This window comes from Lethenteron reissneri, chromosome 19 (assembly GCF_015708825.2).
Source record: "Lethenteron reissneri isolate LAM-NWPU_2019-01 chromosome 19, ASM1570882v1, whole genome shotgun sequence".
NCBI classification, from domain to species: Eukaryota; Metazoa; Chordata; class Hyperoartia; order Petromyzontiformes; family Petromyzontidae; genus Lethenteron; species Lethenteron reissneri.
In genome coordinates this window covers 6796357-6940535 of record NC_083797.1, presented here as the reverse complement: position 1 = coordinate 6940535, position 144179 = coordinate 6796357, and the positions used below count along the sequence as shown (strand labels likewise).

Genomic DNA, 144179 nt, shown 5'->3' with positions numbered 1-144179 from the left:
TTTGGAGTATTTGGCTGCTACTATACATTTCCACGTGATAAGCCACTCTGATTTGTGGCCAGGTTGCCCCTGAAAAGGAGCTGGATAGCTCAGCGGGCTTTTCCTGGTTAAAAAAAAATATGTCAGGCTAGTATGAAAGGGTAGGCTGGGGTGTGGTGGGTAGAGGGGAGGGGGAGTTGAAGTGATTGAATTATTGAATAGCTATCTGCAACACATCTTTGTAGAATATAATCACGTATTCACATTTTAACCCTTCGTGTATGAATGGAATGCGGGAGTAGAATTTGCACTGCAATTGTTACTTCCTGATTGTTATTGCCAATCACTCTCTGCAGGCGAGCCAACGTCTTTGGACTGCAGCACAAAGGGGCTCCTAGTCTGCACGTCACATTGACATATTTCCAGGCACAAAAGTTATTACAGATATGCGTGTTATTGTGCGATGACAAGTCTGTAATGGTCATTCATTTTCTCCCCACCGCCACCACGTACCGTACAGCTTACAATTATCATCTTGCAAAACCACTTCCTGTAAAAATGTAATTAAATGAGGACATCACGTTTGTTTTCTAATATTTCAGGTTTGCATGCTCGGATCCACGGGGATGTACAGAATCAGGAAATCTAGATTGAAAACTAATTTCTCTACAACTGCTTTTCGTCTTTAGTTGTCCTTCCCCCTGCACCTCCGATTAGCACGGTTGGTTATGTACGGTGCAAAAGAAGTTCAATGTTCATGCATACATGCAAGCCGTCTCTACAGTCTTGTGATGTAACAATGCATTCGGCCCTAGGATATGTGAGATGATTTCCTCTGTCCATCTCTGATGTGGATGACTTCTGGACACATTCCCTTTCTAGTGTGCCACTCGATTGTTAGGAACATGAAATGGCTGCCGTCTCCTTGTGCGCTTGACTTTCGTTTGGCTCACGTTTAAAACCCAGAGTCCCACTTTGCAGCTTTAATTTACCAAGTTCTATCATTTCCCCTGGTGTGTCACCATCATCAACAAAGGCAGGACCATTTTATTTGGACAAATTCAGACTTATTACACAGAAGTGCAATACCTCAATCATGTTTCTCTTTTTGTTGAGGGTGATACAATTGACTTGAATACATTATTTTCAGACACGTTCGTCTCAATCTCATGCATATATATATATATATTGTTCGGGAAAGTAATTTAGAACATAATAACTATTTAGAGGTCCACTAACAACATGAGTAGGCCGTGTTAAAGAAAGGTTTCTCTACCATCAACCACATAGGAAAATGAATATAATTTACCATTATTCTTCGCCTTTGCAGACTTTGTACAAATGTAGTGGCATAGAATAGTAATGTAGCAGCTTTGCGCCGGCTGCTGGCAGGGAAGGGGATCTGCGGCTTACGGTAGCCCTGACGTCAGCAGGCCACGTGACACACCAGAGGGGGATCTAGGGGAAAGGTCACAGAAGGGGCACACCAAGAACCCGCTGGTAGGTTCTAGAAAGGGGGCGTGGCCGTGGGAGGAGCCAGGCCACGCTGACAATATAAGAAGGGCCCCTATAGGGGACCTCGGGGCTGTTGTATGGAGTGGAATCCCCGTAGTACTGCTGAAGTCTTCGTCACCATCCTTCTCGTCGTCTTCACCATCCTTGTCGTCGTCGTCTCCATCTTCACTATCTCGGGGCGTCACCAGTCAGGCAGCCTCCCAACTGTCCTGATTGAGTAACGTCGCTGATCACACTGGTCAACACACTTTTTCTGGCATAAGGTATTCCAACGGTTTTAAGGTACATTTGAGGTGCTGATTCCAAATCTGGCATCAGTTTTTTTCTATCACATCAGGTTTTTGAGATATCAAATATTGCATTTTCAATAAAAACTGCAGAAGAAAAATATTAAATAAATGTGGATATCTACATAAAATTATATTATAAACACACTATCCTAAAAGTACAGCACCATATTTTAACACTAAAGCAGTCACTGACTCGCAACAACTTGCAATCATAAGTGACAGAGTTAATTCAGGGAGGAACAATGTTCCACACTGCCCACCAGGGATTATTTAGCTGTCTGTCTGACTGTCTGTCTGTCGTGCATAAATAAATATATAATACACACAGCTCTTTGATTGGTGGAGACCTTACAAACAGCTCTTTGATTGGTGGAGACCTACTGCCGGGTACGGAGAGGGGAGGTGCCTAAGGGAGGAGGGTCAGGGGAGGGGCCTAAGGAAGGGGGGAGTCAGGAGAGGGGCCTGAGGGGGGGGTCAGCGGAGGGGCCTGAGGGAGGGGGGGGGGTCAGGGGAGGGGCCTGAGGGGGGGGGGGGTTCAGGGGAGGGGCCTGAGGGGGGGGGTCAGCGGAGGGGCCTGAGGGAGGGGGGGTCAGGGGAGGGGCCTGAGGATATGGGGGGGGTGGTCAGGGGAGGGGCCTAAGGGAAAGGGGGTCAGGGGAGGGGCCTAAGGGGGGAGGGGCCTAAGGGAGGGGGGGGGGGCGATAGTTAAGGGGGCTGTCTGCCTGGCTACCTAAAGTCAAGTTATCTTTTATACATACAGATAGGAACAACAGGTTCCACACTGCCCACCAGGGATTATTTGTCTGTCTGTCGTGCACGAATGCGCTGTCCAACTAAGTTCCTACCTGCCCATTCCGAAGGAACGTGTTTCGGGTAAAATTAATTAAAATGGGGTATGCCGATAGCATAAAAATGAGATGTGATAGAGCAAATCTGAGATCAGATTTGGAATCAGCACCCTGAAATGAGTCTTAAACAGCTGCAAAAGTCCAGAACAGAAAAAAATGTTTTTTTTGTTGACCAGTGTCAAAGACGGACTAATTATAAAAGTGTTAACCCATCTCAGATTTGTTAATGGTACTTATAAAAATCTAATATTTTAGAAACACTTATAATTTCACTTTTTTTATTGTGCAACACAAATAAATATAGCAAAAGAACACATTGTATAATTATTTGCAATCCTGTATTCTGTATAACACACACACACAGGGTCGGCTTAATAAGTGGAAATATAAACTTTGTTCAACGATGAAAATCGCTCCAATGGTAGCATCTTGAACCGACTCACTGCACGTTCTTGCAATTGCAGAAATATTCATTTGAACGGTTTCTGTAATACAACTGAAATGTCTTTTGAGACTTATGAGAATTCTACACTGATTAATTAGGCCAGGGTATTAGCATTAGCTGGTCTCCTCTTTAGAAGAGTGGTTTGGGATTCCTAATATCCTCGGTTAATCGGATGGCTTAATTTTGTTTCATGCCATCGTCTAAAACGAGTAGAGCTGGCGTGGTAGCGTGAACCGACAAATCAGTGGTAACCTACCATATTTTTGACATTTTATTTTATGCGCTATGAAGAAAAGCCATTTTCTGAGACGTAAAATATATATTTGTCCTTTAAAGATAATAGAGTTATTGGCGGATGTGTTGAGTTTATCGTTATTTGTTCCCTTGCACCACTGCCAACGCAGTATCACCAAATAATTGGTCTTTTCCGCCAGACTGAGATTTCCCAGCTAGACTTTGTTAACGTTCAACAATAACAGCCCACTGATTCAATACAATATGAAACACGGTGGCAAGGAACAAGTTAATACAATTTTACACGAAACAAGGAAACATTTTAGAACATTATGGTGCTCTTGGACTTCATTTCCCTGACATTTGGACGTGACGGTGCAAACGGTGAACGGATTCTCCGTAATGAATCGTGTTCCAGCGAGACTCAACGCCGTCTCGCCAAACCCCTCCGCAGCGATTGCTGGCACAGCCTAACAGCGTGTCGCCGGGGTCTGCGCGTGCACTAATAGGTGTGAACACCAACATAGCACATTCAGAACAAGGAGAAATTGATCATAGACGCTGTTAACCAAGGTGGTTAAAAGCTCTCTCTATCTCTCGTCGGCACCACAATCTTGCCTGATTCCACATATACTAATAGCACCTATCCGTTGCAACCAGGGGGCTTTATGTCACCGCAAATGTGTATACTGGATGTGGTGTGCCGGGTGCGAACAAATTCTGGGTAGCGAACCCAGGCAAGACCCGGATAAAATCAAGACCCTGATTGCAACAAATGAACAAAGACAATGCACATCCGAAAGATTGGCACGTTTGGGTACGTACTGTGCGAAGGAAGTTCAACCAACATACATACAAGGGGTTCACAATACAGTTTTCGATTTAAAGCTTTCGTGACTGCAGGGATTCATCTTCTTGGTTCTTTCGGTAAAGTCACGTAGATGGGAAATAATAAATTATTTAATTATATGCTACATATTTTATAAATATACGCTGCCAAGCTTGGTGGTGTTCATTCAGACGCTGTCTTTCCGACAGACCTGTTCTTCACCTGAGGACGGCTGCTTGCGTTGGGGCCGAAACGTCGTGAGAATTGTCTTTTATTATGTTTTATTTTTATTATTTTATTATTTCCCTTCTACGTGACTTTACCGAAAGAACCAAGAAGATGAATACAGTTTTCTTTGGGTTAGATCGCGTAAATATGAATGTGTTGTTAAACGCACCACCACCCGACACAGCCAATTAGTAAGGTTTGTCACGTGAACAGAACGTGCCAATTCGTTACTAGTGCAGCACACAGGCTATTTGTAATTACTTACGAAACGTCGTACTCAGATTGTAAATGTTGTGGCTTTACTCTCCAACACACCGGTGTACTGCTGTACTGGTAACGAATTGGCACGTTCTGTTTACGTGACAAACCTTACTATTTGGCTGTGTAGGGTGGTGGCGGGTTTAACGACACATTTATATTCAAATTAAGTAACCCTAAAAAACGCCCTGTATTATGTATGATATTGGTCGTGAAAGACTACGTGTTAAGCATACGAGGGGTTAATGAGCATTTGAATGGAAAATATCCAGAGGTCGCCTGTTAGATTCGATCTCCCAGCGTTGCAGTTGAAACAACAGACACGTTTATTAAATTCGCCCTCCCACCACCCCCAACTCATCACCACCTCTGTCCACCCAGCAGTATAAACGCATAGGTCGTGTGTAGTGAGGTAAAGTGTGGGCACTCACACCTCTTCCAGAACATGTGGCCAGTGTGAAAGAGTAGGATAAATATCACGCTAAGGGGGGGGGGGGGGGGGGGCGGTGACTCTAAAGCAGGGGTCGGGAACCTTTTTGACTGGGAGAGCCATAAAAGCCAAATATTTCTAAATATATTTCATTGAGAGCCATATAGTATTTTTAACGTATAATAAATTAAATATGTCTTACTTTTAATGCGACTTCTGGTGCTGCATGGTTTTGCCGATGGCCTTGTAGTCTGGTTCATACGTGGTGAGGTTGAGCTTCATGCAGGCGTGACCCGTGACATTTATCTTCAAAACTAATTTCTGTTTACTTTAAAATGACACAGTATTATTAAACAATATCACAAGTATTTTAGAATCAGTTCCAAACTGATTTTTTTAAATTATTTTTTCCAACTCAAAATTGTCTGGGAGCCATATGCCGTCACCGGAAGAGCCATATATGGATCGCGAGCCATAGGTTCCCGACCGCTGCTCTAGAGCTCCTTCCAGTAGTGACCCTTCCACCGGCAGTGGCCACGAGTGGGCGATTGCCGGGATGCACCTTTACCTCTTACACCACCACCGTGCATTCTGTGCAGATGGACACACGCAAGGAAGCATTTTCGATGCGCAGCGTCCCGAGGAGAAAGGGTCAAACCTCGCGAGAAACGTGTCATCCCTCTTGCGCTACGTTGTGCCATTGCGCCCCGCAAAAAAATAAAAATTCGAGAAGGCCTGCCGATGTTTTGTGAGTCTCGTCTAATTGCGCCAATGGAAAGGCACGGTGCACTTAATTATTCACGAGCCAAGCTGTCGGAACACACCAGCTCTGGCCTCTCCGAGGTTGATAGCCTGATTTGTTTTGGCAGGAGTCTCTTTTATTCGCTACCCTTATTTTTCCATCTTTTTTTGTTTTTGTCCCGTTTTCTTCTTTGCCCTTCCCACACCCCGACCTCGATCCGAACAGTAACCCCCTCGTGCTCAACTCCAATACAAAGCCTCCGCGCATGTGTTGAGACCAACACAACTCCGAGGCAACAAACTGTCTTGGTGCTGTGAGAGCATGCTTTGAGCTTGGTGAGTCCTGCCATGGAGCAAGCAATTTAAAAGATGAAAGCCAAATCCTGAGCCTCATCATTTTATATTTCAAGGCATCACCACTGGTAAACTAGAGTTATTTAATTATTTCCCCCATTTATTAAACAGTGTATATAGAACATATGACAGGACATTACAAAATTAATTGTCATTCTTACTGATAGACTATGCATGGAACATATATTTACATACAATAAAACAGGCAAATATATCTATATATATAAAATCGCAAATCTGTCTGTCTGTGTGTGTGTCTGTGTGTGTGTCTGTTTGTCTGTGTGTCGCCGGACCATACGCAGTTTCATTGGACGAAATGTGAGAGATTTGCGAGACGCGATTGGTCCGTTTGGTTTTCCACGGCGGTTGCCCCTGGCAACGGGTAGCGACGCATTCGCTGCGGGGTGGACGCCATTTTTAATTCCCGTTAAAAATATGCGCACGCATTAACACGCGACTCTGAGGTAAATTCATCAAAGTTTCACGTCCTCTTCACTCCCCCCCCCCCCACCCCAATGTGTGCAATTACTATTATAGGGTCGGTAGATAATAAAATTATAGCGATTAGACAGTATTATTGTAGCGCGGGGGGGGGGGGGGTTAACGGCCCCAGTACCCAGCCTCAGCCGGGTGGGCAATCTAGGCGAGGCCGGAGGCTCTGCACGGTACTAGGCCTCGACACCCCACCCGCGTCAAACGACGACTTTGTGGTATAAACTCGATATACCCAGCGTTGCCCGGGGGGAAAATACATTTAAAATCTTCTGAAAACTTTCAAACATTACATACCAATGAAAAAAACAACTGTGTAATTACTTTTAAACCCGACGCGCCAAGAATCGATTCTTTAAATGTTGACTGTACAAATAGTCATTAAGCTGGGTGAGCGTACTGGCAGTCTATAATGTAGACTGTAGCCTGGTTATTAAGCTGGGTGGGTGTACTGGCAGTCTATAATGTAGACTGTAGCCTGGTTATTAAGTAAAGTGAGTCAATTTGTAACACGTAGGCTTTCGCGACCATTATTCATAAACTACGATTATTTGAACCGGTCCTGGGCCTCCCCTAGGTCGACTCAGCCTCAAAACGAGTAACTGGTGTGGCGTATGAACATCGCCACTGGGGAGACAAAGGCGGCCGGGCGTGGTGGATCCAAGTCCCGGGCAAAGCCGGGTAGTACAGCTAGTTTTATAATAAAAATGCACAAACTCAAACGTATAAAATATAACTTTCTAAACGGATAACGCGTTAAAAAATCTTTAAGCAAGGTGTCTAGTGTTATGTGCCGTACGCTGATTGTGTACAGCTGGTACGAGATCACAGAGATAACATAACAGTGAAGCTGGGCACCGTAACTGCAATTTCAAAATTTACACCATCAGGCTGTTAGAGTGTAGGCTAGTCAGAGAGGCAACTTTCCTTCCATTTCATCTAAGTACATCGCAGGGGATTTTGGAGAAAGAAAAAAAAGAACAAAAGCTGCCAACACCAGTCTCCATTTCGATTAGATCCCTCCCCAGAGAGGCAAAGTTGGTGGGGGCTTAATTAGTGAGCTCGGGTAATTGCCTATACATGCCAAGCAGTAGTAATATCGCGAGCAGGCAAAAAGGTCCACGGAGACTGATTTGTTACATTTTGAAGAGAAAGTCAACTTTCAGGCTTACACCTCCAATGACTGCCTACGTCTTGATCGATATGGCGCTTCTACTAAATCTCACGCGTAAAGTGCGGCACTGCACGTGATGCCGTCTACAAAATTCCAGACTGACGTGTAGAAACTTTGTCCAAATGCATGGAAATTGCCATGAAATCTGTCCAAGCCTTCTGACATTTCCAGCGTGTGCTGCTGGGCGGTGCCGCAATTTGACAACAGAGCTGACGGAGCGCTGCCAAGGAAGATTATTGACAGCTTTAAATGGCACCGAATGATAGGCTTAAACTTCCAGGGAGACCTGATGGGTGAATGCGATGGCCCCCACATTTTTTTTGTATGTAACCTTTTAATACCTACGTCTATTTTCTGCAGCAGTTAAAGCGATAACGCCGGCGAATGGGTGGTGGGTGGGGGGGAGAAGTGGGGGAATCAACATGCTCAATCTCAGTGGAGCTGAATTAAGAATCTCCTGAAATATCTCCCAGGAGATAACAAAACCGACAAACTTGGACCTCGCGTTTATGTTGTTTTATTTTGGGTTCTGTTTGGTTACATTGCCTGCCCCCCCCCCCCACCCTTCTTTTTCCCATTTTTCTCGCTCCCCCTTAAGCTGCTCTGTTCCCGTTGGGTACTCCGACCATGGTAGGATGGCGAGCCGTCATTGGTTCCCTTATTTTGAGGGTGCGTTATGCCTGCCCTGTTGTATTTTGCAGGTTGATTTGCCCTCCTTTTAATGTTTCTCCCTCTGTATTTTGAGTTCTGGGTAAAAAAAAAGCTAAAATTGCTTTACAAAAAAAAAAATATCTCCCGAAATATGAGAATGTAAATGAATAAATAAACACCCATGCACCTACCGTATGTTGACCTTCTTTCGCACCGCATGTGGCCAACCGTGCTATTATCGTAGGGTGGTAACTAGAAACGGCACGCGTCAAAAGCGAAAGACGAGGGTTCGCTCGGGGAGTGCGCGCCACCCGCATCCCTTCCTGCCATTTTTCCCAAATAGCACAGCTGTCAACTCGTCCCCTCCTCGCTGGCCCGAACTCCAGCACGCCGCCGTTGCTAGATAAGGTGCGATGGCTCTGCAAGGGGTGTATCAATTGAAAGGCAAAAAAAAAAACATCCGGCTAAAAGGTTTCTCTTGACAAGAAAGAACGAATGCAATTGAAAAAAAGAGTACAATTTCCCCCTTTTCTCGGTACAACCTAGAGGTTGCTGCACCTTTGAGAGCTTGTAACGTGAAATACGTGTCAGCTGTACTTGTGCCACCAAAAGCAAGCTAAAATCATTTCGGATAAGAACTGAGTGGACGACACTTTTGGGAATGTAGACCCTAATGGTGTTTGGTGCCTGCAGGGGTAAAAAAAATTAAAACAACTAATCTTGAGCAAATAAGAGTTGATGGGCCCTCCCTAAACTAGTTCTGGGGGCTCAAATCCACAAGGGAACAGAATGTGTATTTCTGAAAAGTTCTGCTGACAGATACTTTAATGGAACATACCGCACAGCCCACTGCTACTTGATGTTCCTGTACAGCTGCGTGAAGAGGCCACTACGTGCATGAACTTCTGACGACAGCAGCAGTCCTCCACTCTTGGCGATCATTGTCATCATCATCATCACCGTATTCCATTCCTCTCCTATCTAGTGCCTTTTCCACTTCATCGCTACATAATTTTGTCTCGAGACATCCGCTGCCTCCACGTGAACGCCGCGGACAAAATGAGGAATAGCAAATTGCACGCCACCCAGTGCCCTTGAACCTGCACCTTATCATGGACCACCTGCCAGACAGCACTGGATGTGCAGCCACAGTGGACTGCAGTGATCTGGCCTGCACTAACAACAGGCAGAATCCCGCAGGGAGCACAAGTGAGGAGCTCTTAATGTGCCCGCGGTTGCTTTATACACGTCCACCAGCCAAGCGTTGTTGCTTCTTGTTTGTAGTATCTACACAGAGGGCTGCCTGGCTATACGGGGACACTGGAGCAATTCCGCAAAGGGCAAATTGAGATGCTGGAAGGATTCCTCCAGGTGGCGAAGGTCCCTAATGCTTCTGTATGTATGTATGTTGAACTTCTTTCACACCGTATATAGCCAACTGTGCTAATCGGCGGTGCAAGGGAAGAACAGTTGTTTCTGCAACTGCAGCCCCGAGTACTTTTCACTTACATTGACGGTTGCCACCTGCCCTGGTTTTCCCAGGATCATTCTCTCTTTGAGGTAGCTGTCCTTTGGAATCGAGTACGTAGATTACCACGAAAGACATCGCATTTTACATATGTATTCTTCCCGCTTCTTGCATTGTGAGACATCCCTCCAATGATATGTAATTTGTATTCTTGTACATCAATGGGTGGCAACTCTACATACACCAATACCCATCTCTTCATAAAGCATTGTCTTGCTGTCACTTGAAGGCATTGGAAAAGACTGCCTTCAGAGACCCAAGAGAACATGTATATATACTCATGAGTACAAAGCATGTGCTTTAAAATATACATTTCATTTCAGCCCCGTTTACATACTCACTGGCATAAGAACGTGGTAGAACAGCTGAGCAGCACAATCTGTTTTCAACAGGATGCCCTGTCATGCATGACGACCAATGATTTTCATAAAGGATGAAAGTTTGTCTCCAAACGTTGAAGTCTCGTGGGATCTGTCACACACACAGGGTATCTAATGGAATACCAGTCTCAAAATTGGTGGGACCAGACTGTGGCTTAAAGCGGTAATACTCAGTCAAGTAGGTTAACGTGCTGCCGTAGGATAATAGAGCATTTTCAAGTTTCATCATCAGTCTTGTAAATCCATACCTCACTAAGCAGGCGTGTCATTGAAATATTTTAAAGAAACACCCAGCATCAGTTTTTTTTTATATTGGAAGCAGACACACAGATTGACATAGGCTGAACATGAAAGTGAAATCATCTCAAACAAGCTTGTTGTAGCTCGTGTTAAAGCGAGGTCACGATTAAAACGGTCGCAATTAATTATAACAGCAATGGATGTAATCAGTATGGTAATGAAACAGTGTTAACTGAAATGGGTGAGCATTGTGGATTTACATCGTCACATGGCTCCGGACTGAATGGTTCACAGAGTGGCAGACGGGCAGCTTAAATCACAGAGATCACAAAGAGCATACTGAGCAAACAATGGTAGAATGCAATCAAGCGGTACCTGACAATGGTTAGACAGGCCTTCAAAAGCTGGAAGAATGGGGGGGGGGGGGGGGGGGAACGCAAAGCCACTGCATCCAAAGCCGCTTCATAGCATTAGAGGACACAATGGAAAAAAAACTGCTTAACATAACCTTTGTTGTGTGCCAATGTGTAAAAATAAAAGTGGCACCAAAGGTACCGTATTATTATATTAGGCACATAAATAATTATCCAGCACCATGCCACGTTGTGACATGAAACATACATTGTCTAACGGAACGTGTCCTCTTTGTGCGCACGGCTGTGGGTTTTTTTTCGCTTCCAGTTTATTTTTAGAGAAGAACAAATTAAGTGATTCACTTTTTGCTTGTTACTATAGTGTGTCTTCACCAAAAGCAACAGCTTTGACCATCGCAAAAGCACGATCCTGTCAGCGTGGCATCACAGCATCACGGCACCACATCAGTGCACGATGTGTGGGTAAAGCACACCAAGAGAATTGGACTTAAAAATCAAATGCTACAAAAATAACCAAAGCTGCTTTGTGTTATTGCATTAACATCCAAAACCTATTCGTGTAAACATCCTTTTCCTTTTAAAAATGTCTGACATATTACATTTACATTATTGGAAACAGATTAAGTTGCATTGCCCCTATTATTCTGAAAAACTAAGCTTTTGTAAAAACAACTGTTCATATTGGGATAGAGACCTCCTGTGAGGACATTAACCATATTTGCATTTTTCACAATTAACAATAATTTAGGTACACACGAGTAAATGTAAAAACTGTAAACATTACAGTTGAAACTACTACTTCATATTTGTGATATTAAGTCTATTTTGCTGGAATTATGACTCATTTGATTGTATAATACTTCATGGAATACATATACAGAGTAAAAATAAACATGTGAAATCAACAATTTTCCCCAGTCCAAATGTATGGCCCAAGTATACAACGTTTATGGGTGAAGCAATTTAGTTTTGAATTCAGAATGTTACTTTTATATCGCTAGCTCAAGATTTTAGCTCTACAAGCAAAGCCAATTTGAAGCTTTCAAATGAACCATAAAATCTGCCAGTTTCGTTTTGCTAAAGTGGCAAAAAATGGTTATTTCCATGTGTATAATGCTCCTTGTTCAGCAGCTCGTAACAGGCAGAAAGGTAGCGGGCACAAAGAATTAAAACAGCAAGACGTGCATTTATGTCCGCAGTGCGTATGTGTGAGGAGCGGTCGTGCAGCGGTTAGCGCGCACTGCTACGAACCCGGGGACCCGAGTTCGATTCTCGCTCACGGCCTCCCCTAGGTGGAGTCAGCCTCAAATTAGTGCCCGGTACGGTGTGTGTAAACATCGCCACTGGGGAGACAAAGGCGGTCGGGCGTGGAGCTGGCCACCCACCCCCTCGTGTACCGTTCCGGCCTTTATAGATGCTCACTAACAGCACTTGCCCCAACAGTCTGTTAAAGGCTATACGGGGGATCTTTATCTTTGTGCGTATGTGCACACACTCCAGTATGAACATCCTGCCATCAGCAATCAGATAAGAGGCTTAAAATGAGAATAGCTTCTCCTGTATATATCAATTTCCAGGCCATGCTATCATCACCACAATCAAATTAGATATATACACAGTGTTTATTTACCAAAATATGCAATTGTATTTACATTGGCATTACAAAACTAAAAGACAAAAGCAATGTATCAGGTGAACAGATTAAAAAGATTATATTTCTGAGCTCACATACATGTGCAGCCCCCTGTCAATCAACTGCTGGATAAGGGCCTCCCCAGACTGTGGATAATGGGGGTTATTTAACTATACTTCACCACAACGTTCGTTTAGTGGATTGGTGAAGGCAGGGAGCAAAGATATGGGGGGGGGCACAAAAGTACAATACAAACATTGATTTTGATTTAAAGCTTTCGTGACTGCAGGGATTCATATTCTTGGTTCTTTCGGTAAAGTCACGTAGAAGGGAAATAATAAAATAATAAAAATAAAACATAATAAAATACAAGTCTCACGAGGTTTCGGCCACAACGCAAGCAGCCGTTGTGGCCGAAACGTCGTGAGAATGATTTTATTATGTTTTATTTTTATTATTTTAATATTTTCCTTCTACGTGACTTTACCGAAAGAACCAAGAAGACAAACATTGATGTTGCTGCCCTTCCATCTATTGTGCAGCACATAGTCCCACAACCTATACTATCTGTTATACACGATGCTCACCCACGCATACACTAGCCAAGCTGAGGGCTGGTCATCTGATGACATTGGGCGCATTCCGAGCAATTTGGTCCGAGGCGCAGATGTACATCGCAACAGTGAAACCTGGCCGGAAGTTTCATCTTCTTGGTTCTTTAGGTAAAGTCACGTAGAATGGAAATAATAAAATAATAAAAATAAAACATAATCAAATAATTCTCACGACGTTTCGGCCACAACGCAAGCAGACGTCCTCAGGTGGAGAACAGGTCTGTCGAGAAGACAGAGTCTGAAATCGAAAAATTCTGGGCGGAAGATGTGAAATAGGAAAATTAGGACGAGTCATTCCATCGCCAGCAGTTGTTCATCCAATGCCCAGGTGAAGGCTTCCCCCACAATCCCTCCCGGTCCTGCAACGCCACAATCCACGAGCCATCTCACTCGTGCACTTGTGGCTGATGCCATCGCTTCACCTCCACGGTGTGGTAACCTCTCCTCGGTCTGTCCTCTCCCTTGGGGTGGACGGTTTCCATCAACCAGTCTCGACCACTGGTTGTCAACCCCTCTGGTGATGTGCCCACCCCGAGTTCACTCAACTCTCCGGAACAGTCGACGTAACTTGCAATTTGTTCCACTATCATCTCCGTGCCTCAATGAAATTCCAAGCGTATATCTCTCCATGCTCGTGTACTTTACAGATTTGCTTTGCTCCATATCCTGTGTGAGTGATTCATATGCGATCTGTCAAATGAGATGCTGTTATCTATTGTCTGTCTAAACAAAGGCACACCCGGTTATTGTAGCCCACTTTTACCATTGTAACATTCTACACTCTATCCACTGAGAGCGGAACAAGTAATGTTCGTCTTAAACTTCCACGACATACCTATCATAGTGTGTGCATTTGCAAGCGCATATTACTCATACAACCATATTTGTCATTGTGCACGGGGCTGTTCTGAAGCACAGTATCAACATTGTAAAATTAAATTATTCGACATTTAATATATCTTCACTTATCTCTTTCGTGGAAAAGTCTCTCTTTGAATAATAAAATGGGACATTGTTATAGATATGTACAGTATTTTCCATGTTTCAACTAGGGCTGCTGATAAAAATCAATACCGTGAGAAATGGAATGAATTCTTTCAGTGAAAGTGTTTCAATAGCACAGAATAAGACTTCCCCCATTGTGAATATGTATGTTTTGTTAATATGAATATAATTTAAAGTAGCATTGTGTCAATTAAAATTACATATTCACAATGAAAAATTTGTAGGATTTGCAGATATGTTGAGGTGTTGTCTTCCATTTGCAGATTTTTTGAAAAAAAAATGATTGTGCTCTGCAAGCATAGGATACTGAATGGCAGGGCCAAAAGTGCACAATTGAGATAATTGCCCAGAGTTACCATAAATTGCGGCACTGCCCAATCCTGAATGCTTGCTAAAAACGATGTACACATATCCAGGGTCTATCAATTGCAATATAATACCAAATTATGAGAAATTGGAATAAAAAACATCTCAAGTAGGACTCTTGTAAAAAATAGTTTAATTTCAAGCTTTCCTAGCCTTTCTAGATAACATTTTTTTGAAATTCAAAACTTGGATTCCATAACCATTGTGTTGTTGCTGACATCAGGATATGAACATGTATGAACCAATGTGTAATGCATTACCACAAACCCTAGTGAGCAAGGCCATACCTTTGGAAATGTAATAACCTTGGAAGAAAAACTGAAATAGTCCATCCTTAATGCATAATTGGTTTTCGTCTGGCTTTTCTCTTGTCAAGTACACGTCAGTTGGTTATGTCATGGTGTGGCATTGTCTGCATTGAGTTCACTCCACAAATAATAATAAAATAATTTTTTTATATTTTTTTCTTATTTTTCTATCTAGGTGACTTTACCGAAAGACCCAAAGAATACAACAATTATAATTTTCATTTTGGTGCTTGAGCCAGAAAATTGCATAAAGAGTAGTGGAGTGAAGTCAATGCAGACAATGCCACAGTCACGAAAGCTTTAAGTCAAGATTTATTAATTGTAGCTCACCATCGACATTAGCCATATGGAAAAGATTGAGTTAATTTTACTTTGGCCTATAATTGTAAGTTTCCACAGTCTTCACTGATTGGGGAGATTGATCAATTTGAAATAATTGATATACTATTAGCGGACAGCACATCCTTTGGATGGGGTTAATTTTCCACATCATCCATGACCTACCCAACATATCCACCTCCTTACCTAACATGTCCACCCCCCTTTCCAATAAATCAATTTCCCTTCAATTAACATTGCCCTACCCAACATGTCTGCCCCCCTTCCCCAGAATATCAAACTCCCCGCCATGTCTGTGAACTGTCATACGTAGGGCAGGCAAAGCCCGGAAAAAATGGAAGCAAGCCAAATTCACCGCCATTCTAAAACCTGGAAAGCCACAAGACTTGCCCTCCAACTACAGACAAATATCTCTCTTGTCCTCCATCTCCAAGCTGATGGAACGTTCTATGCTTGTCAGACTTTCCCCCATTATCGACCCCCAAATGTTTCCCTTACAAGCCGGCTGGAGCTGCTGCGAACAGATCGTTGCCTTCACCACCCTCAATAAACGCTGCTTTCCAGCGTCAACAAAAAAACTGGCACAGCTTAGATTCTCTGCTGCCAATGACACTGTTGGGCATCACGGCCAGCTGTTGAATATGGCAATACTCATCAGATGCCATCCTGCTGTACAGATATATGACACAGCGCTCAGTGACTGTACTTTCAGAGCTACACCTCGCTAGTAACACAGCCGCAATAAAATGAAGAACAATGGCAACCTCCCTCAAGGCTCAGTATGAGCACCTTCACTATTTAACAAATACTAAATTGACCGTACATGTACATCATCTCACAAGTTCATATATCGCAGATGACATAACCCTTGCTGCAAAGGGAACACACCTCGAGAACATTGCCAACACTCTTACAGCTCATCTAACTTTATTGGAGGCATATTTCTGTCGATGGAGACTCCAACCAAATCCTTCCAAAACCACCACAGGTGCCTTTCACTTGAACAATCAAGCAACAGATGCCACCCTTGAGGGTGTCCTTCTGTGGTAGCCAAGTGCGCTATGATCCCACTCCAAGATAGCCAGGGGTTATCATGGATAGAAGCCTGACATTCAAGCCCCACATAAAACAGATCGCTTAAAAGACCAAATGAAGAATCGCCTTGCTACAGAAACTTTTAGAAACGGCCCTGGGGCACGTCAGCTGATGTGCTATGAACTGCTGCCCTATCACTGATCTACTCGGTGGCAGAGCATTGCATTCCAGCCTAGTTTCGGAGCTCATACGCAGAACTGCTAATTCTAGATTTGAAGCTTTCGTGACTGCAATGATTCATATTCTTAGGTTTTTTCGGTAAAGTCACGTAGGTAAAAACATTAAAAAGTAAAATAAAATAAAAATAAAAATCACGACGTTTCGGAGGCAACACAAGCTTCCGTCTTCAGGTGGTACCGTCACAGCCACGACAGCTGTATACAGCTGGTACCATCACAGCCACGACAGCTGTATACAGCTGTCGTGGCTGTGACGGTACCACCTGAAGACGGAAGCTTGTGTTGCCTCCGAAACGTCGTGATTTTTATTTTATTTTATTTTACTTTTTAATGTTTTTACCTACGTGACTTTACCGAAAAAACCTAAGAATATGCAGAACTGCTAGGTGCACAATTAAATAAGGCAATGCACATCATAACCGGAACACTGAAACCGACACTAATCCCCTGGTTCCGTGTTCTGGTGAACATTCTGGAAGCAAATAGCCACAGAGACATGCAAACCGCAAGGGAGTTTATACACTTTTTGCCAATGACAATCAACCTATCAACCAAAACTTCAACAATGTACCTCAACACCAACTCAGGTCCTCCTGGGATCATGCTGCAGTCACCATCCTAGAATCTCACCCAGGTCCAGAAGAGCACTTGCGAACAGAGAGGAACAACACGGACAACCTGAATAAGCATCTCATCCAAAACTCAATCATCATCATCACCACACCTCCCGGTTTTGACATTCCCCTCGAAGACACCGACGTAACCATCAAACACGTCAGAACATCACCAAGCCGTTGGGCGCATCTTCTTCATAAATGAAACATTAAAAACAAGCCACCAGTGCGACTGTGGCCATGCGACCCAAACTATGGACCAGAGGTGTGGACTCGAGTCATGTGACTTGGACTCGAGTCAGACTCGAGTCATGAATTTGATGACTTCAGACTCGACTTGGACTTGCATAACAATGACTTTGTCCCACCTCTGAGGTGTGGACTCGAGTCATGTGACTTGGACTCGAGTCAGACTCGAGTCATGAATTTGATGACTTCAGACTCGACTTGGACATGCATAACAATGACTTTGTCCCACCTCTGAGGTGTGGACTCGAGTCATGTGACTTGGACTCGAGTCAGACTCGAGTCATGAATTTGATGACTTCAGACTCGACTTGGACTTGCATAACAATGACTTTGTCCCACCTCTGCTATGGACTATATCGTAAACCACTGTAGTCTACGCTCCTTCAATGGAAAGATAGCAAAACCACACGAACTTTCTCCTAAAGCCCTCTCGTGGCTAACAGACCTCGACATTGACGATTAGGATCCTGAACATATTGCCACATGCAATAATATAATCTCCCTATGCATTATGTCCGCCTCCCCACCAAACATGTCCACACCAATTTTTTGTATTTATTTTTAACTACTATACTTTTTTTTACCAGGTCAGACCCACTGAGCTATATAGCTATTTTTCAGAAGCGACCTGGCCACAAATTATCTCTCAATGAAGTGGCTTATCACGTCGAAATGTATCGCAGACAAATACTCTAAATGCATGTTAAGTCTAAATGTGGAGGTAACAACCGGAAGACCCGGAGAAAATCAATGTAACCACGGGGAGAACATGCAAACTCCAATTTTACAGACGTTAGTGTCGGGATCGAACCCACGACCTCCTGAATACCAGCCGAGGTAGATAACATCTTGCCACCGTGGCACCCCTATACGCACCATGCCTACCTCCCAATCACGTCCACCTATCCACCCAACAAGTTTGCCTCCCTCCCCATATTTTACACCTTCCTAACCAATACATTCAGCTCCCTACACAATGTCTGCTATCCAACTAAATATATATATGCACCTCTCTACCCACCGTATCCAATTCACCACCAAACGTGTCTACTTCGACAAGAGCTGCAATAGTGTTCGAAGCTCCAATCGTAATTTAAATTGAATCGCATGAGTGACAAGTGCAATTCCACGATCTCTCCACCAGGCAAAACCACACTCGTCGTACGTTTTTTTGCCCTAGGTCAAAGGTCAGTGGTCCTACATAGGCTATATTAAATGTCAAATGTCCCTAGATTCTTTGGTGAGAATGAGCTCTTACTTGATCCGGTTTGATGAAAATCATCCAGGATAGCGCGTCCACTGACAGAATAGACAGACTAATGGACACACTACGTTTGTTTTACGTGAATAAACAAAACATCTGCGATGGAAGCGAAACTAACCACTTCCCTATAACCATGCAAAGTGTCTATTGTGCAGGATAAAGATAAGGAACATTCATTCATTAATATTTAATTCACTTTCAAATGCTTTGCACAGCTCAAATGATTTGTGTATCTCTTAATACTTTCAATGCGCAAAAAGTAACAGTTGCAGAGTACAACACTACGAGCAGGGCAAAGAGAGAAGAACAACTTCATTTATGGCACCGTGCAGTGTTTCATCAACATACCTTGACACGCAAACCTGGACAGCAAATCAGGACTGAAGAGCCCCTCTACCGAATATTTTATCTCAAAGTCAAGCGCAAACGACTCAAGTTCAACCGTGAACATTTCACTTTTTTTTTACAACTTGTGTGTAACCTGTATTTATTTTGTTTGGGGCTCGAGAACATCCAACTCACTGCCCATGAGGACACTTCCAATACAAGAATAGGGTCTTTCTTTCTTTCTGTCAGTCCTGGCTCTTACAGCTGGGAACTCAAGGGTTGATGGCTCCGTGCCCTGACATGGTGCATTACCCCCATGGGGCACCCAGCCATCTCTAGAAAGGCAATTCTCAATGAGAGGATGTGCTTGCTTGGCACGGGTCTCTGATGAGAAGGACAACTTAAGAGGAGGCATGGGGACGGATTGGCCAAGGGTTATTGTCATAACCCCAGACTGACAAGAAAATAAATGTTGCCTTCTTTTAGGTCTGTGTAACTCTCCAGCTGTCAATGTGTTCCATTTTTTTTTACAAAAGAATAATGATGAAAGCATGCCTCAAAGCTTCCGTGCCATGCATTTTTTCTACCCTTTCCAATTGGTGTACTTGCTAAAATATTTTCTAAAATTCTTAGATAACTAAAGTCTGTATCATATGCGGATGGTTTGTGGTATATAGCTCATACAATACAGTATAGCACAGTTATTCGACAATATAATGGGAAATTCAGAGTTAAATGTTCTGCCAGTTGAAATGTCAGACATTAATCACAAGAAAATATTTCTACAGTATTTGTCAGCCCGTTGTGTTGGGGTGTAGATCATTGCAAGCCACATATCACTATGATCAGAATACACATTAGTACATGTGTATACATTACTATTCTATTCCACTACACCTGCAATCACGACATATACTCAACTTATAACCTTGTTTTTTGTGCAGAGATGGCACAGTGTTTCACGAACTGCAATCCGCACCCGGCTATTTGAGTTTGATTCCCGGCTATGGCTAATATCAGTGGCGAGAGAAATCTGAAGCAGTTCTGGGCTGCTTCTTCACTAAACCTGCACTGAAAAGCACGGTTAAGGATGGTAAAACAACTCAGAGGAACAACATAGCATGCGGAGGCCATCATTCACTGTGGTCAATTGACAAGAGACCGTACATTTAAATTCCAGAATCTGGTTTATTGTTTGAATAATTTAGGATCACTGCTATCACGTTGCGAATTTTAGGAAGTGTCTTGCTTCCAGTGATTGTTGAAAGGTTTTATTGTTGTGATGTAAAGAGACAGAGACGCCCTCGCTCAACGGGGCAGCATTAACCGTGGAGAACAACACAGCAGGAAGGCCAAGAAGGCAGTAGGATTTACGTCACTTTGCAATTGATCAGTTCTAAATTAGCATTGAGTAATAAATAACACGGGTGGAGGGATGGAGTGGCAGAGTAACGGTCAGTGCGCTGCACTGTAAACCTGGCGGCCTGCACTCAATTCACAGCCACGGCTAACATCTGTGGCGAGTGGTATCTGAACCGATATTTACCGACCCCACTTTACCAAACCAGCATTCACCAGCTCGGTGAAGTATGATCATGGCCGACGTGTGGTGGAGAGGCGTTCGTCCACCAGTGGACCGAGATGTTGTCTTATCCGGCTCGCAATCGGTAATGCATTGGCTTGACTTGTATAAAATAAACATGCCACACGCGGAATTGCAGGCATCACAGATTCTACATCGGCTATAGCGTTCGTAAGTGCTAAGCCATTATACAGCACATCAGGGCAACATTTTCAGGAAACAATTCACGTATATCAAATTCACCAAAAAAAAGAGTTTTGCTCAGTTATCATTGCACCATGCTGGCAGCAATAGAATACTTTAAATAATGCAAGCAGTTAACATAACTACGGTGAGTAGGTTGAAACAATAAAGATTTCAGCTTGACGAACTTGTCAACATGCAGTGAGTGCCAAAGAACGATCGCAGTGAAATACATGTCAAGTAACATCATCGGCAATAAATTGATATTACATTTCTTTGAAAACACATTCGCGTTTGTACATCAACACACTCGCATTTGCCCGTTAACCCCGCATTTACAAGGATGGCCGTATTATTAGGTAATGTTTTTTTAATTGAAATTACTATTTTCTTTATTTCAGACATGTACACAAACATAATGTATGTGTATATGGGGTGAGCGGTATTACAGTGTTGGTTCCGGGCTACGGCTCACATCAATGGCGAGTGATATTTAAACTGGTTTTGCCCCCCCCCGCACCCCATATTTCAACAACCTGCACAGATCATTGTGGTGAAGTACAGTCAAACGACCACCATAACTGACGTGGATGGCACGCGTTGCAAAAGGGCTGCGAATCATGATTATTTCTACGATATATGTAGATGTGAATAAGCATACATATGATACCAAATCGAGTTATACATATATAGAGGTGACAAAAAAATTCCACGGAAATGTATTTGCAGAATGCTGCCTGTGTGCACATGCGTCTCGAGTGAGGACGCAGTGTATGGTATTTAGCGTGGCTTTCGTGACGTAAGTTACCGCATGCTCGTTTTTGAGACGAGGCCGACCCCAGAGGTGACCCTCGTGGAGTGAGAAGCCTTAATCACATCACGTCCATTGGGATGGAAGAGCAATACTCTCTCCATTATGCCACCACAATCCATAATGATGATAATGATAGTATTTAAATTGAGGATCCAGAACGTGAAAAGGGTGGATAGAGGGTATTTCAATTTGTTATGGTCAGCTTATCGCTGCCACAGTTTAAAGCACTGAATTAGGCTCAACTTAAAACACGAAAGTCTTCTCGTTAATCAGAATTTTTTTTTACACGGTAAGGAACTTTTAATGCTTTCATAACTATTCTGCTAATGTCTATTGCTAAGTGTTATGCAGAAAATCCAATAAACATTTTTATTTCAAAACAATTTGTACACAATTGTCAACGCGATGGCAATTTCACCGCTTCGTTCAATCAATTCAATTTCAAATTGGCTGAGGAATGAAAATCATTTCATCAACAAAAATTAGCATTTTCAATCTATTATTCATTTAAATTTGATCATTTAGAAGCATTTCTAACTGTTAGTATCTATGAAAAACTCTTATTGAGACAATAAAGTATAGAAATTCCCTACAAAAGTTGTGTCCATACGAATAATAGAACATACACATTTTAAAGAAAATAATGTACTGCCTAAATCTTGACTTAAAGCTTTCGTGACTGCAGGAATTCATATTCTTTGGGCCTTTCGGTAAAGTCACGTAGCTACTTTAGATTGGGTTGGAAGAGCAATACTCTCGCCATTATGCCACCACAATCCTTTGGAGAGATATCTACGTGACTTTACTGAAAGACCCTAAGAAAATGTACTGCCTTTTTGTCGGACTGGCCTTTGTTGTACTGTTGATATGCTTCCCTTTGTTCACCTACCGCTAGACAAATGGCTCCGCATGTCATCTGGCCATTAGGTTAGTTCAGGGGTCGGCAACCAAAATAACAAGAAGAGCCATTTCTTTCCAATTCGGTACAAAATTCAGTATTTCAAGAGCCGCAATGCATCTGAGTACATACTGTACTCATCGTCAAGAAGCAGCCCGTAAAGAGCCGCATGCGGCTCCGGAGCCGTAGGTTGCCGACCCCTGGGTTAGTTTAATCACACTGAACCATGCTGATCAGTACAAGTTGATAAAACAGGGGACCCAGGACCAATGCAGACATCACTCACCACCGACATTAGCTGTTACCAGTAATGGAACTTAGGATGTCAGATTCGTAGTGAAGTGCACTCACAACCCTGCCAATGCACCAAACTTGTTGGCCATTACTGCATATACAATTTGATATCTATATTGGTGCCACTACTGCTTTATGTTAGATAAACTTGTTATTACGTCTCTTGCACTAGCATGGAGTGGTTTCCACCTAGCAATGTATGACCAGGATGTGGAGAACAGATAAGCGTGTGTGGAAATATTCAGCTGCTTAGAATTGAGTTTCAAAGATGTGTTTTACTTATATCCACTTCAAAAAGTAATGCTACTTCATTTGCATTCACGAAACACATTTTCAGTGCTTTTCAAAAGTGTCATGTGGAACTTTCGCTGCTGGTGGATGGACCGATTTGTCCACATTGTTAAACCCTGTACTGCATAAAACTGCAAATTTTAACAAAATGCACCATTGTTAAGTCGTGTTTTTTCTTCTATATAAAAAAAATGTTGCTAGAAATTTACGACTAGCTACTGCATAAAAACTGGCCAATCATAATCACGCGCATTACACTTGTTCCACTCTCTTTTAAAAGTTTGTTGCAACAGAGCCCAGGTATGTTTTCTGTCAAAGAATGAAATACGACCCTATACCCTCCTGCATATTCAAACGGGACCCAACGTAATGACGTGTGAAATGCTCTGTATGTTATGATGTCTGGGCCATTAATAACCCGCAAAGCTTGCCAACAGCTTTGGAGAGATATGTGATGCAATTTATTCTCCGCAATTTTTATTGTGTGCAATGAAATTCATATGATCTCTAACCTGAGCTGCAAGACATGGCTTACAATAATCTGTATTGTTCGTAACTCTAGTCCATTATTTCAGTTATTCATTTATTTTAATAAATAGGATAGATTTGGCAATCTCTAATCAGAGTCAGAAGTACATATTTGAAAGGAAGTATCAAAACAAAACTAATTAAAAAAAAACCTTCCCTTATCACTGTGCAGCACATTGGACAGATTGTGAAGTTCATTGTTTGCATTTTAATAAAATAAAGCCCTGATATGAAAGCGCATTCCTTACAATATTGATGTTCCTAAACCGACAATGACTCCACCACTAATTATAAAGCTTCAGTTTATTAATGAGTCCACATGAAAAATACATTATCCCAATCATTATTATGTTTTACTTTTCTGTTTGTATTTTGTGATCTATATAGTAGCATAAGCCACCTACCAACAATGCATCCAATTAAAAATACTGCAACAAATAAAGGATGCAAGAGGAAACATTAATTTCGTGCACAATGCATTATATCCTTACGGGAAACCCGATTAAAACCTTTCAGATAACCATAATCATATGCATTTTTTATTTCTGCAAAATGAGCAACCCGCAAACAGAAAACATTTTACGATAATGACCGGTATCCTGAAATAGACGTCCATACTCCTGACATGGTGCATTAGAAGAAGAAAAATAATAATATACGGATGAACTCTAATGTGCTTCAGTCGAGCTTTCACAATCATAATCATTACGTAGACTGGAAAGATACGATAAGCTATGAAGCTCTATTTCACAAACTATGTGTATTCTTTGTTCTTTCGGTAAAGTCACGTAGATAGAAAACAAAAATCGAAATTGAAAGCAAAAAACCCACGACGTTTCGATCGCAACACAAGCGGTCTTCTTCAGGTGGAGAGAAAAGAGGAAACGTCGTGGTTTTTTTGCTTTTAATTTTGATTTTTGTTTCCTATCTACGTTACTTTACCGAAAACACCAAGAATATGAATTCCTGCAGTCACGAAAGTGTTAAGTCTAAATTTAGACTATTTGTAGTTATGAGTCGAAGGGAGGTGGCAAAATGTCTTACAAATTTGCAGTCGGTGCAGGGTATCTCCAAAAGGCTGGCAGATTAAATATTAAAAAGTGACTTCATCACTCCTAGGAAAACATTCTGGTGATGCAGTGACCTCAGGTGCTAGGTACAGAGTAATAGGTGGCACAATAAAAACTGCAAGTGTTGCAAATGCTTAGGACATTTAACCTTCACGCCCTTGGCTGGTCCCAACAGTCCTTTCACAGCATTCTCCTAGATGAATTTACTTCCCTTTGAAAACTATACTTGCTTTGGAGCAAACACTAACCACAAGCCTTGGCACTTTGCATTTCTGTAAAATGAGAAACATGGCACTTCCTCATAGAAAGGCGAAATGTCATGGATGAAACCATTTCGGTGACACAGTGGTCTGGAGTTTAATCAGATGGGAACCATCCAAATGCCACTGATAGTGAGTGGATCTTCTGAACTAGCCATACCACTTGCAAGGCAATGCAGCAGGTTATTTATTTTTAATGCATCATTTTACATTATTTAAATATTGTGCAGTATACATGGCAGCGTGGCCTTTAACTACACAAGAAATGAGTAATTTTGGACGCCACATCTTGATAAGTACATTTTTCATGTATATTATTTGCACAATTACAATATAAATCTGATTTCAAGGCTACTTTATCAATGTGCCAGTCCAAGCCATTTATAGCCACAGGGTATTTATTCCTGAAAACACTGCCATTATGCTCAAAGTGCATTGACCTTTCATAAGCTCATAAATACGCAAGTGAAAGGTAATTATATTCTAATTTAAATTAAGCATAATTTTGAGAATTATAATTGCACATATGCAAATGGTAAGCATTTGGGGAACAGTATTTGATCTTGAACGAAGAGGAAAAAACGTTCAAAAAAAATATTTGTTTTATATATATAAATTTTATGTAGAATCATACTCCACATGCAAAGATATGTTGATATTATATGAAAGGAATTGCTCAAACTGAGATTAAAAAAAAAGTAAACAAATAGAAGTGAGTTTCGACACTGATTAAATAAATTAAGATAATATTGCAGCTAACAGTGCAACATCCTGTGTCAGAGAATTCACTCAGAAGACGAAATCACAGAAATTGTTCTGAAGTCACTTCAATAGATCTCTTTAATCCCCACTCGGGGTACACCTTTCTTAACTAGAGGTACACCTTTGTAACTATCTCACCCATCAATACTGGACATCTGTGAAAAGAGCTTCATAGCTCATCGGATTCCTTCTGTAATCTACATTTTAAAAATCTGACATTCCCTGCAAAGTGTGTTTGTCAAGAAGCAACATAGTGGAGCTCTAATTTAGCCTAATTAAGTGACAACCCACACATAATGCGATTTTTTGCCATCATTGGTGACGGGCTTTGACCATCAACTCGCAACACGTGAGAGCCCAGTTTAGTCACAGCTGTCTGCCAGAATTGAAAATCGTGATCTCAGCAGTGTCGGCTCTGTGCTTTGACCCTTAGCCACCCGGTGACCTCCAAACGGTGTCCTTCTTCCGAGACTGTGGCTTAACAACAACACAAAATTTAGCTTTATGTTTGAAATAAAAATGCTGTCTGTTTGCAAAATATGTGTGTAAACGTTATAACCGGTCTTTTCATGAGTCCCTACTCACCGAATGTTATGTCTGGGATGATATATTCAACAAAAGTAATGACAAAGTAATTGAATGCCATATTTTGAAATCCATGCCTTGGAGTCTAATCGCGTGTACAAAATAAACTGTCAGAATACATCTATCAATATTTAGTGTACTTATACAATTGTCCGGATTTGGATAAGTATACCATCCTGGATACAACATTGTTTGACTGCCCCTATAGGAATACTAGTTTTAATATCTATTTTTTTATCTACCTATAAAATCGTATCAAATTGCCATTTGCATTCTGAAACAGTTTGCTGGCTGCCCATAAAGATGAAAAGGTTTTCCTTGTTAATGGCTTTGGTGGGTATGCTAATTATAACATACAGCATAATGATATTTCTTTTCCTCCTAAATATTTAGATCACCATGCTCGCATTACAGAATACAAACTATGCTTTTATTTTTTTGGGTGGGAGGGGCTGCCTATAATAAATAAATAACCACGTTTCTATATTTTTTTCCCCTTTGAAATTAATGTGGACGTTTCGAAAAGCAAGACGACTTGCGATGACTTCCAGGTACTGGAACAATATTGGTGGGGTTAAGTCACGTAGAATGGAAATAATAAAATAAATAAAATAAAACATAATAAAATAATTCTCACGACGTTTCGGCCACAACGCAAGCAGCCGTCCTCAGGTTAAGAACAGGTCTGTCGAGAAGACGTGAGAATTATTTTATTATGTTTTATTTTTATTAATTTATTATTTCCATTCTACGTGACTTTACCGAAAGAACCAAAAAGATGAATCCCTGCAGTCACGAAAGCTTTAAATCGAAAAAAATTGGTGGGGTTGTTGTTTTTTTACGGTTGTCATAGACGTACCTTCGCCACCAGAAGAAGCAGCTAGTAGAAATCAAGAGCCCGAGGTGATCATATACTCGTCACTGTAAATCACACACTTGGCAGTTCTTCAGGGGGCCTTTTTGAAGCCAAAGATTTTTTCTCTCTCTCTCTCTCTATGGTCTCCCTGTTTTGTCATTAATTAATTTCAGGCGGTGCTCGGAGCGGCGAGTATCTCTTGTGGGGCCTTATTACGATACTGCCCTGTGGCCCACGCTTAATTCATTTACTTTGCATGCATAACTGAAGTGGGTTTTTTTTGCGTGTGTATTCGTGTGCATGAAATAAAAAAACAGGCTATGGAGATGTTTTTATTATTTCATTTATACGTGTTCCCCAAACTTGCCTTACAGCGTGACTCTGCATGTCAGCAAAATGCAGTATGCATGACATAAATATAATGTGGGCTTGCATTCAGAATTCACGTGATATATTACTGTACATGTTTGTTCATTGCTGCCTGCATCAGAGCTATCGGAGTGTAGTGTGAATACTTCAACCCTTGCCCAATCTTTTCTTGACACACAACAGGGACAAGATTTTTTTTCACGTCTATTAAAGAACACAATTAAAACATAAGCAGTCACAATTGTTGAACAAAGCGTGATTCATCTCGAAAACGCACAGTCTCTTAATGGCTTTTACAAAATCCCGATAAGATTCTGCAGATGGTTTGCCTTGTTTTTCACCATACAATAGGGCATGCTCATCTCCTCATTGTTATGGTTACGGTTATTCAAATCTCCACTTCATTGTCACAATCTATTCCAGTTTAATAAACAGGGGGTCCTAATTTACTTTATTCCATTTTTTTAATTTGGTATTTTATCACAAGGTTGTTCGTACCGTGGTTTAAGGTCTTCCCATATCTAGACGTGACCTGTGCAGAGTGCTATTCATGTTGGCTCTGGTTTTCAGGCTAATGTGACCTTGGGCTCTTTGCTGTTTGCCATTCTGGTGACATAACCAGCCCAACAAAGTAATTCTTTTTGAATTATTATATTAAGTGACGACTACTCGGATCTATAATGGGCCTCATCATCTGATGCATTGTCACGCCATTCAACGTACGCATCCTCTATGATTACAGGACTTTTGAAAGGCATTCAGCATTTTCTTCCTCTCACGGCCAATTATCAAGGTTTCCATTCCATACATTTAATATTAGTATCTCACAACCAATGCAATGGACGTGTTTGAGCACAGCATATATATTTCATTATCATTGTAGACGTGGCTAATTATAACCATATAATACATTTGGCTGCTTAAATACATTTTAAGAAGAAAACATCAAGAATTTAGTATAACAAACTCACAGCCTCTTATTAGTTTTCATTTGCCCATTCTATACAGTGGAGTAAGCTCTTTTCAACACATCCTGTGCATAAACACCAGACCTTTCAAATATATATTTGTACTAGCAGGAAGATCCCAGCGTTGCCCGGGCGAAAAATACATAAACACATCGACTAACACACACACAGACATCGACCTACACACACAAACATATCGACTTACACACACACATCGACTCACACACACACATACATAAACTCACACACATGTCGACCTACACACACACGCATATGGACTTACTCACACACATATCGACTAACACACACACACACATCGACTCACACACACACATCGACTTACACGCACACACATCGACTCACACACACACATCGACTTACACGCACATATCGACTTACACGCACACACTTTTTAAAAATGTGTATTTACACACACACATCGACTTACACGTACGCACATATCAACTTACAAATCCACAGCGACTCACGCACACACATGGGCACACACACACAGACAAATAAATGGACTTACACACTCACATGGACCCACACACACACATTGACTTACACACACACATCAACTCACAACAACACATAACGATTCATGCACACGCACATCGACTTACACACAGACACATCGACTTATACACACACACACGGACGTACACACACACACACATCGACGCACACACACACATCGACTCACAGGCACACATGGACTTAGGCACACACATGATTATTTTTATATTTCCTAACTTTATTTTTTAATATTAGTTTTCTTTCTACGTGAGTTTAACAGTGCTGTGGTGAGGCCTAGTCCCGTGCTTCGCCTAGATTGCCCAGCCGGCCGAGGTGGCACCTTGGCAGGCTGGGGCTGGGCTACTCTACTGCCCCCACACCGCCCGCTCTACAGTAGCAGTACCTACAAACTGTACAGTAGGATCTACCTACTCTACATCGACCTACTTAACATTATAAGAGTATGTTTTTTGTTTGCATTGTGGTTAATGCAGGCATGATTCCTTGTTAAAGGTTTCAGTTTGGTGCTTTAACATCTTAACACCTATTTTGTTTCCAGAAAAAATGGGAAAAACCTATTATCATATCTTGTCACCTATTTTATACATTTCCTTTTTAAGGCTCTATTATTGACAAATGTGTTGAGTTGTGTGTGTTATTTGTGCCTGTACACTACTGTGAATTTAGTATGCCCAAATAGTATTTGTGTTATCGGATGCAGTTCATTTTCAGTGTATGGGGCACAGCAGGAAGATAACACTTCCTAGCACAGGACAACTTCTCAGGAAAAAATTGTATATGTTTTTTTTCAGTCCAAAATACTATCATGGACATGAAGTTAATGCCACCAATAATAATAATACATTTACAGTATTTGGTCAAGGGTGATAGCTTCCCCAAAGCCATATTGGCCATGGGATTTGATTGATCATACTCCACCATGCTGGTCAGTGCAAGCATCCCAGGATCAGTTCCAGAATGTTCCGGGATCAGTGTGTTCCAGCAATCAGTTCAGATATCACTCACCACTCATGTTAGCCATGGTTGGCAATCGAACGTGTGTCACAGGGTCCATAGCACTGTGCGCTAACCACTTTCCTAGCACTCAATTACAATAAAAATAGCACTTAAACACAGCGCAAAAGCTAGTGCACTGGCTGACATCAGTGATATCTGAACAATTCCTGGCCTCCCCTTCATTACTTTGCTAATTCGCACCGGCCAGTACGGTAAGATGTAGTCAAAGACCCAATAAACTCTAACCATGTGGGGTGGCCTTCATACAGCAGTAGACAAAAAAGGGCTACAAATAATTACTGGGATAAATTTACAGTAAATAAGTAATATTTAAAAAACTTTTCAAAAACACGCTTTTATGAAATGTATTAGTAATGGCAGAACTCCACGACTCCAGGAAGTGGCCCCGACGCTTGCCACAACGTAAGGGACCGTGGGGATTTACAGCCAACGTGAGTTGAGCGTGGACAATTAGACCCAAGCCGAAACATAACATATAAAAAGAATGTAAAAAAATATATCATTTGTATTTTTTATGATAGAATATAGTATTGTCATCAGTATGAGATAAGTATACCAAGTTTGCAGTCGATATCACACTGGGAAGTGGGTTAAAATTGAGTTACAAGATTTGAGGATACAATAACAATAACGACAACAACAACAGAGTGAGTTAAATGAAAGCGTGTAAAAAATACGATGAGTTTTTGTTGTTTAGCTGTTATGCTGTTTGTTATGGTTTACTATATTTAAAATAAGAGGGTAAGGGTAATCCATACGGGGGAAATATTAACGACGTAAATAACCTCTTGTTTTTGGTTCTTTCGGTAAAGTCACGTAGAAGGGAAATAATAAAATAATAAAAATTAAATATTATAAAATAATTCTCACGACGTTTCGGCCACAACGCAAGCAGCCGTCCTCAGGTGAAGAACAGGTCTGTCGCTGTCTTTCCGACAGACCTGTTCTTCACCTGAGGACGGCTGCTTGCGTTGTGGCCAAAACGTCGTGAGAATTATTTTATTATGTTTTATTTTTATTATTTTATTATTTCCCTTCTACGTGACTTTGTTGTCTTTCCGACAGACCTGCTCTTCACCTGAGGACGGCTGCTTGCGTTGTGACCGAAACGTCGTGAGAATTATTTTATTATGTTTTATTTTTATTATTTTATTATTTCCCTTCTACGTGACTTTACCGAAAGAACCAAGAAGATGAATCCCTGCAGTCACGACAGCTTTAAATCGAAATTTAACCTCTTGTTGTAACAGCTCTCTCGCTGGTTCAGCAGTTCCACTGCTGGATGATGACCGCTTGTGCTGCGATCGAAACGTCGTGATATATTATTTTTTGTCTTATTTTTATACCTACGTGACTTTACCGAAAGAACCAAAGAGCATCAACGACAAACCTCAATACTCTGCATGGTGCTCGCTCTTTCTTGGGTCGGTATTACTCACGGCAGCTCTGCTGTTACACAAAAAAACGACACAAGTGAGGTGAACCATTGCCCTGCCAAACTTTCAAGCATTGCATTCTGTTTTCAGTTCAACATTGAAAGGGTTATTAAAGTACAGTCCTCAAATCGATGCAACTCTGTGATGTGAGGCCACTTTCTTGTATAAATAACAAGAAAGCCTTTTATCTTTCTGAAAAGTTAAATGTGTGTGTGCCAACGAATACAATGACCATGATTACCAAAATGCTATTACTGTATTTCCCCCACCCCCTGGTAAGTTACTTTTGTATCCACCACGACTGAATTGAAGTCCCGAGTGAACACCTTCCTGGGTTCTCTCGCTTGCCCACAAACTATGGACCAGGGTCAACCTCATTCGGCACATCGTGTGGCCGATGCACTCATCTCCCCCCGGAAAGTGGCCCCACCTTGCAACTGTGCGAGCGGAACAACTAGCGGAGCAAATGGTCAACTCCTGACCGCCCATCGAGAGTATTGAACAGTGGCACCAAACCAAATCCTCGACTCACAAACAATGCCATTGTCGAATGGCTTAACAACGCAGATGTCAATTTGCTAAATTTGTTGCTATTCAAAAAATAAATTGCCTATCTCAGCAATGCTCCATACAAACAAAGACACCTACTGAGGGACACTGATACACTTGCTATTGATTAACATTATATCCAAATTACCGCCATGAAAACTGAATGAAAAGAATGTGCAAATTTTTTTAATGAACAAAAATATACATGGTACATATATATGGGTATATTAAGCTTTTTTGTTTGCAGGAATTCTCAAACTTTGATATCAATAGAGATTCATGACATTATAAAACATATACAGTGTAAGGACGTTTCATATTTTATCATGCTAAAGTGCCATATATCACTGTAGACCTGCACTGCACAAGCTGCATTTATAATAAATCCATTACCACTAACACCATTTATTATTATTATCTGGTTAAACGATAAAGGTGCGGCCCTGAAGTTGCTCAGTGCCACTATCAGTGGAAGGGCCTTTGGCTGATTTTTCAGCTCCAGATGGTATTTGGTCTACTCTTCCACGTTGACCAGACGTGTTAGAAGAGAGGTGGGCGTACCCACACTCTACCCCACCACACACAACCTGCTGATCAACTGTGGTAGACAGAGGCTGTGGTATTGTTCGAAGTTTTAACTGCCTTGGTAGTGTAGATGTAATCCAACCGTTGATTTCTGGATTTCAATTCAAGTCTGTTAACCTTCACACCATGACAGCTCCCTATTGTGTAGGTTCTGTGTATGAAACAAACAACAGGGACAAATACAACCTACTCACAAACAAACTCCACAAATATCTCAACAGCTTCATATTATTGTGCTCACAGATATTTTTTTATGTTACCTCTTTTATGGCATTATCGAAACGATGTATATGACGAATAATATTTCAATATGACATATGTTTTAAGGCAACCGAACAACCTGATCGAGTGAGTCCAGAACGTACTGTATCACAATGCATACCTCCAGAACACCCACCGTAAAGGTCACTGCACTGGCCAACAATTGAAAATCTTAAAAAAAAAAAATCACAGACCAATATAGGTCTGGTGTGGGGAATTCTTCATTTCATAATTAAACCCCTATAGTGTTGGGTTTCAGAATGGTTGAGATACAGATAATGAAAGACGGGACATAGAAGAGTGATGGATAATGGGCAAATGAAACAATAAAAGGTGAACAAATGTTAAGAAGAAGATAGCACAAATTGGACACAAAAATCAATCACTGTCAACGATATGAAATATCACATTTCTATTACGGAGAATAGGGGGAGCGTGGGGGCAACACTTTTTCTACATTAAGGACACTATTAAAAATTCAATACATCATCCCTGTACGTCTCACCTGCGGTATTATTGCAAGCAGTTTATGAGCCATTCAACTCTCCGATTAATTCAAGTATTTTCTTTTTTTGGTGACACCACTCGAGCTATACTGAGCTGCAGTTAATGAAAATGTCAGCGAAGTGCGACTCAATTGATAGGTGGCCACCCCCCCCCCCCCCAAAAAGTGTTGGTGGATATATGAAGATTAATTAGTTGCATCTCAAAAAATATCCGCGTTTTGTCCATAAATAATTATGAATGCGAGCTAAATTAAATACATGGTCCATGGGTGAAATGCCCGAATGAATCATGGTGTATTTCCGTTAAATGTTACGCAAAAAATATCTCTGGTATTGAGTTTCAGTCAATAATTTTTTTCTTAATTGGGCTGCATGCTATAAAGAGAACATTGCATATTCATAACGAGGAAGTAATTATGTGTAGCAATTGCCTCGGCTCTATCAAAATCGGCAGGATTATTAATTGTTCCAAAATAGTTGTCAGTAACGATTATCCACTGCTTCACTCTCCATGTGTGAAATTGCCGTATGACAGTGCTGGGCTTTGGGATACGAAACGTTTTTTGTTGGGTCACAAGATGGAGCTGTAGAGGTTCCTACTCTGAGGTGCATTGACAAGGTCAATCGTGTTTGACTGCCATACTGCCTTTGCTTTACGGGTTTACAAATAATGCCTGCAGCTGCAACAAGGCATTAAAAAATTATGAACGTTCCGCTGTTTAACCAATACCAGCAGTGCATCATCTGAAAATACCAAAAAAATACGAAGCTTCCCATAATATATTTTATGGACAATCACGGGAGCATTACTTACAGCTTTTTTATTTTCACCCAATAATTACATTCACACTCTTAAATACACAATTCATAGCGATAGAGCTGCAAGATGGGCAATGCAATTTTCTTATAAAGCAGATCGCATAGTTATATCCAATAAATGATAAGCTGGATCATTGATGCCACCCCACGCAATGTCACACCGCATTAACTCTTACATCCACAACTCTCCAAATTAAATGGATGGAATGAAAAGTTAACGAGCGACATATTTGCATCCTTTTCTACAACTCTTTTTAATGGCCTGGCATTTAAAACAGTTTCGCGGTTGCGATTATGCACGGAATATATACACCTATTCCAGATGTCCCTCTTCCTACACAACAGTTCGCCTCGTGCATTCACTAGTTATAGACATGAATTATTCCGTGGGTCAAGGTGTTAAGCCACGGAAAGATATGTTTTCCAAAGCTATGGCTTTAAAGAGAACATTCCCAGTGGCATAACACAGCAGTGCTTCCATCAGTTGCACGGCTGACCTGTCACATCGACTCTTTGCTTGCCATTCGACCCACAACAACACAGGGAGTATTGAAAAATATCTGTACGGTGAGAATCACTGCAGTGGAATCAAATCACATTCAATGCACAATGGTTAGAGAGAGCTTCATAGGACAGACACAGACACACACACACACACAAAAGTGTCGCCGAACAAAATCAGTCAACGAGAAAAGAGAAGGAATAATTTTGCAACGGATAATGCTATTCAATACGTATTGTACTGGAAGGCACACGCATGCCCATGGGTATTTGTTCACTATCCCTCTATGAATTGCCTCTTCGCAGGCGTGGATATGAGCACTGCGCTATATCGGCTTGCAAGAAACGAAGGGAAAGACCTCATTACCTCCATGCGAAACTGCACGCCTTTTAAATTAAATCTTATTTTATTTATGTGTAATAGTGTTTGTGTAGTATATAAAAAGTATAGGTGATATATCACATATATTATTTAGGCTGCGTATTATTTTCAGATTCTATTGTGTGTGCACGCGTGGATGATTGTGGGCACATAGTTGGATATGGGAGTACAGCATTCTGGAGCAGGCAATATAGAATGTTCCTCTTGCTATATTTACAGAAATAACTTCATTTCTCCAAGTGTCGACACAAAACTCAAATATGTACCTGGCCACATAAGCCCAGTCCACTTGTTGGAAGATGGACATTTATTTAATAAAAGAAAACCCAATATTTTTTTTTAAAGAAAAAGCTTCTCAGACTAAAACGATCAAGGTTATCACCATACTCATACGTACATTTTTTTCTGACAAACGGAAGCATAAATTGCATTCGGTTATGCTATAATGCGATATCAAAATGTAAAACATATATTTCATGTGCTACCAATGTTACGACTCATTGAGTCAAATATTATCTACTGGTAGAAAAAATATGAGGCAATTTGCATGGAAACAGCAATGGGTAACTGGTTAATGAGATAGAGAGATCATTTTGGTATCAAAAACATTTTCAGGTGTAAACATTTTCTCATGTAGAATTAGGCCAATTTTTCGTTACAAATAGTAATGGTACAACTTAGAAGGGGCTGTAGATTGAAAAATTCGACTATCGTCATTGTATTTGACCCAACAACATTTTGCACATTCCGGTGGAAGTGATGGGTCATGTTTTACAAATATATATATATTTTTGCCCCCCATTTCCACAACTAACGAATTAGCACAGCAGGTGCAATTCCTGGTGCAACAATAAAAAAAAACAAGATTAGGGGTTTGCTAATGATGATAAATTGTGGTGCAGTTTGCAACGGCACAACCAGCTAATCACCATTATCGTCATTGCATGGCCGTAACTAGAGCAGAAGAATAATCTGCCTCCTCAGCCTTTGTGCACAAATTTCAGCAGGGGGGCAAAAAGAGGATGATTGTGAAGTGGTTGGTCAGTCATCCTGCAATTGTAACTTGTTACCTACGCAGCCCTCCAGCGGCATGCATCTTAACAATTTATTCCCATTTTCTTCGAAGCCCTATTGCCCAACCTTGCTTCTGATTTTTCAGTTTTTGCGCAGCATGTTTTACGTCTAAACAAATGCGCATCGTGAATTACGTGAAGTTTTTTTCCCTTTTGTTTTCCTTTCCACAATTAGGCAGGATAATCTCCAACTGAAGCTTGACGGCAATTATGTTCGCAGGACGCACGAGTTGAAAGTAGATTAAAAATTAGCAAATACTAATACGACGAAACAGTCTGCTGTTACTGGCCAAGAATACATGTTCTAAGAAGAAGGCAGGGCAATGATGCAGTGAAGCACAGCCCTGAAACTGAGTGCACATTCGGCATGAAGTGAAAAAAGTCAAACGAGCATTGAGTCGGTGCTCATCTACAATTTAGAGCCTTGCGCCGCAGTGGTGTATATTCCATATTACTCTGCCGGGGGTGAGTCCGTCCATAGAGCAAGCATTGTTTACTTCCCCACAAAGGTGGCTGCTCATGGTATTGACCCTCGAGTGAAGATGGCTGGAACCAACGAGCCAACCGGCAATTGAATTTGAATTTGCCCCCTTTTCTGATTGCTAGCCACTCACTCTACCCACGAGCTCCCCAGCCGAGGTAATTCACGTCCAGAGGTCGCAAACGGGTTTTGATTCCTTACCCGTACCCATACCCGGCCGCACCAGGGTCGCAAACGGGTACTCGTACCCGTACCCGGCCGTACCCGTAGGATACGGGTATCGGGTACCTGATTGCGACCTCTGGGATGAAGCCATGTTGCAGGCGCGGATGGGTTGATTCTAGGAACTTGAATTGTGAGAAGAGACAAGACGTTGGGAAATGAGTGACAAACAGTTACTCACCAGTGACTCACGGTCTACCCGTACCCGTACCCGGCCGCACCAGGGTCGCAAACGGCTACCCGTACCCGGCCGGGTACGGGTAGCCGGCTATCGGGTAGGGTACGGGTATCGGGTACCCGGTTGCGACCTCTGTTCACGTCCCAACAACCACACCAAAAACAGGACGTCGTTACTGGGCGAGATTTTTTTGCTTGGGGAGACACCCACCGTTGGCCTTATCCACTCACTCCTGGCCACAACCACCTGAAGGCAAGAGATCTCACAGCAGCAATCCAAGTGTAAAAAAAACAACATGCAACTCTGAATCTCTGATAATGCATGACAGTTGAGTCGTGCGTGCTTGTGTGTAAGCGACAGTGACTTCCAAACAATTGTGGGAAGTCAAGTTAAGTACTGTACTGACTTGAGCTCTGCCCATGATGAGCCAAACCCCTACGTTTACACGAACACCTTCAAAAAAGCTGATTTGACAGTGGATTTTTTTAAGTAATGGGATTGTTATTTAATTGACGTTTTTTAAGGGTAGCACTTACACGAACAATTATGTATAAATGTTTAATATTTTTTTTAAAAAATCACCCAAACAAGCAAAAGCAGCCTCACACCTAAGGATAATTATACAGAAACTCATTATAATTTATTTTACATACTGTGAACGTGTGTGTGCATGTGTATATGAACTGACGTATACACATGCAAACATAGACACGTACCGTGCATACAGACAGACAGACATTCGTATTCATGCACATCTCGCATCTATGTATTATGCAGCATCATAGAACCCATCACCACTTCATTAAATTACGTTTGCATTGTGTGCCTGAGCTGATGGATTTCTCATCTCTCACGTGCGTGGACCCTGCTGTACATCAACTTGAAGAGTCATGCCGACCGCCATGTATTTGCTATTTATCTCACGAGATGCACACCGCCATGGGCCCTCACTTCCCATGACCTTTCCCTGGCGGCATTTTAATTGAATTATAATTTAAGCTGCCAATTTTCACCCCGCTGGCTTGTCAGCGAGCGGCCGTGTGCAAGTAAGAGATTTACACTCGCCTCCACGCGCGGAAATGAAAGCAGGATTAGAGACTCCCTCAAAAGAAAAATATATATATGGTACATAAGACCAATGATCCTCTATACCCTGAAGCTTTAACCCACATCCCATGCTCACATATCTTGATGTACTATTCACAGATAAAACAATACACTACTGACACGTCTTTACCGACGGCTTGATCTGTGATTCAATCCACAAATCAATACTATTGGAAGGCGTAATCACAAGTGATTGGCTGACAATGATGTTATATTGACTCGTAATCTAAATAGCATCTGTTCCACCTTGGGTCATTTGGAATGGCTTGTAACTAAATCCTGGCCATTATTTACTTACATATACAAAAGTGTATTGCAAATTTACATCTAAGTATACTCCTGTGCATTCTTTTATTTAATAATAATTATTATTATTATTATGACGAAAGAGGGAAAATCAATGACATACGTATTTTTCCAAAGGTCAAGTCAAATCGATGTCCTGACCAAATGACTATTGAGGCAGTGCTCATCTCCTGTTTATAACCCCGAGCAACTGGTTACGATTCCACGTTCTAATGGTGGAGGTGAGTCTATGCATAGGACAGCATACTTTTGAATTAATCACAAGGCGAAGGGGGGGGGTACCTACTTTATTGACGTCGGAGGGATGATGGCTTGAGTCAACCCCCCCCCCACCCACCCCCAAAGCAGGATTTCAACTCGCAACCTTCCCATGACGAGCCACTCGCTCAACCACTGATCCAACTGGGCGGATATTACACTCACGCAGGTGTAGCACAATGTAAATGTGCTGAGAGCGGTGACAGAGAGAGATATCGAGATAAATACAGAATCTGAAGACAGACAAAGAGGTTTACAAAAAGAGGCGATGGCACGCTTGTCAGTAAAGCCACAGTAAATCCTCGCCGTGGATGGGATTACATCCTAGCCAACCAGAAAATCCCAATGATCCAACGGAGAAAAGGTCAGAGTCGGAATAATGCCAGAAGCTCATGGGTTTTAAAGGGTGAGGGTTGCTAAAGGAATTGCTTTCCACAATTGAGAAGAGTTTACTGCGGCAAAATTAAATGTTTTCCTCTTGACCTAAAGCACAGACCTTTTCAAAGGTATCTCAAAACACCTGGCATTCGTTTAAAGATTTCGTAGTACTGGAGAAGTTGTCAATATTTTTCGTGACATTATGACCAAACTAGCTTGCATGTCAAATTACTCCTAGGTAATAAAAACAATATTTGTTTAATCTTTATCATCCTTGTGAAAGTTTATTTCTTCAGTTTATGGTGTATACATCAATGTTCAAGTAACATTTTATGGCATTTAAGGTATTTGTTCTCACTCTGACTTTACTATATTATAGTTGTTTATTTTTTAAATGCCTTTCAAGTTCATTCCCCAAGTAAATAATAAGTGTTTTACCCTGTTTTAACCCTTTAGAAAAACAACACATAACATAAAATGGCCGTGTCATGTTTGCAGAGTGGAGCAGTGGTACAGCAGTTAGTGCACTTCTTGTTAGAGCACTCCGCTATCTACTGACCCGGTAACCCGAGTTCAATTCCTAGTGGCAAGTGCTTTCATATCTCTCCCTTTCTTCACCAACCCACACTGACCAGCGTGGTAAAGCATGCCAAAACAATGGTGGATGTGGAGGCCTTCACCCACCATTCGACAACGTTTTTTTTTTTTATCCCATGCTCTAGTTTCATAGAATTAGTTATAAAACACATCGGAATGGTTACATAACTTATAAAGTAAACGCCATTCATTATAATAGTTTATGAGAACAAACTAAGCTATTTGTGTATTTAATAACACTGCAACGTTCGACGATGAACTAATATAAAAGTGTGGCCGAAAATTAGAAATGATTAGAAATCCACTCGAAATGTAAAGTTAACTAAGTTGGTGAGATATATTTTATCTCCTCCGAATGCTGCCTTATTAGTTGTCCGCAACAATACTCCGAAAGGGCTGCAAAGAAGTGTCACATTGCCCGGGATAAGCTACCTACGAGTGAACATTTGGCAAGCAATTACAAATATTCCTCCTCCAATTTGCGCTGACAAAACAGCCCCTGACTAATATTGAAACGTCCCAATTACGTCGCATCATACGCCATCTGTCAGTAGCTGGCTGAGCATGCTAATACAAGTCGGTGTGATTATATTCACGGTGTGCTGTCACAGCTACACGTCAGAAGTGAGAGAGAGAGAGAGAAAGACAACACCGGCAGTGAGCGATAGGGGGGGGGGGCCACGTTGGTGAAAAGGGTGACAAAAAGGGGCATAGAGAAGAAACAAACAAAAAAGGAAACTCACAATGACAGAGCATGCGGATTTCCCCACTCGCATTCCGCCAGTGGCCAAGTAACACGCTCGGTTGCTGCTCCACTTGCAAGAGGGGGACAGGTGCCTCGCTATGCGTGAGAACTTTGTCGCTTGACGACTTGCCATCAAATATGCACATGCACGTGTGTTAGTATAATGCGCTGTAATGTCGAATATCCGAACGTCGGCGTAGCCGCCCTCACCAATTAACCGACCACACCTAGTGCAGCATAGTATTTGCCCAGTGGCATGACAGCTATTTTCTGTAAATATTCACAACTGCAAGCTTTTGGCATTTGGTAATGCATTCTTAATGGTGCGTACTTTCCCTGACGTATAAAGTAAAGCATTGACTCGTATTTAATAACAGTTCGAGTTTTTTTTTTTTTGGGTCCAGTAACATATTTTGTGCAACGTCAAGCTGTAAATTTTGATGAACGTTCACGTATTTGACCCTTTCACATATCCACCTATACATTAGTCCCCAGCGAGGCGGATATGTGACATTGAACTGGCATGCAGACATTATTGCATACGAAACGCAGGTCCCCACAGTGTAGAAAATGATCTCCAACTGGAAAGTCAATGTATCGATCTCTGTCGATCTGCTCTGAAGGAGGGCCATCACACAAAACATCAGCCCACAATATGTCTATGCTGTACGGCAGTACAGTTCGGAAGAGTAAAATATGTTGAAAACTGCCCCATGGCGCAGTTATTTTCATTACGGGAAGAGAATAATCTAGAATGAAAAAAATGACCGTCGCCAATAGATACGCTTCAAACTGCATTTCTCTTCATTTTGTGCCGTGTCCCTTATGCAGCGTGATGTAACACATGCAGAGCATGCTGACAAAAAAACAATACATTTCATAACCATACAGTGGTTAAGTGACTGTCGAATCTTTGATATATGCGTTACCAAACACAATTGCGATCTGAAACAAAGGTACCTCTCCTTTCATACAAAAGTGGTCATTATTACAATGGTTCTTTTGGCATCGCGTCATGGGATTGGGAATTCAGTTGACAAATCTCACAGTGCAGCACATACGATGCGTGTCGGCGGAGAGTGGCTCACAAAAGAGATGTTCGCAGGACTTCTCGCTGATAAATTCCTTCAAATATATCAGTCGAAAGTGAATTCTTTTTTTTGTTAATTCTCAGATCTGGAATTTCACCAAATCAAGTTGCAAATCCACGTATGTAATGATTGATTTTGTGCAATCATTGGTAACCAGGGTGGCAGCATCAACTTCCTCCACTTGAGAAGCCAGTTTAATTGCGGCTGGCTGCTCAAACGCACACCCAGGATATGAGCGGGCCCTGCTCAGTACTCCGACCTCTGAGCCGCTTGGCCACCTCGACGCAAGTGTTTGTAATTCACCTCTGTGAAAGTGGAAATTACAAAACACTTATTTACGGCAAGCCTTAAGACCGCTGCAGGCCTCCGTAGATACTGCTGTGATTAATATTCAATTCAACACGCAGGGGAGGATTATTAGGATTTTTAAGATTAGTGAAAATGACTAAGGCATTTGTCGGCATAAAGGTCAAAAGTGTGCAACACAATATTCACGGGGACCATGAGGTGTAAGGTGTAAAGTTGTTCAAACAAAGTGTCTTGCGCGCAATTCTACTGAATATCCTTTCAGTGTTAAGTGGAGGTATTTAGCAAGAGAAGGCTAACACTAATAAGTGCTGACAACGTTAATTGGGGTTACCAAAACTGATTAAAGAGTGTTTTTTTCCCCAAGTGTTTCTATTGAGCGTTAAAGAATGAAGTAGGCACGCATGCAGGCTGCACTGCCACGGTGGAAAGACCTTAACACAATCGGTCACGTGATCCTTATGGCAGTACCCCAGGGGTTACCAAATAATACAGAATAGCCAAGGCAATTAAATATTTTATTTCTGGGACACAATTTTTTTCCAGATGTGTACTTAACTCCGCGACTAGGGTACCAATCGATCCGAAATCGGTGTCACTCCACGATGTCGAAACGCCAAACATCAGCATACAAAATCCGTTCTCGAAATATTCAGCTTTGAATAGTTCATCGTGTACAGCTCGTCGAGATGAGTCGATTGCCGCATCGCCGACCATCAACAGACTATAAACGACTGCATCACGGACATTATGCGAGAGCCGGAGTACTATGGTACCCGGAGGTACCGCCATAAGGTTCATTTAACAGATTTTATTTGGGACCGAAATAATTTTCTCACGCGAAATTCCATTCCTCGCACCATAAGGTGCAAATGACAACAGCACAAAATGTGTTCATTACATTTCGATTTAAATCTTTCGTGACTGCAGGGATTCATCTTCTTGGTTCTTTTGGTAAAGTCACGTAGAAGGGAAGTAATAAAATAATAAAAATAAAACATAATAAAATAATTCTCACGACGTTTTGGCCACAACACAAGGAGCCGTCCTCAGGTGAAGAACAGGTCTGTCGTGGCGACAGCTGCTTGCGTTGTGGCCGAAACGTCGTGAGAATTATTTTATTATGTTTTATTTTTATTATTTTATTACTTCCCTTCTACGTGACTTTACCGAAAGAACCAAGAAGATATGTTCATTACTTCAAGATACATATGACTAGCTGTGGATGCGTTTTTTGTTGAGAGTTATCGTATATATTCTGCAATATATATGGTCTTCTAGATGTTCTAAACGAAACAATTGTTTGAACACCTAATGTCCTGTGTTTTATTGAAAACAAATAAATATGCAGTAAAAACGTCTCGATTCTGGAATCCAGACACAACTGGACATTTTTTGAGCTGGAAATTAAAGCCAGGCAGACACGCATTAAATTTCCCCAAAATGCTTTTTGTAATGGACCTGCTGTTAACATTTGAAAATTGGCACGTTACTCGAAGCACTGCCAATGACATGAATGTCAAAATAATTTACAACCGATATTCTCTTTTATGATTCATGCGTGCATTTATTGATTTAATTATATATGATTTAGAACAATAAGCTGCCACTTTGTCGAGGTACAAGGCAATTCACATGATTGCAACAGCTGGTCCTTTCTGCGCTGCCTGCATTTAATTGTGGCCTACAAACATATGAAAGTTTTTTTGTGGTATTGTTCTGAATAACTCTCCACACAAATGCAAAACAACACCCACCGTAGTTAATGTGTTTAACAACACAACATGTGCGTCCGAAATTACCAACAGTCTACGTTTCTTTTCAACATTTATAATTGTTTTATTTTTATATAGTTAGGTATACAACAAGTACAAAAAGACGATGCGATTTGATTTCCCTTCGGACAATTTACCCTAAATGCATACAATCTCATAAAATCATGGAAGCTAATCAGGTTGTAGCCTGGTAAATGCTTGAATGGGTCATCACCAGGCCTTGCCAGCTGTTGTGGGCGTGGGGCTGAGGTGCAAGAAGACGGTGTGGACATGGATGTTGAACTTCTTTCGCGTAAATTTCGATTTGAAGCTTTCGTGACTGCAGGGATTCATCTTCTTGGTTCTTTCGGTAAAGTCTGTCGAGGAGACAGACCTGTTCTCCACCTGAGGACGGCTGCTTGCGTTGTGGCCGAAACGTGGTGAGAATTATTTTATTATGTTTTATTTTTATTGTTTTATTTTTTCCATTCTACGTGACTTTACCGAAAGAACCAAGAAGATGCTTTCGCGTAGCCAACCGCGCATGTCGGTGGTGCTGTGTGTCACCTTCTCGTTGGTGTGGATTTTTTCCCATGCACCCTAGTTTCCTTCAACATGCTCAAAAAATAATGCATTGGCCAAACAATCCCAGTGCAAACCCTTCCAGAAAACATCGTATTTCAGACTCTATGAGGCTTTCTGCTCATTATTAAGACAATTATTATAGCGTTCATGCACATTCGGATCTGAAATATGTATGTATGTTGAACGTCGTTTGCACCGTACGTAGCCAGCCGTGCGAATGGAAGTTGCGGGAAATGGATATTGAACTGTAATTAAAAATTAATTGTAATGCAAAGCACATTTTCTGGGGTTTTGTATGTATTAAATATGCAGAGACAAACGTCTCTCTCCTGAATAAATACAACCCAGGAAGCAATCACAGGCTGCTCCACTTCTCCATCGCCAATGAGAGGGCAATGCTAATTACAGCCAAAAAACAAGATCGTTAATATCAAAAAACCTAGGCAACAGCGAATCCGATTTTAGACTAACTTAATCAAGAGATTCAAATACTGTACATAGATGACCAAAGTTACGAGGTGGATGTCACCACTTTCAATGTCAAAGCAATGTACAAGTGTTGTAAATGTAGACAGAAAGATTAAACACAGCAACTAATCATACACCACAAAAGACAAATTCACTCCCATATATATGAAGAAGGCATTGTCTGTTTATCTATGTTGTTATTTACATTGTCCACAACGTTGCTAATGAAATCTTCAGTTACTGTATATATATAACCTCTTCTTGGTTCTTTCGGTAAAGTCACGTAGAAGAGAAATAATAAAATAATAAAAATAAAACATAATAAAATAATTCTCACGACATTACGGCTACAACGCAAGCAGCCGTCCTCAGGTGAAGAATGAAACACCACCAAGCTTGGAGCGTATATTTAAGCTGGGTTGGAGGGGGAAGAAGAGCGCCTTGACAAAAGCATTTGCATATCAAGAATAATTTAGCATATTTATGGGAAATGCGTAGGAGGTGGGCGGGGGTTTTCAAAGTCATATTATGGCCGTGCATTATGCAGGATTAGCAGCATCAAAGTGAGGGGATAGGGGGTAACATTAACATACATGGATGTTGATAAAGAAATTAACAAAAGCAAAAAAATGTGCAAAGGATAGAGAGGTACGTACACGTGTGGAGAGACCGGAAGATGAACACGTGGGTTAAAGTGCATGCAAACGTTAAAGACAATATAACCTTAAAGGAAAGTGGGGATTGGACAGGACATGTCATAATAAGGGACAATGTTCCAGTGGTCGACACTAATGATAGAGTAGTAGCCACGGGAGTGCATTTACGTGAGTGCTTGTCCACCATAACGATGGAGTGATGTGGTCAGCTTGTGAGCAGGAACTCGATGAATTCGTTGCATCGTGTATCCCCCTCTTCCCGCAGCACCTCCGATTAGCAAAGTTGGCCACAAACAACAGTTCGTTCTCCTCTGCGTATTTTCATACCGTGAATTGGGTATAACACGATGAATGTACAGTATGAAGGAACACATTTTTTTTCTTAACGCGGATGCGAATTGGATATAACGCGATTGACCGAACAGAACTACGTCTAGATTTGAAGCTTTCATGACAGCAAGGATTCATATTCTTAGGTTTTTTCGGTAAAATCACGTAGGTAATTCTTTTTTTTATTAATAAAAGTAAAATTAAAATAAAATTAAAATCACGACGTTTCGGAGGCAACACAAGTCTCCGTCATCAGGTGGGACCGTCACAGCTAGATTTGCTGTTTTTTACCTACGTGACTTTACCGAAAAAACCTAAGAAAACAGAACTACGTCGTGCGATTAGCAATACGCGGTTTGACGGCTGCCTTTTGCGTAGCATCACACGAGGCACTGGGATACTGCTGGATGCTTCTCGATGCTACCCACTCGCCTCAGTCTCGGTTCAGCCTGCGTACGCACCTCACGTGCTATCGCGGACTGTGCTTTACCCACTATATTATTCGTAATAATGTGACTTTTTTCCAAAAGGCAGTGTTCCTCAGGACCACGACTACCGCTTTAAAGGGGAACAGACTTTAAAATACACGCACGAAACCATCGACAGTGACGAAGGCTTGGGTAGGCCTTCATTAAACCACGAATAGTTATTGGCGATGATAATTATTTCATTAGTAAAACTGTGACTTAAAGAGAGGCAGTCTTGTTGGGAAATGTGCTTGTTAAGAAAATTCAGACTCTGTCTCCTCGACAGACCTGTTCTTCACCTGAGGACGGCTGCTTGCGTTGTGGCCGAAACGTCGTGAGAATTGTATTTTATTATGTTTTATTTTCTATTATTTTATTATTTCCCTTCTACGTGACTTTACCGACAGACCTGTTCTTCACCTGAGGACGGCTGCTTGCGTTGTGGCCGAAACGTCGTGAGAATTGTATTCTATTATGTTTTATTTTTTATTATTTTATTATTTCCCTTCTACGTGACTTTACCGACAGACCTGTTCTTCACCTGAGGACGGCTGCTTGCGTTGTGGCCGAAACGTCGTGAGAATTGTATTTTATTATGTTTTATTTTTTCTTATTTTATTATTTCCATTCTACGTGACTTTACCGAAAGAACCAAGAAGAAAAATGTAGCTTCTGTATTACAGGTATATAAATGGCAAATTGCATTCTTGATGAACGACATCCAGCAGCTTGGAGAGCCGCACGCGTGTGGATGTTCGGATGAGCTGGTGAAGGTGGCACCATCACGACGGAACGGGTTAACCTAAAACTCCGCTCTTCTTAAACTCCTCTCAGGCGTGCGTCGTCGGTGCACAGCTCCGCCGGACTGCGTCCCGTGCTCGCGGAGGTGAGGGCCTCATTTATCACCGTCAGTTTCCCAGGGAGGCAGGCGGCCGTGTGGAACACGTTGTGACGATCACGAAAGAGGGCAGAGAGGAGCGTGCGGTGGTGGGGGTGGGGTGGGTGGGGGGATGCAGAGGGGGCTGTCCAGGTGGGGTGGAGGGTGCGGTGATGGGAGAGGTGGAAGTGGGGGGGGGGCGGACTGCAGTAGGACCCAACCTGCTTGGCTGCACAAGATCAATCACGGAATCCAAACACAGATTGACACGCGACAGCACTCAAGCCTTGCAATTTGTGATGGCAATAGCCACTTTACTAAACAAGCATCTTGCAATTGCAAGCCTCTATGCACTTGCTGGATATATAGATCCACTATTTTGTCCCAAAAAAAACGCTCTCAGTTATTTGCAATTGTTGTTTGATTTTTTTTTTGTGTGTGTGCGCAGTCATATTGCTTCAGGTTTGTATTTTTGCGACGCTTTTTGAAACTGCCGTCAAAATGAGCATGGTTGTTTTGTTTATTTGTAAGTTGCCATTCTCAATTCTGGAAGAAAATAGCATGGTCTACTGCCTTATCTGTAATCAGTAATTTTCTATTGTGCATGTTGATTTTTTAAGTGAACATTTTTCCATCCTCAGTATACCATGCGATATGGCATTTACGGCACTATCTGCATTCATTGAGTTTCAAATGTAACAACAAATTTTTTTTTTAATGGTTACTGTAATGTTGGAATGTAGAACTGCATCCAGTTGCTTTTATTTACGTCCGATTTCTTCTGAAATTTGTACATTACGTGTTTGTTCATAATAAACGTTTTTGGGTTAGATGGCGTTATTTATAAATGTGTCGTAACCCTCCACCACCCGACACGGCCAATCAGCAAAAAAAGTGTCACGTTGACAAAAGACAAAAAGTGCACTGCTTTAACCCACCGGTGGGTTGAAGAGTGAAACCACAACATTTGGTCGCGAAAGCCTACGTGTTAAATTACGTGTTTGTATTATGCTGCTACATTCAGCAGAGAGCATGCACACACCTATACCAGCAGTATACATTCGTACCGGATCTTTCTTTCCTGAAAGGGAGGTTGAAGTGAATAGGTGAAAAGACTAAGAAAAAGGCAAATCACAGAGGACGGTAGTGGATCGAAGGAATGGATTTCCATGACTTCAATGGTAGCGATTCTGACATATTTCATACGGCATAAAAAAATGTGCGTTTAGCACCCAGGATTTCCATTTGTCAGTATCTGTTAACAACGTAACTTCAGCATATTTAAAACATTTATAGAAGCATATGGTGTGTCGTTTTTGCACAGCCGTTGTTTATTCTGTGCCCTTTTTAAATGCACAACTGTTAAAACAAAAAAACGAAGCGATGTTATGCATATAGAAAATAATACAATGAAAAATTAGATGCTGCCTCTTGTTTTCGGTCAGTTCTAAGGACTACACCGCCCTAGCAAAAAAAAACTATTTCAAGTAAATATATTCAAACTATATGAAGTGGTTATTGCTCTTCAGAATACTGTGCATTCTGAGCTGCGGGGAAATGAGGAAAATGTATTGACTTACAGCAGGTTACTGATTAAAAGGAAACGGTGAGAGAAATACAAGTGTAAGATACACACACATTGGTTGACAGATGCTGAAAAATGGAAAACCAAAGTGATCATGCCCATACTATGGGGACCTCATTTGCCAGTAAAAATATGATAATTGGTTCTTTACCCTTCTATCTGGCAACAAAACTGACACCTTTTTTTACAAGTAGTCATGTTTGCATAGACCGCAATACCTGCAGTCATAAATACAAACAAAAGACATAACTCTGATAATGTGTACTGTCCTTGAAGTTGATGGAAAGCTGTCTCGGGTGTGGACCAATCAACTTCAAGGACAGTGCACATTATCAGAGTTATGTCTTTTGTTTGTATTTATGACTGCAGGTATTGCGGTCTATGCAAACATGACTCCTTGTAAAAAAAGGTGTCAGTTTTGTTGCCAGATAGAAGGGTAAAGAACCAATTATCTGATCATGCCCATGTTGTATGCAACGGGAAAATGTATTTCAAGATCACTCAGCGAAGGCATATTGGGATTTGTTTAAATATAAAAATAAAGATGCCAACAATAGCTGTATGGAATTCCTTTCAGAAAACTGAATTCGATCATATAAAGCAACGTGCAAATGTGCCAAAAGAAAGTTCGCACATTTACCCGCAATGCCGTATGGATCAGAAACATAGACAATTACAAAGACGATGGAACAAAAGCTGACAAGCATGCAAAAACCACGGAGCTATATATATACTTGTCATTATACTGAGAAACATAAACACAAACACGCGGATTCGGGAACAAATCCAAATTGTGGACATCAATGATGTTAATGAAAGTAAATGGACTCGGGGAAGACTCATCACAAGAAGGGGATGATGGCTGACGGATGAAATTGGTGGTGGAATGGTAGCCAAGTGAGAGACCACACCCATGAGGACGTACGCTGTGGAGATGGAATGATGAGATTAGATCACGTGCATGAGTGAAATGAAATGAGGCATCACAAGACCGCGAGGGATGGTGATCGCATGTGGTGACCTTCATCCAGCAGTGGATAAATCCATGGTTGCTGGAAATAGAATACAAGATTACATTCAGCAATTTAGGGACAATGCATTTTTTTCACGTTAATTGAGGAAAGGGAATTGTGTGTGTGCGTATATATAGTGCATAAAATACGAATGGGAGACCACCTAATGTGGAGTTTCGCTGCTACCCAGGCTGATTTCAGTACAACCGCTGATGATGGGGAACACAGAGCAATCCTGCACGAAACTTTATAGTAAACTAAATTGGTATTTTTTCGTATCTTAATTACATCCCTAACAGTCTCTTTCCCTTGGGATTCTAAAGAAATGAAACCTTTCTACATAGCTCTTTCCTCCTATTTGTTACAAAATGAGGTGCCTATGCCAATAAGGATGCATTTTCGAATTCCCGGGGCCAACAAGGACTAAGAGGAGAGGCTTCTTATATGTTTAAGGTAATGACTGTTACAGCGCTTACATTCAATGGTAATGGACCTCTCTATAAGCCTATTAAGAATTGTCTTGGCACCACAGTCAGTTTGCAATTATTCACTAAGCAGGCCTTACTGAGCCAAATTTCAGACTAAAGCGAATAAGTAACTGGTATTTTTTTGTACCTTAATTGCACTGGTGCCAGTCATTTCCCAGTGATATTCCAAATGTAATAGACTCTTCTACCAAACCTATTCCCCCGTAAATGTGGTAAAATAAAGTGCCCGTGCAAACAGAGAGGCAAGTCCTTATTCACTGAGTTAGTACTGACACTGAACCAAAATGTATTATGACTTACCACGAAATGAGCTTTACGGTGTGGATAAAACTTAATAGCAAGCTACACCTATAATGCACAATTGAGCAAATCTAAAGAGGAAGACATCAAATACTTAATTGGATGTGGGAATCGCATGCTACTCTGCACGTCATCAAGGCCAAAACCAATTTCTGGTTTGATGTCTGTTGGGGTCATGAGACAAAGGAAAAAACATGGGACGGCAGATAGTTTGACAGGAGTTTCAAATGAAATTTCAAGGTCACCCATCCTTCGATGTCAAATCACATTCTTCTAAGACGTGCCGTGCCAGAGAGCAGTAAGGTATGAAGGGAAGAATGCATTTATATGTGTATAGAAATATAAGAGAGCTGTTGGGGGAAGAAAAAAAAAACCTTTCCTTTAAAGTGCAATTCACCGTGGAAGATATCAAATAACATTATCTTAAGGCTGCCTCGTGTGGCTACACAACTATAATTTGGTTGACTGTTCACCCTGGCTGTGAAACAAACACGTCTGGAACGCACCTATTGTGTATATTAGAATGCGTCCTCAGTCAAAAAGGAAGGAAAAGTCAGGATTGCATTGTGTTATATCCATGATATGAGATGCTGCCATCGTCGAATGGGCCTGTTCGATCACCCAGAGTGACAATTGAAACAATGGACAGGTTTACCTCATTCTTCCCTGCCTCTTTCCACCCAGCAGTATAAATGGGTAAACCCACAGTTAGTCCATCAGAAGATCATGCGTGGTGGGGTAAAGTGTGAGTACCCCCACCTCTTATCAGACATCTGACCAAATTTGACAGTCACTGCATCGCATACTTATAGATGGCCTCCCACGATATTCTGGAGCGCCCTTCCAATATTAAGAAACCACTGGATCTTTGCACTTTTAAATGTAAATTGAAAACGAATTTCTTTCAAACCGCATTTTCGTGTTTAGTTTGTTGTCCTTCCCTCTGACCTCTGACTAGCACGGTTGGCTCCGTACGGTGCAAAATAAGTTCAACATGCATACAACGTACAGAAGAGTGGGCTGATCAAATCCCCTGGAGAGGCATTCGAGAGCCTCCTCAAGTGGAGACCTTTCTGCCAGCAGTGGCGTGAGCAAAGCAATTGCAAGGCAGCACCTCTACCGTAGACAAGTTATCGCGGTGACACAATGGTAGCCACGGAGCAGACCACCTGGGTTAAATTATTGGCCATGGCTAACATCAGTGGCAAGCGAATTTTGAACCGGCCCTGTGTCTCTCCTTCAGCAAACCAGCACGGCTGGCTACGGGCGGTGCAAAATAAGTTCAACATACATACGCACGTACATTAAGCAGCGAACAACAGTGCATTGTGGAGGCCTCCATCCAGTAATGGGTTGACAAAGAGATGTAAAATATTAATGCAATTTCGATTTAAAGCTTTCGTGACTGCAGGGATTCATCTTCTTGGTTCTTTCGGTAAAGTAACGTAGAATGGAAATAATAAAATAATTAAAATAAAACATAATAAAATAATTCTCACGACGTTTCGGCCACAACGCAAGCAGCCGTCCTCAGGTGAAGAACAATTCTGTCGAGAAGACATTCAGACTCTGTCTTCTCGACAGACCTATTCTTCACTTGAGGACGGCTGCTTGCGTTGTGTGAGAATTATTTTACTATGTTTGATTATTATTTTATTATTTCCATTCTACGTGACTTTACCGAAAGAACCAAGAAAATTAATGCAATTATATGGGGGCCTGATGACATGATTGTGTATTACTGGCATCGTCATTCCTTGTGAGACTCCACTAAGTTGCCAAACAACAAATCATTTTCTTGAAGTGTTGAGATTTTAATGGCCATAACAGGACAGATCATATTCCTAAAATCCTGTCTGAAAGGCAAAGCAGTAAGAATGCCACATGGTGTGGTTGCACAGTGTCTGGCTTTTAAGCAATGCATCTTGGAATGAGAGCCAAGCTGGAAATATATGAGCCTATCTTTCATCACCTAATTGTCAAAAAATGATTCCATTACACAACCTTCGTAGACTACTGTGCCTAATTATCATATCATGGTTGTTTTTGCAGCTTCGAGTACTGTATTTTATAGCACTAAAACAGCATTCATATCTCGGTGAGATAGACACTGTTTTTGAGAGGCAACATTGGAAAATATTTTCACTTGTGATTTATATAACTTTTTGTTGCTATTGTAGAAAGTAAATGTAATAAAGCACATTCGTGTATTTTTGTATTACATTATGAAATGGTAAAACAGACATCGACAGTCATACAGTCTGAGTGAAAATGAAAGCAAATGTAAATTAACAAAGTACACACGCAAGTACACACTCAATCTTTTGTTCTCCAGATCTCAATTGGATATACCTTATATAACGGAAATGCATGACAGGTCACTTTGAGTCTTTCATAGATCTCAGTGCGAGACATGTATGAGCTACTTGGGTACACTTGTTCCCTGACCCTGACACACGAGGAGGTCAGGATCCATAAAACGGTTGTTATTCCTTAACCCACACTGCTCAATGTGGATCACGATCGCACTGATGAAATAAATAAGGGCACCGCAGTCGGAAGGCACGCATTTCAAATCCATTTATACTCTGTCACAAAGAGCAACTTCCCACTATGCAAAAATTTAAATAGATTTCGATTATAAAGTGGTCAATGGAATATCATTAATGCAGTAAAAATACGTCATATATTCCCAAATTTTACTTACAGTACAGATTAAGTTGATCGGGGCACAAAATTGGAGGCAATGAATTTTAATCTACACTGAACTATCGATGTTGCTATCAGAATAGAGATCTCCATGAAAAACACTGGAGTTTTGTGTTAGACATATATGCTTTACAAAGTCCTTGAAGGATGTGTAACAGCATCTCGGGGGAAATCACTGAAAAATAATAAAGAAAAGAACGCAGAATACAAACTACAATGGTCGCTGTGACATTCCACTGGCAGGGTGTGAAACCTTGGGAGTTGCTACTGATCCCAAGCGCTTGTTTTTCCCCCATATATCTCAACTCTGCAGAGCTTCATCTCCCTCCATACATCTCCCGCATCCACGGTTCAGATACCTCACCCCAGCTGCAGCTGGGACCCCTCCTCCAGGCCTTTTTTCACAACCCGCGACTCTCCTAACCACACCTCCCTTACCTCTATGGACTCTGAAAACATCTTCATCTCTAAATGCCAGATGATTAAAAAAATATATTACTGCCAGAAGCTGTCACCTGCACCCATAAATAAGACCGTATGACGCCAACACTCTAATGATTCCCATTCCAATTTTGGATGGGTGTTCCAATCCGTTATCTCCCATCTCATCTGACTCCATTCCCCTCGATGTACTCTCTGCCCCAGCAACCAAGACTTTCTGGTGAAGTCATCAATGTACCTTTGCTCATTGGGAGGGCACACTCTCTCCTCTACTGCCCCACGTAATGGACACGTACCTTTTTAGTTTGATTGTTTAATCAATTTTCATTGTTTGTTTAAGGTTCTTGAACGTTTTGCTGAAGTTGAGACGAAGCACAATATGTTGCAAGGTTTCTCAAGTGTGCCTGTGAGAGTTCTAAAATGTCTGAGCATAAAATGTAAAGCTTAGGATCACTCTAAGCTCTTATTCCATTTAAAATCTCCCCTATCACAGCGGGGCTGACCCGAGAACACAGGGCTTTGTAAAGGACTTTCAGTATCGCGGCCAGGAAAACCACATTGAGTAGGTGGAAGAATCATGACCCCCCCCCCCCCTCCCATACTCAATGGCTGAATTCATTCGGCCAAATCTCAGCATTGGAGCATCTGAGGTATAAGCTCAGAGACACAGAAGAAGAAAACATACGCACATGGGGCCCATCCCTAAACTCTAGACTCGTCCTAAACACCTATATCTTTGATTAGTCTTTGTTATTTTTTTGTTATTTTCTTTGAACACATCTACGTGACTTTACTGAAAGACCCAAAGAATAGTCTTAAACGCCTGAACCTTAGACCAGTCTTAAATACCTGTACCTCAGACCAGTCTTAAACACCTGAACCTTAGACCAATCTTAAACACCTGAACCTTAGACCAGTCTTGAACACCTGAACCTTAGACCAGTCTTAAATACCTGAACCTTAGACCAGTCTTGAAAACCTGAACCTTAGACCAGTCTTAAATACTTGAACCTTCTACCAGTTCTAAACACCTGAACCTTCGACCAGTCTTCGACACCTGCACCTCAGACCAGTCTTGAAAACCTTAACCTTCGACCAGTCTTAAACACCTGAACCTTAGACCAGCCTTGAAAACCTGAACCTTAGACCAGTCTTAAATACTTGAACCTTCTACCAGTTCTAAACACCTGAACCTTCGACCAGTCTTAAACACCTGAACCCAGAACGGCAATGACCGGGCAACCCCCCTCCCCTCCCCCATGAATAACCCCCCCTCCCCCACGTGTTGTGATGAGTCCGGTGTGTCTGATGAGTCTGGTGTGTCTGATGAGTCTGGTGTGTCTGATGAGTCTGGTGTGTCTGATGAGTCCGGTGTGTCTGATGAGTCTGGTGTGTCTGATGAGTCCGGTGTGTCTGATGAGTCCGGTGTGTCTGATGAGTCCGGTGTGTCTGATGAGTCTGGTGTGTCTGATGAGTCTGGTGTGTCTGATGAGTCCGGTGTGTCTGATGAGTCCAGTGTGTCTGATGAGTCCGGTGTGTCTGATGAGTCTGGTGTGTCTGATGAGTCCGGTGTGTCTGATGAGTCCGGTGTGTCTGATGAGTCCAGTGTGTCTGATGAGTCCGGTGTGTCTGATGAGTCTGGTGTGTCTGATGAGTCCAGTGTGTCTGATGAGTCTGGTGTGTCTGATGAGTCCGGTGTGTCTGATAAGTCTGGTGTGTCTGATGAGTCCAGTGTGTCTGATGAGTCCGGTGTGTCTGATGAGTCTGGTGTGTCTGATGAGTCCGGTGTGTCTGATGAGTCTGGTGTGTCTGATGAGTGCGGTGTGTCTGATAAGTCCGGTGTGTCTGATGAGTCCGGTGTGTCTGATGAGTCTGGTGTGTCTGATGAGTCCGGTGTGTCTGATGAGTGCGGTGTGTCTGATGAGTCTGGTGTGTCTGATGAGTCCGGTGTGTCTGATGAGTCTGGTGTGTCTGATGAGTCTGGTGTGTCTGATGAGTCCGGTGTGTCTGATGAGTGCGGTGTGTCTGATGAGTCCGGTGTGTCTGATGAGTGCGGTGTGTCTGATGAGTCTGGTGTGTCTGATGAGTCTGGTGTGTCTGATGAGTCCGGTGTGTCTGATGAGTCTGGTGTGTCTGATGAGTCCGGTGTGTCTGATGAGTCCGGTGTGTCTGATGAGTCTGGTGTGTCTGATGAGTCTGGTGTGTCTGATGAGTCCGGTGTGTCTGATGAGTCCGGTGTGTCTGATGGGTCTGGTGTGTCTGATGAGTCTGGTGTGTCTGATGAGTCCAGTGTGTCTGATGAGTCCGGTGTGTCTGATGAGTCCAGTGTGTCTGATGAGTCCGGTGTGTCTGATGAGTCTGGTGTGTCTGATGAGTCTGGTGTGTCTGATGAGTCCGGTGTGTCTGATGAGTCTGGTGTGTCTGATGAGTCCAGTGTGTCTGATGAGTCCGGTGTGTCTGATGAGTCCGGTGTGTCTGATGAGTCTGGTGTGTCTGATGAGTCCGGTGTGTCTGATGAGACCATCGATGCCCCTGGAACTACCGCCCAGAACGTCAGAATGTTGCAATGTATGATGTGAGGGAGTATGTGGAACATACATATATAAACCCCCCCTATCCCCCCCCCCCCAAACAAACACACAAATATCACATCACATTTTAGGTATTGCCAGAAACGGTTGTCATTCCACAAATGTTCACAGACCTCTCGATTTGAGTGACAATGCGCAAGGCAAATAAATTATATTGAATGCCTTTGCAAGTGCTTTAAATTCAAATGCTAAATGGTCCCCGTAAGGAAGATGTAAATGGGGAGTGTGAGCTGCTCATGATTGCTATCCCATTAGGCTGTAATTATAGCTGGAGGGGAGTGTTTCAGTAAATGAGCGTTGGTGAGTTTTACGTATTGCGTGTGTATGGAGGGGAGGGTCATTGCCGAATATGTTGCAAGCAATTATTAACTGGGGGAGACTTTTTTTTTTTACGGAGGAAATGTCATTCGTGAAAATTGTGATTTATGATGAGATTTCTTTTTTACCAGAATATTTTAATCAATTTTGGACGCAGTACAAAACATGTCATGAAATATAAAATGAATGGCATCGCACATTTGTAGGACTAATTACAGTGGTATACAGTTAATAGACCAAAACAATATGTAAATTATACAACACAAGCACGTACCAATATGCGTGCACCTTTACACACAGCATATGAGTCGTTTTAACGCTTCCTTGTAGAACTACAACATTTTACAAGAGTGATCTTGTTTGCATTTTTTTTTACTTCTGGATATAGTGGATGCACATATTTTGTATTTATTAAAATATGAATTAAAAGGGGAAGTTAGGTCTGCTTAGTACAGTACCAGAAGGAACCAGCAGAACTTCCGCAGCAAACACATGGCGAATATTTACGGAGGGTGATGATTTCATGAAATGATTATTTCATAGAAAAATATAAAAAATATATATACGTGCCAAAAATAAAAAAAATGCCCGATTGTACCTCAATTACAATACACTATCGAATCAAGCATAAACAAGAAAAAAAATTGTTTTAATTTAAAGCTTCCGTGACTGCAGGGATTCATATGCTTGGTTCTTTCGGTAAAGTCGCGGAGTAGGGAAATAAGAAAATATTTGTATTTATTATTATTTTATTATTTCCCTTCTTTCGGTAAAGTCACGTAGAAGGGAAATAATAAAATAATAAAAAAATATTAATATTTTCTTATTTCCCTTCTCCGTGACTTTACCGGAAGAACCAAGAAAAAGAACACACAAAACAATCTTCCCGATTGTTTGCAGTGAACATCGGGAAGAGAGCGTCGGAGAGATGGACGCGAGTGGAACACTCGCACAGAAGAATGAAACAAAACGCAGAGGAGGCTGCAACCCTCTCCCCACCGCGAAGACTGCCATTGAGCGTGGCTGCCGGAAGAAAGAGAACGACAAGACGTTGTCACGACCCGTTTCTTTTCGGATTTCTGCAGTGGCCTAACGGCTCGACGTACGGGTGTGAAAAAAACCAGGAGACAGGACCAGTCCAAACTTATTTTAATGCCTTTCCTGTATGTCCCGGTGCGTTACAGGCAGACACACAAGCACGTGCATTGTTGTATAGATTTATTTTCTTCACAAGCGGGAAACGAATTTCATTATTGACGTGTGGTCTACCAAAGCCCACTTATGTTCTTTTCCTGGTCAACACGACGTCTGTAATTTGTATTTGTCCTCTTGATCCATGACAGATCTTGCTGTATCTCAGTCTCATCCCCAGCGTGTATATCTCTCCATATTTCTGTGCATACCTTTCTACCTTTTTTAAAATCTCAGTCAGAGTCGGTATGTTAAATCAAGACGTTGTCAAGTCACGCGATAGGCATTCCCTTAAGCACGTTCGTAAGCTGCTCTCCATTGTGAAATTAAATGTTGACCAACTGTGGGGATGGTGTGATGATTTCGGTTCAAGTGCAGGAGTTAGATTATGGCATTGCAGGACCTTGAAGAATGCCTTCCCCATACTGTGTGCGGCGTGGAGTCTGTTGACCATACTTCTCCACGCAAGTCATTGCAGGTCGGTGACGTTGGGGAACATATATGTGGGAGTGCATGAGTACTATACAACTCATGAACGGCAGCACCTTTTGTGCATGGTGGTCGCCCATTCAAGCACTATCCAGACACTCAACCTCACTTCAGCTTATGACGATGACGATGTAAAGAAATCAGTCTTGTTTATCACACTCGTCAGCCATCCCAAATCCACTGATAGATTCGCCTCCACACACAACTGCGACAAGTGAATGTTGATTCGCTTTCACCACTCCGTCTCCCTTCGGAGTGTTTCCACACGCGCGCGCACCGTTGCGACGCAAAGTATACGATTTAAGAGAGAGAGATCGAATGGAGCCTGCAACATCTGGGACTGCAAATCCAGTCGCGTGCTGCTATATATAACCCGTGCAACGTTTTAAGGCGAACGCTGTTGCTGCTGCTGCTGCCCCACGGGGCCTCTCCTCGAGTTACGGGAGTCCCCTTGAGGCCGTTGTGGATGGGAGAGAACGAGACCACGAGCCCCCTGCTGCTGCTGCCTTTTGAGTAGCGCAACCCTCAACTCGAGCAGACGGAAGAGAGCAAGGACCGCCGGCCACAAGAGGCGAGTTCGAACAAAGAGTGCAAAAGTCGCCGCCCCCACCACCATAGCGCAGTCGGCCGATTGTTCCTTTACCCCTAAATGACGTCACGCACCTGGGGGGGGTGGGGGGGTCAGACATTTGTGACGATGTGTGACAAGGGGGGCGGGGGGGGGTTTGAGAAATGTGACGTTACATCAAAATGCCCAACTTTAAATATAGACAACACGTTCTACTTAATTAGACTTGAAAAAAAAGTTTTCTCCTACAACATCAGAGTGCAGCGCCACATTAAATACGCACTACAATGACAATAGTTTAAAGCGATTTGAAGCATGTTTTTTTTGGGGGGGGGTCTGACTTTTTGTGACGCCGTGTGACGAGGGGGGGGGGGGTCAAAAATCGTCCAAAATCGCGTGACGTCATTTATGGACGGCCCCTTACCCCTGAGTTCAACTACGGGTGGTTAGCTGCGTCTACTGCTGGGTGGACAGAGATGGAGGCATCTTATACGCTTTGGTTTTTCCGGTAAAGTCACGTAGGTAAAAAATAAAATAAATTAAAACAACTAAATTAAATCACGACGTTTCTGGCGCAACACAAGCGTCCTTCTTCAGGTGGGGACGACGTAGCGAAAGCACAACCGCTTAAGTGTGTCTAAGAGATGGTTGTGACGAAGAATAATATAGTCGCGGGGAATGGAGGGAGGGGAGGGGCCATGGTGAGTGTGTGGACGGGCTGTGGACTGGGAGGCAACGATGTGAGGAACGGGGTGGGCGCTTGGAGGCAACGTACGGAGTTCAAACTGAAGCTTTGTGATGCAGGGGGCGGAAGTAGATAAGAAAGCTAAGATTAAGCAGCCTTTTGTTATGCTGCCGGGGGGGGGGGGGGGGGTAAATTAGAAATGCGCAAGCTGAAAAACAACGTGTGGTGATGGTGATGGTAGTGTGTGAAGTTGGGGGTAACAGACTGGGAATATGGATATGAGGCATCTGTTTCTGCTGCCGGCGAATTCAGCAGGGCGACAATTCCAGCGTTGCCCACGACTATTAAACAACAACAACAACAAGAATACCACCACAGCAGCAGCTGCCCGAGCACGCCACAGGGTAATCAATCCTATTAGAAAGGCGACTCCGTTCTGTCTACAGATTTTAAATACAATTTATTTGTTCAAGTCCATCAGCCTCTTGGGCTCTCGAGATCAATACTATCAGGCAGAGTTTGTTTAAGGCCCCCCCCCCCCCTTCCCCGCAAAGCTCTCGATCGGTTTGACCTTCTTGTGGGGGTCTCTTGTAATCACGGTGAGTGTTTTATGTAGCGTCATCGCGAGAAGGCGGCGGGCCAGCCGATGAGCCAGCACCAACAATTAGATTATCCGAGATCTGCGGTCCTCCATATAGTAAGACAATTCATGGGTGCTTATACATGATGGAGGAAACCATGTTGTTTAATTGAATGCCGTATCGTAAAAATATTATATCGCGACAACTCTAGTGATAACTTGATTTTTTTTAACATTACCGATGTAATAATACTTACAAATGACTACATACAGTAGATTAAGATGTGTATAATTCTCTTGACTGTCTTCAATAATCGGCTTCATCCATCGGCTGTAATTTTTTCGAACAAGAGGGGAAAGAAGTAGAGGAAGAGGCCAGGAGGCATCTACGTGGAGGACAGACCTCTGTACAAAGCGATCCATTTACTGATACCCCACCAACATCGACGGGATAAATTACATCTATAGAGAAGCAACATTTTAATACAAAACCTCTGCACGTCTTATAAACATTTTAATACTCTCCTGGTACGCTTCCTCCAGCGTAGTTTCCACAATGTCCAACCGCAAGTTTATTAGAAAATCAAGAGGGTCCCCATAAATCGGTGGGGTATCTATAAACGGATCGCCATACATATCGGACTCCCCAAAGTCTCAACTGACCTATATTTAGTCGACTGCTTAAGTTACAGATATCACCACGGACTGCTACCTAAATCTCCCAACAGCTCATATCATCCCAGCAGTGGGCACAGCGGCAAGGGTAACCTCGTGGCGTGGCTGTAGTGTGAAGGCGGTTCAACTGCACCGCGGAACCACGGGTAGGAGGAAAAGCACGTGCCCAGTTCCATAAGACAGGCCCCCCCATTGCATGCCAGGACCGTTGTCAACCACGCTACGCCACTGGCGTGACCTCTCTCGTACAATGTAAGAAGCGGACACCTCTTCACTGTTCACTTGACCCCCCCCCCCATTGCTCTCCCATTGCTCCGAGACCCCATCGCTGAGTTTGAACACGGGACGAGAGCTCGCAAACGCTCTCGGGCAGTCAAGGTGGTGGCGGCCCCTGTAAGTGACCGCTCACGCCCACGGCTGGCGGTTGTGCCTTCGCGAGAGGGCCTCTTATTCTTTGGGTCTTTCGGTAAAAGTCACCTGATCAACGTGACTTTACCGAAAAATTTCGATTTAAAGCTTTCGTGACTGCAGGGATTCATCTTCTTGATTCTTTCAGTAAAGTCACGTAGAAGGGAAATAATAAAATAAAATAAAACATTATAAAATAATTATCACGACGTTTCGGCCACAACGCAAGCAGCCGTCCTCAGGTGAAGAACAGGTCTGTCGGAAAGACAGCGTCTGAAATGACGCTGTCTTTCCGACAGACCTGTTCTTCTGAAATGACGCTGTCTTTCCGACAGACCTGTTCTTCACCCGAGGACGGCTGCTTGCGTTGTGGCCGAAACGTCGTGAGAATTATTTTATTATGTTTTATTTTTATTATTTTATTATTTCCCTTCTACGTGACTCTACCGAAAGAACCAAGAAGAATTACCGAAAGACCCAAAAATTATGAATTCCTGCAGTCACGAAAGCTCTCAGTCGAGAGGGCTCTATGTAGAGAGCTCCTCCGAGGGTATTTTTGCCTATTCTGACACGACGGTCAGGCGGCCGAGGTGGGAAGTGCCCACACTTTACCCCACCGCGCACAGCCTGCTGCCAATCGATCAATTGTGGTTGTACCCATTCCGTAACTGACGTCTGAACATCGGTCAAGAGGTCAGCTGGGTGCGTGTATGCATGTGCTTGCATTGTAGAGTATTTAAAGCAAGATGCACGGCAGATATGATGTGCCATCAAATCCCTCGTTAATCCACGGATATTTCCCCAGTCCCCCTCGCCTCCCCATCTCCTGGAGAAGACAGAAACGCATTTGGGCAGATCGAGTTATGAGGTAATTTTCACATATAAGTTCAAATTAAAGATATCGAGTTTTTGAATCACTGACACTAAGTTTTTTGCGCACTCTTTACCGGCGTAATGTCAGCGTTCAGGAGGTGCATGACTCAAGTTTGCGATAAGTAGTAATTGTGTTTGGGGACAATTTTCTTGAAGAGTTTATACCCAAACTGAGTTGAGACCACATCAAGTTCAGGGTGTGAAAAACTAGAGTGAGTTGAGAAGAGGTGTTTGGAGAGGTGAAAGGAGTTCTGCAGCACGAGGGACAATTCAAAATGGGTTGTAATTTTTCTTTATATATATAAAAATTACTTTAAGAATATCGCCTTACCTGACTCCTCTCTTTATATTTAAATATCTTACTTTCTTTATGCATTCTCGGTCTAGCTGTTCAACTTGTATATACGATTATGGTAATTTTTTATATTTATTATACTAAGTCCTTGGTGTGTGAGAGGCTTTGGTTTTGGTGAGCTATCAGGACTGCATCAATTTCCACTGAATCAAATGCCCTTTCTTTTTTCACTAAAGCTTGTCATAATTGTATTTGATATTAATTTGTCTTTCTTATAATCTGATTGACGTATGTATGTACACACAATTCATCCCCACTTCCTTTTAACCCTGACCTCCACATGCTCTGCACACTCCACTGCTCTTACCAAAGACAAAGATCCTCCGAATAGGCTGAGCAGACTGTTGGGGCAAGTGCTGTCAGCGAGCACCTGTGAAGGCCCGCACGACGTACGAGGGGGTGGGTAGCCAGCACCACGCCCGGCCACCTTTGTCTCCCCAGTGGTGATATTTACACACCGCAGCAGGTACTCATTTGAAGCTGAGTAAACCTGTGGGAGGTCCAGGACCGGTTCAGATAATCGCCACTGGAGTTGGCCGTGAGCAGCACTCGAACTCGCGTCACTGGGTTTGTTGTGCAGCGCGCTAACCACTACACTATTGCTCCCCACTGCATCTCCAATATGCACGGTTGGCTACATACAGTGTGAAAAAAGTTACACATTCTTACCACAGACACACTCAATCATTTATGTATTTGTTTGAATGCTAACCTTTTGCAACACGGCGTGACATGTAGCAGACTAACAGAGATTAATGGTATTGATGCATTTGTGTACGTTGTGCTCAATATCTTTTAAAGTTCTTGTTGATTTTACCACCACAAACGATGTCAATGAAATGTAAATATTTCCAAGGATAACGTGACCACGACGGAATTTATTGTCGTTCAGTCCTCTGAGAAGCTCGCTGTTCTGAGTCTATACTGACAATTATGTAATTGAGCAACATATTAAACACCTATTACCAGCGTGGAATATGAGGCCAAATACCCTTTGTAGGTGGTCTCTAAAGCCAGTGAAGGCCCTTCAACCAGCAGCCACGGTAGTGAGATGTTAACTACCTCGCCTGGTATGCAGGAGGTCGTGGGTTCGATCCTGACCCTGACACCTATATATTGTATTTGGAGTTTGCATGTTCTCCCCGTGGTCGCGTGGATTTTTATCCAGGTCCTTAGGGTTTTACCTCCACATTTAGAACCACGCGTTTTGATTATTTGGCTGCTATACATTTCCACATAAGCTACTTCGGTGATATATCATTTGTAGCCAGGTCGCTTCTGAAGCTTAGTGGGCCTTGCCTAGTAAAATGAAAATTAGTTTAGTAAGCGAGCAACTGCAGGTCTGCAATTTTACATTTTTTTGTGAGGTGTGGTTTTCCTGCCAATATTGTGTCCTATGGCATTGGGTGATGTCACTGTTGTTAGCCCGGAGTCATTTAACATTAATATTTCATGTAAAAAGTCAAAAAAATGTTTTCTTCTAAATTGTCCAAAAAAATCGAAAACATATCTGATGTTTACAAATCTTAAAATCATCGTCAATGTAAAGCATATGCACAGCAGAATGGTAAAAAAATGGTGCTAAATTCACTAACACCCCCTGTTTTACCTCTAACTTATCTAGAATACAGAGCTCACCATTACATTTGCACTGGTCGCTGGACTGCCAGTGCTTAAAGCACTCTCTACCCAACTGGTTAACCTTCTGCAGTGGCTTGGTAATATGGTTGAACATTGTCAACACTCTGCTTGTAAAGTGGACTCTAAAAACCTTGTAGCATCATTCACAAATATAGGTCCTTGTTATAGCTATTTCATGATCAAATTCCCAGCAATGAAAACTGTTTACAACTAAATTACAAACATAATTCATGAGGGTATTTTACTGCTATGTTTCCCCATTTGTCCCTCGAAAAATATATTGTAGATCAATAAGTTATAAACCACTATAGTATTTTTGATACATAGTGTGCACACATACCTAGTTCTCCAAATACAAGGAGATGTAGAAATTGCGAAATTACGTGGTATATTAATTTTGCACAATTTAAAATGGGGAAATATAAAGTAAATTGTCGACTGAAAATGCAGAACGCATTTTAAGGAATTGCGATCGGAGCGGTGGTACAAGTGGTTAAAGCACTGTGCTATGCGCCCAGTGAGCTGAGTAAATACTGGTAGGAACCTCCTGGTTACACCAGCCCACAGGGGATTATTGTGTCCGTCCGTCCGTCGTGCAGGGAGGGGCTGGGTGGGGAGGGAGGGGATAGGGTGGGGAGGGGAGGGGCTAGGTGGGGAGGGTGGGGAGGGGCTGGGTGGGGAGGGTGGGGAGGGGCTGGGTGGGGAGGGTGAGGCTGGGTGGGAGGTGGGAGGGGTGGGGCTGGGTGGGGAGTGGCTGGTCACCCCGTGGTGCCCTTATAAAACTCAATGTTTAACCTACTCACGCCAGCTTATGCCCGCCCTCACAGTCGGGCATATTTGCGGAATACACCACGCCGCTGTTGACCCTGGCCATTGACCGAGCAACCCCAACGTTCCTACCAGCTCCCTACACAGGAATGTGTTCTGAAATAATCTTGGGTCCCCCCATGACTGATATGGTAATGGCTAGGCCGTCATCCCAGTAGTGGATTAAGAGAGGGTTGAGTTTATAAAGGGGTTGTGTCATGGGACATTAACACACAATTGTTTTATTAAATTATCTGTGCCCCAAGAAACATTAGCATAAGAAATAAATAATAAAAAGTTTATGCAACACAACTCTTAAAACTTTCATATAATTATTATACCTGTTCATCATAATTCTATTCCTGCATTTCCTGTGTTGTATTATTAATTTACTTTAAAAAGTAAAACTAAGTATATTTTTTAGAAAGTGTTTTTTGGTTATGGTGAATGTACATCCATGGAAATAACTTATTCTTTAAATAAACATTTTAAAAATTTCATATTTTGAAATGTATTTCTTGTCTTCTTAATATTTTTATTTATTCTGGATTAATTTAAAAAATAATTGACACTGCCTTTTTAAAAGCTTAAATGGGTTTTTTTTCATTGACATCTGCTCGTGTTGACACCATTTTACAAACTCTCAAGAGTTTTTTCGTTGAGACAAATTCATTAAAAGTTCGTGCTTAAATATCACTTTCGATGTCACATCTTATGAAATTTCCATATTTCTTACGAAAAATTAAATCATCAACAAGCAATGTCACCGCCTTGTCGAACATTTTCACAGTTTTTTTTCTTATGTTACAATATTCATCAAATTAAATTAACATACCCTTTGATTGCTTCTATATACTCTATTATAAAAACTAGGTTTTTTCTAGTTAGCCGCCTTCCTGGCTGAATTCCTGGTTGGCTGGATGGCGCACAAGGGTGGCAAGCGTGGTAGCGACGTCACCACGCGCGTCTACATGATAACATCACCTGCATTTCCGCAGCGTTGAGCTGGGTTCGTGTGTGCTCATGTCACCCCTCCTCCATACCTACCCTCCACACAACCCGTGTATCCCTCGCAAATGCACGGGCAGATGACTTACGGTTATAAGATGAAAAAGAAAATGTTCATACTCTTAGGTTTTTTCGGTAAAGTCACGTAGGTAAAAATAAATAATAATAGAAATAATAGAAATAAAATAATAAATCACGACGTTTCGGAGACAACACAAGTCTCCGTCATCAGGTGGGACCATCACAGCTAAATTTATACAGTAAAATTGATACAGTAAATTTAGCTGTGACGGTCCCACCTGATGACGGAGACTTGTGTTGCCTCCGAAACGTCGTGATTTATTATTTTATTTCTATTATTATTTCTATTATTTATTATTTTTTATTTTTACCTACGTGACTTTACCGAAAAAACCTAAGAGTATGAATCCTTACAGTCACGAAAGCTTCAAATCTAGAAAAAAAAAAGTGTTGCCCGCTGGCTGGCTGGCTGGCTGCCTGGAGGGAAGGAGGGGCGGACGGACACGTCCAAAAAGCGTGCGGGATGATATATTCGGAAAAATATTTTCTGGCCGGCCAGCTGGCAGGGACGGATTGCAACATTCAATGGATATGCAGGCTGCTAATCATGATTAAAAGTATTTTTCGTCACATAAAACTTATTTTTTCTGATGTACATGAAACTATACAATCGTGATTTTTCAATAACCACCAATATTTTAGCATAATACATACATTTTTTTTTACGTGCAATAATACACCCATTGAGGCTTGGGTGAGTGTAGTTTTTATTTAATTTTGCTCATACAATTCAAAACATAAAGAGATAACCAGAGGTGTGGACTCGAGTCATGTGACTTGGACTCGAGTCAGACTCGAGTCATGAATTTGATGACTTGAGACTCGACTTGGACTTGCATAACAATGACTTTGTCCCACCTCTGGAGATAACTCATTATATGCTAAGCATATAATCAGACTTGATTCCTTGCAAAATGCATCTATTTGGTGTTTAAACATCTTAACGCCTGTTTTATTGCCAGAAAGAGTCAAACCTATTCTTATTTTTCATGAGATAAAACATTTCCAGTTTCTCCATAATTGTCCTTTTCTTATTTAACAAAGAACATTTAATTTCGCCATTCTATAGGCTTTCAGAAAATTCAATTACAAATTGTCCTTTACAGATTGTACTGAGGCCAGATGAGGAAATGATAAAAAAAAAATCTATAAAGCTATGATTTTTTCCCCCTTCGCTTTACTTTTAAGAGACAGATCACAGACCTGTTCATGCACAGATGAATAAACTGAAATCTAAATGAAGCTCTCCGTGCTGAAATTTCATCAAAATCTTGCCCTTTATCAAGGCATCGCTCTGCTCAGCATCAGTAAAATCTACCACTGCTTCAGTGAGACCACACATGTACCCCTCAAAGATGGACAATACATGTTTCTCTTGATCATCTTCTCCAATATCACTCGCTTAGATCCATCTACCTATTGATAACATCGATGAGAGATACAAGACAACGTACAACAAATCATATGTATATGGGACTTAAGTGCGATATTATTCTCACAAGTATTCACAGACATCACAACATCAACTTCCACAATTTAGGACTTACAATGGGTCATTACATCACAGATAAACGTTCAGAATTGTGGAACGGGCAGACTTAGCACATCTGTCACAAAGCTGTATAACCCAGAGTAGCATTGCCTTAACAGTAGTGAGAGCAAAAGACAAATACAGCAGATATGTTTGCCAGCAATAAACAACTGGTAAGTGTGTAAACCTGCAGGGAGACTTATATTTCCATGTTGGTGTCATTGTGGTGATTACACTAATAAGCTTAGCGGACTTACGCTTATCTTAACAATTTCAGCGGTGATCTTTCCCGTCCGAAACCATCACAGCAAAATTCAAAGTTTCCTTTATGGTTGAATACGCTGATGGCAACATGTAAAAAAAGCAGACGAATATTGTTCAAAAATTGTACAAAAGAACTTCATCACCACGTGACCTTGAGAAAACGGGAAACATACGAGACAATCAAAGTACTTGACGGTGAAGTACATTGCTCAAAAAATTAACCCGTAAAAACAAAGTTTTTCACTATAAATCCTTTATATGCGTGGCGGCTAGAGTCCTCTCGTCCTCTGGCTTGAGATGGCTGCCACCTATGGGTCAGATGATTGCCTGCCACCATTAAGCAATTGGTAATTAAATATAAAAAAAATTTCCTAAAAAGTGTAAAGTTACGGAAAAAAAATTTCACGAAAATAAATTGTCACGCACAACGAGTCTGTGTGGAAAATGTCAGCTCGATTGGATCACGGGAAGTGGGTTAAAAAACGACCGAAAGATTTGCACGGTCGTAAGCGCGCAAGCAAGTGAACTTAATATAAAGGCTTTAAAAATAAGGGGCGTTCGTCTGTCTGGCTTATTTGGAAGGTTAAACGTCCAACGCTAAATGCGACTCAACGTCGTCGGACCGCGGGTGACGTCAACCACCGCGCACTTTGCCCGCCCACGCGCCAGCCCATCAGCCAGCCAGCCAGCAAGCAAAACTTTTTCTTCTTCTTGGTTCTTTCGGTAAAGTCACGTAGAATGGAATGACTCTGTCTTCTCGACAGACCTGTTCTTCACCTGAGGACGGCTGCTTGCGTTGTGGCCGAAACGTCGTGAAAATTATTTTATTATGTTTATTTTTATTATTTTATTATTTCCATTCTACGTGACTTTACCGAAAGAATCAAGAAGATGAATCCCTGCAGTCACGAAAGCTTTAATTTGAAAACTTTTTTTTTCCAAAATAAAAAACAGTGGTATGATATTAATATGAAATGTACGTACAGATAAATGAAAGGTAATATTTGTCAAAAAAAAAAAAGGCTTGTACAGACGTATCCCTACAAATTATTGTTCGAGCCACTCTGAGAGGCTGTTTCGTGAGCCACTCTTGAAGCAGTGCTTCTCAGACTCCTTCGCTCCACGGCACTCACCTCTCAGGCTTGCTCCATCTTCGCGGCACGCCGAGCCACAAACTCACTGCGGGCCCGGGTGGCTATGGGGTTGGGGATGCGTTGTAGCATGAGAGACAATCGCAATCCTTCGCTTGCACTTGTCTTTTGGAGGACAATTACATCGAGTGGCCCCGCCAAAAGAAATCCGTGATGCGAATTTGCTCAACTGCATTAAGTGCATTCGCATCCATGTCTCTGTGTGTGTCTCTCTGTTGTGGGGAGCGGTGGTGTAGCGGTTAGCGCTACGCTGCGCTGCCAACCCCGTTGACCCGAGTTCGAATCCAGCTCACGGCCACCACCAGTGACGATTATCTGAACCGGCCCTGGGCCTTCCCTAGGTGGACTCAGCCTCAAATTAGTACCTGGTGCGGTGTGTAAACATCGCCACTAGGGAGACAAAGGCAGTCGGACGTGGTGCTGGCCACCCGCCCCCTCGTGTACCGTTCCGGCCTTCATAGGTGCTCGCTAACAGCACTTGCCCCTACAGTCTGTTAAGGCTATACGGGGGATCTTTGTCTGTGTCGACCCAGCGACCCGAGTTCGATTCACGGCCACCACCAGTGACGATTATCTGAACCAGTCCTGGGCCTCCCCTAGGTGGACTCAGCCTCAAATTAGTACCTGGTGCTGTTTTATAAACATCGCAACGAGGAAGACAAAGGCGGCCGGGCGTGGCGCTGGCCACCCGCCCCCCTTCGTGTTTCCCTGCCGGCCTTCATGGGCTCTGCTCGCTAACAGCCACTTGCCCCAACAGACCGTTCAGGCTATACGGGGGATCTTTGTCATTGCACCACCCAGAGAGTTGAGAGGGCCCAGAGATTGGGGGGCGCTGCACGCGCGCGACCAATGGTGGATGCGAGTGGGGGCTTCAGGTCACATCCAAAATTATCTAAGATTCCGCTGCGCTGCTCTCGTGGGTATTTGGCCTACTCTTCCACGCTGGCCAAGCATCTTGCAAGAGGTGGGGGCTGCCTCAGACTTTACCCCACCATACGCAAGCTGTGGGTTATCCAATTGAACTTCTCGTGGGGTGGGCTCGGGCAGGGCCGATGTAATAAATTCAGCCAAATCGCCTGATGAAGCTGGTTGGAATCAGCAGCGAAACGTCGTACTCAAATTGTACAAGCGACATATTTACATTAAGTGATCTAACCCACGTAAAACTGTATTATTTACTACTATAATGAGCCAAAAATGTCTGTGTGTCCCGCACGTGACGTCACTCCACGTCGGCCAGCCCCCCTCATTAATAATCATGAGCGGGTGACGTCTTCCAAATGGACCCCCCCCCCTCCATTAATAATAATTAGCGGGTGACGTCACTCCACATGGGGGGGGGGCGAGGCGCCTCCCCCCCTCCTCGGCGTCAACTGACAACCCTCACTACAAAGGCAGAACCCTGACGTCACGCGATCTCCATAACGCTATTAAAAAGGATGTCATGATGAACAAGGGATTATAACCTTAAAATTAAATCGGTCTGTATCACCGCGCCCGTACAAATTGCACACGAATGGATGCAATGAATATCACGTCGCGGTCTGATTTTCGCTTGCAAGTTTCAGATTTACTGAAATACACCCGTCCTTGGACGGGCAAAATGCTAGTGGATAATATTGGTTGTGAAAACCTACATGTTAAACTCATAAATGTGCCCCATTCTTTCATCTGCTGCGCCAGGAGATCGAACCGGTGCCCTCTGCATCGCAAGTGTTAGTGTGTCTTTACCATCACACCATGGCAGCGTCGAAGTATAAGTGCACTTTGCATCGTTATTTCTCACGATATTTTCAGTTCCCTATACACATAGTGTGCGTAAATATAATATTAAATATACATTTTTAAAACACCCCAAGCACATTATTGTAGCACACGGCATATTGCAGTATTGAATTCCAAGTTTTATATTTTTCCCCACTGCATGCTGACATTTTGAAAATTGATCACAAAGCAGACTGAAGAAATCTAATTAGTGCTTTGGGATTTAATCAATTAACCAGGTTTAATTTCTGAACCTGTTTTAGATGCAATGTAAATTGCCAACCCACAAGCAATTTGTTTTCTTCAGGAATCCTTCACAGCTTAGCACAAAAACCAAACGAAACAACGCAACGCATCTGTATTTTCTGCTTGGCAAACAAATAATTATCTAAAGGTAACCTTTGGGTAAGTATAATGAAAAAAATATATATGTGTATTTTCAGCCATGCTATTAATCCACTTCTAGATGAGGACCTCCCTATGTTGTGCAGGTCCCGGTGGGGTTTTAACAATAATTCGCCAGGCCGGTCAGTGCGAGTTGAAGGCAGGGGGGGGAGGTAGATGTAGGAGCACAGAAGTACAGTACAATAATGGATTTGAATGGCACTGCCCTCATCTGCCCAACCGCGTAGTCAGCACTATCCAGGCTCAAAGCAGATGAGCTTCCAATACCTGATTTGAAGCTTTCATGACTGCAGGAATTACTCTTTGGTTCTTTCGGTAAAGTCACGTAAAAAGAAAATAAATTAGATAATAGAATACGACGTATGGATTGCCACACAAGCAATCGTCTTCAGGTAAGAATGAATGAAAAAACAAACCTAGTAAACTTAGAAATATAATGCAATACAACACAGAGAGTCGGCTAACACAACAGTCAACACCCTACCTGGTTGATTACGTTCTTCCAAAGATTGCTAAATTTAGGAGAGAGACAAAACACAGACACGGAGACACACAGACAGACACACAATACCTGATTGTTTCTGGTGCGTTTGGGGTGATATGGGCAAAGGCGAGAACGTATATAATAACTAAACATTACTCAAGTATTCAAATTAATATATACCAAGAACTTTAAGTAATATTGTAAATAACTTAATACATACATTTGTATTTAAGGCTTTCGTGATTGCAGGGATTCATTTTCTTGGTTCTTTCTTTTATTATTTCCTTTCTACGTAACTTAATACATATCGGTATAATAATTTGTACTTGGTGTGGTTCAATTGTATAGTTTGGGATAAAAAATATATATATCCGAAAACTGTTATGCACAAATTTATTCTTGTTCGTGCGTTTCAAAGCTATGCAATGTGCAGCACGTTTAATTATTTGACTGCACGTAACAGATACGAGCCTGTGACAGATAATTCATCTGCAAACCATTTTTGGTGTAATTATTTTCCAATTTTATACCAATTGCGCTATCATTGTCACGTCATGAAATGAAGCATCAATTTATAACCATGACAAAGCAGTGCATCTCCACGTGTTAAGAGAATAGCTGCCAAAGGTGATGTCACGACTGCAGTACTTACTAGATCCCTTGAGGTGACTTATCCACACCAACTGCGCTGCTCTCTCCCATTTCTCCTGAAATGTTTTACAGGTAGCAATGCTCTTTTTAGCCACGTTGATAATGTACTCACTCATTGGTGAGAGGGTTAAGACCATAATCCTGCTACACTATACTGTACTCAAATTCAGGGTCTCAGCAAGCCCTGGCTCAGTGATCTGACCCCTGAGCCATCTGGCCACCTCGCAAACTATTTTGTCATTTGTGTGCCCAACAATATACCACGATAATAGCTTGAGTCGCGTTTCTTACTTCACAGCGATGTGCATGTTTTATAAATATTCATCACTTTCATATTAGCATTTATATATGTTAATTGCCCAAGTTTGAAATGTTGTAGTGACACATACTACAGCTTACTTATCTTCAGAATATTTATTTTGTCTGATTGAAATCATATTTCAAATCTAAGGTAAGCTGCACAGGTAATTGTGGAATTATGCCGACATGCCCAGCACATGGTGTATGCTGCTGTCTTGTGGACAGGGAAAAGTACTGCAAGGCTTCATCATCATAATCTGTTCTGACCTTCAACTATCTTCTTGGTTCTTTCGGTAAAGTCACGTAGAAGGGAAGTAATAAAATAATAAAAATAAAACATAATAAAATAATTCTCACGACGTTTCGGCCACAACGCAAGCAGCCGTCCTCAGGTGAAGAACAGGTCTGTCGAGAAGACAGAGTCATTCAGACTCTGTCAAGAAGACAGAGTCATTCCATTCTACGTGACTTTACCGAAATAACCAAAAAGAAAAAAAGTTTTGCTTGCTGGCTGGCTGTCTGGCTGATTGGCTGGTGCGTGAGCGGGCAGGTCTGTCGAGGCTGCTTGCGTTGTGGCCGAAACGTCGTGAGAATTATTTTATTGTTTTATTTTTATTATTTTATTACTTCCCTTCTACGTGACTTTACCGAAAGAACCAAGAAGATGAATTCCTGCAGTCACGAAAGCTTTAAATCGAGACCTTCAACTAGTTAGCAACAATGGGGGCCCAAACGAATTTTCACCATGGTTCTCTTTCTTTAACCAGGGTTACTCCAAGCGCTCAATCTCTATCATTGCTGTTCTATATATATGTTACGACTGCCTCTATTCACGTGATTTTATATCATCCCCTACTCTTGTTTCCTTCTCCTTTAGTGCTACATCGCCAAGCTAGGAATGCTGCCTAGGCTTATTCTTGTCACATGTCCGAACCACTTTCGCCTTCTTGCCCAAACCTTGTCTCATGAAGTTGTTTTCCTACAAATCATTTTCTGATACGATCACTTCTCAGTCTCCACCAATTTGATAGTCCTAAAATCTTTCTCAACCAGCTAACCTCTGTCACTACATTAAAGCATCTAGTTTCCTGCAAGGCATCGCTTCTAAACTGGCTAAATATTATTTTTTTAAAAACATGTTAAATAAATATCACGCCAGGATTATAATCGTTTGTTCATCTCATGAATCGCTTAACGCTACGGGCGGGGATTGTTACACGAGGGGCTCCTGCAATAGGCAACGTCACCGATTCTGTATTTTTTTCCTACAAAGGCAGTTAAAGAAAAACGGGCTTGGGCAGGATATGTCACGAAAAGGGATGGCCGGTCGTAGAGAATAATGATGGAGTGATAGCAAGGAGAGGACATGCATTCGATAGCAGACATCTGTAATGACGACCGACACACGTTCTTGCTTTACTGTGAGCCTTTATCGTAGACACGAACACTTTCTTTGGCCCAAACGTTGTCTTCTCTCCGACCGTCCCTTCCCCTTGAGCTATCCCCCTTTTATATCCCTCCAGCTCCCTTTCTCGAGGGTCCGCTCACCCCATTTCCCTCTGCCAATCCTCATCCTTCTTCCCTAACGGTTGTCAACCGTTCCCCCCCAACAGTCAACCCTCGTTTCAATCTCTCTACCAATCAGTTTAATTATCTGACCGTAACCAGACCACTGTTAGGCCTCCCGGCACCAATCAGAGGCCTTTAACACATTCCCTGACTGTCCGTCTGCACGCGTACCATGTCAGGAAAGTGGTTTATTGCGTCGGCCATTACACATCTACCGTGATCAGTTCACGTGTAAATTGTTACATAATAGGAACGTGAGAGATGGTGCCTTCAGGAAATAATTCAACCCCGATTAGATAAATCTTGGGATAGCTGAACGGAGTTCAAAATAACTCACGAACAAACACCACCTTGTGAAAGACCCAACGTAGAAGATTCCTGGGTTTGATCATCCACGAAGCTCATGGTCCACCCTAAACCGCATCCGCACAAGCCATGGCAGATGCGGATACCTGATGCACAAATTTAAACTTAAAAACTCTACAGCAGTAGCGTGCGACTGTGGTCATCCAAAACAGAGCATACGACCTGTCACGACACAATGCCCCGATCCACAAATACGAAGGAGACATCACAGCGAGACACTCCGCTGCTCGTGACACGATCATCTGGCTTCACCACCTTAATGTGAAATTGCAGTTGTTGCTCTAAATCTTCATCAGCCGTACGACAAGAAGAAGAATAAAATTACAATTTGCCCCATTGTTGGTAATAATCACGTCATTGTTTTCATGGCAAAGAGAGCATTCACTAGAATGTGATTTGAGGCCATACCATGCATCATACACAATGTATCATCAGCAGCAACAGCATAGATACCGCATGCAATTTACAAGCAATGCTTATTTTATATTATATCTCATGTATATAATACATATATTTCTAGAATTAGCTGGCTAAGAGTAATTTTCTCCTCACTAAAGATCACCCGACTGTGATTACACTTGAGCCAGAAAAGGAAGAAAGTTTCCTAATCATATGCAGAGAACATTGCAGTACTCTATTGCAATAAATTCTATAAGTGATGGAGTAACGTTTTTTAACCTTTAGACCAAGATAGAACCTTTAATAGGACAATGTCCTTGCACAAGTGGGAACATTGCTTTTTCACGGCAAAAAGTGTCTGCTACGGACCAATCCATGAGATTCTGCAGTGCCCATTTGGAAACCTCAACAATGGGTAAAACGCGACGTGTATAGTATACATGTACACAGACAGCCCTTTGTTAATCTACTGCTGGCTGAGGGCCTCACTCAACACACCGTGCTGTCAATGGGGGCTATTTGATCGTAGAGTGCCAATACTCCCATATTGGCTGGGAGTCTATCAGAATTGGCATCGACCTCCCGGTCACTATTGAAAGCAATCTGTGGATATTTGAAGGGGATGTTTTAGAAAATAAATTCGAAATTAAAACAATATCCTGGAATAGCTTCGGTCAGAATTGGCAAACCCCCCCCTGTGCGGTGGGGTGAAGGTGGGAAGCACAGATATAGGAGCATATAATTACAGTACAACAATTAATGTTGCTGTACTGCTCTCTGCATAACAATATAGCAAATATAGCCACCATGTAGTACAGTAAGTCCTCGATTAATGCGGTAGATGCGTTCCTTAAAAGTGCCGCGTTGAGCAAAAACAATTTCCTCATGAACAATGCAGTAATGATCAAGTTTGGCGAGATACGATGTACGCACCATGGAATTGGAAAAGGATCGCAAGCTACCATTCCTGGATGTTTTGATCGAGAAGAGACCTGATGGCTCGTTGGGACGCTCTGTCTACAGGAAAGCCACCCACACGGATGCCTATCTAAAGCCTGACTCCCACCACCATCCAGCCCAGAAGAATTCCCTCATCAAAACCCTACACCATAGGGCCCGTTGCATCTCCGACCAGCATCACCTAGCCAGTGAGCTGGAGCACGTACACCAAGCCCTCAGGATGAACGGATATTCTGACCGTACAATCCGCAAAGCTGTATCCCCAGCCATGGGTAGACAACCATCTGAGGATCCAACTAACACCATCACTTTGCCATACATAGCAGGGGTTACCAAAACGATTTCAACATTTTTAAACAAACACAAGATCCAGGTTCGTTTCAACACAGTACACAAAATCCGTGATTTGATCCCATCTGTAGAAGATGTGATTCCTGATATGCAATACCCGGGTGTCTACAAACTGAGTTGTGGCTGCGGCAGCAGTTACATTGGGGAAACGAAACGACATGTCTCGGACCGCGTTCGCAAACACAAGGCAGATCTGAAACACGGTAGGACCAATACCTCTGCCGTTGCTGATCATTGTTTTAACGCAGTGGGCTCACACGAAATTGACTTTTCCAAGATGAAGGTACTCTGTAAACCCACCGGCTATTATCAGAGATTTGTTCATGAAGCCATCCAGATATATAAACACAGACACAACTTCAACCGAGAAGATGGGTACAAACTGAGCAATCATTGAAAGGACGTTATTAACCAGGTAAATTCTTAACTGACTGTGATGTTTCCATCCTACCTGCCTATGTCAGCTGTTATTTCCGACTCTCTGTGTGTATTTCTCTCTCTCTCTGTGCATCTCTCTCCGATCTCCAGTACTCCAGTGACCCAGATGCTGCCGCGGGGTCCACTTTCTGCCCCGCCTCCTCCCCCCCCCCCCCCCACTTCTCCCCCCCCCTACTGCCGAGGCCTATATAACCTCGTGCCACGGCAGATCTCTCGCCTACTTCAGCAGTTTTTTCTTGCTGTGGTTGTCCCATCAGATGACGATTGCTTGTGCTGCGATCGAAACGTCGTGATCTATTAATTTTCTACCTACGTGACTTTACCGAAAGAACCAAAGAGTATGGATTCCTGCAGTCACGAAAGCTTCAAATCAAGATTGTACATAGTTAACTTCGGAGCGTTGCGCAGTTATCTGTTATGTTAGCTGGTCCGAGTTGTGTTCATAAATAAACATGTTGCCTCCAAGACGCGGTGTGCGCCTGTTTAGAACCCACTACATACCAGGCGAGGTAGTTAACATCTCGCCACCTTGGCGCGTTTCGCGTTATAACGAAAACGCGTTGCGTAAACACGCATTGAGCACGGTATTACCATATTTGAAGAAATAATCCGGAATGCACCCGATTACGTCAGTTCTGGGAAATAGAGCAACATTGAATTTGAATAGCAATTGGATGGGCGCCCACCGTGGATGTCACGTTTTATAGATTCCGGAGCAATTCATACATTTCATATTGTTGCATGCGATTTGTAAATGTATTATTCCACGAATTTCTCTCCCAACAAGTAAAACAAATACGACGTTTTACTTTCTTACGTCAGCATTCCATGTATTAGTCGACGTATATGGGCACACAAATTAACATATCGCGCAGCAACAGCACAAATGCATTGAGATTTGGCTTGCAGTTTTTTATTAACTTCTGCTTTCGTTGCTTATCATTTACGAGCACCCACTTCTGGCTCGGTCGCACTTTGAACCCTGGTCGTCAATAACAGAGGCACGACCACACCAGTGTAACCGTGGAATTCGACACAGAATAGACTCGACCATGGCCATGGACAGTCAGGACTCAAGCATTTCTCTGGAGAATTACATCAATCATTTGAACCCAGCTCATCTTCCCCGAATTATTGAGGTCACGGAAGGAGTTTATGATGAAGGTAAATACGTATCGTTTAATCTTACACGCGTTCGCTTTGTTACTAATCGACTGTGGTACAGATGTCGGGACGTGCACGCTTATGAAACACCGACTTGACAGCTAAATGTTGTGCCTGTTTGGTGAGTCGTACAAATTCACCTACAATGTATTCTGCCAACTTCAATACAATGCTTTCACAAACGCTACGTCGATTCTGTATGAAGGTTTTTATGCCTTTTTTTTGTATTTATCAGCCTGCAAGCCACTTCTTGCATTCGCTCCGTAACATGGGAGAAGTTAAACTTATCATGACACGAATAGAATGGAGCGTGCTCACTAGACGTTTATTTCAAAATAAAACCTGACATGTTTCCGTGATCACAGCTCTTTCTTGAGAGACACGGAATATGGAATTAAACCTGTAGGGATGTGACATGCTGTATTGTGCTGGTATTACAAAAACAGCCCACGATGTTAAGTACACTAGATAAGTCAAAGTCCACCAGTAAATGTGTGGAATGTCACCACAGCAGGTGCGTGTGTGTATAACGTGCTTTTTACCACCCTTGCATCTAGCTGTAATGTTAATAAAGTTATAACCTGATTATCCGGTTGAGAATGTTGTCAATACCTAAATGTGACATTGTAAGAGTATATTTTCATTACACGGCTGGTCTTGTAATATCGAAATGTCACATTGAAAAGTTGATTTGTTAAAACAAGAATCTAAGGTCAATTAAGTGTTCCCCTATAACGCGGCAGTTGCGTTCCTGAACAACACCGCGTTATAAAAAACATTTTCGTTATAATAATAAAAAAAGTATAATATCGGGAAAAGCACAGTCCGAGATAACACATGACATGCGTACGCAGGCTCAACACAGACTGATGCGCGTGGGTAGCATCTAAAAAACATCCAGCAGCATCCCACCATCTTCAATGCTACGCCGAGGCAGCCGTACAACCGCTTATTCCGACTCGTGCGACGTAGTTCTGTTCGCTCAATCGCGTTATATCCTATTAGAATCCACGTTTTAAAAAATGTGTTCCTTTACACATTAATCGCAGGATGTCCAATTCGCATTATAGGAGAACGGACTGTATTTATATATTTATAATTGCAAGGCTAAAGTGTGTTAGGTTATCCTACGGGCTTTTGTTAATTTGATGGAGCATTGGTGCCATGGGCGTTTTAATGTCGAAACGGTTTAATGAGGTTTCTAGCTCACTCCACAAGACAACCAATTCGAAGCTTCCAAAAAGCGTCCATAATGTTTCCTTTGGGTTCGATCGTGTATGTATAACGTGGTTTTTTTACTTTCGCCATCCACCACCCAACAGAGACGATCAAATCAAGTTGTCACGTGGGCAAACGTGACAATCGCTTTGGTTTTTCAGAACGGAATATTAAAACGCAAGCAAAATTTTGCCAAAATTGATCAAATCTCGGCATACCTACACGATATAATCTCAAAGAAACGAATTGTGAATTATATTGGTTGTGAAAAGCATGTTATAAAATTACTGAAATCACTACTGTGCAGCAGAGGTCGCAAACGGGTTTTGATTCCTTACCTGTACCCGGCCGCACCAGGGTCGCAATCGGGTACGCGTACCCTACCCGATACCCGGCTACCCGTACCCGGCTGGGTATCGGGTAGGGTACGGGTACCCGATTGCGACCTCTGGGATGAAGCCATGTTGCAGGCACGGGTGGGTTGATTCTAGGAACTTGAATTGTGAGAAGAGTCAAGACGTTGGGAAATGAGTGACAAACAGTTACTCACCAGTGACTCACAACCTACCCGTGCCTGTACCCGGCCGCACCAGGATCGCAAATGGGTAGCTGGGTATCGGGTAGGGTACGGGTATCGGGTACCCGGTTGCGACCTCTGCCGTGCAGTACTTTATTCATCCTGAAAAAATAAGTTAATACCTGAGTGCGCTTTGCCTAGTAGGATGGGGATGGTTTTGTTTAACCTGTATATTTTTGGGTGAGAGACACAAAGAGAGAGACACACAGAGAGAGAGACATATGGGGGAGAGACTGTGTGTCTGTGTGTGCGTCTCTCTCTGTTTGTCTCTCTCTCTCTGTGTGTCTCTCTCTCTGTGTATGTGTATGTCTCCGTGTCTGTGTTGTCTCTCTCTCTATATATGTGTCTCTCTCCGAGCTTGCATTCAATCACACCTGATGACGGTTGCTTGTGTTGCAATCGAAACGTCGTATTCTATTATTTATTTTATTTCTACGTGACTTTACCGAAAGAACCAAAGAGTAATTCCTGCAGTCACTACAGCTTCAAATCAAGTTGGTATAAAGACAATTATACTCGATAGTTGGCGCAAAGTACAACTGTCTTTTACATAGGCTAATTCATGATTACACATGCTACGTACTGTATTGTGACGTTCAGTTAAAAAGAAACGTACATTCTTAACACTTTAAAACAATTTCCACAATTACGCGCCATACACACACAAGTACAAGTGCGTAGGTTATAGCATTCGAATTCAGTTCATAAGTACACAATGTTATTCCATCTTCAGCTTGACTACGTATTTGTAATGGGGGGGGGGGGGAGGATTTGTATTCAATTCTGTAGTTGGAAAACAGGAACACTTTACTTGACATTTGAAACAACTGAATGCAAAAAGGTACAAGTTGGCAAGTATATATACACGTATGTTGAACTTGTTTTAGCGTTCTTACATGAGTGTACTGTACAATATGCTGCTCGTTGCAGACTCAAATTGTTTGTTTGTGTTTTTTAAACACATTCGTGAAACGTACACAGGTTTAAACAAATAAAACTATGGTAAAATACTGAAATGAAAATGTGACCACATTGACATGATTTCACATTTGTGCATTTCGCAACAGGAAGCCCCACTGAAGAGGGACAATTTTAACTGACCATTCTGATTCATCAACACTGGCACATGACACGAGTCACGGCCAGTGCCGGATTTTCCTCGTAGCAAAAGTATTTACATATGTAGTAGCTACTACCAGAGGTCGCAAACGGGTTTTGATTCCTTACCCGTACCCGGCCGCACCAGGGTCGCAAACGGGTACCTGTACCCGGCTGTACCCTACCCATACCCGGCCGGGTACGGGTAGGGTACGGGTATCGGGTACCCGATTGCGACCTCTGGGATGAAGCCATGTTGCAGGTGCGTGTGGGTTTATTCTAGGAACTTGAATTGTGAGAAGAGACAAGACGTTGGGAAATGAGTGACAAACGGTTACTGACCAGTGACTCACGGCCTACCTGTACCCGGCCGCACCAGGGTCGCAAACGGGTACCCGTACCCGGCCGGGTACGGGTAGCCGGGTATCGGGAAGGGTACGGGTATCTGGTACCCGGTTGCGACCTCTGGCTACTACACATGTAGTAGTAGCTACTACACATCTAGTAGTAGCTACTACACATGTAGTAGTAGCTACTACACATCTAGTAGTAGCTACTACACGTGTAGTAGTAGCTACTACACATCTAGTAGTAGCTACTACACGTGTAGTAGTAGCTACTACACATCTAGTAGTAGCTACTACACATGTAGTAGTAGCTACTACACATCTAGTAGTAGCTACTACACGTGTAGTAGTAGCTACTACACATCTAGTAGTAGCTACTACACGTGTAGTAGTAGCTACTACACATCTAGTAGTAGCTACTACACATGTAGTAGTAGCTACTACACATCTAGTAGTAGCTACTACACGTGTAGTAGTAGCTACTACACATCTAGTAGTAGCTACTACACGTGTAGTAGTAGCTACTACACATCTAGTAGTAGCTACTACCATGTAGTAGTAGCTACTACACATCTAGTAGTAGCTACTACACGTGTAGTAGTAGCTACTACACATCTAGTAGTAGCTACTACACGTGTAGTAGTAGCTACTACACATCTAGTAGTAGCTACTACACATGTAGTAGTAGCTACTACACATCTAGTAGTAGCTACTACACATCTAGTAGTAGCTACTACACGTCTAGTAGTAGCTACTACACATCTAGTAGTAGCTACTACACGTGTAGTAGTAGCTACTACACATCTAGTAGTAGCTACTACACATGTAGTAGTAGCTACTACACATCTAGTAGTAGCTACTACACATCTAGTAGTAGCTACTACACATGTGTAGTAGCTACGGGCCCCACACTTTCAAGGGCCCCGCGCTAAATGCTTTCAAGCTATCAATTCCGGTTCAGTGATTTTGCAATTGCTCTGTTGCTATAGTACTATACCGCCTTCAACTTTTATGAATGACTGGGTGTTTAAGGTTAGCCATTTGTCGTATAATCTGGCTGTATAGCAAATGAAACAATACAATTACTTTACTATGCAAGTAAAAAATGTATGTGTTTTAATATTTATGTTTTTTTTTATTAGGGTCCCTTTATAACATGTGCTACAGGCCCCGCACTAGCTTAATCCGGCTCTAGTCACGGCTTCAGCGTAACGTGTTTTACTTCATAATATTGTATTTCATCGGGTACACGACATTCCTCCTACTGACATGTTCCGCTGCCGGGTGTATCTGTTGTCTTACATCTTTAGCAAAACATGTTTTTTGAATAGGAGTTTCCTTTCGCTGTGAAAGAAATCCTAACGCGTTACCATCATTAATCGGTTGAATGTATTCGCTCTGGACTAATTGAAAAAATCATTATTTAAATTACTACGTGAAGCCTATATAAACAAACAGGCAAAATAAATATATAAAGCTCAGCAAGGTACGTATTCACTTGCATAGCAATATCCGGTCGTGTCAATAGTATTGAATGCAGTAACCACCGAGACACTATACTGGGATGCAACACATTCTTTCTGAAGGGAACATTTCACAATAAACAATAATTAACGACAACGCTCTAACTTTTTGTTTGACAATACTGTAACAATACTTATAATGAAGCATAAACTCGCACAGGTGACTCAGCGTGACAGCGAACGGCTCACAACACGAAGGTTTTGATTTCAAATCTTGGTTGGGGGGGGAGTGTGGAGGCGGGGGTGACTGAGCCCATCATCTCTCTGGCGTCGTAAATGCAAGTACCACTTTGTGGGGAAATCCAACAGCGGCTGTCCAATGGCGAGACTCCCTCCTCACCATAGGAATGTGGAATTGCCAACACTGGTTCAATGCTCAGCAATAAATCACTTTGACTGGAACATGAACAAATGACACGGACAACAGAATACTGCAGGAAGGTAAGGAGGTTTCGTGATGTATCTTCATCACAAATGGAAATGGTAGGTGCTGTGGTATTTGCAAAAAGCATACGCGTGTCATTTCCTTCCTATCCACAGGCTCTCTCTATGACTTTTCGGCAACGGCTGGTACACTCTCCACAGGAGATATCATAAAGATCACAGGCATCTCGTTATTGAGAGTTTTGGCCACATTGTGCGACTGCAATATGAGAGTGATCCCAAACTCAGAGGTGAAGATCCCTGCAAGCTACAGCGGTGAGCCAATGCGACGGAGGGCCGCGTTTTGTGCTGCTGTGAAAAAAAGACAACTCGCAACTGCTCAACACGTGTTCATTGATCGTTTTGAAATGCAGAATTAGACCTGAATGTGCCTACGTCATGGAATTATACAACAGGGACTGACAATTAATAAGGGGACAACATTGTTTGTACTGACTGCCCCTCTCATTCCTTACGATTAGGCAAATGCATCCGCAATGTAAATGTGCAGTTCTTTGCAAATTAACTGGAGGATAAAGGCCTCTCCGTGCTCGGTTAGGCATGATAATTGTTTGATCGTACTTCGCCACGTTGGCCAGCACGTGTCTGTGACGAGGGCCCTGGAGTGCTTTAGATGCCACTCGTCGTTGATATCAGCCACGGCCAGAAATGAACTCAGGTGGTCAGGTTCATAGTTCAGTTCATGAATGATTGTACCACCGCTTCACCCCATATCTATAACAAACGTGTGCTAAACGTAAACTGTATATTTCTTTACAAGGCAAAATCTAATTTCAAACATTAGGAGTGAATCGCATTTATCTTCCATAATAATTCAATAACAGTTTACAATTATGAAATTCCATCAGCAACAGCCACAGATACATTAAAACAATCTCTATCTGGAGATCACTAACTATTGAATTTCGTGAGTATTGATATAAATGCTTATATAACATTGGAGGTGTAATGATGCATTCATCCATTGATTAAAATCGATTATTAAGCTGAAATAATGCTGAGAATTGTTCCTGAACGAATCTATGCATTTGTATATTTTGTATGGAATGGGTCAATGTGACCCCAACAGTTCCTAATACATTCACCACAATGCAAAACAAATATATGTTTTATTTAACCATAACTGTGAATCCTGACAATTCATCAAATCACCATCCGTGGTGAATCATTACAACTCTTAGTGATTTGTTAAATTACGAGCCCGAAAGGTTAGACGCAGATTGTATTTTCTCAGTCAACCAATAAACAGATGATTGTGACGTGCATTTCATCACTTACATTTGCATGGACGCCTATGTGCATGAGAATTGGAAAGCGCGTGTTGGGGGACGGTGGGCTGAAACAAAGGACTGAGGTCTACATTTTCTCACTCCCATAAAAATATGGCACGGCAGTCTCGACTGAATAATTGAATTACACACAATTACACACAGTGTAATTCAATTATTCACGGCTTTGTGGTCATTTGCTTATTGGGGAAATTCTCCAAACTACACTGGAAAGTTAGGTACATCACCAAAAATGACAAGCCTGCATCTTTGGTTAGAACCCACATCTCTATTTTTAAAACCGTTTGCCTCCTTTTAACTACCTCGCCTGGTATAAAGGAGATCGTGGGTTCGATCCCGACCCTGATGCCTGGAAATTTGGAGTTTGCATGTTTCGCTCCCTGTGGTCATGTGGATTTTTCTCCGGGTCCTCTGGTTGTTTTCCTCCACATTTAGAAACATGCGTTTCGAGTATTTGGCTGCTATAAATGTCCACATGATAAGCCACTTCGTTGAGCTATCATTCGTGATCAGGTTGCTTCTGAAAAATATCTAGGTAGGTCAGTGGGCCTTTGCTCGTAAAATAAAAATAGTTAAACTAATGAATGCCTGATGTATGAGTGTAGAGCTGCGTTACACATTTAATAAGACTATCAAATGTCTACATGTCGTAAGTAGATATTTCAAAAAGTGCGGTGTAGGTTTTCTGCATAGTATGACCTTTTACTGGAAACTGAATCCACTTCGTTGGCTGGCTTAACCGCCTGCATGAGAAATTGTAGTCGTTGCTCCGCATCTACATCAACCACCATACAAAAGAAGAAAGAACTAAAAACAAAATTCGGACGTTATTTCCCGAACACCGTGTAGAAACAACAGAAAATACTTCCGGGAGCTGAATTAAAAAGTGGCCAAATAAGATGTGATCAGCAGCACAAGTGTGTGAATCACAACAATCAAACTGAAAATTATACATTATCACTTACAGAATAGGGAAAAGTGTGCCAAAACATATTTTAAAGTATTTTCCTATTTTACAACGCATTTTCATTTCTTCCCAAAGGATCATTTGAGCGTGCCCCTGATGATCATGAAGCCAGAGTAAGTAAAAACCCTGCCTCTTGCATTGTCTGCCAAACACAATTAAGAGCTATGCACAACGTGTAAGGCAATGGTATCAATATTCAAATTCACTGGAAACAGATTCCTGGCCACTTAATACAACTTCTGTCTTTCTACTTTCATGGCTAATCGCCAGCAAACGGCCTTCATTTTGGCTGATATCGTGCCCATTGAACTTGTTTTTTTGATTACTTTGCTCTGCTGTGGAGGAAAAGGACATGCATGTGCGCATAATTAGTACAACACGGTGGTAAGATGTATTTGATGAAAAAACACATTTGCATGTTACACGACCAAATCACCTGCATTGAGCTCGATCTAGTAAGAGCTCGTAAGCTAAGCAGGCCAGAGCCTGAATAGTGCTTGGACGGACAACCACTGTAAGCATAAGTTAGGTGTAGTCAGCATTTGTGGGGCCGTCCATAAATGACGTCACGCACCAGGGGGGGGGGGGTCAGACATTTGTGACGATGTGTGACGAGGGGGGGGGGTTGAGAAATGTGACGTCACATCAAAATGCGCAACTTTAAATAAATACAGACAACACGTTCTACTTAATTAAATAGACTTTTTCATAAATGTTTTCTCCTACAACATCAGAGTGCAGCACCACATTAAATACGCACTACAATGACAATAGTTTAAAGCGATTTGAAGCATGTTTTATTTTTTTTTGGGGGGGGGGGGGGGCAGAGCTTTGTGACGTCATATTTGAGGGGGGGTCTGACTTTTTGTGACGCCGTGTGACGATGGGGGTGGGGTCAAAAATCGTCCAAAATCACTTGACCTCATTTATGGACGGCGAAGTCCGCTGTTGTTCTACATGCCACCTACCTTCACCGACACGCACCGACCGCAGCGGTGAAGTACGGTCAACTATCCCTTATGGCTGCCAACATTGTTGAAAGACCCTCAACCCCAGCAGTGGATTGACAACGATGTGCTTGCACGTTGCATGTGGTTTTACAAGCACTATATATCCATTTCTCACTCTGGGAACGTACTTTTCATTGCGGTTAGAGTTGACAGCCTCTCGCTGACACAGCAGGTCTCCAACAGTTCCTTTTTAGCAGATGCTGCTAGAATGTAATTCTGCTATCGGTATCATATTTGATCCTTTGATCGGCTGACAACTTTACTCTCTGCCAAATGACCGCCCTATGGGCTGTTTATATTGGTAGGAACCTCCTGGTTACACCAGCCCACAGGGGATTATTGTGTCCGTCCGTCGTGCAGGGAGGGGCTGGGTGTGGAGGGTGTGGAGGGTGGGGAGGGGCTGGGTGGGGTGGGAGGGGTGTAGCTCGGTGGGGAGGGGTTGATCACCCCGTGGTGCCCTTATAAAACTCAACGTTTAACCTACTCACGCCGGCTTGTGCCCGCCCTCGCACTCACAGTCGGGCATATTTGCGGAATACACCACGCCGCCGTTGACCCTGGCCATTGACCAAGCAACCTAACGTTCCTACCAGCTCCCTCCGCAGGAATGTGTTCATATGTCAATCAGATGCCAGTGTCTCTCTTAACCGGGGGGGGGATCGGCATCCTGCGGCTCCGGGAGCTACATGCGGCTCTGTATGAAGGAGCCACCGTCTCGTGTTCACATTGCGTTCCGTTTATTTTTTACCGAATTAAAAAAAAGTCTCTCGTTGTTTTGATAGCAGACCCCTGGTCAATAATCAACATGACACGTATTCTGTTGTGAATCATATTAAAACTTCCTGTTAGATTGTATCGCCCTCTGCTGTTCAGATTAAGCTATCACGTGATGTTCAGTCGTCGAGATGGAAATGACTGCAGTGTACATCAGTTAGTTGCAACTTCGCAGGCTCTAAGTGAACATTAGATAGTTGCAAATTGGCATGCAGTTCAGGGTTTAATGGATGTAATGGTCTACTTCCTAAGCATGAACTTTTATTGTTTATAAGATGCCCACATGATGAGAAGCGGTGTGTGTGTGTGTTTGTTGTTTTATTCATCAGTCTGCACACCACATGGGTCCCCCAAATAGTTTCAGTCAAATGAAGAAAATGACCCTACAAGAGGCGATTCAGCAGAAGCTGAGCAGGGTCATTGTCCGTTATGATCCGTATAGCACGGAACCCCCAATTCCAGGACTTCCAATGGACTTTGAAAACATCATTTTGCTAAACCCAGTCTACACTGTCAAAGGGGTTTTGCAGGGTAAGTTTGTTCTGAAGACATTAACTATCAAACAAGACAACTGAATAGTCGAGCCTTTGTCCATTGAATTGCAACGTATATCTTACCGTCAGATATCCGCCTTGATCAGTTAACCATCCACACTCAATGCATTATTTGTGCACGGTGTAACTCATTTCTACACCGTCATCTTGCATATGTTTAGAGCAGTTTGCACTTAATTTTGTTCCAGTAACCGATAGATGTTCACATATCCAACAGTTTCACATATGTGCCTGTATCTCAGTCCCCAGCAGGTCAGACATGCACTGCTCAAAGTAGTTTCAATTCACGTTAAAAGTGTATTTACATTTAAACTAACACAGCGCTATTATAACATTACTAATATTGCATGGAATTAACTATTGACTAACACATATACCCACTTAAATATGTGTACCTCAATTTAAAGCTTTCGTGACTGCAGGAATTCATCTTCTTGGTTCTTTCGGTAAAGTCACGTACAATGGCTGCTTGCGTTGTGGCCGAAACGTCGTGAGAATTATTTTATTATGTTTTATTTTTATTATTTTATTATTTTCATTCTACGTGACTTTACCGAAAGAACCAAGAAGATATGTGTACCTCGTATTAACATATCATGTACTTTATTACAGTCTAATATAACCATCTATTATCACTATCTATGACATGTTAACTACCTCGCCTGGTATGCAGAAAGTCGTGGGTTCGATCCCAACCCTGACGCCTGAATATTTAGAGTTTGCATGCTCTCCCTGTGGTCACGTGGACTTTTCTCCGGGTCCTCTGGTTTTTCCCTCCACATTTAGAATCAACATGTGTTTTAGAGTATTTGGCTGCTATAAATTCCCACGTGATGAGCCACTTCGTTGAGCTATCATTTGTGGGCAGGTCCTCTAAAAAAAAGAGCGATATAGTTCAATGGGCCCTACCTGATAAAATAAAATATTTTAGTTAAAATAGTTTAGTAACGATGACTAAGTTGTTTAATCATATTTCTGCCTTTGTATTGACATATTAACATTATTTATTGTAAGCTAAAATATAATTAATGCAAAGCCATTAATCTCTTCATATCACTTCCTGCCACTTCTTGCTCCCATGTGGGCCACTGATGGCCTCGCTCGACCGATTTAAGAAGGCCCTAGACTGGAAACCTTTTCCACATTTCTGGCAACTGCTTGATGGTTGTAACTATCAGCGGAACCTCGAACACAGTTTATTTTTGGCACATTACTGTGAGTAATAAACAGTGATGAATAAAATTTCGATTTAAAGCTTTCGTGACTGCAGGGATTCATCTTCTTGGTTCTTTCGGTAAAGTCACGTAGAAGGGAAATAATAAAATAATAAAAATAAAATACAATACAATTCTCACGACGTTTCGGCCACAACGCAAGCAGCCGTCCTCAGGTGAAGAACAGGTCTGTCGGAAAGACAGCGTATTTCCGACAGACCTGTTCTTCACGTCGTGATAATTGTATTTTATTAGAATTGTATTTTTTAATGTTTTATTTTTATTATTTTATTATTTCCCTTCTACGTGACTTTACCGAAAGAACCAAGAAGACAGTGATGAATTGATTATAATTACCAAATTATATATAGGATTTATCATCGTGCTATCGGATTGCATTTCAACTATCATGAAGCTGTATGCATTTGTTGTTGCCCTTAACAATCTTAAGCCCCAAGCTGCAACTCCAGAAGCCCCAGCACTAATCCGGCCCCGATTATGCTGCTCGTGATGATTGCTACAAAAGAGCATCACATATGATCACACATACCAGATTATATTTAAATTACGATATGCACTGAGTATTATTACAAATACAGTAAACGTGCATGCGCATATATTTTTTCTTCTTCGAATCTTTCAGAGACAGGTAGGAAGTTCAAGTTTCTCTCGAACCTGGACGTGGAGATAAAAGATATAACAGACATGTGTCAACGAGACTTTAAGATGGACATGCCTTTCTACTCGCTGAGCGACGTTTACGCAATGGCAGAAGAATTTCCACTGCTAGTGGAGGTGTGCGAGAGCTGCAGTAGCAACTTGTCTTTCCGGCAAGGCTACGTCGCATGCGAAGTTGGTACACAATTGAGGATGCATGCCGCCCGCGTCACCAGCAAGTACATGGCCACGCACACAGTCAACGTGAAGGGACAAGAGGTAAAAAAACACTCGCAGAAAAACCAGCATTTTCTCATTCCTCCTGAATACAAGGGGCACTTTCGCTGTCTGCCACAGAAGTTTGCCTGCCTATATGAAATTAACATGGAGGACGCGGCAATGAAAAACATGCAGTTCATGGCCACACAATCCTGGGAATCAGACAACTCGGAAATAGCGTCCATCGACATTGGAGATCGTTTCGAAGCACTGCAATGCATCACAAAACGAATCGGCAGCCGGGAGATCAAGGTCTTAAAGGTGGAGCGTCTCCTGGACAACACGACCGTGCACCTGGCTGACTATTCCAATGCTGGCTTCTTGGAAATCGTGCAGCAGAAAATAGAACCAATGCCGATCAACCAGATTGTGCAGATGGCTGGCCTCCCCTGCGAGGTTAAGGTAACCGCAGAATTAAGTGTGCGAGTGTATTTCAGTGTCACACACATGTTGACTTCGATTCTCGTTCAAGGCCACCAATCAGTAGCGAATACTTCAACTGGTCCTGGGCCTCTGGGGCAAACAGCTCGTCTCAAGCTTAAATAAGTTCCATGATGTTCAATAAAATTTTTTTTTTTGTAAGTTCCATAATGCGATGTGTAAACATCAGCACTGAGAAGACAATCGGCTGGGGCTTGGTACTGACCACACCACCTTCTGATGTGCCGTTGAAGGCCTTAGGGGCCGTCCATAAATGACGTCACGCACCTGGGTGGGGAGGGGGTCAGACATTTGTGACGATGTGTGACGAGGGGGGAGGGGGGGGGTTGAGAAATGTGATGTCACATCAAAATGCGCAACTTTAAATAAACAGAGACAACACGTTCTACTTAATTAAATAGACTTTTTTTTATAAATGTTTTATCCTACAACAGAGTGCAGCGCCACATTAAATACGCACTACAATGACAATAGTTTAAAGCGATTTGAACCATGTTTTATTTTGGGGGGGGGGGGCAGAGCTTTGTGACGTCATAGTTGAGGGGGGGTCTGATTTTTTGTGCCGCCGTGTGACGACGGGGGGGGGGGGGTCAAAATCGTCCAAAATCGTGTGACGTCATTTATGGACGGCCCCTTATTTGGTGCTCGCTTACAGCGCTTTCCCTAACAAAGTGTTAAGGACCTACAGTATGTGGGGGGGGGGGGGGGGGATCCTTTGTATTCTTAGGTTTTTTCGGTAAAGTCACGTAGGTAAAACATTAAAAAGTAAAATAAAATAAAAATCACGACGTTTCGGAGGCAACACAAGCTTTCGTTGCCTCCGAAACGTCGTGATTTTTATTTTATTTTACTTTTTAATGTTTTTACCTACGTGACTTTACCGAAAAACCTAAGAATATGAATCATTGCAGTCACGAAAGCTTCAAATCTAGAAGGGATCCTTTGTGTTAAGAACAATAATTGCATAAAAATAATCATTGTTCTCCGAATCTGCAAAAACCCACAATGTAAAAAAGAACCAATGCAATGTGGTGCACAGGTGTCATTTGTGTTACATGTGTCAATATTAAGGTTATTATATTTGTTGAGTAACAAAATGGCACTTTTTGTTTATTGGCTGCTGTGAAGTTCACAGGTCCGGGCTAAGTACTGATTGCATATTCTACTGATTTTGCAAACCTTTTTTATTGTACAAAATGTGCTATGTACATTATATACAGAAACACGAAACAGGTGTCATCCATTATTAAATCATTTAAATAACACGGCAGTTTGAACATGTAAACATGGTGCTCATATATTTACATCGTAAACCAAAGGGCCTGAGCGATTTTCAACGGCACGTAACATAAACATTGTAAACAACGATACCTGAAATGTTAGTCAACACCTGGTACTCTCAAATATCAGTGCAATGTTACCAACGCCACAGGAAACACACGCTACCGAGTGTGTATATTTTAAGTTTTATCAAACTTTTCTGTTATTTCAAATTCTGCATAAATGGATTATACCTTTATAGACATCCTGCATATTTCCAGATGTTTTATATACTGTATTACTAAGAAAATGTAAGACTGAAACTGGTGTTAAAAATATTACAAGTATTAAATGCCCACCTAACATTTTATCTTTATGCCTTGCAGCTTGTCACTGGAGATGGGATGCCTGGTGACCCCTTGGTGTCCATACAGGGATCCCTGGTGCTTGAGAATGAAGTGATGGACCGCTGCCTGGTTGCAAGTATAACCAACGGGCCAGATCATGCCATGCACAGTCCTTTCGAAATCCCAATCGATCGCGTGTCCATGGCGGTCCGCATGCATTCGTACAGGGGGCCCGATACCGCAGCAACTGTGCTCGTTGAGGATGTGGTCAACGTGGAGAGGCTGTCCTCCCAGAGCTACAATAGCCTCCTGACATACGAAGGCACCAGGATGATCGATCGGCCTCCGCCCATCCCCTGCAGGAAACCGTCCGTGAAGCCACCAAAACAGAAATGCCAGGTTAGAAATCCCCTCGTCCACACCACGGCATGTTCGCGTGCAAGTGTCTGAGCAAATATTTTATATCATCCGTGTATGTATGTACAGTGTTGAAATCATTTTATCTCGCTGCATAACTTCATTGCACGTGCAGAGTACTCCCAAGAAAGTGGGAGCAGGAATACCAACCGACCAGAAAACAGATTTTCAAGAGTCCACCCACAGAACATTGGCAGGTAATATCTTACAGGCTCCCCTTGGTTTGCCCAAAACACTTTTCAACGTTGGTTACACGTTCTCATTCCAATGTGCAATGATAATAATAATATCCTGCTACTTTATTACACAAAACCACACAGACAATTCTCAATCTAAAATGGTTTCTTTCTAAGGGCGCATCCACCCCTGAATGACCCATTACACACCTTGGTTGCATGCAATGGAATCAGTTTAATGTGGACATCGCTGGTGCCATTATCGAACAGTTGAGAACCCTATAAGAATAGGGTTTTTCCCCTTTTTTCTGGCAACAAAACTGAAACCTTTTTACAAGGAATCATGTTTGCATTAACCACAATACTAGTGGTCAAAATGCAAAAAACACACTCTAATAATATATAATGCATTGTCCTTGAAACTGATTGGTCCACACCAAGGGACGGCTTTCTTTTGAGCCTCGACCCAATTGGTGCTAGACCAGATGACGCCAAAAGGCGTACAGCTCAAAGACAATGCACTATCAAAGTAATGAGGGCTCGTGGTGAGCATCTACATCAGTAGACCTCCTTTACTAGTACGAAAATATAATAATAGGGGAAAACAGGGACGAGGCCTAGCAGCAGCGCATTCAGCGGGTGTAGTAACCATTATAATTGTACATGCCGTCTGCTTCAAAGTGGACCATGAAGGTCCTCTAATGTCATAGGCTGGTGTCTCTGACGTCGTAGTTTGGACTATACATAGCAATCATTGCCCCCCTGCTGGCAGACTCATTCCCCCGGTTACTCTTGCAAATGAGATTCATCCTGGACTAATAAACTAAACTCTACTCGCAAGCAATCTGCTCAGCAATGTGTGGTAACTTAAATTTCGATTTAAAGCTTTCGTGACTGCAGGGATTCATCTTCTTGGTTCTTTCGGTAAAGTCACGTAGAATGGAAATAATAAAATAATAAAACTAAAACATTATAAAATAATTCTCACGACGTTTCGGCCACAACGATGTCTCCCCGACAGACCTGGTCTTCACCTGAGGACGGCTGCTTGCGTTGTGACCAAAACGTCGTTAAAATTATTTTATTATGTTTTATTTTTATTATTTTATTATGTTTTAGTTTTATTATTTTATTATGTTTTATTTTTATTATTTTATTATTTGCCTTCTACCTGACTTTACCGAAAGAACCAAGAAGATGTGGTAACTTAGTTCATCACCTGGACAAACATGATTGGTTCATAAGAGTTGTTTGTAGGTTGGGATGGTTAGATCGCGTGCATGTAAATGTGTCGTTAAACCCACCACCACCCAACACAGCCAATTAGTAAGGTCTGTCACCTAAACCAAATGTGCCAATTCGTTGCTAGTACTGGATACCGGTGTGTTGGAGAGTAAACCCACAAGATTTACAATTTAAATACCACGTTTCGCCAGTAATTACAACTAGAATTATCAGGCGATAGCCAATAATTATAACTAGCATCAGCCAGCATTGGCTGTTGCCTGATGATGCTAGTTGTAATTACTGGGGTAACGTTGTACTCCAATTGTAAATATTGTGGGTTTACTCTCCAACACACCAGTGTACAGTACTAGTAATGAATTGGCTTGTTTTGTTTGCGTGAAAAACAGTGACTAATTGGCTGTGTCGGGTAGTTGGCGGTTTTAACGACACATATTTACACGATCAACCCCCAAAAAAATCTCTTATGGATAATATAGTGGTGAAGAAAGCCTACGTGTTAAACATGATTGGTTGTTAAAATTCTAACTTGGGTGATGGGGTGGTGGAGCTAACCAGATAAGGGGCAGGGCGATGCTCTAAAGGGACATGTTCAGACACATTAGCTATGCGCAGACCACCTGTTTTCCAACAATTCTAGATTTGAAGCTTTCGTGACTGCAAGGATTCATATTCTTAGGTTTGTTCTGTAAAGTCACGTAGGTAATAAATTAAAATTAATAAAAGTAAAATAAATAAAAAAATCACGACGTTTCGGAGGCAACACAAGCTTCCGTCTTCAGGTGGAACCGTCACAGCCACGACAGCTGTATCAAGTAAATGAGAGATTACAAGAGCTACCACTCCGTATATATAATGGTTGAAGAGGGGAAGGGCCAAATACGGCACACTTTTTATTAATATGGTAAGGTGAGGCTTAAGACTAAGAATAGACTGCATAACAAAAGACTGAGCCTTTGTTATGGAGAGGTGTGGTTTGTGACTACGCCTAGCCTACACAACAAAAGTGTTTTTCAACACTTTTCGCGCAGATGTGGACATGTGGACAAAGCTGTTGCAGCAGAGTAATTGGCGTCATTTTGAGAGCGATCTGGTTGCATAACTGATGGTTATGCGTGGACCCGACTTAAGCCACAGATGAGAGTGTTGCATGTCTAACAATTGGTTCACGTGTCATTGCAGTTACACTTTTGGAAGACGAAGACGAAGACATACACGATTATGAAACAATCGACGATGAAGATTTAAATAAACTTAGGGACATTTTTGCTGTGGGAAACACGTACCATATTTAGAGTTAAAAGTCCGTGTATCGTTTATTTATGAAGATTTTAACAGAGTAAGGTCAATTTTGTCAAGAGTGTGACAAAACAAAGCATTACGCATTTCAGTAAGGCTTCAAATCACCTTTAAACCGACCATTTTATCTTTCCAAATTAGTTAAATAAACGTTACCATAATGCCCTCTTGCAACTTCTGTACAATAGAGATATCGTATTGGACATAATCGAATTGGCAAGCGAACATATTAAGGAAGTCAGTGCTGTTATGCGGACACCAGAGAGAGCTCTTGTGCCGTGTTTAGAGCAGATGTCGCAAACGGGTTTTGATTCCTTACCCGTACCTGTACCCGGCCGCATCAGGGTCGCAAACGGGTACCCGTACCCGGCCGTACCCGTACCCTACCCGTACCCGGCCGGGTACGGGTAGGGTACGGGTATCTGGTACCTGATTGCGACCTCTGGGATGAAGCCATGTTGCAGGCGCGGGTGGGTTGATTCTAGGAACTTGAATTGTGAGAAGAGACAAGACGTTGGGAAATGATTGACAAACGGTTACTCACCAGTGACTCACGGCCTACCCGTACCCGGCCGCACCAGGGTCGCAAACGGGTACCCGTACCCGGCCGGGTACGGGTAGCCGGGTATCGGGTAGGGTACGGGTATCGGGTACCCGGTTGCGACCTCTGGTTTAGAGCCTGGGTGGGTATGGTTTAGCCACCGTATGAGGCTACATTGAGGGCAGGATTTTGTCAAATGTACGTTATGATGGAAAAAATAAAAAAAAACATTATGAAATAATAGTTAATATATACCTTCAGATTTGGCCAAATAACGTCGTTTTTTTATAACAAAATGATAACTAACACAGTGTAAAACTATGGAAAATAGCCATGGGGAAATATTTCACGTAATTTCGTGGATTTTCATTATTAATACCCTTAACACATGGAATTTGTTTACTTATTCTGTGTTCATATCTAACACGTAGGCTTTCGCGACTAATACTGATTCATAATTGGTTTATGAGTACGATATCGAAAAATAAATGTATGTCGTAGACCCTCCTCCACCCGACTGCCATTTAATAAAGATATCAATGAAACGTTAACATTGCATTGTTTATTACTGCGTAAGCACACCGGTGTGTTGGAGAGCATTTAACAAATGGGTACAACGTTTCGCTGATAGTCACAACCAGCATCATCAGATATCTTTATGAATATTTAGCTTATATTCCAACAAACATCCATAAAGTTTAGATCATTTGCTCAATAAACCATTACAAGTCCTATATTTACCCTTTCATGTTTACTTACTTCTGTAGCCAAAAGCAAATCCTGGAATCAAATTAAGCTATGGCTGTCTATAAACATTAGCAGTGTTTTATACATTACATTTTTGCAGTGCATTTCATCATATGTTAAGGCATTTACATAATGCATCATCGCCATCATCACCGACACCATGTCTTCTAATGCCAGCACAACACCGTAATATGTATCCATACGCTTTATCTCTACTTTGCAAGTGGTATGAAATGCATATATTTTACAAAGTTTTTAGTTTTGTAAAAGTGAACGGTTTCATCGGCATAGTTGCATAGCGTGTCTAGGGTGAAGCATACTTGCATATTATCGCCACATGAATATGTACACATTTTTATTGCGCTCCTGCAGTTTTTGTACGAAAGTTTTTTTTTTTACAAGTTGTGTTCCAATAAGCATGTCCATGTGAATAAACACCGCTTAAAATGTTAAGTTGTACGTTTTATTTTTAAAGGTGCCAGCCCCGCGTTAACTGGCTCACTCCATCGCTGGAAGAGAGGCCTCCACGAGATAGAGACATATCTAGCTTGCTTCGCTACATCGTGACCTAGAGTGGCTCTCTCAAGGGTATTTGGCCTACTCTTTCATGCTGGCCATCTGTCTTCGAAGAGTTGGGAGTACACACACTTTACTCCACCAACACATGAGCTGCCAATCGACTCTGATGTACCCATATATACTTATGATAATATAAATACGGTACATATATAAAGTATCCATATTTAGATATACAGTATACTGTTGAGTTATTCATTCGACACCAACATATGTAGTGCCTTGGTGTTGTGTAAAACAACAAAATTATTTGTATCTTACTTAACGTTACTTTGGGAATGGAGTTGCTCCCTTCTATATCCAACCCCAAACAGACAGTGCCATTTCATTGAATCAGTGTGATTCAATGAAATGCCACCAGTATGACACGTAACATCAAACATGTATTTGTACTTCCCAGAAGCGTCTATTCATTTCTTTAAAACGGATTTTTTTTGCGCGTGTGTTTAGTTTGTTGTCCTTCCCCCGCACCAAAGATTAGCAGGGTTTGCTACGTATGGTGTGAAAGAAGTTCAACATAATTTAAAATTGGATACACATGTCGAGGTCTTTATTTTTTGCCAAATAACCATTTGGGATGCAGTGAATACGTTATAAGCTCTACATGTGATCTATTCTATCCTCTTGCAGTTGTTTAATCTTCTTCATCAATGTCCTTTGTAACAGGTAATATGCACCGATAAAATAAAACATATCCAACATTAGGAATATTGGTATGTTGCTTATCATTATTAACTTCATTTTTATCAAAAACACCCCAACCCGCTTTCGTTTGCCTCTGTGTTCAAAGTTTCACCTCGGTTTTGCCTTAAATAGCTGACCTAGGTATACCTCGTTCAATACTTACGATTAAATATAAATGATTACTCCCTGACTTGAAACAAAACAAAATCAAAGAAGAAACGCACCGCGAAGTTTAATAATGCTTCCAGGACCAGGGGAAGGATGTACGTACTTACGCAACGTGCAACCTGCGTTACATATCGGGCCACAGGGCCGAGTCCTCTGCCACTCCCAGTCTCGTTTCCCAGTGGTGGCTTGGCAGCAAGGGGTGTTGTGTCAGGAAGGGTACAAGGCCAAGCTGAACATTCCCACTGTGACTCACCATGACGGTTAGCCCGTGTGCACCACGCGCACAACGCCACAAGACGGAATGCAACTTCAATTACTAGTGGTGCCTTAAAGCGTGCGGTAAATGGGCCTTGACCACTTCACTCCGTTCGCATTAGCTATGGCTTTGTGGGTGCGTTCTGCTTACTTTACACCAGTAGGACGCGTAATATTACAACCACAGCTTGCGCACATGAAGTTAAACAAATGGCCACGATGTTGAAACAGTCGTTGCGTAAACTGCACGGTCCAACAGATTGTAAATCAGAATAACTTACACCATTGGAACCTCATTTGCCAGTAACAAATGATGATACTTGTTTTTATACCCTTTTATCTGGCAACAAAACTGACACCTTTTTTTACAAGGAGTCATGTTTGCATTGATCACAATACCTGCAGTCGGAATGCAAACAAAAACATAACTCTGATAATGTATGCACTGTCCTTGAAATTGATTGGTCCACACCCGAGACAGCTTTCTTTAGAGCCTAGTCTCACATGGTGTTGGACCAGATGACGCCAAAAGGCGCACTTTTGGTTTTTTGTTTGCATTCCGGCTGCAGGTATTGTGGTCAATGCAAACATGACTCCTTGTAAAAAAGGTGTCAGTTTTGTTGCCAGATAAAAGGGTAAAAAAACAATTATCAGAATAACTTCATGAACACAGCCTGTTACTATTGTATTGATGTTCAGCCGTGCAGTGCCAACATTGAAATCAGCTCGAACAAACACGTTCATATTTTTATTTGAAGCTTTCGTGACTGCCGGAATCCATACTCTTTGGTTCTTTCGGTAAAGTCACGTAGGTAGAAAAAAAAAATATCACGACGGTTCAGTAGTTCCACTGCTGGTTTATTTTCCACCTGAGGACGACCACTTGTGTTGCGATCGAAACGTCGTGATATACATTTTTTTTATTTAGTTTTTCTACCTACGTGACTTTACCGAAATAACCAAAGAGCACGTTAATATTCTTGGGTCTTTCGGTAAAGTCACGCAGATAGGTTCAAAGAAAATAACAAAAATAACAAACAAAAAACTACGACGTTTCGATCGCAACACAAGCAATCGTCATCAAGTAGAGGGGGAAAGCTGCTGAGGCAGGCAAGCCTTTAAAACAGCCTGCCTCAGCAGCTTTCCTACTCTTTTTTCTCCTGATGACGATTGATTGTGTTGCGATCGAAACATCGTATTTTTATTGTAATAGGGTTTTACCCTTTCAACTGGTACAACAACTGCCACCTTTATACAAGGGATCATGTTTGCTATAACCACAACACAAGCAGTCAAAATGCAAACAAAAAGAAACAACTCTAATAATGATATGCACTGTCCTTGAAGTTGATTGGTCTACACCCGAGAGCTTTTCTTAGAGCCGAGACCAACACCAGGTGAGACTAGGCTCTAAGAAAAGCTGTTATTTTCTTTGAACCTATCTATGTGACTTTACCGAAAGGCCCAAGAATATGAATTCCTGCAGTCACGAAAGCTTTAAGTCAAGATTTAAACATGTTCATGTGTTTTTTGTGTCTGTGGAAAACTACACTTCTTCAGTCAAATGTAGACCTGTGCAGAAGGTGACCTTCATAAAAAGGAATGGCATTGAAATGTAATGTTTATTTGTTGAGTATTCCAACATTTTCTGAAATCCATGCTGATGATTATTTTAATGATAAACATTATGTAGAGTGCCACAACTACAAAATCGTGTGGTGTGATAAGACCTTCATTGTTTTAATTTATAAAGGAGATTGAATGCGTTAATAATACAGTTAACTCTGGTCTTTAGCACCGGACGACATAAATACACAAAAATAAAATAAGATTTTCCAAACATTTTTACCAGAAAAAGCTAAACTTTTCAAATCTACGGCATTTGTTTGGAACTCAAACGTGGCATAACCAGAATTCAATGCACATTTAATTGATCACAGTTGCCATATTTAACAACTAAAAACAATCAATGGCTCCAATATATCTTCTTCTTGGTTCTTTCGGTAAAGTCACGTAGAAGGGAAGTAATAAAATAATAAAAATAAAACATAATATAATGAAAACCAATGAGAGACACTGTTGGTCACGAAAGCTTCCGGTTCTTTATGTAAGACTTACCTACCATACACCGTACACATCACTGCATTGCAGTAGCACAGTCCACCACCAACTGATATGCGTGCCCATTACGAATTCATCAACTCTCTACCGTTACGAGCAAAGTTGTGCTGAAATGCCCCGTTCACATTGCACAACCTGCCGACGTACCAGCATCACTGCTACGACGGCCATCCGGATGTTGTCCTTGAAAACGTGCGGTCATGCACGACACGCGCGTATAGAACAAGGTTGTAAATTCGCCGCTGGATGAGGGCCTCTCCACGCACTGTCGGCAGAGAGAGTCGGTCATTCACTGGCCATACCTCGAAAATGATGATTGAGTGCAGGTTGACGAATGCGCAATGCCTACTACACCCGTTTGATGCATGTTTGTCACCCATCCAAGCGCTGTCTATCTTACAATGTCTACTGGTGATTCTACTGTTTTAACATTTGATGCACAAATCACACTCTAATTGTATTCCTAAAGATAAGGGTCCGGCGTGTTGGGAAAACAAAGAATGGAATCATTTTCATGACTACAATGGAAAAATCCGAGCCCTTGACTCTGCTCAACCGCAAAACTTTCCCCGCGATGACGCATCACAGCGGCAGCAAATGCAGCAGCAACACACACTGCGGGTATGTTGTGCGCAGGATATGAAAGCCATAACTGCAAGTGAATCAGTGAATAGCTTTACAACCACGTGCAGTTCAGCTAAAGCGAAGTCTGACGTTTCGCTCCACGTGCCGAAAACCACTGTGCGTAACGACACACCAGAAAGCCACACAGCACAACTGGGAACACCAACACGAAGCAGTACATTAACAATTCCACTACAAAAATCAGAAAGTAACATCTTAGATGGATATTGTGTCACGTGTTTTCTTTTGGACGGGGCCTTAAGTGTTTACTGGCCACTTTCAAAGGAGACAAATAAGTGACGTTTTGGGAGCAGTGAATGCTCCCACCTATTAACACAACACACAGTTGGGTGCGATATCCGGGCAGACAAAAGCTGTTATCCATACAAACAGCTGCAAGTCAGTCTTTAAAAAGCAAGGCTGGAGATGAGAAGGGTGTGCTCACTCAACTCTTAAAGTTCTCATTCTCTCTCTCTCTCTCTCTCCGGGCAGCTGAGTAAATAGCTCCCATCAGGCTGCAAGTTAACGGGACAGAGAGCGTGAAACGTAAAAAGAAAATGCGTCGATGTTTGCTCGCAACTTTACTTATAAACCCACCAGCGCAGCATCTTCTTGGTTCTTTCGGTAAAGTCACGTAGAAGGGAAGTAATAAAATAATAAAAATAAAATATATTCCATCACTCCATGCGGCAAATTTCCTCACTTGTTGGGTAGGTTTGAGGAGTGCATGGTGTCAATTGCCTGATTGTGCATTACCACTTAAGAACTGGAATTGGCTCAATGGCTCTGTAACACACTGTGAACGTGTCAACTGTAGCAGTGATCACGAAATACAACGGAACACACTCGTAACTAAGCTACGATCACAATCAGTGTTGGGACAAAAAGGGGAATAATTTATTTGAACTCTGCTTTTCAAAAACTGGAATACACTGCGGGAGTTCCATCTTCCTTTTGTAACCCGATGTCTAATCATTGGCTAATGTTTTAGACGTTATCTTGATGCGGCGTAGCCTACGTACACTCAATTGGCTCTGCTGCACACATCGGCATGCCAGTTTCAATGTGTAGTTGATTCAACACAGGACATTTGACACTTAAGATACGTGTACTATTAAAAAGCGTCGATTGCAATTGTACGCAGCAAGACTGACACGGGATAATAATAATAAAAATATGCATTTCTCGATCGTTCTTATGTTGAAAATGTTTCAGCAGCATCCGTGAATGTTATATAGCTCGAGGGAATAACACATATATGTTCAATACACATTCCAAAAACGCAGGCCATGCATGTACAGTACTGTGCAGTATATGTGAATACGTAACAAAAAAAAGTCATAGTGGAGTGATGGAGCAGTGGATATCGCACTGCACTATGAACACAGCAACAGGAGTTTGATTCCTGGCCACATGGCTAACATGACTTGCCGCCCCCCTTTCACTAACCCACACTGACCAACGTGGCGAAGCATCAGAATGTAACAGAATAAAGAAATTATGAAACAATCTCCACGACCAACACGATGTACAGTATGTATTTATGTGTAACTTCATTCGCACCGTACTAAACCGACCGTGCAAGTCGGAGGAGCTACAATCTATTGGTGGATAGACAAAGCCGATAAAGGCGGTGGAATGATTTAATTATTTTCTGTTACTCAATAGATACTATGACATACTTATTAGGTAACCATTCATACGTCAATTTGTTTTACTGGTCAAAAGAAAACATTTTAATTCTCATGAGGTCCCATGGTGTAAAGTGATGTCTCCAACTCTTATTATCCACCGTCTCTCTCTGGCATCTCTATGAAGAAGGTCCATTACCTAAAACGTCGCCTATTTAATAGTTTTATTTTTAAGGCTACAGTGTTGTTTGTCGAAAGGATTGAAGGCTTTTTATGTTATTTGTGCTTGTGCACCACTGTCAGTCCAGCAACAGCAGCATCACCAAATAAGCTGCTACATTAATAAAGAATTAATAACATAAATGAAAATAATTATACTGGACAAACAATCGCTTCGGGACACATCAATAATTCAAGGACCCTCCTTTTTATCAATACATGTCCACGTGTCAAGGAAAAACGATGCCAAGTGTATGCTGTCATCATTACATAAACCTTCTAACACTGATGCTTAAGCCCATTCGGTGTATTGAAATGAATATAATCAAACGTCAATTACGGTCTATGAAACAAATAATCAGAAATAGCAATACAACGTGGGCTTATGCAACAAAAATAAAACATTCTTACAAATTGATCAATAAAAAGCAAGGACATTCAAATACAGCATAGCATTTAAAAAGTGGACTGTACACGCAAAACAATCAGTTTTGATTTGAAGCTTTCGTGACTGCAGGAATCCCATACTCTTTGGTTCTTTCAGTAAAGTCACGTAGGTAGAAATTAAATAATATATCAGCCAGTTCAGCAGTTCCACTGCTGGATTATTTTATTCCGCCTGAGGACGACCGCTTGTGTTGCGATCGAAACGTCGTGATAAATTATTTTTCGTTTTATTTTATTTTCTCTTCCTACGTGACTTTACCGAAAGAACCAAAGAGTACAATAAGTCTTGACATGCTATATGTAAGGTGGCAGTGTTTTGAAATTTGTACCAATCCTTCAGTCAAAAGGCAGTTGAAGTTGATGAAGATGGAGAGCATAGATGTGGGAGTGTAGTGAAGTCCAACATTGGACGCCGCTACACTACGTAGATAACACAATATTCCGAGATCGGGATAACAAATAAATACACTTGCAGCCTGCTTTTTTTGTCAATCCAATGACGGATGAAGACCTTCCCATGCCTTGAAAACCGTGAGATATTTGACTATACTTCACCACGATGGTCAGTGCGGGTTTGTGCAGGTTGGGGCCAGGTTGGGGAAGCAATTGGTTTCCTGCACTCCACTCTACCGCACACAACGCCCAGGGCACCAGTCTTGTTCGTATGGTACTCACCCATCCGAGCGCTAACCAGGCGCAGTCTGCTGAGCATCTCGAGATTGGACGGTAATCGGGCGCATTCAGTGTGATTTGGTAACGCGCAAAAGCATTTATATTCCACGGGATAATAATTACGTGGCCATCATTGTTTTAGAGACCCACTTTGGTCGTAACAAATAAATGTCTCTCCGACTTAATCCATCGCAGTAATGAATTGCTCTCTGTAGACGAGCGGCAGCATCCGCAGCCCTCCCTGGCGATGGGGGGAAAACGGCTCATGAGTGAATTGGTGCCCAGATTTGTACTGCAATGGCATACATCTTGCCAGAGCAGCCGCCACCACCACCGGCCGACTCACCAAAAGCCACCTACCGACCCACCAAAAGCCACCTACCGACCCACCAAAAGCCACCACCACCCACCAAAAGCCACTACCACCCACCAAAAGCCACTACCACCCACCAAAAGCCACCTACCGACCCACCAAAAGCCACCTACCGACCCACCAAAAGCCACCACCGACCCACCAAAAGCCACCACCACCCACCAAAAGCCACCTACTGACCCACGAAAAGCCACTACCACCCACCAAAAGCCACCACCACCCACCAAAAGCCACCTACCAACCCACCAAAAGCCACTACCACCCACCAAAAGCCACCACCACCCACCAAAAGCCACCTACCAACCCACCAAAAGCCACTACCACCCACCAAAAGTCACCACCACCCACCAAAAGCCACCACCACCCACCGAATGCCACCTACTCACCCACCAAAAGCCACCTACCGACCCACCAAAAGCCACCACCACCCACCAAATGCCACCTACCCACCCACCAAAAGCCACCACCGACCCACTAAAAGTCAACACCACCCACCAAAAGTCACCACCACCCACCAAAAGCCACTACCACCCACCAAAAGCCACCACCACCCACCAAAAGTCAACACCACCCATCAAAAGTCACCACCACCCACCAAAAGCCACTACCACCCACCAAAAGCCACTACCACCCACCAAAAGCCACCTACCCACCCACCAAAAGCCACCACCCACCAAAAGTCACCACCACCCACCAAAAGCCACTACCACCCACCAAAAGCCACCACCACCTACCAAAAGCCACTACCACCCACCAAAAGCCACTACCACCCACCAAAAGCCACCACCACCCACCGAAAGCCACTACCACCCACCAAAAGTCACCACCACCCACCAAAAGCCACTCCCACCCACCAAAAGCCACCACCGACCCACCAAAAGCCACCACCACCCACCAAAAGCCACCACCAGAGGCAGCAGCGATAGCAGCAGCAGATTTAATGCTCCATCGCCCACACGCCCACCAGCAGCCCCTCCTGCTCCCCGGGGGGAATTGGCGCTCACGCTGCTGCTGCTGCTGATGCTCGCGCACCGGCTCACGATCAGAAGGCACATTCAGGCTCTGGCTGGCAATCGCGGCGGCAGCGGCGGCAGCATCATCAGCAGCAGCGATGCGTTGTGACAACGCCCTGCCGACCATCACACAGCGTCCATTTAGAATGGAATCGTCGGTCCCAGCGTAGGGTAAGATATTCGTTCCCCAGTGCGGCGTCTGCTTGCTTGCTGGCCGAGTCCACGTATATATTTTTTTGTCAGTCGTGGATTGCTTATTGTTTTAATTCCGTCGGTGGGCTTAGATTTGTGCCATTGATTTATTTTCTTTTGTGTTCTTCTCGTTGAAAACACATCGATGCTACTGCAACTCGGGGAGGGGTTGCTTATTTAAATATCCTGTGCGTATCGAGAGGGCAACAATTTCAACGTTCCGTTGCTCGTACGCCTGACGATGGAGGCTGTAAGCGGCGGATCAGCAGCAGCAGCATCATCATCACCAGCACCGGCATCAGCAGACCCCCCTCGGCCACAGCATCCCGAGCAAAAGCGCTCCAGCAATCGAACACCGTCCCCGGCGCGTCCGAGGGGTGGCCACGCTCGCCTGTCCACGGGCACAAAGCCCGGGCTGCCCACGAAGCCGGGTGCCAGCAAAGCCGGGCTCTCCCCGGCACGCCTGGCTCGCAGGAGCCCGGCCAAGGAGAAGGCAAAGCACGTGGCGGATACCACCGGCTCCTCCGGCGTCAAACCGGGCGCGGCGTCCTCCTCCTCCTCGACCTCGTCGTCCGTGTCGTCGTGCTCATCCGGAGGGGCACCGCGCGCCACGAAGAGCTTCCTCGTGCGCCTGTCGTCGGCCGAGCTGAAAGCGAAGAAGATCGTCGACTGCAAGGCGGCTGCCGTGGCCGTGGCCGCGGCGAGGTTGAGGAGGAAGGTTGCCACGGCGGCGAATTGCGACGCGGCGGCGGTGGTGGCGGTGGCATCAGCTGCGCACGGTGGCACGCGGACTCCGCGCACGGACAGCGGCTCCGACCTCTCGGACTGCGTCTCGGAGCCCCTCTCGGTCTCGGACGAGCAAGGAGGAGGAGGCGGCGGCGGGGATCCGAACATCTCGGACAGACATCTGGACGAGCTTCGCGAGAGCGCAGAGGACTGCGAGCAGGAGGAGGAGGAGGGGGCCACGGACGGTGCGCACGCTGAAACCGCTGCTGCTGCTGCCTACGATGACGACGACGACGTCGAGACAGCGACATCTGCTGCGGCAGATGCCGGTGCGGCTGGTAAAGCAGACGTGGCAGACTGGAGCGACAGCGGCATGGAGGCAGAGTCTGCGGACTCCCCGTCCGAGCTGAGGTCGTCTCTGCGCGCCGACGAGGACGCGTCGGGCGAGTTGGCCGAGTCTTGCTCGTCGGCGACGGACGCGCGCTCCAGCAGGCACGGCGAGATGTGCGGCTTGGAAGAGGAGGAGTTCGGCTTCTTGGACCAGGAGATCTTCCGCGAGATGGAAGAGCTGCGCTCCGAAAACACCTATCTCAAGGTGGGGTGCCGTGCCGGCGTTCTGCGATTTTACCGATTTTTTTTAAAAACAAACCACACGTGTTGGCTACGTACGGTGCGAAAGAAGTTCAGCATACTCTATGGCAGTGGTTCTTAACCTGGGTTCGATCGAACCCCAGGGGTTCGGTGAGTCAGTCTCAGGGGTTCGGCGGAGGTTAAGACACACACCTGACTCATGATTGTGCACCAGTAAAACATATACCTATGTTTTGAATTTGAAAAAATATTTTATTTTTCCAATTAAGAAGGGTTCGGTGAAAGCGCATATGAAACTGGTGGGGTTCAGTACCTCCAAAAAGGTTAAGAACCACTGCTCTATGGGAACCTCATTTTCCAGTAAAAATATGATAATTGTTTTTTTTACCCTTCTATCTGGCAACAAAACTGACACCTTTTTACAAGGAGTCATGTTTGCATAGACCGCAATACCTGCAGTCATAATACAAACAAAAGACATAACTCTTCAAGGAGAGTGCACATTATCAGAGTTATGTCTTTTGTTTGTATTATGACTGCAGGTATTGCGGTCTATGCAAACATGACTCCTTGTAAAAAGGTGTCAGTTTTGTTGCCAGATAGAAGGGTAAAAAACCAATTATCAAGTTCAGCATACGTGCATAAATCTTGGCTTTCTTGCTGGCTTTTTGGGTAAACCCTTCACGGGAGGGGATGGGATGGTGGTGATCGTGAAGCGTGGGGCATGTGATGACATCCGTTTTGTCATTCCACTGCTGGATGAGAGCCTCCATGTGCCGTGTTGGACGTAGTGTTATTTAATTGACACTGCACGTTGGTGAAATCAATGCAGTTATCGGCTAGACCCAGTCGACCCTCTCCCCTCCCTGGTCACCCTTCGTATTGAAGGCCCGAATTCGATTTTTTTTATTTTTCGGATTATCTAGTTAAGAGCACAGACTTGACGAGCTTTCTAGCCGTACGAGAACATCACTAGAATTGGCATCACTCGTTCACGACCGTCTGTATTAATTCTATCATCTCGACACTCATTTCGATTGCATGTTATATTCACTACATGCCTATAACATACGTAACTGTATACTGCATTGTCATGTTGCTGTTTAGCATAATGCTCCTGCGCAAACATGTGCGTTTAAAATTACGCAAATGTACTCTCGAAATATATGCACACTGGGGCGCATACATACACGGGGTAACCTTTACTGCTAATTACAAACGACCCAGCAATCTGCGCAGTTGTGTCGTCCGGATTACTGGGTCACATGTGTGGATGCTGGTGGAGATTTGAATCGAGAAACGTTGCCAAAAATAAGATCAATAATTCGTAATCATGAATTTTAAAAAATACCCTAAAATCAATGCAATTACTTACCCAGCGGGTACTCTGAGCACTACCGCCGTTGTGTATAGCGCGTCTTTGAACGTTTCAGATTGTGTAACCGAGATATACATTGGCGTGTCTACGTGACCTATTTTACAAAATGTATATTTGATAATGGTGCTCTACTTATTTCTGACACACAATTCATGTTGTCAAGGATTTTGCCTTCTGGGATTTACTGCCATACATTACGCCACTGTGCACAGAATGACCTAAATTTGAACAAAAATATATTCGCATGGTTTAATTTCTTCCAAAGTCACGTGGTTTAAACACATTTAATGCATCTGTACTGTAAATAGATTTTTTTTTATTGCTGACCGACACAGTGATGAAATGCGTCCTGAATGTGTAGTGGAAAAAATTCCACCCTGCAGCCATCATCAAATCCGTTATCAAAACTAGGTCACACCATGGCTGAAAAACAGGCACTTGAATTGATTGACGGCTTTACAGTACGTGACTTGACGTTAAGTGGGGATTATAATATCATGGTGTGTGCATCGTCCTAAACTGTTAAATGCCAAAGGCCCACATATTTTTACGTGGTATAATTTTGCAATATGATTGTTAATTTAATCAATCATCTACTCGACAAAGATGATTTTTTTTATTGGTCAGTTCAAAGGGTCAACCATCCATAATGACACTTGACTGGCAAACCACAGTGATGCAAGCCCAGTCCGGCATCCATCTTCGCGTGACTGTGTTGGTGAGCAAGGTTGTTCTTCAGGATTTAGCATCGGGCTTATCAAGCCAATTGGACTTTGTGCTTGCAAAGCCCTCACTTTTGCCAAACTCTCTTAACCAATATAATTAGCATTGCCCACTTAAGAGTCAAGAGGACAGGAGTGTCTTTAAGAACGTAAGACTGAGTACCACTTAAAAGCTTCAATAACGGACCTTGCTATTGCATTGTCTAATATTCCTGTTATGCTCACACTGTACGCAAGGGTCATGCATTAGAGTTCCCTGTTAGCCACAAAAGCAAAATACTTTACGCTTTATTAAATCTATTGTGCTCCATTGCAAAGCACTGTAGTTCCCAAAAAAACAAAGGGATTTTTATATTTTTTACTTCAGCAAGTGTATGGGTTTTCCTCATTGTTTAGTTTGCAGTGATGTGCTCAGTAGTTGACATCAATGTCTCCTGTCTGTCACATCTGGCAAGATGAAAGCATTCGTCTAACAGGCCTAGCCGCTGAAGGTCAAAACTGGTCGACACTTTGTTATGGAATTCGTATCTGTGATGTTGCACAACTAGATTGAGTTGCTTACCAAAAGTTGAATGCACGAAACTTTGTAAATTATATAAAAAAATAAGAAGATAAATCGGAGAACAAAACAAAAATTGGATGTTGGAAAGAAAATATAGTATGGAAGCAGCAAAGGGCAAGTTAATATTTGGTAATTCACATTTGGTAACCCTTAGGAAGAGAGATGGAACCATAACACGTGATAAGATACAAAATAAAAACATGAGTAGGTGAATTGTATGCAGACTTTTAACAAAAACTCCATCATCATATATTGCAGGAATCAAACTGCTTTCAGATGAAGAGATTGTAGTTCCACTGTCACTCACAGTGTTTTTTAAATGGAAAGCTTCTGGACCAGATGGTGTAACTGTAGAAATCAAAGATGCAGGACCAGTTGTTGGAAGAACATGTGTGAACCTATTTACAACATGTGTGCATCTAAATGAAATGCCCCCATCATGGAATGATGCCTCAATCATTATTCTATTCAATACAGGTAATACATAAAACTGACTTGAAAAATTACAGAGGCAGAGCACATATATTAAAGATTCACAAAGATCATTGGAAAACGGAATAATGGAATATATAGATGACGACCAACCACACGAGCAAACTTGGCTTAGGAAAGACAAATTAATATCGGTTATCATGATGCCTTGCTTTTGTAGACTGAACGTACATATTACTCAGTTCAAATGGATCAATAATCCAAGCTCAAACCAGGCCTAAATAAAATAAAAAATATAAACAATACAATCTATTTACAGAAATAGATACAAAGTAATAAAAACATATTAGTGGGGGAGTCTGAGACAGTTAGACACACGTTCATCAAGGTTATTCACAGCAACATTCAAATATGCTTTTAAAAAGTGGATTTAGAAACAAATGAATACACATAAATGGAGACAATATTACCAATCGCAGATATGTTGATGAAAGAGTCACTACAGTAAATCATCAAAATTGAAATTAACTACAGGAAATGTTCGAACTTGATGGAGACGGGCTGCAAGGTGGGGCTTAAATATAAGCAAAAAAATGTCTCGTAAAATAAGTTCACTAAACAATTGAAGACATCTGGCGGAGGGACACAACTAGAAAAACACATCATAGTATACATACCTATGGGAGTTATTGAAAGCGGATTGGGGTGAAAATGATTAAATAACGAATTGGAAGAGAGCAGGTTGGAGTGCATTTGGAACTACTGCAAGTAGCGAAAAGCAGCAAAAAAATACGTTTTAATCAATGTGAACTAACTGCTGTGACGTACTGATCGGAAATATGGACATTGACAAAGAAAAGGTAAAAACAAAGTTGAAAAGTGCAACAACAAACATGACAAGAAGATGCAAATTTGGAACATGAATTAGGGAAATTAGAGACACGAAAAGTAAGTGGCCTTGAGCAGGACATGTCACTAACAGGAATGATAGCCAATGGTCGAGGCTCACAAGGAAATGTGACAGAGTAAGGAGGGAACACACCTAAGATAATGGCCACTGCGAATTTGGAACAATGAAAACAGCACGCGTGCAGGTGCTGGATGGATTGTTGTGTCGCAGAACCGTAAGAAATGTTTGATGGAGATGGGAAAGCCTTCTTTGGGCAGTGGAATGATCATGGCTGATGATGAGTGTTATTTAAACAAAATCTAGCTACATTCTGTTATTTTAACGGATCAGTGTGATTTTGGTCAAATTAAATCTCACGAGACAATAGCTGCACACGGCTTAAATACATGTAAATGTAGTCCAAGATGGACTTCGCTCACTTTTATTGTTCCTTTGCAAAGCTGCAGGCCTTTGTAAAAGTTAAAACCCACAGTGTAAAGAAGTCCATGAGTTTTTTTTCTGTGTACCTGAAATGACATCATACACCTCAAATAGCACGTTTCCAAATGTGCAATTGTTTTTATTAAGGCTACTGGCCTTGGCTTGTTGACTTCCTCTCGGCAACTGGTTTGGGAATTCACAAAATAATGTCGCATAAGATAGATCCTTACTTCTGCTCCATTTTCATGGCCAGCCAGCTTCTTATTCACTGCTAGCCCCTGGTATAAATAACTGCCTCTTTATTCACACACACACACATCTCATTTTGAAACACACGAGAGAATTGGCTCCTTATTGAAGCTGCAATACTTATTCAAACAAAGCCAGATTTTTATTCCTTCCAGAGCATTATTGAAGCTAGTTATTTATCAGGCCTTTTTTTTATCTGCTTTCCTAAATACTGCATGATATTAACTATGTATTAGAGTTTCGTTGTCTATAATCGGTGTATTTGTGGATAAAACTCAATTACAAAAACATGATTTATACATGGGCATGTAGGAATACGGATTGCACCAATGAGATTCTAACTAATGTTAGATTTATATGAATGGGTTCGATTGTATACGCAATCAGCGCACACAATCTGCACACGCAATTACAAAGCTCAGCATCACCAATGCCATGTTGGACTCGCTCAGCGTATTATTACAAACGGCTGGAAATATCAGCAAGATTGCGAAAAAATGACACAGGTCAACAGAAGTAACTTGCACATGGTGCATACACATAAAATACAACGCGAATGTATTGTTAAGCACAGCAACACTCGTTGAAGTAGGAATCCATCTGATGAAAGATGTTGTGTGGCAGACGCAGCACCTCAAAGCATACCATTCTTTGGAGGGGCTGCTAAGTTAACGGTCGCATTGGCATGTGGATATTTAGGATCCCGTGACACTCTCTACAATAGAAAGCAATTGTTTGCTAATGTCGTGGCCAAAATGACCTTCAACATAGCCTGTGCTTTTCCCACATGATGTTGTAATATAGTTCTGATGTGCATGTAGGTCAGCATAAAACGAACACACATCAGATATATGTGCATTTGTTATTATTATTTTACATCTGAATACAACAATTTAAGTGACGTACAGTTAACAATTGTGCTCTCTTTGGAGTCATTCCCTTCCAGACAAGAATTGGTGTCTGAGAAACCATCATTTCACGAGAGACCATTAACAAGCGACTGACGCTCACGACAACAAAGCTCCTCTCAAGTCTTCTCAAATAACATTACAATTACACGTTCTCAGCAATCACATCAAGCAAACTTGTCGACACTGTGACCTGCCACATGGCTCTCTAATAACCATTATCTTCATATCGGAAGTGGGGGAGGTGGCGGGTGAGGGGGTGGAATCATTTAATCGCGCGCCAATCATGCGCAGACAAATACCTTCGCACTGACAGCGTCCAACATACACTCGTGACCACCACAGGACGAGCTGGAGGAGCTGAGAACGGAGATGGAGGAGATGCGGGACAGCTACCTGGAGGAGGATGCGCAGCACGTGCAGGACCTCCGGCGTGAGCTCGACCGCGCGCACAAGTCCTGCCGCATCCTGCAGTACCGCCTGCGCAAGGCCGAGCGCCGCAGCCTGAGGGCCCTAGCCGCCGCACACTCAGGACACTCGGACGGGGAGCTCATCCGGGCATTTGAGCAAGACCTCAAGGTGAGGCGGCACCGTCTGGGGCACCGGCAAAATATAGTCCGCGGTGAGATGTTTGCCAAAAGACGCTTTTAATGTACACCTTTTTTTAAAGGTGAGTTTGAAGGATCACATAATTATCACAGGCCAGTCCTTGACCTTGAACCCGGCTCAAGGACATTTCCCCAGGTGTCATACTTGACCCTGGCCTCGGGAGTGTGGCTTCAGTCCGAGGCCTTGGCCTTATCGCACTGATCTTGACACTGGCCTCAGCCGAGAGCAGCGTTCTTCATTGCAAGGCCCACGAGCCACTGGCGGCCCCTGGTGGCCTTTAGTGCAGTCCCTGACGTGCGGCCCCCAAAAATACACAAATATGAAAACACCCCAGCGTCCTGTGAAACCCAATGGTTTCATATGTGTGCCGGCTCTCACACCGATGTCTGATCGGCCAAAGTGGCTCCCCCTCTGAACACTGGCCGAGATGATCTGGCCCTTGACTGGCGTTCACACTGGCGTCGACCAAAGGACCCTAGGCCTTGTGGCTCTGTGTTTTCAGCCCGGCCCTTAACCTCCTGTGTCCTGAATTCAAGACTGAATCATTATTATGTGTTTTATAACATCTGCTTACAGGGTTACAAGGTGGCATGTAATACAGTGCAGAGAGTAGGTTTTTGGTCTGGGAGCTCTAGGGAGGACCCACTAGGGGGGGCTCTAGATAGCACCTCTAGTGGTTATTTGGCATTTTATTTTCATGCTGGCCAGACGTCTTGGAAGAGGTGGAAGTACCCTCACTTTACCCCACCATGTGATCTACCAATTGACTATGGATGTCCTAATTTATGCTGCTAGGTAGACAGAAGTGGGGGGGATTTAAACATATTGCACCATTGTTTCAACTGTTGTGCCGGGAGCTCAACTGGTGACCTCTGCATTTCAAGTCCAGTGTACGTCAATATGAGAGGCGCTTTATAAAATGGAGGTTGTTATTATTGTATTATTATAGCAGCATCCCCAATAAATCGTTATTGCTCTCTTAGCACATTCTGCTGGCTCAGTAGATCTGAAAGTTGAGAATTCAAACCCTGGTTGGGGTTCACTCAGCCAATCATCTCCTTTCGGGTCAATACTCAACGTATCCATTTGTTGGGAAGTCAACAGTGATTGCCCCAAGGCTTGACTTTCCCCACCATAGAAATGTGGAACTTCCACCACTGGCTCAGGACTGTAAATGGGAGATGAGCACAACATCAACGATCAAATGAGCAGGAAAAGCACTTTTGTAATTTTGCTTTAAACGAAGTAAAAACTTTTTTTCTCTGATATAATCCACGAGTCATTGTCCCCTCCCCCCAGGTTGCGAAGGACGTCTCGGTGAGGCTTCATCGTGAGCTGGAGAGCGTGGAGGACCGGCGTGTGCGGGCAGAAGATGAAAACGATACCCTGCGTGCCAAGCTCATTCAGCTGGAGGTCGCGAAACAAGCTCTGCAGAACGAGATGGACAAGATGAAGGAGGTGAGTGACCCGGCCCTCCTCAACCATGACCTCGACCGCCACTGTCAACCACACAAGCAACCTCGGCATCGCCTACTACATGATTGAACATTTTCAAATAATTATCAATACTATTATTATTGGGTTTATGTTGCGCGTCATTGCTGATGTGTTGTGCGTTCGTGCTTTATGTTGTGCGTTTTAGAGTACAACATACATTTTCGTGATGAAATGGTGCCCCATTTGCATTTGAGGCCATTCTCGAGTCTATAAACAAGTGTATTTACAAAAATAAACTCTCGTATTATCAACATTCAGCATAATAATACATTTACTGCCCTTTGTCAATCCAGTTCCCTATAAAAGCCTCCCCACACCATGTTGATTTTAGGTGTAATTAGACCATACTTCACCAGTCCAAGTTGGTGAAGGTGGGGGGGGACCGGGTCTCATTCTGACATCACTCGGCACTGACGAAAGTCGTGACTGAAAATTGAACACAGGTCACCGGGGTTCGTAGCATAGTGCATGAAAACACAAATAATAAACATTCATCGGCGGTGCGTGAGGCACAGTATGGCGTTCAAGATTTTTACAGCAAGGCTATAATTTATTCGCGAAAGCCATTTTGTTTTTCAGGAAGAGAATGTGGAACATTTTCCTACGATGACTGATTTATTTTTCTGGCAAACACTATTTCCAATTATATACCCATTGTACTAAGCATGTACGACGGAACACAATTGTGGGTTTCGTATACTTGTTATATTTCCAGAATTGTGAACTGGGTAAGGCAGGCTGGCAAATCGTGACTGGAATTTCCCAAATTTACATGCACTGGTACTCACTAGGCATTAATCTTCGGGAGCACTGGACGGCTTAATTTGCCATAGCATGCTGCGTGGACACAGTTATAAGACTCTCTATCACAGAAACAATCTCATGCTCTTTAGGTTTGACGAGCCGATTTGAAGGCGAGTCGTGAATAGGTGAGCAGTGCACCGGTCTGTTAACAATCTCTCTAAATATAAACCTGACACAAGCTCTGAGATGATTTTAGTCGGCTAACGGTAATATCTGACTGACTAGAATAATGAGATGGTGGTGTGGCTGTACCCGTGACTGTAACTGCATTGCCATATATATTGCGAAAACAAGAATAGAGATGTTTGATTTTAATTAGATACACAAGTGACCTAATTTCACAATCAATTATACATCGCATCCAACAGACACGCAGCACGGACTAAGAAGTGATACTTAGTGACATGTATCATGATATTTACACATCATGTTTACGTTACTTGTCGGACTTTATTGACACCGTCAGAAGCGTCATCGATGATATCTGCCGTTTTTCTTTTCAATTTCACTTCCACTTCGCCTCATCCGTCAATCTGCTTTTCATTGCACATCTGAGCGCTCGCCGAATAACGTCAAAGTGGACCGAGAGAGTAGTGTTGCACGTCTCCCGAATGCAGAACGCTCGTATCGGGCACGGGCAAACGTGCGGTGCGTAAGCAATGAGCACATAAGTTCCAGAGACGCTTCCGCTCTCAGCGTGGTTCGCAGTGCTTTTCCCAAAAAAATAAACCTCGCCCCGCCGCCGGGTTGCAATTGTGGCCGAATTCTCGGCCATGATGTCATTTCCCTCTCGGTCATAGAAAACAATGGGGCTACCTCGGCGTTCTGAGAGCTCTATTGTTAAAGCGAAGGCTTTATTGATTGTACATGACAATGGTGGTATTGTGCGAGCCTTCGCATGACCTCTGACAGGTTCCTCTGTAGTGGATTTCCTTTTTAACCAGAGCAGTAAGCCAAGCACCTTAAGTTCCTTGTCTAGTATAAACATATTTGCTTCATGTCATGGATGTCAAGTGTTCAACTATTATACACTGCAAACACGATCCAACAGGCATGGACTGATCATGGCTGCAAACTAACACTGGGTCTCTTTTAGGTAACTTGTGACATAGTTGCAGCCTCCGTGTCATTTCATTTTTTACTGGAGTGTAATTTAGCTTGAGAAAGTGGCACAAGATGCTAAAATATAATCTAAATGAAATCACTGGACAGACTCAACTCCACATGTTCAGGTCATAAGAGATAAGGTAAAAAATATAGCAGTTGGTCTAATTTATTTTGAACAGAACACTTATACCCATGTCATGTGATGAAAATACTTACGAACATTCGACTTGCGTACGATCACAGATACGAACAAACCTGTCCGTATGTCCAGTTGCCTCTTCGGACAGAGGGCCGTAAGTTCAACCGCTACGCATCTGCAGAATATGTTTTTGTGCCACCATTAGCGATTAATCTGGATGACCTCAAAAACAGAATTAGTGGAAGAAGACACTTTGAGAGGCATTTGGGACGAATTCAACTATTTTCTCGATGTTGTCCGTACAGCAGGTGGAGGGCACATTGAGCATTTATAAAATGGTTAGTAAAACTTGATAACTCATTAAACCGTTTGTAACTTTTTGTGTAATTGTAACATGTTGCCATCGTGAAATATACTGCTTTGAAATTGGGTCCATGTTTTTGGAACATCCTGTATTTATACAACTTTTAAAACCATTCCCCGTGTTAAGTGTACACGCCATGCAACATGTTTGGAATCGACAGGAGTAAAATTGGACTTACAAACAAATCCACTTACGAACAGACCTCTGGAATCTAACTCGTTTGTAAGTAGAGGATTCCCTGTATATGTTTTTTTATGTAGCCTTATATATGTCGTTTTGTGCGGGATGGACTCGTGCATGAATGCGATTTCTGAAGAGACCCCGCCCTGCCCCCCAGCTCAGTACTATATTTAAGTTGAGATCTAAGTAAGATAGTGTCTCACTTTTAACTCGGAGTAGGCTTGATTCATTGCCACAATTGAAAATGTTTACCCGAATGCCTTCATGTAAACATGTGGTTAGCATCAAAATAGAAAGGTACAGTGTTAGACCACGGGAGATGGGATTGCTGATTGAAGCAGAATTGATTGTTTTTGTGCGTCTGCCGCTTGGTTTTTAATTAATTCCCCCAAATGGCACTGCATTTAACCAACGCCACAGTCAATACAAGCTGATTTATGAAAATGATGGTGAAGTTTGTATATGGATTGCTTGGTCAGGCACATTGATTTAAAAAAAAACTATGAATAATGAATGATATATGTACTTAATGACATTAATGTATAATTGGAGTAAAGTGCATTAAGTGAAACACTGCATCCGTACTGTTAACCTCTTTCAAGGCTGCAATGATTGGAAGTATAGTACTTGCGATCTTTGACCTTTTGCCCTAAGCAATATATTATCAGGGGCACAGTGTTCGACACTAGAATCACCATGCAAATTCCACACTTCCTCCAAATGGTTTAAGCACTGCCACGGGAAGGCCTGACATACAGAGGCAGGCAGGCATAGCAACAGAAAACCATCCACATTGCAATCATATTTCTCTCTTGTGAGACATTCAAAAGCGCAGAAAGCTACAAAACAGCCGCGTGTCGCTTGCTGGCCGATCCTCTAACAAGTTGGTGATCGATGCAGACAGGCCAATAAAGGACTCATCGGACTGCAATGTGTTCGGCGTAAAGTATGTGCGTTCTGAGCAGTCCGAAGGGCTCTTGCCGGGAATAGCTGTAGAGCCCTGGCACGCGGCAAAGCCTTTAAACCCACCGCTGCATTCGCGTGTTTACGGCGATTGGCTTCACAAATCATAGCCCTCTCTACACCATGCCTAGCTTGATGAGCAACATTTCAAGGAGAAACAAACTGACTGCTCAATACATGTGCCAGAAGGTTAATGTTTCAGCAGGGCCATAATCTTATATTTCAGCTACCTGGCCTGATTTTAGATGAATACTGTATTTACAGGGTGTCTGTATATAAATATGTCATGCGTTATATAAAAACGACAGCATGTTTATCTGCCTGATGGAATAGTAGCATGGTGGAAAAGATATTTTTTATGTACCCAAGTCTTTACCAAAAATCTTGAATTATATATATTCAACAACACATAACAGAAGCATTCAACACAATCACACCCGACATGTCTGGCAACACCATGAAGACATTTAGAGGTTTAGAGATCTAAAACTAACATGATGAAAAAAAATCGTAACATGGACAAATGCGTGTGTAGTTATATTGACCTTGCTAAAACTACCATACAATTATATTTCTTCATTGACAACCTGTATATAGTCATGTGGCTTTACCGAAAGACCCAATGAATATGAATTCCTGCAGTCACGAAAGCTTTAAGTCAAGAGACAACCTTATAGTTCAATCAAAAGGTCTACTGTATAATACAGATATACGAAAGACACAACATGAATAATTGCTGAACCAAGAGCAACATCGGGAAATTAAAATATCTCAATTAAAAATAAGACAGAATTTCAGCTCACGGGCCATCATAAAAAAACAGTACTTCAGGACGTGCGATTAACTTCGTTGGATTACAAATCCTGCATTGTAAAAGAAATGCGCGGATGTTACACAATGGATTCTTTTGTGGGGTTTAATGGGTGAAATTGGAAGCACTTGAAAACAGGGGCCAGGGCTTTAAGAGGAGCTGCCATGCCGCTGAGCAAATGCACAGCAGCTGCTCGTGCTGGCGACACCCACCAGGGATGAGCCGGGTGCCAGCCCCTAGGGGCAACACTCACAATTTTGCTGCTCAAACATGAGACAAAGGCACTTTGGGGCCACTAATTCCAAGGCTCTTTTAAATGCTACAATGTTCCGTAAATGTGGCACGTTCTAAAGGTAAATTTAGGGGTTTAAATATGGCAAAGGGGAACACCGCTTTAAAGCTTTCGTGACTGCAGGGATTCATCTTCTTGGTTCTTTTGGTAAAGTCACGTAGAATGGAAATAATAAAATAATAAAAATAAAACATAATAAAATTATTCTCACGCCGTTTCGGCCACAACGCAAGCAGCCGTCCTCAGGTGAAGAACAGGTCTGTCGAGAAGACAGAGTCTGACCTGTTCTTCACCTGAGGACGGCTGCTTGCGTTGTGGCCGAAACGTCGTGAGAATTATTTTATTATGTTTTATTTTTATTATTTTATTTCCATTCTACGTGACTTTACCGAAAGAACCAAAAAGAAGGGGTACACCGCTGTCACGACTCATTTGCCCTTATGGATTTTGCGCAATCATACTTTGCATTGACTCGTCATTCACATGTAATTTAACATCTGGGTGTATTTAATTGGGCATGAAGCGTCATGTTTATAAACTGTATTCTTCATCACGTTACCAACGAGTGAATTGATTGTTAAGAGTTGTTTTGTGTATAAATGTATAGCTACAGTAGAGTTATGTATATTGAGTTTTTTTAACCAATTGCTATTCACAAGCCTCATTGCTGTTAATAGGCCAGTCACATGCAATTGTCATGGATGTCCATTTTAACTAAATAAGGTAATTTGCAAGATTAACTATGCAAGTTAACTTGAAAAAATCCAAATGGATGTGAGATGTTTGTGGTGGTATTTCATAAAAGGAAATAATGTAAAAGAAATCTGACTTTATTTTAACATGCATTTACTCATTGAAATAATGGAGTTCTTTATGTATGTGCTAGGTTCGGTGGGAGTTGCTGGATTGGCCGATTGGCACAATAAAGCGGTTGTAAAAATTGGACCTCCTAATTTGGGTCTACCTCATTATTAGTTCAGGAATATCCCCTCAAGGCAATGACATAAAACTAATTCAATTCATATTGTCAAGACGATCACTCAGGAGAAGAGTGGGCAGGATGTCATGAGTTTCAATGGCACTGTGTCCCAAATCTCCTCAACAAAAGGACATGAATATCTCAGTAGGCTTTACACTCTGTTTTAAGTGGGAAGATTTATTGCAATAATGCGTACACATACTACGCGTTTTCAGGAGCACTGTGTGTGAGCAGTGCATGGTTAACTGGTAACCAAAGTAGGCTGCCCTTGTGAGTTGTGGGATTTATGCAAAAGAAGATTGTACTGCAATGTGTTCACAGCTGGTTTTAATTTAAAACAAACATCTGATTGATCGTGTACAAATGTTTTTTTTCAGAGCTCGCTTCGGAGGCGTGGCAGCAGGGAGCTCTACAAACCAGAAAAGAGACCTTTATCCCAGGTTTGTGTTATGAGCTTCAACTCTTTGCCTCGGGAATGAATGCACATTCAGTTCATTAAACAAGGCGGCCAAGGCATTCCTGAGAGTATATTAATGTACAGGGTGTTTCAAATGGATGGACCCAATTTGAAATCGCTATATCTCTGCAACCACGAACCGCCCATGAATGAAACTCTTACCACTTCAAAGGGCGGGGCATAGAGAGGGCGGGGCATAGAGGGCGGGGCATCGAGTGTCCCAGCGCACAAATAGTCCCTAGCCCAGGGGTCGGCAACCAAAATAACAAGAAGAGCCATTTCTTTCCAATTCGGTACAAAATTCAGTATTTCAAGAGCCGCAATGCATCTGAGTACATACTGTACATACGTACATATCGTCATGAAGCAGCCCGTAAAGAGCCGCATGCAGCTCCGGAGCCGTAGGTTGCCGACCCTTGGCCTAGCCTCAGTCATTCGCAAGATGGCGACCCCGCAACACAAGGGGCGTTTTGCAATCTGCAGTTCAGCAAGACTGAATCCGTAATTGCGGTACAGCGTGCGTTTCAATGGCGTTTTGGCATCGATCCGCCAATGTGAAAGAGCATGGTGGCACAAAATACCGTGTTTTTGTGCCACTATTAGCGACTAATCTGGATGACCTCAAAAACAGAATCACGGCAGCGTGAGTGGAAGAAGACACTTTGAGAGGCGTTTGGGACGATTTCAACTATCGTCTCGATGTTGTCCATACAGCAGGTGGAGGCCACATAGAGCATTTAATAATGGTTAGTAAAACTTGATAACTCATTAAACCGTTTGTAACTTTTTGTGTAATTGTAACATGTTGCCATCGTGAAATATACTGCTTTGAAATGGGGTCAATCATTTTAGAACACCCTGTATTTAACATGTGTTTCCACTTGCCCATCCAAAACAGGTAATTAATATATGCTGTATCTTATATATAAAATGAACAGCCATTTATCAATCCATTTACTGGGTGGAGACCTCTGCATCCAATGTCAGTCATAGTGGTTGTTTGGCCATCCTTCACCAGGCTGGTTCATTACAGTTCGGTGAAGGAGGCACCCAGGATCAGTCCAGATTACACGTGCCACTGATGTCAACCGTGGTCAGGCATCGATCTCGGATCCCCGGGTTCGTCACATAGTACATGAGCCACAGTGTCACCGCTCCCCACAAACAATAATATACAGTTTTAAATCATCGTCATCGAAATAAATATGATAATAATGGCTCCCAGAGATAAATCTCAGTTTTTCCCATGCCGAATTACGAGTCGACACGAGCCTGAAATCTGATTAACAAGAAAGCGCATATAAAGAGCTTTCATTTTCCCTGAGGCTTTCTTCAGCTTTAATGAGCTTTGCTGCGATACACATTACACTGTGGCAAGCGCAGCAATTCCGATCAATGGTCAGTGAGGCTAAATAGAGCTGACGCGCAGAGAGAGCCCGACCATGGGTGAGGGAAGAGTAAGGCAAGTGGAATATAACCACACTACTGTGCGTTTTGCCAACCGGCGTAACTGATTCTTATACAGTAAGACCTTGGATTGCGAGTAACTTGGTCTGCGAGTATTTTGCAAGACGAGCAATTTTTTTAAATAAATATTAATTTGATTAACGAGCGAGGTCTTGCAATACGAGTAGAACGTGTATACGCTTTGTCTGCCGAGCATCACATGATCACAACTGATATACGAGTGCTTTGATATACAAGTGCTTTGGATTACAAACACGTTTTCGGAACGAATTATGCTCGCAATCTAAGGTTTTACTGTAATTGATTAATCCGCACATTTATGTGCGGAATGTCCAGAGCGTATGTATGAAGGCCTCCTAAAATAAGATGAAATGTATTTATGCAATACTGTACGATTCAGTCAGTTAATTACTGCTGTATAAGCAATGATTGATTATGTGTACACTGTACACAGTATGATTACATTTTAAAAGCTTTAGATTCCAATTCATCAATATAGACCGTATTCCACTTACCGAAACAAAACACAACTCTGCATTGGTAAACATTTCCACACGACCTCCTGGCGCGACGTGATCACGCTGACACTGTGGCTGGACAGCCTTCGAAGTGTGCCATCGGTGGTGTTTTCAGTGCCATTTTAGGCTCTAAATGCGTTCGGCTCAATTCTGAGTCTCTTTCCATCACATCAGGAGCGTATTTAATTAAAGGCTACCCTGAACATCGATAAACGTAGCCCAAGATAACCTCCGTTCTCCTGTGATTACGTTTTACAGTGCTATATGCGACAGGCAAACTCGGACGGTAAGCGCGTTAGCTGCGAGGAAAGCTCTTAGAGGACTTTACGTGCAGAGCACACCAACGTATGCCCTGCATGTATATGTATGGAAGAATAAGAATAGGCTTTACCCTTTCTGGCAACAGAACTGGTGTTGAGATGTTCAAACGCCAAGTAAATACCTATTGAACGGCATCGGGTCTCAATTAACTACACATAGTTGTGGCAAAACATGCAAAGAAACATGCTCTGAAATATTTGCATTGTGTTTGAAACTGATTGGCCTACACCAGAGACAGCTTTCTTTATGCTCGCCTTTTGGCGTTCTCTGGTCTAACACTGGTGAGACTAGGCCATAAAGAAGGCTGTCTCTGTTTTAGGCCAATCAGTTTCAAAGACAATGCCCATATATTATCAGAGAATGTTTCTTTGCGTGTTTTTCCTGCCTTATTGCCAGAAAGGGTTAAGCCTATTGTTATGTTTTCATCATTTTGATACTGGAAAAAATGTCCCATAGATGTATGTATGTTGAAATTATTTCGTACCGTGCATAGCCAACTATGCTAGTCGGAGGTGCTTTAGACTTCTACACGGAAGCATAGTCCGAGATGGCATTTATAAAGGGTAGAACTCCCTGTTCTTGCGGCAGCCAATATATTTGTTGTATAAATGTTGGTAGAATGCCACCCCCCTCAATTATTTCCACTTGCTGCACACGTGTTGGCGCAGAGAATATTAATAGATCAAGGCAGATTCACTAAATAAGTATGATTTAGCAAGTAGACTCTGTAATAATTCATTTGCTTCCGGTTAATACATGTATTATTTACATTTTCTTAAGTTACTTTTCACCCAAAATAATGGACACAATATTTATACGTGGGTGTTTCAATGAGAGCTTTTTTTTTTGTTCCATGACAACTTTAGCACGTTCACCGCTTGTTGGAGAGGTTCGTGGTTCAAATCTGGCCAGCCGGCCTGGTTATTACTGTGGGTGTATTAGCCGTAAAATATGCGCAATCTGCTTCGCAGTGGACGTTGAACACCTTGTGACGTAATTCAACACGAGAAGGAGCGCATTACGTGCTGACATCATGGTTCATATTTGCCAAATTTGGATTCCACATAGCAACATTGCCCCCGACTGCAAAACTTTCTGCAGACCATGTCTGCGAAACATAGTGCCTTCATGATCGCCTTTCAATTTAAGAATGGCACGAATACCGAATGTACTTCATTATTATGTCCGAGTGATTTCAGTAAAGATTACACAGTAAATAGGCAATGATCCCTAGTATTGGTTTGCAATATTTTTTTAAAGATTCTTCTGATCATTGGCGGATATGTCATGCGATCAAAGACTCTGGCAGCACCATTGTACAATCGCACGTTAGAAGAGCAGTGAGCCGTTATCGGATTGTTTTTGTTTCTAACCTATAAAGACAAGTGACATGTATCAACCAATGAAGCTGCAGTATGGTGACACGTTAATCAACCATGGCAACATTTGCAACTATGTATACTATATACATATGAAACAGCACCCATAAATGTTTTCTAGTTTTTGTCATTAAATATAGTAGAGTACACTGGGCACATATATAATGTATAAAACATGTGTTTAACATGTAGGCTTTCGCGACCAATATCATCCATAATATCAACCCAAAAAAATCTCTTATTGGAAAACATATGTTGATGAAGGCAGCCAGTCTCAATTACGTTTCAACATCGTCAAGTGTCAGATGTAACTCTTGCCTGAAGCCACGCATAGTCGTGTACTGCCGTGTTTTACACTCGTGAAGCGTGCGAGACTGACGGCCAGCACGGCAGTAAATATGCATGTGGCTCGGACATCGCCTCACCTCGTAACCGTCACTGTTGCATCGTCAGCCTGGTAACAGGAAGCCGTCACACTCGAGCACCAACAACAGATTTATTGGGCGACTGACAAATCACCTGGCCGCTCAAGAGCAATGTCAATTAACCTCCAGGGGTCATCGCGTGTGATCATTCAAATGGGTGCAATCCGATTTAAAAATTTTACTAGCAAAGGTGACGCTTACCGCTGCCTCTTTCGAATACAAATGGGCAAATTGCACCGCAAATGTTCCCAAATATTTGCAGAAGACTGCTTGGGTTTCATGAGGCACTTCATTGTTTACAATGTATAGGGGTGGGGGGAGTGCGAGCTGGAGAGGGAAGGCAGACTAAATAGAAGGAAGTGAAACAAAACAAAACAGATTTCCGGTGCCCCTGACTAAAGCACAGGGAGGGAGGCACGGTAGGAACAACATACACCCTTCAAAATAGCAGGAAACCAGGCTTGCGCAGGTCACACCCATGAGCTGCAGAGAAACAAAGCCACTTTAACTGCGACGCTGCCAATGTGACAGAGCACTGATTTGTGTCGGTGTCCATTTGGGAATCTTAGCCCCCTGACCCTTAATCGAAACAGGCATATGAATAGTTTTCATCTTAATAATGGACCCCCTCATGTCTTCCTTTATCCCAAGTCGTGACATCTCGATGACCTCTTGCACTAGTTATGAATTAAGAATCCAAGCAAATGTTATAGATAAAAAATAATCATATTGTATTCCCTGGATTATCAATACACTTTCGGATGAAGGCCCTGCCCATTCTTTGTCAGTCGCAGGGGTTGTTTGCCCACACTTCACCACACTGGTCAGTGTGGGTTAGTAATAGGGGTGCCCAGGACTGGTTCACATTCCGCATCTCCGATTAGCGCGGTTGGCGACATACGGTTCAAAAGGCGTTTAACATACATACATTGTCAGCTATAGTCGGAAATCAAACTCGTATCACGAGGTTCATACTGCAGTGCACGGACCACTGTAGCCAAATCCACCCCGAGGCGAGTAATGATATAATAAATAAAGTGGAACATCAGCTATGATCAACATTAAATTTTGTTACAGCTCGATTTGACATTGCCATGCAGACACCACAAACATCACCGTTCACCACTCTTGCAGGAGGACAATGCAGACCTCAAGTGCCAGTTGCAGTTTCTGAAGGAGGAGGCTGCGCTGATGCGCCGCAAGATGGTGCGCGTTGGGAAGGAGCGAGACCGCTTTGAGCAGGAGCTACAAAAGTACAAGGCCTCGTACGGCGACCTGGATGGGCCTCTTACAGCAGGCGACGGCAGCTCGGCCATCGGCGGTGGCCCTCCGAGCACGCGGGAGACCGAGCTGAAGCTTCGCCTGAGGCTCGTGGAAGAGGAGGCCACCGTCCTGAGCCGCAAGATCGTGGAACTGGAGGTGGAGAACGGAGGCCTCAAGAGCGAGATGGAAGAGATGAAGTGCCACTGCGAGAAGGGGTCTGCGACGGCGGAAGGCTCTGATGCGGACGACCACAGGTCGTGCATTTCGGTGGATGGGGATCTGGGCGAGTCGGCCTGCGAGCTCAGGCGCCACCTCCAGTTCGTCGAGGAAGAGGCGGAGGTCCTGCGTCGGTCGGTGGTGGAGCTGGAGGAACAAAATCGGCTGCTCACAGAGGAGCTCGGACGCTCGCGGCCGGGCTCTGACCCTGAAGGTGACTGGGACGAAGAGATGTCTGAGAGTGGACCCCCGTCGTCCGAAAGTCTGCAGGAGGAGCTCGACATCGCACGCAGCAAGATCGGGCAGCTGAGCGGCAAGTTGGCGAAATTCCAGTACGAGAACAGGATTCTGCTCTCCAAAGCGCAGGGCAGTGATCTCGTCTCCCAGGCGAGCCACAAGGAGAGCACCGACGGCAGTCTCGAGGACCTTGGAGAACCGTCCCAAATGAGACGCGAGGGGCCTGTGGGTGGGGAGGGAGAGAACGAGGACCATCGGGAAGAAGCCACTTCTCAGATGGAGAATGACATGAACCTGCTGCTGAGACGATACGAGGAACCGCGGAAACTCGCGCGCTTCAGGAGCGAAGCGGAGCGTCTCGGGAAGGTTATAGAGTCGCTGATATCCGACACGGAGAGTTTGATCGGCGAAGCAAAGGATGCCATGCCGTGCGGTGAAGTCGAAGACAACGACGGGGAAGCTTCATTCGCGAACAGTGGACCACAACTGCTGGACAAAATCGATGCGAGGATGAGGGACATAGGCAAAGAACTGAAATCTTTTATCGAAAAACTTGACATTTCAGCAGATGATGCTGCCGATGAAGATAACACTTGCACAAGAGACACCTTCTCCCACTTTTCTCTGAATCGGGACCACACACTGGATTTCCAGGTGAGCACGGCTCGTGAAAGCAAATGTTAAAAGGACGTATGAAAATTAGAGTTGCGTACATGTTCAGGTTAATTTAATTACAATACACTGGTACTGTAAATGCCATATTGTAGTGTTCATAATTTGGCTTCCTACTACAAACCACCCTTTGATGTTGCTCCTGGTTACATCTGGATACGTTTTTCAAGGAGGTTATGCAGCTGCAGTGTCTTCTAACAAGATAGAGACACAGAAAACTATTATCTTAATTCGACTTGTGTTTTCAATAACAAACGCATTTTAAAGGTACTGAAATATTGCATGTTAAAATGAAATGTCCATTGTGCCCTTAATCCACTTGCATTGTCATCCGTGGGGCTTACGATTGCTTTAACATGTTTGTTTAATACCATCGGTGCCATAAGGATGTTGCAGCAATGTTAAGCCTGATAATAGTAATACTGTACAGAAAAACAAAGTCATGCTCACATGCCAAACACAGTTTTTGATGCTCTATCTAAAAACAAAAGATCAGCATGCTGCTGTTGCTATTCACTTATGTTTCTGCTTCTGCATGTGCGCATAACCATGGATTGTTGCACTCCCCCTTCCCTTCTCACCACTCTCCTGTCGCCCGTCATCGCAATGCAGATTTTGCAGCCAATCATCTTCTTAGTCCTCGCTCTTCTGTTATTTTCTTCCATGTCCTACGCCATAATCTTTAAGTTGGCTTTTATTTGTTTCCTCTTCATCGTCCTGTGATTCAATTACTCCGCTACGTGTTCGTTTTTATTTACGAAGATTATTTTCTATCGTTTCATATTTTTTTACGTTTAAAGGTCAAATTTTTCCTCTCTTGTCATTTTTGTTCTTGCGTGTGTTGTGTCTTTGCGTGTGTCGTGCGTGTATGTTGTGTGTTTGTCGTGTGTGGATGTCTGTCTTCTATAAACTGTATATAAAAGTCTGAGCTGGAGGATCAGGCGTCTTGGGATGAACATTCGGTTGACAAGGCTTGCAACCTAACACCTGCAGACAAAACCTCTTCCGGAGCATTGCATGAACGAATTTATGGAAAAACAGATTCTGTGGAATCTGAGGTTAGTATACTAATACTATTAATATGATTCATATCAAGCTTAATTTGTAACTTTATCACTCTCTTTCGATTTAAAGCTTTCGTGACTGCAGGGATTCATCTTCTTGGTTCTTTCGGTAAAGTCACGTAGAAGGGAAGTAATAAAATAATAAAAATAAAACACAACAATTATTGTGTTTTATTTTTATTATTGTGTTTTATTTTTATTATTTTATTACTTCCCTTCTACGTGACTTTACCGAAAGAACCAAGAAGATTTATCACTCTCACTTATATTTCAGTTGTCTCTTGCTGTTTTCTATCTTACGTGGTATAATCGTATCCCTTTGTTTTAAGACACTAATTGCTGCCATTCTACAAATTAGATTCTGTCTATGCAGTATTTGTATTTTGCAAGAGTGTTGTTCATTCAAATAATTTTCACAAACGCAGCCTCAACCCTTAACGTACTAATACAAATGCCTACTCACAAAGGCCCTCCGCTGGAGCTGAACGTCCTAACGTGCAATTTTCAAATCAAGAGTGCAATTTTTATATTCTCTGCAAATGTCCAAAATAACCGCACGTTGTATATCTACACCATTAGCTACGAGAGTCGCAGGAAGTGCTCTCAGAAGCCAACATGACCATTCAGCAACTTCAGGTGCAGTTGGAGCAAGAGCGGCAGTATCGGAGAGAGGAAAACCAACACCTGGAGAAGCAGATCTCCCTGGTGAGTACACCTGCCACTTGAATAACAAATACTGGGCATATGCATGAGCCCCATATTCTTCTAGTTCCCTGGCCTTGGGGCCATTGGGGCATGACTGTTTCCTTCAATTGATGTCTCGTTGCAGTGGTCTCTCCGCCTCTCTCTGTCCGTCACTCCGTCTTTCAACTGAGACAGCTTCTATTCCAACCCTTGTTTGATGTCTAGGCAGATCACGGGCTTCCTCGCTCCCTAACACCGTCCAGTGTGTTCTTGATCACCGTCATTTGCAGCCAGTCACCGTTCAATCCTGGTTATGTGTTCAAAACGTTAGTGTTTCCTATTTTTGACGTGACTTAGTCGCCTTGATTTTTTTATGTCCGTTTGATTTTTCCAGGACTCCCTTGTTCATTGCGTGCTCTTTATAAGACATTTAATAAATCCCGAAGGCTTCCATTTCAAAGGCGATATGAGAGAAATCAAACGGTGATGACAAACGTCTAAACCTCGTCTCCGGCATTGGCCACAGTATCTCGTGCCACCTGACACGGCTGCCCTTCTCTCCCGAATCTTGTACGAAAGCTCAAGGCGGAGCAACGGAAGCTGGCGCTGCGGCGGGACTTTGAGCTGCAGAGCGTGCGGCTGCAGCAGAAGCTGGAGCGCCGCGAACTGGCGAGGGCTCGCGGATCGCTCGTGCAGGAGGTGCGCTGCCTCCGTCAGGGCCTGGCTCTCGTGTGCGCGAGGCTGCGGGCCGTCGTGCGGCACTGGAGGCAGGGCCGCAAGGACCTGGGGCTCGGGGACGAGGCCTTCCTCGACGTGAGTTGACGGCCGCGGTGGCGAGATGTTAACTACCTCGCCGAGTTTACAGGAGGTCGCTTGTATATTTGTAGTTTGCGTGTTCTCACCGTGGTCGTGTGGATTTTTCTCCAGGTCCTCTTCCTGTTTTTCCCTCCACATTTAGAAACGTGCGTTGAGGGTGTTTGGCTGTTGTAATCTTCCACATGATAAGCCACTTTGTTGGGCTATAATTTTTGGCAGGTCACTTCTGAAAAATGGCTATTGCTCAGTGCGCCCTACCTGGTAAAATAAAAAATTGTTTAAAATAGTTTGCTTTATTTGTTTATTTACGAGACCATCTTTTGTCCCCTGCTTCACATTTTTGGTTTACTCCGGCATTGTTTTTGCCGTGCCCATGAAGCTAGACCGCTCATCGAGTGTGGCGACAAGGGTGGCCTTCCCTGAAGTACAAATAAAGCTGGACATTGCATTGGAAGAAATATATTTCACAATGCTGAAAGAGGAAAGGGACTGCATGTAAATACACCGTTTTTGTTGGTGTTTTATCACGTAACTTGCAAATACGGGGACTTTCAGTAGCCTGGAAAGACTCGCAGACTTCCCTGGACAGCCACCTCAAAAAGAAGAGGACAGCCCTGGACAAAAACCACGACAGGTTGGAAGCCTATTGGGGACCCGGGCCAGGGTTCTATTGCTGTTCCTAGGCCATTCCTGGGGCCAGCGATGCCTGGTTTCCAGTGGTTGTCTAAACACAGCATGGAGTGGGGGTTGAGGCATGGGTCCGTCCCATTGTGTGATTGTATGTGTGTGCTGCAGCTGGATGGAGCTGCGGATCTCAGTCTGGTCCTGGTAGAGAAGGACCTTCTGGAGGACCTGTCGGAGGCATCCAACACGTCGGAGAGCACAGAGGACAGCGGAGTGCACTCCTTGCTGGAAGGCTTGGCTGAGAAGAGAGACAGCCTCACCGCCATGGAATGTCTGGGCAAATGGGAACAGGTCGGTGCAGTGGCTTTTAAATTCACTGGACGCATTTCCCATGTGAATGTGTGAATGTGTGAATGTCAAGCGTCCGTCAAAGTGATCACTCGTGAGACACTCGGGACAAAACCTTTTGGCAAGCATGACACTTAAGGTTATTTGGAAAATTTTATCGACAAAAAACAAAACTATTGCTCATACCATAGATAGCAACATAAGGATAATGATGCCTACACAATTAGAAATATAAATAAATCATAATTGTAAACTGTTTGTAATATAACCAGTTACATTCATAATGACGATTGCTGTGTATTTTTCGGCGTGTAATATTCACATATTGCACACAGATTTTTTATATAAAGCAGTGTGCACATGCACCTACGCGTTAGATGTTAAACTGCAAATGCCCCGTGCGTGTTTAAAATTGGTGCCAAAGTCACTAGGTCATCATAGCCAATGCCGTGGATGACACACCACACCATGCTGTTACTTACATCCTTCAGCCAGATCTCTTAGTTGGCACTGTAACTTCAAGGTCTACTCTCACAGTATTATCCCCACCTCTTGAGTGAAACGCCAGTTTATCCATACGCATACGTTTCTAGACTCTTTTAACGTGTTAAGAAAAGCGAGATGGACAGGCGGGGTTGCCATCTGAGGTACAAAACACGAGTAAATATCAGAAGAAGAATATTTAAATATACCAGATAAGGAGATAATTAAATTTTAATGTATTGTTGTGATTTGTTTTATTATTATTATTATTATTATTGCATCACTTAGAGAAAGAAAACTGCACTTTCAGTGCCATGAGAAGACTTGCATTTTTCCCACGTCATCTACCGCAAATGAGAGGATGATCGTGGGAAAAAGGAAAACAACGTGGACAGGTGGTAATCTTAGTGGAAAGCCTATGTATGTATGTTGAATGTCTTTCGCACCATACCTAGCTATTCGGAGGTGCTATGATCCCGGGTACCTGTTGCCAGGGCTACCCAGAGGGGAAGAGGGGGGTGTGATGGATGGAGGGGGGGGGGGTCACAAAATGGGCCTTCCACATAACGGACCCCACAACGGGGCCTGCGTTTTTTGCTGCTGACGAAATAAGGCGGCGGCTGGGTGGGGGGAGAAGTGGGGGCCCAAGTCGAATTCTGCCCCCAGGCATCCAGAATCCTCTGGGCAGCCCTGCCCGTAGATCTCTGCCCGACGCCTCCTGGTTCTCGTGATGTGGTCGTTCAAGCAGGGCCGGGAGAGCCGCCGTGTGCTCCTGGAGCTGCGCTCGGTGCTCGAGGACCTCCAGTCGGAGTTCCGCGAGGAGGAGCGGAGCCGCTCCGAGCTGCAGCGAGAGTTCGCCACCGAGAAGGCCACCTGGGAGATGGAGCGCGCGCAGTTCAAGTTCGTGCTGTCTCAGGTAACCGACTCGAGGGTTTGCCCGGCCTGTCCTGGTTTGTCCTCTTAATCGGCGTAGCAGTCCTAGGAAATCGGTACGTCTTCACGGGTCGTTGAATAGATCTGGCTCTTGGCAGTTGCGGCGTAATAAATAATAAATAATAAATAATAAATAATAAATAATAAATAATAAATAATAAATAATAAATAATAAATTATAAATAATAAATAATAATAATAAACATAAATAATAAATAATAAATACGCCACCCAAGACAGGGGGCCCGGCAACCTGCGGCTCCGGAGCCGCGTGTGGCTCTTTACAGGATGCTCGGACGAGCTTGTGGCTACTTCGGCTGCTGCGTGTGAACGTGCTGTGCGTACGTGCTGTGCGTACGTGCTGTGCGTGCGTGCTGTGCGTACGTGCTGTGCGTACGTGCTGTGCGTACGTGCTGTGCGTACGTGCTGTGCGTGCGTGCTGTGCGTACGTGCTGTGCGTACGTGCTGTGCGTACGTGCTGTGCGTACGTGCTGTGCGTGCGTGCTGTGCGTACGTGCTGTGCGTACGTGCTGTGCGTGCGTGCTGTGCGTACGTGCTGTGCGTACGTGCTGTGCGTACGTGCTGTGCGTACGTGCTGTGCGTGCGTGCTGTGCGTACGTGCTGTGCGTACGTGCTGTGCGTGCGTGCTGTGCGTACGTGCTGTGCGTACGTGCTGTGCGTACGTGCTGTGCGTGCGTGCTGTGCGTACGTGCTGTGCTGTGCGTGTGCGTGCGTGTGCGCGTGTACGCATGCATATGGGGGAGCGGTAGTGTAGCGGTTAGCGCGCTGCGCTATGAACCTGGCGACCCGGGTTCGATTCCCGCTCACGGCCAACACCAGTGACGATTATCTGAACCGGTCCTGGGCCTTCCCTAGGTCGACTCAGCCTGAAATGAGTACCTGGTGCAGTGTGTAAACATCTCCACTGGGGAGACAAAGGCGGTCGGGCATGGTGCTGGCCACCCACCCCCTCGTGTGTGCTCGCTAACAACACTTCCCCTACAGTCTGTTAAGGCTATACGGGGGAATCTTTATCTTTGTTCGCATGGACATGCATTGCGGCTCTTGGAATATTTAGTTTTGTACCGAATTTGAAACAAATGTCGCCTTCCCTTTAATTTTGGTTTGCCGACTGCTGACCCCAAAGACGATGCGTTTGCATGCCGTTCTCCCCCTCTTATGGTATCGTTACATATTCTTCCTCTCGCGTTACCTCAGAGGTGACAACCCTACACCGAACCCAACACCCAACACACACTCGGGACACACAATAAAGGGTGGGGGTCTGTTACTTCAACAATTTCACATTGTGGCAGAGCACGCTTGTCTTTGCTTTGTGCTGCCAATTGCAATGTTGGCATATTACAATTATATAATTAATACGCGACAAGAATAACTAATTGCCACATTACATAAGTATTGTGATTCGTATTGGTATTCATTTGAAATGATGTTGGCATGCATGCAATATGATTTCAAGTCTTTCACGAAAAACAACCATCAATCATGAAAATATTACATGGAAAATATTAAGCGCTATTTTATTAGTTTTTTCACTTGGTAGAATTTGGCCAAACATTTCAGGGAGGAAACGTCATTAAATTAGTTTAGCTGCTCCACTTTTTTTCCTATGTCAGGATAAGTATTATATAGGTCGCGTTGCAATATAAATGATAGGAATTCTGATCTCTTAACCTGATTACTTTATACATTTTTATATATACAGTATATGATGCATATCTTTCCAAGGGAATTATTCATACGCAGGGCTTTCAGTATTAGCATTACACATAATATATTGCAGTTACATTCTTATTAAATTAAACAAAAAAAAACCCTCTCTAAGTGGATAAACTACTGATATTCTCGTGAGCGGCAATGAAATATACGGCGATTCGATTGCATTCCCAGTAATAGTTTGGATGCGTTCTCAAATTATCGGTGACTACTTTAAAATCAGCTCCACAGCTGCACAAAGGACCTTAAAAAAAGACCCGAGAGTGGGCACTGTACACGCATCCCCTGCCGCAGATGTGCGAACCACCAGGAGTGATTTGCTCGATTGGTCACAGAACGGCTGCAGTGGCAGGATTTGTGGAATGCTTCTACAGTATAAAGTCCGTTAGAAAGGTACGCTTTACCCAAACTGCAGGAAACCGTACTGTCTGCCAATATATATACACACCACTTATGATCCATCTGTACAATGCAGAATGACATATTGACTCACAAATATCATTTCTGAACCTCACACTACACATATGAAATTGCATGTGTAAGAATCAACATTTCTCGATCCATTTATGCTGTATGTGAAGCGTCTATGTGGCCACCGCAGCCACTGTTTAGTCTGTTGTCCCTGCCCTGCACATCCGATTTGCACGTTTGGCTACGTACGGTGCAAAAGAAGTTCAGCATACATAGAGGCTGCTAGAATAGCCACAATGTAAAAAAAAAACAAGATATATTCTCAAATCAAATTGTTACCCTGAATTATGACAATGCATTGAATCACTGCAGTGGGGGTGTGAATGATTAAACCTGGAATTGACGTAAAATGTGGATTAAAACTGTTACTTTCATTGGACCTTGCCAGAAATGTGCCACATTATTCAGTACACAACTTTGAAAGTAAAGTTAAAAAATTCCAGCACGAGTAAAGTAAGGGGGAACCAGTCTAACTAAAAGCCAAACAAATTGGAAACGACTAAAACATTTTTTAAATAGTGAAGAAAGACAATGAGATGTCAGTCATGTGATGGGAACAGTAAAGGAGCTAGTGGGTGAGGAGGTGGAGACAGTTGTTGTGGAGATAGGGATCACAGCAGTGGCATCTCGACCTCGAAGCTGTACAGCATCAACGCACCACATCTGTTGTGTTTCTCACTTTTTGTGGCGCAAAAAAAACAAGCATGTTAATGAAATCTTCTTGGTTCTTTCGGTAAAGTCACGTAGAAGGGAAATAATAAAATAATAAAATAGTTTTTTTTATAATGGTTTATTTTTATTATTTTATTATTTCCCTTCTACGTGACTTTACCGAAAGAACCAAGAAGATGAATCCCTGCAGTCACGAAAGCTTTAAATCGAAATGTTAATGAAATTTGAACCAATCTAAGAGGTGTTTTAAAAGAGCCCCCCTACGTGTCGTAATGCAGGCGACGAGTATCGGTTATGTGAGATTTGTGTTTCGCAATCAGAACAAGTGTTATGTGTGTTCAAAAGCATACTAACGAACAGGACCGTGGCCTGGAATCTCATTAATTAAAACTGTTGTTTTCTTGTATGGGCATTGAACTTCTTTTGCACCTTACATAGAAAACCATCGGAATTGGGGGTGCGGGGGAAGGACAACAAACTATACACAAAAAAACTGTTCTAAAGAAATTCGTTTTTAATCTCGACTTAAAAGTGCATAGCTCCAGTGGCTCTCTTAATATCGGATGGAAAAGCGTTCCAGACGGCCGCAGAAGCGCCGTCTTTGTTCAATGGCCAGCAGCCAACATCCGGGTGGCTCAGGGCTCAAAGCACTGAAACATCACCGCTGTGATACTGAGTTTGAATCTGGGCATGCACTCATGATTCAACCGAGTTCCGTAATTCATCAAGCCGATTGTCTCAACGCCAAACACTAATAACTGAACAACAAACAAACACACGCACGTCACGTACAATTAGTTTTTTCACTTCGTTTGGCTGACTTGCAGCCTCGGAGAATTAAGCAAAACGGTTTCACTGCTATGTTATGGAACTGTTTCTCATTAGCAGAGAAAGTGCAGCCCATAATGTGGAATGTACCTTGACGAGACCTCATTAGTTGTGATATTACTTGGTGCACACCCTATGAGCAGTTCTATGTGCAAACCCCGTGTGTTCTCCAGCACATGGGGTATGCACTGCTCTGCGAGAGTTCTGAAATTATTATTCATCCAATGACATGATGCCCATTTCACAAGTTGAGTTTGAACACTTGGAAATGGAGAATGCATATTTATACAAAAAATAAATGACTAGTTTCCAAAAATATGGATTTAAAATATCAATTGCCTCAGCGATTGAAAGCACCTTACATCACACCTCATCTCAACCATTCCAGTGCTCTGCGGTTGTATAACATCAATCCTCTACTGAAACCTATTGGCCAGCCAGAGCCAAACTAATAACCTAACTTGTGATGCGTCTGCCTGTTTGCTTGCGCTGGCACCGGCCAGCCAAAGCGATAACCTTGCACGGGACGCGTCTGGTCGCTTGCCCTGGCGCAGCTGCAGGCGGACATCTCGTCGTCGGGCGAGGAGCCTCCGCTGCCGGAGCAGCTGGCGGAGCAGCAGAAGGCGCTGCTGGCCGACATGCACGGCCGCACGCTGGAGCTGCGGCGCCAGCTTCACGCCGGCGAGCGCGGCTGGGGCCGCGAGCGCACGGAGCTGCTGCAGCGCTTCGACCACGAGCGCAAGGATTGGGAGCAGCAGCTCCGCCTCATGCGGCACAAGGTCCACCAGGTCGGCCGCCCGCCCGCGCCAGCCGCCCGCGCAATGTTTAACCACAAACGTTTAATTTGTACATTTGGTGTTCCTCGACAAGTCTTACAGCGCGAGGCTCTCGCAAAGCTGCTGTGTTTCGCGGACGTAGTCTCGTGGTAGATTTATCGCTGTGTATGTAGCACTCGGACGGGTGAGCACCATGCACACCAGACTGGTGGAGTGGGCGTTGTGTGTAGTAGAGTGCAACGCTGCAGAAAAAAAAAATTGCTCCCCTAACCCTGCCCCCACCTTCACAAACCCGCACCGACCATCGTGGTGAAGTATTTGTATGTATCCTGATCTTGGAATATCATTATTTGTGTTATCTTCGTATGTATGTGTTTTGGACTTCTTTCACACATAGCCAACCGTGTTAATCGGAGGTCCGGGGGAAAGACAACAAACTAAACACAAAAGCAGTTCTTAAGAAATGAGTTTTTGATCTAGATTTAAAAGTGCGTCGCTCCAGTGGCTTCTCAATATCGGAAGTTAGAGCATTCCAGACGGCCGCAGAAGCGCATTTGAAGCGTTCTCCTGATGAAGTAGTTTCTGGGCAGTTCTTTAATCTTGGCGAACTGGGATCATGACACTGGCACACGTGGCCTGCTCTTCTCCAAATAGGTTCCTAAATGTCCACGGTGAAGCAGACGGCACGTATCTATGGTTGCTATACCCGCGGTGTTAACCAGGGCGGCTACGGATCACGAGCCACAAATCTCTGCAACCAACCAAACATTTCCCTTAGTTTATTTGTTCAAGTGATTATTGTGTAACGCACAGTACACGCATATTAAAATGCTTACTATTTGAAAGTTGACAATGATTCGAAGATGCATGGCAGGCTTTCACGGTACCGTAATTTAATAATGCAATTAATAATTATTCATATTGCAAGCATAGCAGTACTCGAAACAATAAGGACAGTTGCAAAGGTACGGCAAGATACGATTTTGCGATAATCATTATATTTTGAAAACGTATATGTCAAAGCGTATCGTGAAAAATGATATCGCGGCAACCCTTGACCTGGCTGATGGCTGCAGTGGAGGGGGGGGCGGGTGGTGGAGCTTGCAAGCGATGGGGGAGGGGTACTGATCGTGTTCGCAGCTGCTGTTGAGCTCCTGTGGTCGACTCGCATAAGAGAAAAAAAAGTCAAATGCCAAACATTGATTTATTGTTCTTCAGCAATGAGAAAATGCACCTCTATCAATGAAAAGGCTGCAGATTGGGTGAGACCAACGGAAAGCAAGAACAATTGCTCAATAGCTTAATCCTTTAATGTTTACGTAATTCGCGATTTTGTTCTGCTGTATTTTTCCCACTGTTGATGAGTGTCCTGTGATTACGCAGACTTTGCTCGTTTACTAAGCCACCTCGGCCAATGGTAACAAGATACAGTCATTGCAACCGCACGTAAATTGAGAGTGTGAAATCGAATGCCCTCTAGCCACAATGCCACTCATCCACAGAAACACGGCAATCCCACAGTGGTAGGGTAGTGGTGGAATTATACAAACGTTTTCAAATCTGATTAGCATGAACAACTGCTAACATTTTTACAGTTCCATTTAGGGCATACTGCAACAGCACTGGATATTTTCCGCATCCAATTACTATCCACATAAACAAGTGAGAGCCTTGAGCTCTCACCTGTTCAGGCTGCCGTATGAAAACGTTGCGCTCTGGCTCTGCTCCTCTGAGTTCTTGATCAAACGTTGCATCCGATTTGCGAAACGTGTGCGAATTATCAAGTGTCTTTAGAATCATTACTATATGCATGTAAACCTGTATGGATTACAAGTCGACACATATTATAGTTAATATTTCAAACGTGCTTTCAGTTATGATGAACATCACCAAAATGTGCCCTATGGTATATATTCTACACACTTTTTTTAATAAACTGATTATATCTCATAGTATATGATGGGTGGGGATGAGTGTAGGTTGAAGGAGGGCTGGTTACTAAGACAGGCTTTGGTGTGAGAGGCCCAGAGACTGGTGACCAAGAGGAAGATCTGTAGCCAGATCACGTGATACAGTAAGAGCATACCTTGAAGGCCAACTTTTCAAGTTTACAATAGCTACAGAATACAGTGGAAGGAAATGCTGGCCAAAGGTGTGGTGCTACGAACCTCATTGGCCACGATGATCTCTTGACCATGATGTCTCTGTTGGTAAGTTGCATTGATGATTGTGTTTCAATCCCTTAGCTACAGAAAGAGAAGCCATCGCATGCAGCCAGTGGGTTGGCGCAGCACCTCCCTGGAGTTTCATCGGGCCTCCGAAGCGAGCAAGGAAAGGTCATCTCCATCCTGCGCTGTGGCCCTGACGCCCACATGCTGAAGGACATTCGGCCACGTGCATTCGAATCCCTGGTTCTGGACGCACTCAGCCTGGACTCGCCAAACCGGGAGGCACTACGCAAGGCCCCAATGCTGGGACAGAATGAGGTAACGCAAGGCAGAATAACTCAATTCCACTGTAATGAGCAAACATAGCCTTGCCCAGACGTTGCACATTAGAAGGTCGGATTTATCCACTCTAATTAAATATTGTTTTCCATTAAAAACGCATTAAATGCACTGCCCACACCTGCTGTGGGCATAATGTAAAATGAAGAATGACAGAGTTTCATAATGAAAGTGAAATTATGACTGTAATTAAGCTAATTAAGCTCCTATTGTTGAACTGAGACATTGTGGGCAATAATAAATAAAATAAAGTTGTAAATTGGAAGTTTTCCTTTTTTCAAACAAAAAAATGCATACCATTGATTATTTTCAGCTCTTGTCAATCCACTGCTGGATGAAGGCCTCCCCACACGCTATGTCAAATCATGTGGTTGTTTAACCATACTTCACCACACTGGTCAGTGCGGGATGGTGAAGTAATGGTGGGGCCCAGGACCGGTTGACACAGCACTCGTCACTGATGTTAGCCATGGCAGGAAGTTGATCTCAGGTCACTGGATTCATATAGGACAGTGCACCACCACTCCAAACTCAACCAACATTGATTTGTTTGCTTGTACCATTTGAAATAACCAATTGTGACTTTCCATTCTGCACCGCTGAACATTTCACTTGCAATACAATCGAATGTATTCTCAATATACATGCGTGTTGTTGTGCTTTCTTGCTCTTTTCCACATTCAGGTGAAACTATTCCGTAGAACAAACAGTGAGGAGCTGGGAGAAGACACTGATGGTAAAACAGGTTTACGCAGGTGTGTTGGACGGATCACAGAGCAGTGAATCATTTCCATTAAAATGCTGCTGTATATATTGAAAGTATAACATGAAATATTCAAGATTCATGAATACCGATATACAATGAGAAAAAAAATTGTTGTGGGCTAATTGATGTGACTTTAATTAAAGACTTGCTCGTGTCTTTCTAGGGCAAGGTCAAGTTCCTCCATCAATGACTTCGATGCCCAAATGGACAGTGCGCCGTACCTTCCGGAAAAGAGCTCCCCGACCAACAGCGATCCGCTGTTCATTAAGATCGACGGGGTCTCGCACCCACTCTCGCCAGACGACCTGAAATACATCGAAGAGTTTGCAGCCAGGCGGAGGGTCAACGACGCCACCCACGACCGCTGGTCGAGCGACGGGCAGGAAAGCGAGCAGGCTTTGCTGCAGGATGGTCCCGCCGAGAGCGAAGGGCACTCCTCCTGGTACCTCACCACCGGCGTCGACATGAGCGGCGGCGTCCTCGCAGACGCCGAGCTCCGGGCTCAGCAGATCATGGGCTTCGGCCCAGAAGAAGCCGAGAGAGACGGGGAGGGGTACTACGGGCGTCGGTCGCCCAGGGGATCCGACGCGGCGCAGCCGGAAGGCGACGCCGGCGACGGCGGCTATTCGTTCCTGTCCCCGCACAGGAGGCGAGCGGCCGACTCGCGCTGGTCGTCCGAGCTTCTCGGCCGTCGGAGCGACTCCTCCGAGAGCGGAATCGCGTCGGACATACAGACGTCCTCGGCGGCCGAAACGGAGGCGTCGCGCAACATGAGCGACGACATGAAGGAGGCGGCGTTCGGCACGCGGACGGGCGCGCAAGGGGGCGGCGGGGACGACGACGACGAAGACGAGGACGGCGGCGGCGGCGGCCGTCCAACGCGGGACACCGCCAGCCAGACGGCCTCCGCGTCCACCACCGGCACGCAGACCGTGCGCACCATGGTGAACGTGTGCGCGCAGACCGAGTACGTGCGGGGCCTGTCGTCCCACCGGGCGGCCGTGCTGCAGCGCGCCACCTCGCAGGCCGTCCTCGGCTCGCCGCGCTCGTCCCTCGGCGCGCGCGGCAAAGTCTCCGCGGCGGTGGCGGCGGCGTCGCCGCTCGACAAGATGGACGCCCGCTTTGAGCGCAACTGCTGCTCGAAGTTCAGCTCGCCGAGATTTCCGCGGAAGGCCCCCGCGGGCCGTGCGGAGCAGGCTCGCTATGGCCGAGACTCGCCGCTGTCGCGACTCGACTCGCTGAAAGGGCAGAGCGAGTCGGCCTGGGCTCGCTCCACGACCACGCGGGACAGCCCCGTGCACACCACCTCCAATCACGGCCTCTCGAGCCTCTTCACGTTTATCGATCACTCCACGGAGGTGCCCGGCAAGGCAGGGGCAAAGCCCGGCGGGAAGGAGCCAGTGCGGTCGCGATCGGTCGACATGTCGCGGTCAAACTACGGGCTCATCCAAGAGATCCTGAAAAATGCTCGAGACAGATCACTGAGTCCCAACTCCAATCGGGAACAGAGGATCTGCGCTGCGGCCGTCAAAAGCTGTTTTGGGTCTCCGAAGAGGGAGGTGCCGGTGACTTCCCCTCCCAGAGCGAGAGAAGCCCTTGGTCAGTCGAGCAGTGAGCCTGCAGCAGCGAAGTCATGCGACCAAGACGACGCAGGAGAGAACAGCACAGACAAACCTACGGGGAATACTCCCGAATCGCCGTCGGTAATGAATACTCTGCTTTTATCCGATCCTAGCTTAGCAACATTATTTTTGCCTCCTTCGGCCATGTGTTATTTGCAATGTTTTGTTGAACATGACGGTTACGGAAGCTGTTTTTCTCAGTGAATTGTGCTGTGGTTTGTGAAGGCTGCATGCAGTTTACTTACTCAAACTACCTGTTTTAACATCTTTACTTACTAACACTAATTTCTGCTCTTTTACCACATCTTGCTGGACATGCATCCAGAAGCACCCTGTTGTATTAACAGCCCCTTGGAGCTCCTAGCATGCCAACTTTAGACTGCTGTAAGTCTCCTTTTCTCGGTGAAACAATCTCCTATTTGCTGTTTCCACTTTTCCAATTACATTTCTTGAATTGCCATCAATTCTCTTTGTTCACTCATTTTCTGAACCTCCCAACAATGTACCCAATGCGGTCAAAGCATGAATGTATGCGACTCTGTTATTGTGACCGTTGTTTTTTTTTCTCCCTGGTTTTTTATTTTATTCTTGTGCCACAGTCCCGCGAGTCTGCAGCTGCTCGGCGTTCTCAAAAATCCACAAGCCGGACCTTCCAACCCCGTTGGCCGCCGCGAGATTCATCCTTCCCATCCCCCGTGGCATCGAGCAAGAAACCCAAGTCCGGTCCGGCAAACGCTTCGTGTATTAAACCTTCAGCTGATGCAGGTGGAAAACAGGAAGGCGAACACGCAGACATTCAAGGTGAACTCGAGGGTGGTGGGCGTTGCTCGCAGTCCCGTCCGCAAGAAACTGGGGAACATCCAGAAGGCACCGAGAACGGCGCATCGGAAGCAACAGAAAATGAGGCTGCCGCCCGTGGTACTGAAGAAACATCAACGAATATGACGTTGGAGATTGATCAAGAGGGCACGACGGACGTTGATGATAACCTGGGTGGTGAAGACAAAGATCTCAGAGATTTAACTGATGATGATGATGAGGAGGAGGATCCAAGTGGAATCTCGATCAATGTCTATATAGACACAAATGCCCATTCTGATGATGATGATGATTACAGCTCAGCAGACAAACCGGAGAGCAATAATGAGCTGATAGCTCACGACGAAGGGGAGAATCCAGCACCAGATGATGCAGAATGCATTGCCTCAATGCCAGACGATGAACAAACATTCGATGACCCTGCAGAAGAAGTCGAATTTAATACAGATGTGGCTAACGACGAGTCTCCGTTTGAGGACACGGAAACATGTGAGCCAGATGGTGGCAATGATCTTGAAAACGACGCGGATGACACCGGGGACCTGGACAAAGTGGAGGAGCTGGAGGAAAAAGAAAATGATTCTGAAGCAGAATCGGAACGGGATCAACTTGAAGCAGAAAATTCTGAAGATGGCAATGATCCCACAGCTTAGGTGAAAACGCGTATGAGAATTTTGATAGCAACAATTAATGTTACGGAAATAAAAAGATTAGTGCCAATTTTCAAGTTTGTATGCAAGTTCTTTCTTGCTTTTTCTCAGACACAGGAATTCGTATCTAGCATATTGAAATGCAGCCATATCATTTATATGCGAAATTTGATAAAACATTTAAATTATTCATGTAAACTTAAACGGAGAAATATTAATTTAATTCTAAATCGGCTGTTTGCACATCTGTTAGCACAATCCACTCATTTGTTAGTTACGTTTTGAGTTTTGGTTATAAAAGTCCAAATCGAAATCACGAAATTTGTATAAAGGGGCCGTCCATAAATTACGTCACGCACCTAGGGGGGGGGGTCAGACATTTGTGACGATGTGTGACGAGAGTGGGGGGGGTTGAGAAATGTGACGTCACATCAAAATGCGCAACTTTAAATAAATATAGAATTGTTCTCACAACACTCCCACAACATCAGAGTACAGCGCCACATTAAATACGCGCTACTATGACAATAGTTTAAAGCGATTTGAAGCATGTTTTATTTTCAAAATGGAAATATGGTTTGGGGGGGGGCAGAGCTTTGTGATGTCATATTTGAGGGGGGGGGGTCTGACTTTTTGTGACGCCGTGTGACGAGGGAGGGGGTGGTCAAATTCGTCATTTATGGACGGCCCCTAAGTGACAAACCGTAGCCTGCAAGTAATTATTTTTCAATTTCACCCGCAATTTAAGTTTCTGGAATTGCATAAATCTTCTCGCTCGTTGGACAAAAAGTACCAAATCGGCAGGGTGTCTTATATTATTGGTCTTATTGATACTGTTAAAATATATTGTGGATGTTTTTATTTATTCCACACACTGCCACTTTGATGTGCTACTTTAATGTTGGGTTAGGAGACGATACCAGAACGCCGATGAAAGCTTTATGTTCAACTGTGACGAACGACATCTGTTGTGAAATACGCGTGCTGTTATTCAAGTCATCGCTGTGCGCGGAAGAACACACGTCACATGTATTGATGATATGTGGTTGGCGTTTGGGCCGAAGTGCTGTTTCGTGCATGCTAATGAAGTTAGCACTTTAGTGCTTGTAGTTAGCACAAATGATTTGGTGTCAGTAATGTGAAGTTTAAGGTTCCGTGATATCCCTGTAACCAGTTAATTTATATAATTGATGTTTTGAAAAGTGGACAAATGCCTACACTTGTATAAAAAAAAGTATTTTTAGCTGTGTAATGTTTTTATTGTACTTGTAATTATTTATGTTGTCAGACTACTGTAGTGATGCCTTTATATTAGTTCCAATTAATTATTTTTCAATAAATGTAAAAGAAACGGTCGCTTTTTTTTACATAATCAAAGCTGGTTTTTAGGTGTGTGTGTGTGTGTGATAATATATGCCTTAAGTAACAATAACTTGCAATGTTTTTTGCATTTGAGTTTAAGCACTGTATTTGGTGAACAAATAAAGTGCTGCTGAAGTCTGCCCACGTTGACCTTTCTTGTTAAAACTAAACCACGTTCATATTTAGTGAAGGGGGGGGGTGTGGGAATATTCAGAATAAACTCAATATAAACATGGGGCATCAAAGCTTCGATTTAAAGCTTTCGTTACTGCAGGGATTCATCTTCTTGGTTCTTTCGGTAAAGTCATGTGACTTTACCGAAAGAACCAAGAAGAGGCATCAAAGCTGTTTTGTGTTGCGGGAGATGAGTTTTCGCAGAGTGCTATACACACAGTTTTTATAACGGCAGATGCACGACTTAGTCCTTAAAACGACATGATTTTTGACAGTGGCATAATATTGGTTATTCGAGATAACACGCCTAATTTTAGACCGTCGG

At 43.1% G+C, this 144179-nt stretch overlaps 2 protein-coding genes across 8 annotated transcripts; both read left to right on the top strand.

Annotated features, from left to right (window-relative positions):
- The first annotated feature begins 77140 nt into the window (after positions 1 to 77140).
- Positions 77141 to 96394, top strand: LOC133344215 (protein THEMIS-like). Of its 2 annotated transcripts, XM_061554265.1 has the most exons (9): positions 77418 to 77521; positions 82594 to 82725; positions 82825 to 82983; positions 85060 to 85097; positions 87098 to 87299; positions 89180 to 89874; positions 91560 to 91919; positions 92053 to 92134; positions 94541 to 96394. In XM_061554265.1, exons 3-9 carry the CDS (start codon positions 82935 to 82937, stop codon positions 94651 to 94653), a joined length of 1539 nt encoding a protein of 512 aa, XP_061410249.1. In that variant the 5' UTR covers positions 77418 to 77521; positions 82594 to 82725; positions 82825 to 82934; the 3' UTR covers positions 94654 to 96394. The 2 variants fall into 2 exon arrangements, with proteins under 2 accessions (XP_061410248.1, XP_061410249.1); XM_061554264.1 differs by lacking the exon at positions 82594 to 82725 and having other exon boundaries at positions 77141 to 77521.
- An 8328-nt stretch (positions 96395 to 104722) lies between these two features.
- Positions 104723 to 143819, top strand: MTCL1 (microtubule crosslinking factor 1). 6 transcript variants are annotated; one of them, XM_061554263.1, is made up of 16 exons: positions 104723 to 106241; positions 112164 to 112397; positions 113727 to 113885; positions 119941 to 120003; positions 125265 to 126500; positions 127442 to 127576; positions 128162 to 128287; positions 128846 to 129079; positions 129878 to 130057; positions 131283 to 131453; positions 135733 to 135966; positions 138201 to 138440; positions 139146 to 139216; positions 139391 to 140930; positions 141178 to 141233; positions 141449 to 141622. In XM_061554263.1, the coding sequence occupies exons 1-15, from the start codon at positions 105162 to 105164 to the stop codon at positions 141211 to 141213; spliced, it is 5739 nt and encodes a 1912-aa protein (XP_061410247.1). In that variant the 5' UTR covers positions 104723 to 105161; the 3' UTR covers positions 141214 to 141233; positions 141449 to 141622. The 6 variants fall into 6 exon arrangements, with proteins under 6 accessions (XP_061410247.1, XP_061410246.1, XP_061410243.1 ...); XM_061554262.1 differs by having other exon boundaries at positions 141175 to 141233; XM_061554259.1 differs by lacking the exon at positions 141178 to 141233 and having other exon boundaries at positions 104726 to 106241; positions 131286 to 131453; positions 141449 to 143819.
- The last annotated feature ends 360 nt before the right edge of the window (positions 143820 to 144179 follow it).

Bases quoted from the DNA above. Each gene is read 5' to 3' on its own strand.
- LOC133344215 (XM_061554264.1), top strand. From the start codon at position 77,410: ATGGCCATGGACAGTCAGGACTCAAGCATTTCTCTGGAGAATTACATC. The intron at 77,522-82,824 runs GTAAATACGTAT...TCCTATCCACAG, and splicing joins GGAAGGAGTTTATGATGAAG to GCTCTCTCTATGACTTTTCG. The intron at 87,300-89,179 runs GTAAGTTTGTTC...CGAATCTTTCAG, and splicing joins TGTCAAAGGGGTTTTGCAGG to AGACAGGTAGGAAGTTCAAG.
- MTCL1 (XM_061554258.1), top strand. From the start codon at position 105,162: ATGGAGGCTGTAAGCGGCGGATCAGCAGCAGCAGCATCATCATCACCA. The intron at 127,577-128,161 runs GTTAGTATACTA...CTACACCATTAG, and splicing joins CAGATTCTGTGGAATCTGAG to CTACGAGAGTCGCAGGAAGT. The intron at 135,967-138,200 runs GTCGGCCGCCCG...TCAATCCCTTAG, and splicing joins TGCGGCACAAGGTCCACCAG to CTACAGAAAGAGAAGCCATC.